The sequence below is a fragment of the Eupeodes corollae genome, chromosome 2 (genome assembly GCF_945859685.1).
Source record: "Eupeodes corollae chromosome 2, idEupCoro1.1, whole genome shotgun sequence".
Classification (NCBI taxonomy): Eukaryota; Metazoa; Arthropoda; class Insecta; order Diptera; family Syrphidae; genus Eupeodes; species Eupeodes corollae.
Window position 1 is genome coordinate 146590174 of NC_079148.1, and position 144179 is coordinate 146734352.

At 33.7% G+C, this 144179-nt stretch overlaps 5 protein-coding genes and 1 long non-coding RNA gene across 9 annotated transcripts in view; 3 read left to right on the forward strand and 3 right to left on the reverse strand.

The window, feature by feature from the left end:
* The window catches only part of LOC129945323 (cell division cycle protein 27 homolog), a 13168-nt gene extending 11996 nt beyond the window's left edge, over nucleotides 1–1172 (reverse strand). The window contains exon 1 of the mRNA XM_056054991.1: nucleotides 317–1172. Coding sequence (XP_055910966.1) covers nucleotides 317–340 — 24 coding nt within the window. The 5' untranslated portion in view covers nucleotides 341–1172. The remainder of the gene's footprint in view (nucleotides 1–316) is intronic.
* Nucleotides 1173–4195: 3023 nt separating this feature from the next.
* Nucleotides 4196–12370, forward strand: LOC129944295 (protein hobbit). The gene is made up of 13 exons (XM_056053642.1): nucleotides 4196–4396; nucleotides 4517–4643; nucleotides 4749–4994; nucleotides 5066–5227; nucleotides 5294–5431; nucleotides 5489–5755; nucleotides 5824–5967; nucleotides 6035–7435; nucleotides 7494–7637; nucleotides 7698–8155; nucleotides 8221–8701; nucleotides 8767–11847; nucleotides 11919–12370. Exons 1-13 carry the CDS (start codon nucleotides 4344–4346, stop codon nucleotides 11976–11978), a joined length of 6762 nt encoding a protein of 2253 aa, XP_055909617.1. The 5' UTR covers nucleotides 4196–4343; the 3' UTR covers nucleotides 11979–12370.
* Nucleotides 12371–19481: 7111 nt separating this feature from the next.
* On the reverse strand, nucleotides 19482–26104 carry LOC129948033 (uncharacterized). Its single transcript, XM_056058842.1, has 4 exons — nucleotides 25947–26104; nucleotides 25373–25494; nucleotides 20073–20275; nucleotides 19482–19769 (listed from the first exon to the last, which is right to left on the reverse strand). Exons 1-4 carry the CDS (start codon nucleotides 26007–26009, stop codon nucleotides 19534–19536), a joined length of 624 nt encoding a protein of 207 aa, XP_055914817.1. The 5' UTR covers nucleotides 26010–26104; the 3' UTR covers nucleotides 19482–19533.
* Nucleotides 26105–27950: 1846 nt separating this feature from the next.
* LOC129947122 (mediator of RNA polymerase II transcription subunit 13) lies at nucleotides 27951–117951 on the forward strand. 3 transcript variants are annotated; one of them, XM_056057561.1, is made up of 13 exons: nucleotides 27951–31002; nucleotides 54172–54487; nucleotides 96097–96190; nucleotides 96257–96340; nucleotides 96630–96964; nucleotides 97033–97768; nucleotides 100786–101229; nucleotides 105385–105553; nucleotides 105628–106202; nucleotides 106445–110639; nucleotides 110715–110841; nucleotides 110913–111052; nucleotides 112783–117951. In XM_056057561.1, the coding sequence occupies exons 1-13, from the start codon at nucleotides 30934–30936 to the stop codon at nucleotides 113161–113163; spliced, it is 7665 nt and encodes a 2554-aa protein (XP_055913536.1). In that variant the 5' UTR covers nucleotides 27951–30933; the 3' UTR covers nucleotides 113164–117951. The 3 variants fall into 3 exon arrangements, with proteins under 3 accessions (XP_055913536.1, XP_055913535.1, XP_055913537.1); XM_056057560.1 differs by having other exon boundaries at nucleotides 27952–31002; nucleotides 110910–111052; XM_056057562.1 differs by lacking the exon at nucleotides 100786–101229 and having other exon boundaries at nucleotides 27953–31002; nucleotides 110910–111052.
* On the reverse strand, nucleotides 90062–91478 carry LOC129947123 (uncharacterized). Of its 2 annotated transcripts, XR_008781686.1 has the most exons (4): nucleotides 91299–91478; nucleotides 91002–91235; nucleotides 90661–90911; nucleotides 90062–90342 (listed from the first exon to the last, which is right to left on the reverse strand). It is a non-coding gene; the product is annotated as an uncharacterized LOC129947123 (long non-coding RNA). The 2 variants fall into 2 exon arrangements; XR_008781687.1 differs by lacking the exons at nucleotides 91002–91235; nucleotides 91299–91478 and adding an exon at nucleotides 90975–90989.
* An 11820-nt stretch (nucleotides 117952–129771) lies between the features above and the next one.
* Nucleotides 129772–131986, forward strand: LOC129944345 (uncharacterized). Its single transcript, XM_056053708.1, has 6 exons — nucleotides 129772–130000; nucleotides 130067–130851; nucleotides 130903–131144; nucleotides 131212–131423; nucleotides 131479–131732; nucleotides 131797–131986. Exons 1-6 carry the CDS (start codon nucleotides 129894–129896, stop codon nucleotides 131844–131846), a joined length of 1650 nt encoding a protein of 549 aa, XP_055909683.1. The 5' UTR covers nucleotides 129772–129893; the 3' UTR covers nucleotides 131847–131986.
* Nucleotides 131987–144179: the final 12193 nt, after the last annotated feature.

Consider the following 144179-nt stretch of genomic DNA (forward strand, 5'->3'; position numbering starts at 1 on the left):
AAACATAGAACAAAACAAGAAGAAGAAAAAATAAAACAACAAATTTTATTTATATTTTTGTTGGTGTGTTTCTTTTTATCTAAATGTACACATTGAATAAATAACAACAAAATAAAAATAATGCACTCTAGTTAGAGAAGAAGAACAAAAATCAATAAATTGACTTTCCCCCGCACTATTTTGAGAACTTTTTTCAACAACTTAGCAGAAAAGAAAAGGGGTTGGTTCTTGTGCCACTTTTATGAGTTTTTTTTATTTTGGACTGCTTTTGCTTATTTGGCACTTTAAATGAAAAAGAGTCCTTCGCCTTCCTTACCTGAACAGGCTCCTGGATAATCATTCCCGTAAGTTTGTGTGGTTGTGTATTCTCCTCTGCGAGATGCAATTTTACGACACTTTTTTTCGTTTTCAGTGGAAGCGTCTTCTGTGGTCTGTTTCAACCGTCCGTCGTCGTCGTCTTCGTTGTCAACGTCTGACAATTCACGATTCAATTCACACACGCATAAAAATTCTCTTGGAACTTCTACAGAATTTTATATTTAAAACTATCGTAGATAGTTTTGTAATTAATTTTTAATATTTTCCGCCATTAAATATCAATTTCTAATTTGAGGTTTTTTTTTGTTTTTGAGGGCAGAGAGAAATGTTTTCTCGATTTATTTATTTGATTTTTAATGAGGAGTTGAGAAACTAATAACTAAACTAGATTCAAAATTCACTTGACTTGGAAAACACACGCCACCGTACCGTAAACCTTAGCCGTACACGAACTTATAGCCGTGGGTCGTTCTAAATAATGGATAATGGAAAGTGTAAAATTCGAAAAATTCTCTTGAATTCGTTGGTTCTGGTGCTGGTACTGGTGCTGGCGCTGGGCTGGCGATCGCGATGGAAGTGGAATGAATGCGTATTTTTCTTCTTCTTTTTTCTTTTTGATTTATTTATTTTTTGGTACAAATATCACTTTTGCATATTTTGGAAATTTGAAGTCTTTGTGGTTTTCAATTGAGAGATTTATTTTTAAACATTTTAAAAGAAGTTTTGAATGAATTTCTTTTGTAAAAAATGTAAAATCTGGTGTGTGAAAATTTTTTCCTTTGCTAGGTTTCTTTTCGTTTTCTTTTCTACACCACACTTACACTAATCCATTGACGAGAAATGCCATTTTTAGAACGTTGATGGATTTATGAAGATTTTGTTTACGGCTTTTAAACGATTGGAGTGACATCTGGTGGTAGGAGAATGGGAATATTGATAAAGTGATGCCAAGAGTTCGACATAATTTGATACTGTAGAAAAAAATCAAAGATTTTATAAATTTTAATTTCGGCTTTGCTGAAAAATAATAATTTTCCTAATATATAATAGAGAGAATTTAAGAACCATTATTTTGTTAAAATGCTTTTATTATGTTTTACTTGGTTTCCATTTTACTTTTGTTGAAATTGTCAACTTAAGGTCAGAAATGACTTTTCGGAGTTTACCAGGGTACTGATTATGTGATAAACGAAACGAAACCGAAAGTTCGTTTTTCAAAAACCCTAAAACTTTTTTGACTTACAACTCTTAACCATTCCTGTGTGCGAGTACTTTTATCAGCGATGGAGGGGATCTGAAGTTTATATGCCGAATCCGAACGAGAATTACTCTTGGAGAATTGGTTAATTCCTCGCAAGAGGCACTACCTGTGACAAAAAAAACTTTAGGTGGCTCATGCATAGATAGAACCCAAGAACTCTGTCATGATAGGCCAACGCACTAAACATTCTTCCATGTGTACTACTTATTTCTCTGATAGAAAAGACAAAAATGTAGAAGGTATTTATTTCTGCATTATCGTAAATTCTTATAATGCAAAAATCAAAATAATAGTGCAGGCGAATATGTTAACCTTTGTTACAGCATCTTTGTCTGCATCACTGTCAGCCACAACGTGTTACAAAAGCCTCATTTGTAGAGCTTAAGTGAATAACATAATAATCCATACTTTTGTTTTAATACCATTTTTAGCTTTTTTTGGGAAAATTATTCAAACGTTCAAGGCGAATATATTTATCTTTATTATAGCATCTTTGTCTGCATCACTTACAGCTGCAAAGTGTTGCAAAAGCCTCATTTGAAGGGCTTAAGCGAATTACATGATAAGCCACAATTTTTCTTAAACAACATTTTCAGCAATTTTTTGGGAAAAATTATTCCATCGTCTTCTATTAAAATCAAAACATCAGTCAACAAGTTTGTTTGTTTTTGGAGCTGAAAGATGTTATATTAGCGTTTTATATGGACATCTTTCAGCAAGTAAGTAAGTAATCTCTTTTTTTCTTGTTTCTTTTTATTTAGCTCAAAAACCGTTTTGAGGCTTTATATTCACTTCATAATTTTTGTATCGTATTTAATTTTTGAAAAAATGTGTTTATTGCTTATTTTTGACATGTTCTTATTTATGTTATCAATTAAAAATGCTTATACTCAAAAGCTATTTTCAAGATTTCATATTTTACGTTTTTCTTTCATATAACGCGTTTTTGTTTGCCTCAGAGCAGAAAACTGAATAGAACCAGAGGACATCGTGTATGCTCCGAGCAGGGTTTCATCAAAGCACTCTAATTTATTTGTGAAACATAATGGAGAACTAATTTTCCATGGCTTTGGAATTTGACATCTGTCTCCTTATACCACACGAAACAAACATAAAATCAGCTACGTTCAGCTTTTTATTCCTCAATAGGTTGATCTTTGCATTCAGAGCCTATAGATACTAGATACGGACCACCAGGTTTGGTGGACAAAATTATAACTGAAATGTGAGAGCTAACAAATAGACTTAACTCTTGTTTTCAGTTCAGTTCTCTGCTCTGAGCTTAAAAAGAAAAAGCGTATTTACCGAATAGACATGCATGCATTCTATAAAAAAAATCCCATACACATTTTGAAAGTTGTTTTCCCATTTTTTTTACCACTACAGAAGTATCCATTTAAATAACATTTATTTATGTCGATAACGGAATAGAATGAATGAGCTGTAGATGAATTCGGAGTAATTTTTTTGACATTTATGTCAAAGTTAGCATTTGATTCTGTAATCAGTGTGATCATTATTGACATCCACTTCAACGACCAGATACAAAAGGTAAAATAATCAATTATCTTTGAATAATTTGTTTAACCTATGAAATCGTTTCCCAAATATTGCAGTTCAATGGTACTCTTAAAGAAAAGTTATCGTATCGTTGAAAAATTTAACGAATGAGCTCTGTCAAATGTTGACATTTGAAAAGTCGTGTATTTCATTTTGTAATAAAAATAAAACAAACAAATTGATACACTTTATTAATTTTAATTTAAAAAAAAAATTGAGGGAGAAAGTATACATATGCGCAAATGAAAAGAAGAGGCAACCTGCCTTTTGACGTAGTTTATATTTTTTGACGTTATTATATGTGTTATATCAATGAGTCTCATTTTTACATTTCCCTTGAAGTGGAGTTCAGTGTGTGAGACTTTAAAACGGACTTCGTTTTAACTGTTACTTAAGGTCTACTCTCTTGATCTCATAAATTTTTGTGAATTTGATCTTTTACGACAGAAAATGACAACGGCATAGAAAATTCCAAAAATTCAGAATAAATAAACAAGCCTGATCTAGTCTGTTCTTTTTTTGCAATGATTACTTATTTTTTACTATTCTTAACTTTTTTTTTCGTTCCGTAACAAGTTCAAGTTTTTTATGAACTGTTGAAATTTCATCAAGTTAAGATAATTAACAATTCACATGGACCAAAGGATATGAGTTCAAAGTGTTGAACTGTCAAACCTACAATCAAGCAATTTAGTTTTGAAGAAAACAATTAACTTAAAACTTAAAATTTATTAAGTTATTTAAAATAGCAACAGTTTATCATTTGTTTATGATTTTTTTTTTTTTGAAGATATAAAAAAATTATTTTACTGTTGATACTGGTTGTTTGAAAGATTAACAAATTTTACCTAATTTAGATACGCTTGAATTTTTTTTTGACACAAAAATAATATATAATCATAAAGCTTTAAATTAATCATACAAAACATGATTCCATATTTTCTGTAATCAATTTCACATGAGCACTCAGCCCAAATGAGTCATCGTGTTGACAACGGATTAATTCTGTCAAATATCTCCGAACACTGACATATAGATAAACGTCACCCAAAAATAAAAGAAAAAGTAGAAAAAAAAACAACACTGAAAAATTACAACACAAAAATTGTATTCCTCTTGTTTCTAAATCAAAAAAACGACTTAAATCGAAAATAATTCACTTTTAAAATGACCAGAAAATAAAAACCAAATCACATCCTTCATTATGTTATTCAAAATTCTAATATGTGTCCTTGTGTTTCTTGTGTTTTTCTATTGGTATGTAAAACATTGCCTCCAATTACTCTTTCCAAATTGTATCGCGACGTAACAATTCTTAATTTATGATTAATTTTTGACTTTTTATTATCTTTTAACTGAATTAAATTTCATCATCAGGTTCGTGCCGACAAGTATAAGTTGGTATCTTGTGAGAAAACTCAAAGCCAAGGTCCGTATTGGACGCATAAGCATACGAATTTTAGCTTTGAAAAATGTTAACATTAGCAAGAGTGGATTTTCAGTGGTAAGCTTTTCAAAACCCAACTATACTACAAGACTTATAGCTATAGCTATATAATTCTGTACTAATGTAGTCATCAACCAATCAATCAATCTAATTTAATTGTAGCAAATTGAAGAGATATGCCTTCGAAGTAGTTTCTTCAATACCGAAGTCTCAAAATTGCTATCTATTTACATTCGTGACATCAGAATCAATAAAGATATTGATACAAAGCAGAATGATGGCTCATCCCCTGTTGATATTCTTAAAGAGTTGGAGAGTCTTCAGAATCAGAAGAAGAAAAATGAACGCAAAGGAATGCCCGATTTTCGACAGGCAAAAGTACCTCCGAGTATCATAACTTTTGCTCAAGTAAGACTTATTGAACCATATCATAAAACGAATCCTAGTTTTAAGACCAATAAAAATATATATTCCTTCAGTTTATGGCAGTTCATGTTAACAATATTTCTGTGGTTCTTATGAACAATGACTTCGAACCAGGCTGGTTCCTTCATGCAACCGCTAAAGAACTCCACTTAGATGGAAGTATTGTTCACAACGAAAAGACTCTTCTTGTCAATGCTATCCTCAATGAAGCACAGGTATTGTCTATCCACTCACTTTCTTACTCTTCTCCAACATTTCAACATTGTTGTCTCATGTTTCAGGCCAAAATCCTTCGACACTGTCCATCAAGACGACAATCTTTGGAGAATTTAAATAAAATAAGACCCTGTTTGGCAGAGCTTAGTTTTGACATAGCTCTCGATGGAATACTCTTTGCCCATGGACCTCTATCAGTAGATGTAAGTATATTCTAACCACAAATGAAAATAAGTGTATACTAAATTTGTGTTTGTTAGAAATTATCGTTATCTATGAATAATGCAAAATCCACAATTCACGGAGGTCTCTATGATTTTCTGCGTGAAGCCAAACAACGTAAAAAACCTGCTGAAGTTAAAGTCATCGAACCAACGCTACCTAAAAAACCATACAACAATGAGGCATATCAAAAAATTGCTCCAATTATTCCAAAGAATTTTAGTTTTATAATAAAAGCTGCAACATTTTCGGCAGTTAAAGAAAATTCACAAAACGATTTTAGTGCTAAAATGCAACTTTTTACAGTGAGTTTAATTTTCTTGTTTAAAAATACAAACAAATTAAATTAACTCTGTGCCTGGTTTTGTTTTAGATAACTGGAAAATTTAATTCCAAGTCATTGAACGAAAATGTCCATTTACCAACTTTGTATACAAAAATATCTCTACAACATCTCGACATTGATACGAAATTCGAGAAGCTCCTATTTATCGAGCAATTCACCATTGATTCTGTGGTAAGAGAGAGACACGCACACATTTTTCCTAGACTTTTCTTATACTTAACAAAAATTCTATTTTCAGTTGGAAAATGATATGGTGAATCTTTATCTCAAACTGAAGACCTTCCAACTCATTTACAATCACAGTGAAATCTACAATTGGATCAACAACAACTTCCTCTCTCAAACTAAACCCCAACCTCTGCTTCTATCCCATTTAACTGAGGATTCGGCTTCCAAGCCGTTGTCACAAAATAACAGCTTCATGGAATGGATATTGAAGCGAGTTGTTATCAAGGGATGTGCAGAACTTTGGAACGTGTCAACTCTGGTCAAACTTGACGAACAAAATGCGGCGATGAGTGTTAGTCACACAAGGCTACTCCTTGAACAATTTGATGAGAAACGTAGCAATCGATATAAGACCGAGATATTGAATCTTCTCCTCGATCAACGTCATTGGAGCACCGAACTGATGATAGAGTCGCTGTGGTGGTCATTGGGTAATTCAATCAATGACACAAATAACCTTAAGAAATCTCATTCCCCTGGTAGTCCATTCTTTTTGGGAGTGAGTCTTGTCAAGTTGAGCAGCTATGGGAATGTGACAAAACTTGAAATCTCTGTTCACACCCTTCGGACTGAGTATAGTCTTGCTTTGGCCGAGTTCATAGTAAAATCAACCCAATGTATCAAACAATATGGTCGAATGGATTTGAAGAAGAAACCACGAGATGTTCTTGAGGCTTCTTCAGGCGATCCCAATGCTGGGTTGTTGGTGTCGATGAAAATCAAGGATATAAGTGCATTCTTCATAAATCACCACGATGCTTGGTTGTTAATAAGTTTGACGGACATTGCCCTCACTCGGTCACATCAAGTGTCCAACTTTCGTTTGGAGGAGTTCCAAATGGCCATAATGAGATCGATGACATCTTCGTCATTGTCTCTCAACGATTTCACAGATATATTCGCAAATGTCAAGATTATTCGCATGGAATATGAGAAATTCGAAAACTCGAGACCCAAAATTTCGGTATATATTCCAGGGAATAGTGAGGCTACATGGAATTCGAATTTACACATGCATGTGGTGACTCTTCTGAGGGATATAGGTGAATTAAGAGCTGAACTGAACCTATCCACACCATCCAAAGAGTTAGAACCTCAACCACAAGATCCGAAGAATAAGTTAATTCTTGAGATATCTGCAGAGAGGAGTACTCTCTTTGAGATTAAAATCTCAGAGCGACACACGATGCAGTGGTTTCTGGAGAATCTATTTGTGAGTCGTAAGGAGGGAAATTTCATATCGGCGGAGAATATTTTCATAAAAATCGACGATCAACACATTTTCACGGTCAAGGATGTGGATATTCACTCGCTTCCGAAGCTCGAAATGCTCACACAAGAAAGAGCCAATTGTGAGGGTTTTGTTTTGGCCACAAATAAGGTTTGGGTCACAACTATTGGAGTTTTCAAGGTATGAAAACATTGGTAGGAAAAAAGTACATTTAAAAAACAAGTATGATATTCTTTAGGCCATTTTTCCATATGACCATGACTTTTACGACGCAGTTCAACACGAATTTGTGTCACTTTTCAAATGGCTGAAGTTTGTGCATAATTTTAAAAAGAAACCATTCACAGTGACTTCTCCATTACCAAGTGATTTGGTTATTCAGGTAAAGATTAAGATTCTTTTAAAGGTTTAGGTTGTTTAACTTTTCTTCTTTTGTGAGCAGATCAAAGAGTTCCTAGTGGAAATAAGTGACGATCCTTTCGAGGTGAAGCTCCGGGATAACTATGTCCTCCTGGTCGATGAGTATTTGGAGAGTTTAAAGCGTAAGAAGTTGTTTGAGCAGAAAATTGCTGAACGATGTTCGGAGCGACTTCTTGTTCCTGCCGGCACCATTGAGAGTCTTTATGCAAATCTTGTGAAAAAGAACTCGGAGATCTATATACAGAGGTCGAAGAAGATCAGTGTCAGTGGACCAGTTCGGACGCGTTTGTTGGCTTGGATAATGACCGATGTTGAGATTATGGCTATGGCGGATACTTCAATTCATGGGACGGAGAATGTGACGAGGATTATGAGAGAAATCGATACGGAGAGTCCTTGGCCAGAAGAGGGTTTAGAATTCACCACTCTGTGGTGTCGAAGTGTTAATGTTAGCTGCACTGAGTGGAAATTTATGTTGAGGTGAGTTACAAGACGTTTTCGTCATATTTTATGATATTCGAAGCATTTGTCGTCCGATTTTTTAGAGATTTTCCTCAACCAATGTTCTACGTGAAGGCTATGCGTCTCTTTGGGACTCTATGTGGAGCCGAACAGATGGCCCCTAAGCGAGCGAAACGAGATGTTGTCATCGAAGTGGGACATCCATTTGGAAACGATACGATTCAAAGAGGAATGACAGCGTTGAAATTCTATCATGATTTTGATTGTGAGTTGGATTTCTGTAGCTATGCATTTGGTCCATGTTGGGAGCCGGTAATGGCTCAATGTAATTTGAGCTTTGAAAAAATATCAGCTCCCTCAAAGGACCCGAGTCCGGTGTTGCCATTCTGGGATAAGTTAAGACTCCTACTCCACGGACGATTGACTATGATTGTGAAGCAATTCACAGTTCTGTTGCATGCGTCCTTGGATCCCTACAACACAACCGAGGAAATGGAACTCACTTGGAATAATTGTGGAATCGTGTGGACTAATGCGAGGATCATATTCAAGGGAGAGTTAAATGTAGGAGATGTTTTTTTTTTTAAATTTTTGTGTGACAATTTAATTTAAATGAATCCCAATTTCAGATCACAGTTCGGACAGCATCACGATACGACGATTGTAGGCTTCTGCATTTTCCCAACTTGAAGTTGACATTGAAGTTAAAATGGATTTGTCTAGCTAATCCCAATGATCATCATGCGGTGATTCCCTGCGCTCCGGACAAACTACCAGAGTATTCGAGTAATCAGGTTCATGACTCTTTTCGTGCATTTCGATCTCAGAATGTTAACATTTGGATCTCATTTGAAACAAAACCAGTTCCGGGCGAGGACCCGGAGGTAGATATTCCAAGTCTTGTGTTGTATGGCAGTACTTTGAGATGGTTTGAGAGTTTGAAGTTGATTTTATCGGGAGTTACACGGCCGACGAGGCGAGGATTGGTCTTCAACAATGTTCGACCGAGGAAGAAGCAGCTGAGTAGACATTATAAGAGAGCCAATCTTCAGATGAGCTTGCATAGATTCCAAGTACTCTATTGGATGTCTCACGCTCTGCAGAAAGGTTTCCAGCTAAATGGAGGCCGAGTCTCCTTCAGTTCGGAACATTGCCTCAGTCTGTTTTCTGATTTCGATGATGAATTGATTCATCGACCGAGGGCGGATTGGTCAACAGTTTACATGAATTGTGAGCTGAATGATGCCGAAATTTGGCTAAAGAGTATTTTGACGGAGAAACTCGAGAGCAGTTCGGAGAACATCACCAACTCAATTGTTCGTTTTTACTTCCTGAGTGTGGACAAAGTGTCATATGGACGGGAAGCCCTAATTCCAAATGAAGAGGATTCGAAAGGCAAAAACTCCACACCCGCTCACAAGTTGGTCGTCTATGATTTGAAGGGTGCCTGGACGAAGAACAACAGAGATGTTGCATTTGCATTGTTCGATTCGTTTATGAAGTCCCAGAAGTTGAAGAATAATCTCTCAACCGAAGCTGTGAAGGGCTTCCGAAAGGAAGCAAACTCGCACTTCGTCAAAAATCATCGAAACGAAAGTGGAACTGCTACACCAGAAGTCTTGCCAATTGGAGGGGAGAATGCTTCGACGACCATCAAGAAACCTCAACAAACTAGTCATGCTACGGCTATGCTACAGCAGTTGATCGCTGAGGCAGATCACAAATTTAATGTCTACAGCGATGATCAGAGCACTCAGACGCGGGAGTTACTCTTGCAGGGACTCCAGGCGTGTAATTCCCAGGATATCACCCATGAGAATTGGTCAATATCTCTTGTTAATTCGCAGGTTTTACTTAAGGGATGCGAAACATCCGGTTATGTTATTATAAGTGCAGCCAAAGCTGAGATCCTGCAAAGGGTTCATAATCCTGTGTGGCGGGATAGGTCGTTGGTCACAAAGACGACTTGGAAGGGCTTGTTGGAGTGCATGCAGTACTATGCCACTGTAAGCGCCGGAGAGCATGATTCTCTGCTGGAAAACGAGATCATGTGGTTGACTGTGGACAATATCCAGGAGAAGGATAAAGATGCTACTGTGATCAATGACTTGCCAGATATTCCACATCTCGTGGGCAGTGGCCGCAGTGTGGGAGGTGTTGTTTCTGAGACAGTTGGAGCTTCGGCGGTGTCAGATGCTGGAGAAGCACAGCCTCTTCAACTTCAACGCATCGTATCTCGGTGTAAATGTGAGTTCTTCTATGTGAGCTATGGCGATCCAATTGATCCGAGTACTATTCGAATGGTTCCACCGCCTCCATCAGAAGAAACACTCAGTCCTTGGGAGAAACAAGATGATCCCGCTGACGCGTTCACCCTTATGCATCACGATTTGGATGTTTGTACAAACTCCCTGCAGTATGCTATGATCCTGGACATTGTGAATAACCTTCTGCTATTTGTGGAGCCTCAGAGGAAGCAGGCTCTTGAGAAGTTGGCTCGCATGCGATTCAAATTGCAGCTTTACTCCAGTGAAGATCAGAAAAGGCCCATTCAGCATTTACAAACCCAAATTCGGAGTCTTTTGATGAAGATTCGTTCTCTCGAAAAAGATATCCATTTGATTGGCAAGGCACGTGCCGAGGAAGGAGATTCCAGGGAACTGCGTATAGATTTCGAGCAAGTTCAGAAATGCATACGCGAGAGCAAGGAAGAGCTGAACAACCTGAGTGAGGAGTTGGATATGATGTTGCTGTGCTACAAGGAAACCCAACTCTCGACCATGAGCAAAATAACCAACGTGAGAGCTAACAAAACGGTTTCGATTGTCCGAGCCAATGAGATATGTTTCAAGCGAGCTCAGTGGCGTCTCACAGAAACCGATGGACAAATCGGTATCGCTGATCTCGTTCTCAGTGGATTCTTGTACACAAAGAAATCCAAAAGCGATGATTCCGTGGAGCATCTTTTGGAGCTTGGCAACATTCGCATGAATAATCTTATCCCTCGAGAAATCTACAAAGAAGTCATCTGTCCCACAGAGATTCAGAAAGATATGCCAGTTGACACGCATAAGCGGGTCCTTCGAGTTTTCTGCCGGGAAAAACCTCCAGTGGGTGGGATTTCGGTGAAGGAGCACTTCGAAATAAACGTCGCACCCATCACAATTGCTATCACCAAGAAATTCTATAGCACAATGTTGAAGTTCTGCTTCCCCGATCGTGATGCCTCCGAGACTGAAACCGTCGATGATATCGAAGAAAATTCTTCGGGCTCTTCATCGTCATCACAGAAATCTTCGAAAAAAGCATCAAAATCGAAGAAAAGCTCCAAAGACTCTGAATTTTATGTGAAGATCGAAAAGGACGACGTGGAAAAGATGAAAGAGCGAGCAGAAAAGAATAAACTATTCATCTACATTAAGATTCCCGAGGTCCCCGTGAGAGTTAGCTACAAGGGAAATAAGGAGAAAAATCTTGAAGACATTACAGATTTTTCACTGGTCATTCCTACGCTAGAGTATCACAATGTCACTTGGACATGGTTGGATTTGTTATTGGCAATGAAGTCAGTTAGCCGACGAGTTATTTTGTCTCAGGCTATAAAACAGAAGTTACAAATTCATAGAAGACAGCCTCTGACGTCGGCTGGGGAGAGGGCTTCACCTCAGGAGGAGGATAAAGCTAAGATGTTGTTTGGAAATCGTTTAGCGGTAAGTCAAAATTTAATTTTACTCTCTGGACTTTAAATTGATGATTTGTTTTTTTTTTTTTTTTGTTTTAGAATGAAAACCGAAGCCAAAGAAGAGGTGTCTTCAAATTTACAGCAAATAATCCAAAGTAGTAGTAACAGAAGAAGAGGCAGAGTTTAGAATTTATTAATAATTCCATCTACATTTTACCAATCCAGTGATATTAAGGACATGTTTTGCAATGTTTGAGTAAACTGAGTACCGACTTTTCAGTCAGAGGACGATAATTTTAAATTTTTGTCCTGCTTATGTGTTGAAAGGATATCTTGTGAAACAAGCCCTAAAACTAATTAAAACAAACAAATAGTCAAGGGTAGACAGAGGTACATGTCTATCCAATTTATCGTTTTCTTTCCGTTGAAAAAGTATTAATAGTAAATTTTTGTTACAATTAAAACAAATTATAGGTATGTCACTCTATTGCTGTATGAAATAATTAAAAAAAAGAAACAATAAATTAAATATAATTTATTTTAAATACAAATTGTGTTTTCTTCCAAGAATTTATTTATAAATAAATACACTGCCCGACAACCGACTAACACCCCCTATGCTTCCTGTCCTAGGAGCTTAATATACACTGCTCGTCATCAGGTTAGCACATCCCCCATAAGCTTAATAGAACTGATCTGGTCGTTGTTGTTTTCAACATGCAGCCACTTTGTGTATCCTATTTTTCTAATCTTTGTATACTCTCTCACTGGCAAAGAGAACATGCAATGGAACGATCCCATTATACGGTTTTTACTGTTTATTTTATTTTTTATGGAAAAGTGACCTTTATTTTTGTGTCATCAGGTTAGCACATGCTAATTGTTTTTAGTTTATCTACAAGAGTTAAACGCGTAGGCTAACCGCATTTTTGTTGCTGCTTAAGTGGTGTATTAAAATTAATAAGGGTAGGGAAAAATCGTTATCTGTGCAAGAGAGAGCTAAAATTGAAGCCTACAAGGATTCAAGGCTTTCAATAGGTGTAATATCGAAAAAAAACGGTGGAAGTCGAAAAGTAATATCCGCATTCTTGAGTAATAAGTCAGGATATGGAAACAAATATTAAAGGCAGTAATAATAGAGTGATTTCTAAGACAGATCGGAGCAAATGTAAGTGTTCAAGCGAGTTTATCAACAATCCAAAGGGTGATAAGGAATGCTCTAAACTTAAAACGACTTAAACTGAAGAAGAAACCCCCACTTAACGTGGCTCGAAAGGCAATGCGATTGAATTTTGCACGAGTGCACATGTCATGGAGTTCTGATTGGCATTACGTTGTCTTTTCTGATAAAAAAAATTTAATTTGTAAGGTCCAGACGGATACTATTTCTACTTTCACAATCTTTGCAAGGAGGAACACCAGTTGGATCGCCTTCATAGTCGGGTGGGGGGGTTTGATGGTGTGGGGAGCCATGTCCTACTATGGTACGTCCGACTTACAGTTTTTGACAGCAAATATGAATGGAAGTACTTGCAAAAACGTACTTGAAAATGATTTTCCCCATTTCAAAAATTTGTTTGGAAACTTACCATGGCATTTCAACACGACAACGCTCCGATCCACACATCTCGGGTCATTAAGACATGGATTGAGGCACAAAATGTAAGTTTAATTCAGTGGCCGCCTTACTGACCTGACATTATTATAATAGAACTAATCGAAGGCATTAAACGCTCTAGGTCATCCATTTCCTTGGATTATATTCAAAAACTGTACGAGTCGCTTCCCAATCGAATCAATGAGGTCATTGTCAACAAGGGAGAATCTACACACTATTAAATTTATTAAACAATGTTTTAATTACTAAATGTATAAGTTAAGAAATAAGTTCAAAGCTTAAAAGTTTTTTAAAAAAATGAAAAAAGTGATATGTGATGACTCAAATTGATTTTATATTTTCTAAAAAAAAATAAAACAATATTAAAAAACGGAAAAACAAAAATGATTGTTTTATTTAACTAAATATTGAATCGGCCATAAATAAAAAATAATATAAAAATCTTAGCTCATTTAGTTTGGTTGGAATCAGTTGCGCGAGAGTGTGTGCTAACCTGATGACGCGCAGTGTACCAATCAAATAAAACATTTGAAATTAACTTTTTGCCCATGAAAGTTTGTAACAATAACATTTTAACAAAATTTTAAAGAATTTAATAAGAAAAATCATCTTTTTTCGGACATTTGATAAGAAGAATACTTTCAAGTTTTATTTTAATTCCTTACATTTACAACTTGTGTTGGAAATTGTGTTGGAACTTTCAATTTAGGGGTCCAAAAATATGCTTGATTGCAGGCCGTTCTTAGTACACCATTGTAAGCTATTGCATTCATACGACGTGTAAGAAATTGCAATTCAATAGTGCCATACTACGTTATAGATCCCCATACGATGACACCACCAGCACAGCTGTGCAGTCGATCTAAAGTATGCTCTTCCTTTCGAAAATCATGAAAGTAGTAAGCATAACCGTCGGGACTCGGGACCCTCCAAATTAATTTTGTTTTCGTCTGAAAAGACAACAAGCTGCCACTTCTTCGCCCAGGACATATGCGCTCTGCGGATATCGAGGCGTTGCGTCTTTCGAAGTTAGTTAAGAGGTATTTTTGTATTTTATTTTAAGACACTTTAAATGTTCAGCATTGGAAATAATTCTTTGCACAGTCCGCACTCATGCGTTTTTTTATTTATTCTTGTCTGCAGAGTCGTGTGAATTGGACAAGCCTTTATTTTGGCTTTCGGCCTTTCGACTTCAATCAACGGTTTTACGTTCCTCATTTTTACTAAATTTTATTGTAAATTATTCAAAATAAACTATTTATAACTTAAAAAAGAAAATCACGAATAATTACAGTGTATCAATTTCATATTCGTACGGTTAAGTGTTTATTCATGGTTAATATATTTTCCCAAGTTTTCTTAGTTGGTAAAAATCATTTACTAGTAAATGCTAAAATGATAAAACTACTCTAAAACTAGATCAATTTCGTATTCGTTCGCTTAGTTCTAAGTTGCCAAGCAGCTTTAATTTCCCTTGCATTTCGAAGCAAATGTGTTTTGTCAGTCCTATTATTTAAAGTATTCTGAAGTTATTTAGAATTTTTAAAAGCGTTTTAGACAATTTGTCTCAGAATTTAACAACAATGGCAAAAAAAGCAAGTGAAACCTCTAAAGAACTTCGAGAACTCATTGTAAAATACTACCAAGAAGGTAAATCTTATAAACAGATTTTATCTTCAGTTAATCGAGCTATATCAGCGGTTTAAACTTTAAACTATTGTTAACCAATTTGTTAAGGAATAAAGTCTCGCAATACGACAAGAAGTATTTTCAAAAGGCAGGACAAGAGGATAATTCCGCGTGAAATAAATAAAAATCCAAAGGTAAGTGCACCAAAATTGGCACAGAATCTTCGCCAATCGCTTGAAAAATAATTTTTCATTGAAACTTTGCGGAATTGTATTCGGAAACAAGGTTTTAACGGAAGATTATCGCGCAAAAAAACAATCATTAGTCATGTCAACAGACTTAAACGGCTTGTATTCGCCAAAGAATACCAAGCAAAAGACTTTGACTTCTGAAAGACGGTTATTTTCACAGATGAGTCAATATTCAATATTCATGGCTCGGATGGCAGACCAATGGTTTGGCGTAAGACGAATACTGAAAATCTTTCGCAAAACACTCGAGGAACCGTTAAACATGGTGGTGGGTCGGTTATGGTGTGGGGTTGTTTTTCAGAAGCTGGAGTTGGGAAACTGCACATAATTGAAGGAATTATGGATCACAAGATCTACATACATCGATATCCTGACAAATTTAGACGATAGTACTGCAAAAATGGGTCTAGAAAACAACTTAACTTTTTATCAGGATAACGACTCAAAGCATAAGGCGAATGCAACCCGAATGTATGTGGCTTCTCTTTAATTGCAGTAAAGTTTTGGAAGGGGTACGAATATGTAATTGATACACTGGGCCCTTATTATGAAATGCGAAACGAACGGCGTAAAAAACCAAACCCAGAAAAACGAAACTCATGGCGTAGAGCGATTATTTGATACGAAAATGGAATCAAGAAAATGTTGCTATCCAAAAATGAGAAATGGTATTTTTTTAAATGCAACTAACTTCACACCTATTTACAAATGTCAAAATGTGAATGTTGGAAAAGTTTTAAGTTTAAATTTCATTTGTATTCGGTTCGGTGAAATGTTTTTTCATTGCGATAACTTTTTTGAAAGCGAAGATGAATCTAAATACAAAGGAGAAATGCATGTAACAAGTGCACTCTTAAGAGATTCATCCGACCCAATGAGCCTTTTAAGTTCCTTCGAAGATTTAATTCCACATTGAGTGCTTGAAGGCACTCGTAAATAAAAATACAAGTATCGTTTTTTTACGATTCTAGTTTCTCGTAATCTCAATTTTACAAATACGCGCTTCTTCAATCGTTTTTCGTAATCGCAATTTCACGAATACTCCGTATTAAAAACGTTTATCGTTTTTATAATAACCCCCCTGTACATGCATACATTATTAGATAAGCTTAGAGGTTCTAATCGGCTGTCTCACAAAAAATACATTAATTTTTGTCACATTTGAAAGTAAAAATAAAAATAAAATAACGGTTTAATTTCAGAACTGAAGTTTTTTTTGGAGAAAGAGTTAAAAAAAAGAAAATGAAAAAAAAATATTGAGCATTATTCATAATAATCGTTTCGAGTTATTTGCATTTACACTGAAAGATTATGATTACATCGTACACGGCGCAAACGGGACCAAGTCCCTTGTTAGTGACGAAGGTTGAGCTTCAGCTCATCTTCAATTCAATAAAAAACAAAAAGTTAGCAGGTGTCGATGGTATATCCAACGTTGTACTAAGACATTTACCGATGGAAGCAATTGACATATACACCACGCTCTTCAATAATGCATATTATCCAGTGCATTGGAAGACCGCTGTGGTTCATCCTCTCCCGAAAAAGGGAAAGGACAACTCCAACCCGTCAAATCTTCGGTCGATAAGTCTTCTTCCGAGCATCAGCAAAGTTTTCGAAAAGATCATTAATAGGGCTCTGACTAAGTGGGCTGCGGACAACAAAATAATTCCGGATAAACAGTTCGGGTTCAAGGCGGGTCATGACACAATTCATGCTGCGTCTAAACTCGTTTCTGATATCCAATGGAATAAATCAAAACAACAATGCACAGGTGCTGTTCTGGTTGATTTGGAAAAGGCCTTTGACACCGTATGGTTAGAGGGTCTTTACCTTAAACTGAGCAGGCTTGGCATAAGCAAGCCATTGTTGTATATACTTTATGATATGCTTAACGGTAGAAAGTTTGTTGTCAAAAGTGGCAATGTAACTTCTACCACAACATTCTCAATTAAAAATGGTCTTCAACAGGGAGCGGTGAATTCGCCGATTCTCTTCAGCATTTACACCAGCGATCTGATAGGTAGTCTTACAAAGGCAATTGCGTACGCCGACGATCTAATTGCGTACAGAACGGCCCGAAAGGTTGAGGTTATTAGAATTCTCTTGCAGCGTGATTTCGACAAGATTCAGCGATATTGCGACGACTGGAAACTGAAAATAAATGTCCAGAAGTCAGAGACAATTCTGTTCCGGACTCCGTTGGCTAGGGCCACGAGGGATACGTATAAGAATTGGCGCAAGATGGTCATCGTTGATCTTCACGGGCAGCCATTGGCGAGCAAAAGTGTAGTGAAGTACCTCGGTATCTGGTTAGATCAGTATTTATATTTCGACAGACATATAAATGCTGCTCTGACCAGGGCCAGAGGAGCCTTCGCTCTGACGAAACGACTATTTTTTAGCAGTCGGCTTGACCCCAGATTAAAGGTAATTTGCTACATGGCCCTCATACGGCCAATGATCGTTTATGGTTGTCCTGTGTGGTTCAACGTTGTCCCTTCCCAGATGGAGAAGTTTCGGGTGTTCGAGCGGCAGTGTTTACGACGCTGTACCGGTTTTTATCGAACAGCCGAATCTTCTTATGTGCATTACTATTCAAACGAGGTCCTATACAACGGGGCTCGAATCAATAGAATTGACAATTTCGTGATAAAACTCGTTCGAGGTCACATTGCAATAGCAAGAGCTATGTCTTCGACTAACAATTTAATTTTCGGGGCGTTCTATCCGAACGACGAGTATTTTGAGAGTGCACGCTTGAGCGGCTTCATTCCCCCAGAGGCATTCCTCTTTTTAGATAGATGCGGTCTGATACAGGATAGATTGGCAGTTCCGTTAATCTACCACGTCAGACGAAGAACCGTGGACAGGCGACTCCTGTACAATCGGGACGTCATGGCACAACGCGGAGCAGAGCTCCTTCGGTTCAGTAGGGCGGTGTCCGAACGGGACCGAACTGATAGGGTGAAGCAGGAGAACCAGTTTTGGTGGCTTCAATCGGCACTTGATAGTGGGTAGTCGGGATGGGGTTTTAAGCCTTGGCCGGCTTACATACTTGTTTTATAGTTTTAGGGTTTAGTTTTAAGTAGAATAGGCATGGTGGCACACAAAAAAAAACACAAAAAAAAATTAAAATTAAAAAAAAAAAACATAAAAAAGACAATAAAATATAAAAACAAAAAACGTTAGATTTGCTTTGATTTGATTTTGCTGTGGTTGTTCTAGTTTTAAGTAGTTTGTAGAATAGGTAGTTTAAGTTAGCTTTAAGTTTTATATTAAGGACCTTATTTTAAGTAGTTTTTAAGTAAAAATAAAAAAGGACCTTGATATTAGTTTTTTCTCATAATTTTCTAATAAATACAAAATAAATAAAATCTAGCTTTAAGATTGAATAAATAAAAATGAATTATAAAAAAAAAACATCGTACACGGAGGAAGGCTTCCAGAAAGCTTCAAATCTAAATCTAAATTACGATATCGAAGAACTTAAAGTGCTTAGCTCACATCATAACACAAGAATCTGCTTGGTACCAGGTCACAAAAGAGCTGATGAACTTGTGAGGAAAGGTTCAACATACTTTCAGGAAACCAAAGAACGATAGATAAGAATCCTGGCCACAGCCAGGAAGGCCCAAATTTGACAAATCAAGTTCCCATTCGACTATATAACTCCATATAAAATATCTACGAACCCATCGCCTAAACAAGGCTATACCAACAAGTTTTTGAAATATATATTCTAGCAGATAGTTACAATCGAAGTAGATAGATGATAGAAAAAGTAGAAGGCGAGATTGAAATTCAGGACGACTTTAGGTAAGGTTAGGTTAAAGTGGCTGTCTCTGATGGAATAGGACATACTTAGGCCAGTTTAATGGCCCATTGTGATACTACATAAATCTTGAGCCTTGCTGCTAAGCTCAATGAAAGCAGTTTAAGTCCCTTACGAAACGTGAGAGGCTAATTACATATGTCGATATAATTTAAATCGTTATAGAAGAACTCTCCTAGGTAATTCTTGCGTTTTTGAGGTCAGGACGACTTAATCCTTTAAAAATGTGTTGTTTTGTTTGTGGGAAAAAATAAATCTAATTTTGCCGCCGAATTTTCGCCACCAATTTTCAAAAGCAATATGCTTTAACTAAGTTATAAAAATTAATCAATTTTTTTTTTTTTTTATTTTCTAAAACAAAAACTTGAACAAAGGCACAATCTAAGGGAAAGAACGCTTAGCAATATGTCCGGGATATTTCTCACGGTATTTAAGTCCAGTAACAAGTGTTGAACTCTTAGGAAACGCTGTTTGTCCATTGAATTTGGTATCAGTTTCTGGATTAAATCGCAAATATTGAGACTGGATGTGGAGATTTGGTGGTAGGTCAGCTTTTTTCAGAGCATCATAAGGTACAGTTGTATCAACTGATGACTTGTAGAATTTAATTACGTCAGCTGAAAATAAAATTAAAAACCATGAGATTTTGTAGGTTTTCAGCTATAAAATAATAATTTTAAAACTAAAGTTGGGCAATAGGGTTTACTTTAAGCTTGTTTGTTAACAGTGAGTTAAGCTTTCAACTAAAAAGCAGAAACTTACTGTTTCTAAATTTGTTTATTAACTTTATTAATGATTAAAATCTCAAACCATGAATTTGTTTTTAAAAAGAAGTGGCTTACAAGGGTATTTGAGAATATAGAAGCTTAGATGACGTTATGTGAACCTACTAACACTTACTTTAAATATTTTAAACTCACCAATAGTGTTTATCTCATGGACCTGAGAATTTGGTACTGAATGTTGGAAATCCTTGAAACATGCATCGAGAACTTTAAACTTTTCCTCCAAGTTCGAAAGTTTGTAATCATTCTTAGAAGATATATTTAAGCTAGTACAAATGGCGTTTATTTTATCAGCGGCATCATTAGGAGCTTCGTAGGACTTGAATGGACGAAGAAAACTAGAAAAGGGAAAGATAGTTTTTATTTTTATTTGATGAACTTGTACTCGTAAGTTTAGATAAAATCTGAAATGCTAAATGAATATATTGGGTAAATCATAACCCAATAAAGAATTTTACTACCATACAGCTATGGCCCAAATAACAGGAAGTCGTAATTTTGTCTTAAGCAATTTTTTAGGCGGGAAACAACACCAGCGCTGAGATCAAACAAACAACTACCCTTACTTAGTGGTGCTTCTTTGGGTTAAGAAAGTAATTAAGGAGCAACCAAAGTGTCGCTACATAAGGCCCTTATTGTTCCCATCCTGATAGAAGCATGGACTAATACAAAAGCGGATGAAAGCAACTTGGGTCGATTCAAGAGAAAAGTTTTTAACGTGAGTGGAGGAGACGATGGAACGAAGATTTTGCTGCAGGCTTCATAAAAGGCTGTCCAAAAAATTGGAATACTTAACCAAGACTTTAAAAAATAATATATTTCGACAAAGAAATTAAAGTAGATTTATTTGTTGATCGATTATTTTGATATTCACGTGAAAACTTTTCATTTAAATGTAATTAATTCTCTTTTTCATAAAGCTAATTAGGTAATAACATTTTCCTTGAAGAGTCGAGTACTGCATTGTAGGCTGGTTTTGTGAGAAGCTTTTGTCTACTCCCTTTAATCTTTTTATTAGAGTTATTAAAAATAGTCACCGCTCAAAAACATACATTTTATTCCTTTAAAATTAGAGATTTGTTCTACTTGGGGTCGTTATTCTGCTGAAAATGCATCATCTAAGAGGTATGGCAACTTCTTGAACTTTTTTTCAAAATTATTTCTTCCATACAAAAATGAAACGGGGTCTTATGATGTTGGGATTGAACGTTTCCCACACAAAGCGACCATCAAATATTTTTCAATCCATTTTAAATAAATAAATCTTTGTTTTAACACTTTAAAGTGCATTCAAGCGTTGTTAACGTAGTATATTCTTGCAAAATGAGTCCGCTTACAGGTACGTCTTTTTTATTGCAATTGCACCTTTTATGGATATTGTGAGTCAAATTAAGCCTTCTGCATGATACGAATAACTTCCCTGGAACACGCTGGCGTGTTAACATGTTTTAAGTGAAGTTTGTAGCTGCAAAGTTAAGATTTTTAAGTAAATAGAAAACGACTGAAATTTTGAAAACATACAAAAAGACAACAACCATAAACTTAGACAATGGGAATAGAGATTTTCGATCTTCTTGTCTCTTCGTACATAAAACCTCAAATAGAATAATTATATTCCGAAATGTAACGACGCCCTAGGATGCTCCTAGAGAAAATTTGTACGGCCTTTACAGTGACAGACAACTGGCTCTAACTCGGCAGGTACCGAGAGAAGCGCATTAGAGAAAGACCGCAACTGATGTGCCACACGCATTAGGGGAAGAAATTCAACTAACTTTGCCTGCGAAACTGGAAACAACTAGCTAAGAATCGAGCTGACTGGAGACTCATGTTGGTAGAGGCTCAATTCTACCGTAAGTACGATGAACTTAACTACAAGCTTATGTATTTAAATTCAAATAAGATTACAAAAACACCTGCCAAATCAAGGAAACAGCGTTTCAAAGAATCACAGCAACCAAAATTTCGCAATGCAAGGACTCGGAAATTATGTGGAAAATGTTAAATAAAATAAATGGAAGAAAATTTAAAATTTGACTTAATATCAATGCAGCACAGCTAAAAACATATTTCAGTAATATGCTGAATCCTCTCCATTCCTTACTCCAACCTCGTTTTCAATGTGCAAGACCAGATGTACCAAATTTTATTTTGGATAAACCCATCACTCAAGCAGAAGTAAGAGGCTGGTTAGTAAAAAGTAAAAATCGCAAAGCACCAGGAACTGACGGCATTCCTATTGAATTTTTCAAATATGCCAATGATGATTTATTAGACATTTTTACCAAAGAACTAAATCGAAAATTTGAAACTGGAGACGTCCCTATGAGCTTCCAGCAGAGCGTAATCTTTCCAAATCTTAAAAAAAGAAGACCCTAATCAAGCTAATAATTATAGAGGCATTCCATTTTTAAACTCAGCGATAAAAATATTAGTGGGGGTTATGGCAAATCGCTTTAAGAGTTGGACTTCAAAAACAGATGCAAGCGAATTCCAGGCAGTATTCCGTGGGAACTACTCGAACCTTTATAGTGACACTTCATTCTGAATACGACAGCGCAGACATTTATTAGAGAAAAGAGAAAGCTCTATGCGTTTTTTGTAGACCTAAAAGCTGCTTTTGATACCGTGGGCAGAAGCGCACTTATTTATAAATTGTACAATATATTTAGGTCTATCAAGAAAATTTGGCAACTTGATTGAAAAATTGTATGAACAAACGACTTCTGCTGTTTGGGACGGTAACCAACTGTCAATTTTTTTTGAAACGGTTACAGGTGTGAAACAAGGATGCAATTTAAGTCCGAAAGCATTCATAATGTTTATAGTTGATATTTCCGAATATTTTTGTGGCGGTGTAAGAATTGGGGGAATCCTTATTAAAGTTTTGATGTATGCAGATGATTTGGTGCTCCTTGCGGACACACCAGAACGCTTACAGCGAATGATTAAACAGCTAAAAAAATATTGTGATGAATGGAGAATGAATGAAAACATAAATAAATCCAAAACAACGGTGTTTAGAAAAGGAGGTGGGTGCTACGCTAGGAATGAGAAGTGGTTTTTTGATGGACATTAATTAGAAACAGTCAAGTCATATAAATGCTTGGGAATAAATATCTGCTGCAACTTGAACATGGAACAACACTTTCAGGAGAAGCTATCTTCATCTAAATCAGCTATAAGTGCCGCATGGGAAAACTCTCTGCAAGATAAACATATATCGATGGAAACAAATACCAATTATTCCAGGCAGTTCCCAAATCAATAATGCTATATGGAGCTCAAATCATACGATACCAGTAGAAAAACTGCTCCGATATTTCTTAAAGCGAATTTTCAAGCTTCCACAATCCTCACCAAACCATATGCTATTCGTTGAAACAGAAATCTCACCGCTATTCATAGAAACCTTGCGACATCATTTCAACGTCATTGCGAAAACTATGGTACGGGACGGAAAATGGTTGACCAAACGAATAGCAAGTTACGTGATAGAGAAGAGAATATTGTTTTATGAACATTGGAAAGCACTCGCAGTTCGCTGGTCAGACTTTAAGGATTACTATGGATAATATTCATCAACGAAAGGAAGAATTCGACAGTTTAATTAAAGCGGTGGATGAGAAAATGATAGCGGAAAGCACTGAAAAAGCACTAGCTTCAACCCATCGCGAAATTTATGCCAGCTTAAGCCATAATCTTTGCGAAAACAACTAATTAAAAATACTCAAATGACACAATATCTACTGTTTTTAAGGCCAGAGGAGAAATTATGGACCCTAACTTTATACCCCACAGAGAAGATAAAAACATTTATCACTTCCTGGGAAGATGTCCTGTCTCAAAGCAGTTCAGGATTAATTTTTTTGGGAAACTAGAACTAGATTAATCAGAAATGAAAATGATTTCAAATGGCGCTGACTGGAAAAAATCGCACAACTATTATCAACAAGCATCGAAATATAGAAGAGTTATAATTGAAGAACATTTTTAACATGCCTCTTACAATACTTTATCATGTACCTTCGGGCAGACGGCTTTTATGTGTTAAAATTAAAGAATAATACTTTTTTGTAAACTTGAATTTGAAAAATAAACAACAAATCTAACTATGTATCTAATTTAAAAAAAAAAATCTGGTAGAGGCCCAAGCCCGTCCCGGACTGTAGCGACACTTTGAGTAAGTAAGAAATGCAACGATAAATCTTTTGTTTTAATTTTGTTCTTTGTAAATGAAATGCATATATGGCTCTTTAAAAATGTTAAAGACTTAATACTTAAATAAAACACAAAAAAGTAATTTACAATAAAAAGAAACATAGTTTCCGAAAATTCTCATAAGTTAAAAATCTTAATTTGACTGTAGGTACATACCTATGAACTTTTTAAAATATATCTAGAAATTAATTTTTAGTGCTTTAGATTCCATTTTAATTTTTTTATTTTATTTCCAATAATTCAAAAATGTATGTGATATCCTTTTTGAGACGATGAATTCGTTTCAAAATAAAAGTTACTTTCAAACCATTTTGTCCTATTCTGTTAAACACCGTGTTAGCATTTATGGTTTAAAGTTTCTTAAATATTTATTCAAGACTAGTGAAATCTAACAACTTATGACGATTTCTCGAAAACTGTATGAAATATTATAAATATTCACATGAATTAAATAAACTTTAAAAGCCTTTTGTGTTTTGTTTCAACTTTTCAAAAGTATAGTTATACCTACCTATGTCTCAAAAACATGACGTTTTGAATTAAGGGCAATACAACTCTTCAATTTGATTGTCAGGAACAAAACTTGTGGAGCAGTGTTTAAATACCTATTCAATACTTTTCATATCGCCATTTACAAATTACATATATTAATTCCTCATTAAATTACCTACTCAAACCGCTTAGGTTATTAAGTTTGAATCATTGTTAAGTCGTTTGCCATCTGTTTTCAAATAAAACAGAAATATAAAAAGTAATTACATGAAAAAGTAAATTCAAATATGTATGAACAAAAAAATATTAAATTAAAATTCTTTTAAAGAAAATAACAACAATCATCAACATCATTAATGTATCTATCCATATCTACCTAACTACTCTTGGGGGATCAACTTAACTTAAAAGATCTTTTTGTTACGAAAACAACAATTTAGAGCAATTGAGCTTTTTTAAATAAGGGACATTTATTTTTCCCCAAGTCTCCACTGAACATTATTTCCCCTTCGTTACACTGTTGTGTCAGTGTCAGTTTCATTTTTACCATAGAGCTTCATATTTCTCCTCCTATTCTATTTATCACTCAGTTTACATTTTCTAACGAAAACACACAAATGTAAAAAATATTCCCCCATCTTTCAGGTTTTTTTTTTCTTCACTGTCCCACAGAAGAAGAAAAGAAAAAAAAACTAAATTACCCCTTTTTTATGTATACACACCCTTTAGAGGCCAATGATTTTCCCACCGAATCAATACTGCTGCTACTGGTACTCACTGCAGGGCCACCCTTTTTTTGATTATTTTTGGTTGTTGAATAAAAAGCATTTGGTCGCAGGAAAATCTGAAAGTTGAAAATATGTGTAGGTACATAGAACAAAATAATGTACAAGCATTTCCGGTATCAATAAATTCTTGTCATATATACAAAATAAAAAAAGAATCTGTTGATAACTTTAATAGCATAAGCACCACTACCGCAACCGCACCAACTGTCAAATCAACAATCACCAGCTGTCAATTATTTTTTTTCTCACCGTCGTAACCAACCTAATTCGCGTGGTGAATATTGAAATTTATTCGATATGGGTTATGATTCTTTTCTTATACATTACATTAGATGAATGATGATAAGAATAAGATTGAGTAAAGAATAAATAATTTTTAATTCTTGCTTTATATTATCACACAATTATTATTCACTTCTTTCCTTTAGTTTTCTTTTTCCTTAAAACGGTCGTCGGAGGGGTTTCTTTTTGCTTCGTTTTTATGTAATTCCATTTCGTATAAACTTACGTTTCGTGCGAAAATGTGTTGACCCGTTTTACGTAAACTCACTTGCCCAAGCCCCGCCATCATGAACGTGAAAGAGACACTGGTGGGCTAATGCGAATGTGTGAAAATTTAAAGCGACGACGGATATTTTGTTCTTTCCTCCGGTTTACAAAAGTTTTAGATGTTTGTAAGAAAGGGACAGGTGTTGGTGTTTATATTTATTTTTCAACTTCTGAGCAGAAAAATATGTGTAGGGTTGTGTGGGTAAATTGGGATTGGAATTTTGTAATGTGTGAGTTAGAATCTAGTGAAACCATTTTTGTTTTTCTTAAATCACAAATTCATCTGCGTTTACACAGTGGAAAATTTGAATATATAATTTTTGGTTATGACAGGTCTGTTGGAATTCTTTGAATTTCTATAATTTTCTGTGAATTTTAGTATGAATCTCTGTGAAGTTTTTAGTAACGTACACACAAATTATATTGATAGTCTTTTCAATAAAATCGTAGACATTTAGAGCAAGGGTTAAATCACTCTTCCATTCCTTTTACTATTCCAATTCTCTCTTATTCTTAGTTTTAAAAATCATCAAAATATGAGAAAAAGATCAATTTTTAAATTTGAACGTAGAACTGTCATGGCAGAGATCTGGGTTCAATCAAACTTGTGTCACTTAAACGTTTTTTCCCCGAGTACTTCCCAAAAATTGTGAAGAACAGGGAATTAAAAAATCCTTGGTATAATTCTTTGTCGTAAGGTAAAGAGGTCTTAAGTCACAAATTTGCAAAGCAATTGATAAACCTAGAAACTTATGTTGTTGTTGTAGACGGTAAATATAAATACAAATAAATTGGGTGGCGCAACAGTCCGTTTGAGAATTAGGGCCTAGTGACTGACAACTCTCAACCATTCCTGTATGCGAGTACTGTTGTCAGGGATGGAAGGGACCTACAGTTTTAAGCCGAATCCGAACGGCAAATTTAAGAAAGCACTTTTCATGACAAGAATTACTCGTGGAGAATTTGTCAATTCCTCGCCAGAGGTAGTACCCGTGAAAAAAACTTTGGGTGGCATAGGTAGGGATCGAACCCAAGACCTCACGCATGACAGTCAATCGCACTAACCATCATGCCGACGGTAAAAAGTTTTTCATTTAATATGGTTGGCCAAAGACTTAGTACTACAAATAAGGAAATCTGATAATTCCAGCATAGTGGTAGCACAATCTTGTTTTTGTTGTAATATTCAAGCCCTACTAATTTTTATTTGGTGTAAGGTCCTTTTTTTTTCTCTTTCGGTTAATACTAACAACTTGAGTCTAGAATAACTGCTGAAAATCGTATTAATTCTCATACTTATTCTTTAGACAATAGGACAGACAAATTCATATTCATTTTGATATGAACTCCTTAAGTTTATTGGGTATGTGTGACCTGTTTCTGATTTAAGTAATTTTAGTCTAACATCAAAGAATTCTTGCCCGTTAAAATTTGACATAAGAACTGTAGGTTTCCTACATTCCTCTCATAACTTGACCAGATCCTGACGAAATTCATCTCTGCCTAACGTCAAAGAATTCTTGTTATGGAAAGTTATTCTCAAATTATCTGTTCAGATTTGGCGTAAAAACTGTAGGTACGTTTTCTACATTCTTCAAATTACGTGTATACAAAAATGGTTTAGTTTTAATCACTGCGCGTTATAAGATAGTTTCTAACAAAAGTTTGACAAACTGTTGATAACACGCCTTTTAACGTTTTATTATTTTTAAAAATCTACGAGTTAGAAAAAATATATTCAACTGTCAAATAGCACAATGTGAACACCAACTAATAGCTTTCTTTGTCAGTTTAATGTTTGACAGGTACAAACTGTTCATAAAAATAAATAAAGATTTCAAGAAAAGACACTAAAACCAAATACTACAAGACATAAAACTATTAATTATTTTACCTAGGAAAAAGTTTATTTATAATAAACATTGTCTAAATGTTATTGAATTTACAAATCATGGGTTTACATAGGTAGGTACATTTTTTTTGTTTTTAAATGAATCATTTTTCAAAACGGTCACTCACTAAATAAGTGAACAAGTAAAATTCTTATATTAACCAATATTCGTCTTCGTATTCGTAGTGTAAGCACAGGCAAAGTGCTCAACTCTCAGTTCCTCACAGAAAGAAGTAATGTCATTTTCATTTCCAATGTTTGTGAGAGAAAAGGAACTTCTTAAACACCAGAAAGAGAAAGCTATAACCGAACGAACAACCCGAACCGAACCGACACTGACACATCCACACTTATTATTTCGAATCAATCGAATAACAGTTTTGGGTTCATCGCGGCTAATCCCGTACCCGTCGTCGATGTTGAATTCAAAGCGAAATAGTCTTTAATAAAAAATAAGATTTCTCCCAATAATGCGAAATTATATATTTGCTAGAACCAACATTTTTGTATGAATTCGAATTTTTTTTTAAATTTAAATCTTAAAAGAAAAGTAACAACAAATATATTTACAAAAGCTGTTTGGAAAGAAATACAACAAAAAAAAACAACAATTTTAAAATTTTAAGTTCAGTGTTTTAGTTTTTATTTTATTGTGGATTAAAATATATAAGCAATACTGTATATGTTTAAAGCGTGAGTGAATCAGAAATAACATCGCCGATAAAACTAAAATACACTACCCAAGGATAACATGAAAATCGTGTAAAAATTTGCAAAATCATTAAATATTTTTGTGATATTGATAATGGTAAATTGTTGAAAAAGAAAAATGAACAAACTTTCTAATGAACTTTTTTTTGAACAAAAAAGCATATAAAATTTATAAAAACCCCAACTATCAAAAGAGAATATTGAACACAAAATTTCACTCTCTTCTCCTCGGTAAAGTGTAATCAAGAAAGCAACTTTAAATTGCACGTGTAAAAGAGAGACAGCATGTTTATGGTGGAGAGATATTTTTGAATACAACTTTAAAAAATCGCTGTGTAAACACGGCTAGTGACAGTGAAATAGAAATAAATAAAAAAGTGCACACACATTATCAAGCTCACCAATCCTACTTTAAAGTATACATAAGGAATGTGAGTGTGTGTGTGTTTGGTTCAAAGAAAAATCTTCAATTGTCGCCATTTTCATCACCACTCACCACAGTCGCTCGCAAACGTCGTCGTGTCGATGTTTAATCGTCGGACTACACTACTCTTATTATACCATATACCTACCAACTTCAGGCAGAATTGAAATTCCTTTCAAATAGAATTTGAGTCAGTTTTCTCTAACGCACATTATAAACCAACAACAACAAAAAATCAAATCAATCTTGTGTGTGGTATTTTAACTTAAAATTGTGTGGTGAATAGTTAAATTAATTTTAAAATTGCACAACCCAAAGCAGGAGCCTTTATTTAAAACGTTAAAGAAAAGTTAAGAAAATAACGCATCTTACAGTAAAAAAAAAGTTTAATATTAAGAAAAAATTCAACTCGGATTGAGACGAAGCAACCCACATAATTTTCTTTTGCGTTATTTTTCATCATTTCGTGTAAAAAAGAATATAAATTGCGTTCGTGTGTGTGTATATTGATGAGTTTGCGTGTGTGTGTGTGTGTACAAAGAAAAGAAAAGAAGAGGAGAAGTGTAAAGTGAAATAGCAAAGGAAAAAAACAAGCCAGTTTTTTTCTTTTTCCTTCGCTCCCAGAAATAAGAAAAAGTGAGAAGGTACCTACTTCTACCTACCACAGATCGAAGATTTTTTATAACAAGAATTCAAAAAATTATTCATTTATCGGATAAAAAGTGAATGCAAAAATATATATTACATGTATACTACACCCAAACCCAAAGTCGACCCTATGTCATATAATATACACTATAAAACGAGATAGATATAAACTTATAATAAAACTAAACTATTATTGCAGTAAAGTGGTGAATTGTGTGTTACAGAGTGTGGTGAGAAAGCCCTTTTTTGACATCTAAAGCTACATATTTTATTCACCATAAAGAAAACTGATGATTTTTTAATTGAATTTATGGATATTTTTATTATATTGAAATTCTACAAAGTGAGAGAAGTGCCATTGCCAATGTATAAAAATCAAAACCAACACATTTAAGAATACAACACACGCAAAAAGAAAAGATACATAAAAGTGGATATACGTTGTTTCATCGGTTTGATCGCCGTCTCCGTCTCCATTGTCGTCGTCGTTGCCGTCGCTTGAAAACAAGAAGAGTGCGTGTGCACTAGTTGTTTCTTCTTCGTTATTTTATCTCACCTCATCTCGTCTCCCTCTTTCTTCTCCTTACTGCGATCCAATCCAAAGAGGGGAATCAAAAAAAAAACAAATTCAGTGTTCATAATTTTTCTCCTTTTGAATCTTGAATCTGAATCGGCAGCGGAGTCCGAGTATTGCGAGTCCTCTTTTGTCTAGTGTGAGTTGAGTGTGCCATCAAACTCACTTGCTGCTTTTTATGCATATATAGATAATCTTATATTTTACTCGTGTCGTTCATTGTCGTCGGCGGTATAATACAATACAAAAATACAACAAAAAGAAGTGTACAAAGGAAGAATCAAAGAAAGAAAGAAAAAAAAATATAAAGAAGAATCGAAATCGAATCCTCTGCAAGGGGTGTTGTTTGTGTGTTTTTCAATACCAAAGTGAATTGTTGAAAATTTGTGTCTATAAAGTCGTGGTGAATATTTATTTTATTTTTTCAACTTGAATATAAAGTGTGTTATTGGCTTTATATTTGTGTGGTGTGTTTTTTTTTTCTTACCCGCAATATGATGTGTTAAAAGAAAGAAAATAAAATTGTACCCGAATTTATATTTAAGAAAAAAAAAAGCTTTGGTATATTCAAAAAAAAATAGAAAAATAAAATAAAAATTTAAAGATCAAGTGTTATCGGGGTGCAAATGAAAAAATAAATGAATTAAAAAGAATAAAATTCACTCGAAAATGAAAATGAGGTGTGAATTATACCAACTATGACGCATCAAAATCACCAGACTAACGGCGCAAGTTTGGAGGATTGCCATACAAACTTCTTTGCCTTGGTAAATATATAGAGAATTTAATTTTTGTATCCCCCATTTTTTTTCTACTTCTTCTCAATATTGTTCGTCTGTCCGTCCGTCGTTTTATCGTCGGTATAAGTCGGTATATCAGAGTCCCAACAATATTTTGCACTAATACCACTATACCACTTGTACCTACATAAAATACTTACTCACGAAGAAATATAGAAAAAAAACCTCTCGCATACATTTTTAATTTTTATATCTATTGTATGTAACCTGAAAATCCATACCTCCCCATGATGGCCCATCTTCACCAGAACATAATTTCTTCATGGATTAGATATAAGAACGTATTCCTAGGTAGACCATTTTCTAACTTAAGATATGAATGACCATGGTATGATCGAAATAAGTTGTGAGGATGTCCTGACGTTTTGTTATTTTAGGAAAAATTATATTGACAGTTCGTGTGAAGGAGCCGTTAGTTAAATTTGTTTTCAATAGTTGGATACTTAAAGTTGTTGTGAAAACTTTATTTATTGTCCTTTTAAATAGATTACACCTTTCATAGAAAGAAAAATGGTGAATTTTCATTTCCTATCTAAGTTCTTATAATCTTAATTCCAACTATAATTTCCATATACATACATGCAAACCCACATTTCAAAAAATTTGACATTTCTTGTGTCAATTTGAATTTTGTATAAAGCGGTGTTAATATAGTTTTTGTAACTTATCTAGGTAGGTACTTGCCCTAAATCAATATTTTCTAATTCTCCCTTTAGACCAGGAAACTGTCAAATTTCGGAGTTACTCCTTTTTTCGTTTTGATTCCACTTTCATTTTATTACGCTGATGCAAAATACAACAAAAAAGTGATTATAATATAACAATTAATATATTTATCAACCACTTTTATACCTATTTAGTTCTAGGTCAAATAATGTGAGGGTTGAAATCAGCATGATTTAAGATCTAGTTCGAAAAATCGAAATAATAAACCAAAAAAGTAGTGTCATAAAAATGTATTAGATTTACATATTTGTGTGTCATAGTTTAACATTTAGGTATTTGTTTTTTATTGAGAGTTGTAAGTTAAGAAGAAATCAGCATAGAGAATTGAGGTGAAAAGTAGCGTATTTTGCAACAATTTGACATTCTAAACCAAATTTCACTTGAAAAACGAACATGGACACCAATCAAAATTTGGTTTCCTCACTTGCTAACAGATGAATAGAATAAATCCAAATAAGAGTTCTAGGACCAAGGATCCAAGACCCCAATTTTGATGGACTTCAAGGCCGTAAAGCAATTTTGAATGCCAAATCGCCATCAACAAAGAGTAGAAAGAAAGTGTCATAGGTACTTAAGACTTAGATTGATTATTTTAATGGCCATTGAATGAAAACAATGACAAATGTCAAAGAAATGTACAAAACTCAATAAATCCCCTTTGGCAACGCTAGTGACTGTTGTTATTTTTTATTATGAATATCATAAACCAGTGCTGCCTACTCTTTTTACTTGCTTACAATCATGTAGGAACTTGAATAGATGAAATATGTAGCACTACGGTAGAGTACATATACAAACATAGTTAGGTATAACAAAATAATATTGATTCACACCACAAAAAAGAGAATTGCGTTATGTGTACGAACACAGGCTTGCCATATTTAGCTATTCTTTCGGGAAATCGGTTTTTTTTTACAAAATTGTCTAGCAAACATTTATATAACAGCTAGATTATATTTGGGCTATAAAAGTAGCTCTAGCACTTTACAAAAATTTATTTGACAACTTATAATTGCACTGTAAATGTAGCTCAATAGTTTATCAAAAATTCGATCTTTTTTCGAAATTTACTTATATAGTAAATTTAGTATGACATATCAAAGAATTTAGCTATAAGTAGCCCAATTTTTAAATTAAAATGTTAACGTTGGCAACGCTATGGTGGAACGACATTTTTCTTCCATGAACTCTTCAAACAAAAACCAAAAAATCGATTAATCACATAATCGTTTCCTACAACAGCTTTGCGTATAATAAGTCAAAACAATCGTTTTCATCCCCATTTGAAATGGTTATTTAAGCAAGAGATTTACCAATGTCAACATCATGAAGACTACGAGATTGAGCAAGCATTACCATATTTCCCATAATAATATCACAATTATAGACTGCTTTTTGACAGCTAAAACCGTTAGAGTTGTGTTAATATTGATACCTTATCTATTTTTATAAACACAAATTTTGTATTTTACTTACGGATTGGTTTCTTTTGATTACAAATAAATTGTAAGGTGAAATTGGTTTTGATTTTGGGCTCAGAATACATGGCAACCCTGTGTATTAAACCAACAAACAAAGTTTGGTTGGTGATATGATGATGATGATGTTGATGATGTCGTCATTGTTGGTATTGGTAGCATATCCAGCTGCTTAATATTGGTGTATGCGAATTTTAGATTGTTATAAGAAAAATTCAAAGAAAAACAAAAAAGAAACCCCAAAGAAGAACGAAGAAGAGTAAAACCATGTATAGAGGTATAAAAATGAGTGTTTTTTTGGTTGTTGTTGTTTGTGTGTTGTACCGAGTTACGTTGTCGTTGCGTTGCGTCGCCGCCACACGGCCTACCCCAGACAAGACAAGAAAATGCCGACGAATTCATTATGTCCGGTGGAAAGTTCCTGTTATTCACCTTACTTGCTAGTTCTACCTACCTATCTATGTACCTAGCTTCAAAAGCCTGTTTTTTTTTTTTCATTCTTCTGTTTCTCTATTTTGCCTCGAAACAGAAACAGAATTGATGTGTTGTTTTCTAAAAAATCATCATTCTTTTGTTTGGCTATTTTGGCTAAGAGGTTTTATATAGATTGTATTTTAAGTGTTACATCATATTTTGAATTGGGTATTGTTGTTTTTTGTTTTGTTTTGTACTTACCTACTTAGCCAGCAGCCACCTGTCAAAAAATATAATAATATTTGGTCAATGACGTTTGCTAAAGTGGGTCAGTAAATAAAAACAATTTTATTTTTATTTTTGCTGAAGCTTTTCTTCTAAACAATTTGCTATTTTATTTCCGTTTTTGTGTCATCGGCAAATATTTTTTATTTTGGTTTATGGATAAAAAAAATATTACTTGAGTTAGTAGGTACGGACCTTTAGGTAGGTTTACACATGTACGTTATTTAAAGTTTTTTTAATAACATTGATTTTGATTGTTATTTTTTAGATAAGATTTACATAAATATGCAAGAATCTTAGGACCGTTCAATTATGATTTAAAGTGCCTGTTTAAGGCTGAAATCTCTATGTGTAAATATACTACGTAGGAGTTGATTGATTGGTTTACACCAAGGGGAAATTTAAGAATCATAGACCGGTCGGGCTAACGCGTCAGCTTTCTTTTTAGTTTACTTTCTTTTTATTCAATGCGCCTAATTAAAGTTGGCACATAAGAACAGGATTGAATTTATCTATGTAAAAGTATGATAATTTTTTTAGTTTTATTTGAAGAAATTGCTATTTTAGGCTAAATCCATCTCTGGGCTCTTGTGTTCCATATAACTCATTTAAACCTCTTGGATTGGATTTTAAAATGATAGATGAGAATAAAATCATTCATTCATTTACATATGTTACTCGAACATCCGTGTGATGGTGCTTATGTCGACCTTTTTTAATGTCATTTTGACAGCTTAACCTTAATAATATTCGCGCTTCTAGAAGTGTATCTTTTAATTTTCCCTTGATCTGAACTTTTGCCATACTGTGAAGTACTAATATATTTAATTGGAATACCACTGTCTTCTCCGACGGCTCCTTTCTAACCTGCCTCTTTTTTTATTAATTTTCACACTGTGTCGGGCGTATTAAAGGTATGGAAACCCTTTAAGTGTTAGATAATCATAAAAAAAATGATTGATAGGATGACTGTCTCATCTGTCATCAAACAAATTTGTCCCAAATGTCTTTCAAGAGTGTGAACTTTTAATTTTGTGTGATAATATTGACAGAAATGTCATCCCCAGACAGAAATTTGAAACTGTGACCCAATATTGTTGGAAAATATAACACAAACTGTCAAAATTGTTATCTCCTAGAGAATCGGCAAAACATCTTTATATGATATTTTAAGGCCCACATTTACCTAACGTGTATACAAACAATTTGAAACTAGAAGGTTATTTCAATTGTCAGGTTATTGACAGCTCCTGTCAGATCACAACCGTCTGTACATATTTTAAGACTTCTTCATGACAAAATGGACACAGTTTTTTTTTTAACAAATTTAAAAGAAGCTTTGAAATTATCAACTAAACGCTTTTTAAAAATTGTATTAGTGTTGGTGCAAAGAGGTGTAGTTTGCTAAAAGGTCCAGATTTGCAGAACTAATCTTAAATCCAAAATACAGTGGACGTCCAGTATAACGAATGATATAATGTTCGAGGTCATTCTCTATATCGAGAGCGTTCGTTATATCGATCGACTTTTCCATTCAAAAAAATTTAAGTAAGTGGTTGATTTATTAATAATTTTGGCACACGGAATTTTATTGAAATTTCCTTAAGTGAAACGCCTTTGTTGCACTCATCAATAATTTTGACTTTGTCCTTTAATGAAAGCCGAGTACGTTGAGATTTTGTATTCATTTTAATATTTTGTACACAAAACTAAATCTACAAAATTATTACGGAGCGTTTCAACCAGACGAGACTTTAAACAAAAAAACACTATTTAACTGCTAACATTATCTTGCCGTCGTGTCATTGAATATGTGTGTGTATGACCGTACATAAAATTGAAAATTGCATAGCGATAGCCAAACCAAAAAATAAGAATTCTAACAAAAATGTCTTAGTAGGCGATGCGAAGACTAAACGAAAAACAGAAAGCTTGTTATAGTTTTGAACCTTTGGCGCACACACATACATATGTAGGAGAATAATCTTATGTGTTGACATAAAAATATATGCACAGATCACAATGGCAAGAAAAAAAATCATTTTAAGCCAATATATATATACGCGTTCGTTATATCGGATAGCAAATTTTTATCATCGTTCGTTATTTAGAGATGTTAATGTAAATTTCAAAAGCGTTCGTTATATCGCAAATTCGCTATATCGGGCATTCGTTATATTGGACGTCCACTGTAGATCAATTTATTTTGCCACTTGAATAAAAAAACAGAATAAATTGATTTATTTTACCCATGGAAAATAAATAGTAAATATTTACGAAAGTACCTTTAAATTACCATATACCTACTACTTAGTTCCCTTTTATCGGCTTCTGCTTTACTTATGACATTCCATAAAATATCCCCTTATGCTTAAAAAAAAAAGTCCCCTGTCAAAAAAAAACCTAAATTAAGTTATCAAGTTATTGATACCTACTAAAGCAGTAACCACCTACGGTGGTAAATACCTAATGTTCCTGCCTATCAGTTTGAGATAAGATACGTCTTCGCGGTAATGAAATTAATGTACCTAACTATAGGTAGGTACATACGAACGTATTTAGGCACCTAACATTGTACGTATGTAAATAAACAAAAACAAAACATACAACCAAAAAGGTATCAAAACTAAACGACTGACCTGACGTAATTAAATATTAATTTGAGAAATATTAAAAAAATAAATAAATACACTGATAACGTTATCTTCAAAAACTTGAAAAAAAATAAACATTCAAAATTTGGTGAGTGTGTATTTGTGTACTAGATAGGTATTTAGATTTTATACAGCAGAGTCATCTCATCATCACTTTATTTTTCCTTCTCGCTCTTTTACACGCTTCGCTCTCTTGAATCCTCAACAATGTACAGATATCATAAGTACTATACTAATACCTACCATACCTATAGATTTATTCAACTCACTAAAATTCAAATAGAGGGGAATTTACAAAACAGTGTTGCCACTGTCAATAGATATATTTGTGTGTGACGTTTGATTCAATGAAAACGTCATTTGAACACGGAAACTGTGTTATCTTGATTTTAAATGTTTCACGTAGGTTGGTATTTTGTATTTTGTATTCTTACTGATAACAAAAAAATAGGTAGGAATAGGTATACGAACTTAGATAGATATTTTGTACCTACTACTTATCTAAGTATAGGTACTTACAACTTATTGATTACTTAATTTTGCTAATTTATTTAGATTGTTCCCTCTTACTTGATTAAGGTGGGGGTATGGATATACCTCTATAATACAGTACATATGTAAGTATAACCATATTTTTTGACATTGGAATTTTCTGGTGGAAATTTCCCAAAGCAAGTGAGGGTGAAGCGGTTGTATATTTTCAATGCTTTTGCGCTTTATTACTAGAACTTATATTTTTGAAAAATAAAAGAACCGAGCAAAAACAAAACTACCTATAATTTCCATGAATAAGGGTTGTCGGTTAGATATTGCGTACCTAGGTTTGTTTGACATTTCAAGTTGAACTGTTTGTTTTATTCTGGATGATATTTTGGGATGACAGTTAATATGTTAAAATGAAGTTTACTAATGTAAAAACTTAGGCACTGATTACACTAAAATGTACCTCATTATCTTTTGTATGTATGCCATACGCATTCTGATTTGATCTACATAACTTAGAGTACATCCCTACACTCACTCATAGTCATATCCATAGGTGGGATTTTGTTTTCATTTTTTCTTTTTCGTTTTGTTTTTCTTAGCTGGGGTTGATATTTTGCATTTTATTTTATTTTGTTTTGTTTTCATTTCATAAGCATCGGAGGTATGTCGGTACATTAAATGAGAGAGAACGGAGGTGATGTTGATGTACAATGAACAAATATTATTTCTATTTATGTCTCTGCTACGTTTTTAGCATTTTTTTCTTTCCATCTTTATTTTTGTATTTTTTCTTTTCTTAGATTCGATTTTTCTCATTTCTGTTTGAAAACTTTTTATAGGTAGGTAGGGTTTTCTTGTGCTTTGTTAATAAAGGAAAAATCTAATAAAATAATGTACTTTCTATGATATTTTTACCTACGTACATACGTATGTATTATCTATGTACTAAAATTTCTATATGAATATGATATGTATAAAGTTACATATTGTACATGGGTCATATCATAGTTTCTTTTGTTTTAAAGATATACATACATAATGTATATATGTATGTATATATGTATAATAAGAAGTAAGCATATTCTTCTACTGGGAGAAATGTCATTTCACACTTTTGACATTTACCTATGAATACATGCGCGCATAGAAATGTTAATGTCAAGCTAAACTTTCATAAAACGGAGAAAATAGGCGTACATGTAATAGAAAAAGAATTGTTTGTCAGTTATATTTAGACTTTGATTTAACTTTTTATAAATATCACTTATAATTAGCGAACTTGACCTTCATAAAAATGTCGTCAGTTGGATTATTCTCATAATTTCTTATTAACCTGTTTAAAAATAAAAAATTTTAGTTGTTCTTTTGTTTGTATCTGGCGACAGAGCACTAAACGAAGCCAATGGAAATTAAACTAGCCCTTGTAGGGAAGTATGGCGGTTTTCTAAAACGTCATTTGACATTTGGTCTGTTGTCTTTTTCAATTAACTATTTTTGTTATGTCAAGTAACAACATTTCCAAATGTCGTTTTTTTCTATTTGTTGGAATTTGTTAGTATTTAGAAACAAACCTTTTTGATCTGTCAACTACCTGAATATATAAATTAAATAATTGTTTTTACAGCTTAAAATCACAAAGTGACGAAAGCCTTAATTTTTTTAAGTAACAAAACGAAGAAAAATCGATAGAAAAGCTAAAAAAGCAACTGAAAGTTCAACAATTTCAACTCATCTCTTAGTTGTGGATTATTACAAATCGTTACTATTTGACACTTCAACAATAAGTTTAGATCGGATCTCTAATTGTTAAGTTTGTACTGCTATTGCAAAGATCAAATCAAATCAATAGTATTTCCCAAATTTGTGATCTTTGTATGTAAAAGTAAAATAATGACTAATTTCTTTATCAACTACTTTAGAATAGCACTGTGGACACAGCCATTTTCTGAATGAAAACAAAAAATTCATGAATTTTTAAAGCTCTGAATACACCGAACAGATAAAAAAGACAATATTGATTTTGACAGTATGAAATATGTTCACAGAGATATAAAAACGAATCAATTTTGAATGAACAAATTAACAATTCTTAATAATTTTAATAAAAATAACAGACCAATGATGTTCTTAAATAATTTGGGGCGCAATTGCTTTAATAAAATTGTGTCAAGGTATGTTAAACTTTATTTTCGGTAAAGCAGTTTTCTGAAGTCCAATGTGTAAAAACGTCACTCTTGACGGAATTAACCAATACAAAAATCGAATTTTGACTTCAATGTCTTTAGTTCAAATGCGTTTTCATAAACATTGATTATACGAAGTTTTAAACAAGAAAATAGTTGTTAATAAATCACTATCATTTCAAGAAAAAAACACAAATAACTTATGTCAAATTTCATAAAATTTTTTTTAAAGTTTGGGAATTTTAAACTTAAACAAACAGAGCTTATTCTAAACAGGGTCTTTATTTGTGCGTTAATGTTCTGTTTTTATTGTATTTAAAGTTATTGTAAACATTCCGGTTTGTCGATTTAAAAATGTTGAAATTTATTGACGTTTTAAGGCCCCCAGAATCAAAATCAAAGATTTTTAGAAAGGTTTCTGAGTGTGTTCGAACGTTCGGGATACCTTGTTTTTTCATCATCAAAACTAAACAAAACAAAAATATGTGTCATCTCGAATATTTTCGCAACAAAAAATGATATTACCTACGTCCAGAAAATTTCATGCGACGTTTTTGGCATCCTCTAAAAATTTAAGAACCATCAAAGTAACTGTTTTTTACAAACAAATAAAAAAACTAAAAAACCCTACTAAAACTTGGCAAACATTTATTTTTAACTCCAATACCTTTTCAACAATTAAAAATTATTGTTTTTAATATTTATTGAAATTAACAAAAGATTTTTTTTAAAAACTTATGTTCGATTCGAATATTTTGACAATAGTTGAAGGAATTGTCTTCAACATTATTTCATTCTTGGTATTTTCTTATAAGAAATAATAACTTTCAAAAAATGATGCATGAAATTGATACAAATTGATTTTCGCCTTAAAATGGGAACAAAAACAGATATTGAAATTAAACTTATTGTATAATTGTGCAAAATATTGAGACTTACTTTTAGTTATTTTTTAAGTAAACTTCAATTGACAGCTTTTTTTTACAAAACACTAAAACCAAAAGAAAAAAAGAAATGATAAGAAATGGTTTTCGACTCAAGTACAAAGAAAGATACCTTTGAATGTTTTTCTATCTCTCAAAAAATATTATTGAAGTTTAAAAAAAAATCTACTGATGTGAAGTTATCATTGTGGGTTACTTCCCAAACTATTTTTTTATCATCCCAAACTATTTTTTTTTTCATTTCTTTTTGTCTTGTCAAAATTTTTCAATGACAAGTGCAAACTTGGCATTAGTACCTAGTTCACTAAAGTGTCATTGCTAGAAGTGTCAAATGGGAACTAAGTGTGCAAATGTATGAAAACACACTCTCTTTCTCTTTTCAATTTCTAACGTTAAAAATAACCTTTCTTTCGGTTGGATGCGTTATTCTTATGGAATTTATTTTATAAAACACTTTTGTTTGTTGTCAATTCATATTTTAAAATATATAGGTACATATATAAATTAAGAATAGGTACATGCCTACCTAACTATTCATGAGGAGATACTTACAAAAAGATATGCAACATTACACCCCTCCTCCCTCCCCTCCCCCCAAAAAAAAGCGCCTTCAGCAGCATCGGTACATCTCTTAAGGTTTGCTGACTTGCACTACAGAACAGATTCGATAAAAATATTCCACCTGAAAAAATATAGCGAACAAGTGCTTTGCTTTATATATTTTCCTCATACACTTTACCTATGTAGGTATAAATTATATTTTTTAATATTTTTCTTTTCTCTATCATATTCACATCATGTATAATATCTACATTATTTCGCTTGCCACTTGTTTCTTATATTATTATTTTCTTTTTTATTTTTCGTTTTTGTTGTTTTTTTTTTCATTTTTGTTGCTTTCAACATTCAACGTGAACTGACGACGCATGGCAAAAGTTGAAAAGCCTAACCATAACAGGAGGGCGCTGCTGTGATATGTGCATATAAATCTTTTTTCTTTTGTTTTTGTTTTATACATCATAGGTACATCAAATACATACATTACATACATACATAAATATAGGAAGGTATGTAGGTAGGTACCTATCCTTTATATACGTATAGATATAATTATAATGAAGATTATGAGATGAGGTCGTTGTCATTAGGTTTCCGTTTTCTTTAAAGCTTGCATCTCTTTCTCTCTCTGTTAATTTCTACAATTTGTATTCCCTCCCCCTTCCCTTCCTTAATCTAGGTTTATAAAATATTTTTTAACAAATTTGCGGAATTTCGTTCGTTCCGACTCGGAGCGAGTATAAACAACACAAAAACGAAAGAGGAAATACGTAAATAACGAAATAAACACCTCACTGCCGGCCAAAACAAAGAAAATTCGTTTTCTGTTTTTACCCATGTAGATTGTAGGTACCTACGTAACGTAAGTATCTCTTGGTGCTCTTGCTCTAGGCAGAGTAAGAAGATAGGGATAGGGTCCTAGGTAAACGTCAAAAGGAGCAAGCAAGAGCTAGAAGAAAAGAAGAAACCAAAAAAGCTCCCATCATCGCTACCAAAAAATACAAAAAAAAAAAAACATTGAGCCTGCAATGCATAGGAAAAGAAATCAAAGTAAACGAAGTGGAAATTTTGTTTTTCTCTTCTCTTCTCTACTCAACTCTCATATCGTTTTGTTGCATTTCAAGTTTTTCTTCATTGCATTGCAATATGATCATATATTCATCATGCTCTTGCTTCTTGCAATGAAACAAACAATAGTAGCAACAGCAAACGAAAACGACCAAGGAGGAGAAAGACACGTCAAGCTGCTGCTTCAGTGCTGCCTTCAAAATAATGTTGTTTTTGTTTTTCATTGTTGTTGTCTTTTTTGTGTTTAATTTTTCATTTTGTTGATGATGATGATGCTGCTGCTCCTTTCCTTACATTACAATGGCCAACTTGGAGAAGTTGCATTAAATTGTTGTTCTTTTCTTTTTTTGTTTCATGTACCTACATTACATTAAGAGATAAGAAAACGTCACAAAATGTTCATCATATCATCGAATCGGTGATGGTGGCTTTTGTACCAACTTTTGTTTTGTTGTTGCTTGTTTGTTTGTTTGTTTTATTAGTATTCGATTGGGTAATGATATGAAAGTTTTTTTTTTGTTGCGAATAAATTTGTAGATACTCATCTTTTATGCGTAGATAATAATATTTTCCGTGCGTTTTAAATCAAGTGCAATCGAGATTGTGATTGCGTTTTTGTTTTGTTTTCGTTTTCCTGAACCTACCTATATTTTCCTTTGTATAGACATGAAGCCGATTAGTAATGCAGAACGCAATATATTGCATTGTAGGCATTTAGACATACATACATATGTACATATGATTTTGAAATGTCATTGTTTGAGATAGGTACCTACATAGGTATGTAATAATGATGATTACCAAATGAAATGTCAGAATTGAAGTGTAATATAGCTGTCGTAATTCATTATAGAATTGTCATCAATTTAAAACGCATAAATGGCAATGCTGATTGATTTGTGTCAGCAGATGAATGTCAAGTTTGTTATGGTAGTGGATATCCGGAAGACGACTAGAGTTGATTTGAAATGTGTTATAGATTTGGTGTAAAGGAAGGAAATGTTTAGCACATTGTATACATTTTCTCACCTTTAAAGTTTTTGAAAATTGTGTATTTTCTATAGAGATGAAAGTATGACAGTTTTATGTATTTATTGAAATTGGCGAAATATGTATATGCTTATAAATAACACAGTATTGTACTTGAATACCTATGGAATATTTTGTAGCTTAAGAGAAACTAAAATTAGAAAAACATGCTTTTTATTTTATTTAAAAGATTTTGATTTTAAGTGTCAGAAATTGAGAAAGCAAACTAGTTATTTTTTTTTGCCTATTTGTTTATTTATTTTTGTGATTAAATAAAAATCAATTTTTTAAACGTTGAAACTAAAATGGAATGTACAAAATTCAGAAATTTATTTTATTTGAATATAATTAAAACTACAACTATTGTGTTACCTATTCAGTTTAAAAAAAGCGAAACAATAAAAAAAAACAAGAAATTAATCACAGGTGTCTTTTTAATTGTGTTTTCGACTCATCCCTCTAAAGTGGCCAGTATATGATTTTTCTGACTCAAACTAATTGTTAATTTTTTTTATTGAATGCAACAATTTTGTCAAGGCTAAAGCATCAAACTTACTCAAACTCTCGGGACATTTTTTTCCAAAAACGACTTCATTACTATCGATTATTCATCTTCGTCCTTCTTTAACAATATTGTAATAATTTATATCGTGGCAAGAGTCATTATCAAAAATCATTGGTTCTTTTATTGTATAGTAGTTATTTGGTTGTTATTTACATTACCCTCTTGTTTGTAATGAGAACCAGAATTTTCCCTAAAATTTTATTATTTTGCCCTGAGAACAAAGTAACCGCAAAAATGGATACAAATTTTATTTTGTTTTATTCATAAATTAATCAAATATTTTACTTGTAAATAAAATAGGTGGCGCAACAATCCTTTCAAAATTTTGACTTACAACTCTCCAACGTTCCTGTGTGCGAGTGTTGTTGCCAGGAATGGAGAGTGCCTACAGTTCCAAACCGATTCCGAACGACTAATTTGAGAAAGTACTTTTCATGACAAGAATTACTCTTGGAAGATTTGTCAATTCCTCGCAAGAGGCAGTACCCGTGAAAAAAAAACTTGGATGGCAGAGTTTGAACGCAAGACATATGGCATGACAGTCCAAAAATCTATTGACGTCCTTCCACGAACCAAATCTAAAAAAAACTCACATTTAAGTAGTTTCTGCAGTTTGCAATCGAATCTACTGTTTCTCACCAACAAATGACAGATTTTGCAAATAGTAGCAGATACTTATTTATGTGTATGTGTGTACACTACGGTTTCGATTCAGAAAACGTAACATGTCTGAACGTGAATCAAGAAACAAACTCTTTTCGTCAATGGTGCAAAGTTACCCCTGCTAGATCAAAGTAACCCCGGTTTACGGTACATACACTTTCGAAGTGATTTACCAACAAAACTGTTTCTAGCTGTCAGTTGAATTGATGTGATCTGTTCGATTTTAAAACATTATTGTAAAATGTATTTAAGAAACATTAGGTCCGTTCACGAACTTTCCTAAAACAGTCTAATTTTACGAAAAATTACGAAATTTAACTAAATCCTGTTCGCGAACTCAAAAGAGATTAAAATATTTCCGCAACCTACGAATTTTAGCCCAAGAAATTTCTTTGGACTGATTTGTGAAAAGTGTCAAATGTTTTCCCGTTCGCTTACTTTTTTGCAGATTTTAATTTTTGTGAGAGAATTTTACCCCCACTCTTAAAAATATCTCTTTTTACGAATTTTAGTACAGAAAAGAAAGTAAGCAAACGGACCTTATAGACGGACCTAGTAGTTTTATAAAATTTATTTGACAAGTGCAGGATGAAGTTAAATGTGTCATGTAATTCTCTTCTTCTAATTTCTATTTGAATTGACAGATGGAGTATAACATTTCGCCATTTTATATTTCTGAGATGTCAGAGATTTTTCGTATAAATTTCTCAAGAATTTATCTTTATTGTAATGATATGGTTTTGCAATTATGTGTTAACAATTATTTCGAGCAAAAGTGGCAGCCGCCGAAAGCTCATGACGCTAGATAATGCCCTTTTCTTTAATAATTTTAAAAGATTTCGTAAAAAGATTCATTATTTAAGCACGATTTGCAAATTTTTGTTCAAAAGTAATTCTATTCATTTATGAAATAGCAAACCAAACTGAGCATAAATCAAGTGACAGCTGTCAAAAAGACTTACTCCAAAAAATGTATTGTCAGATTGAGGTTTCTTCACAAATGGAACAACTTAAGCAATTTGTTATTTTTGCACTTAAATTAACGGCACTTGTATAGGGTTTTTCAATAAGGCACTTGTATAGGGTTTTTCAAACGGCGTTGTCTTCGGTCATGAATTCTGTGCTCCTGGGTCAGTTGTATCTTGAACGGGTGTACCAAGATCCGAAAAATTCGCCAAGTTGATGTCTGCGAAGAGCCGGTCGTCTCAAATTTGGCCACCAAACGTTGAAGAGTTGACTGGGAAGGGCCACAACGTCTGCCGTAAAATGGGCGCAATGCGCGCAACGTTTGTGTTAACGAACACTCATTTTGATAATTAAGTTTTATCATTTGAAAGTTCTGTTCAATCGTGTAACTTTCCATAATAAACTTGAATAATAAACAAAAGATTTGACAGATGTCACTAAAACCAAATGGCCGTCAGGGGGCGCCAAAATCTACCCGAACTAATTTAAAAACCATATTATAAACCATAATATTTTCATCAATAAGTTTTTTTTTTTAAGCACCACTGTGTTTGGCTTTGTCGATAATGGATGACATGTGAGTTCCAATCATGTGTTTTCCTGAACGCGGGAAGTTGTCAAAACGTGGTTGTTTTCGGGAATTCATTTAAAACGACAACTAGAATCAGTGAATTTGTTTTAAAATCATTTTTTTTATCGATGTGAGTTGATTGTTTTCATTATATTTTCATTATTTTTACAATATTATTTATAATACAGTGAAAAAATTGTTAAAAATAAGTCGTGCAGTCCAGAAGCTGATTGTGCAGTGTTACCAATATGACAATGAGTCAATAAACTCCATAGCTTAAAGATTTAGCTGTTCAAAAAAGATGGTATTTGGAGCCATACAAGTATTTAAAAGAACTGAAAGTTTTGAAACCCCTAAAAGAAAGCCAATTAAACGAAAAACGACGCCATAAGAAGACAGGCTTATATGCAGAATCAGCAAGGCCAATCTTCTTCTGGTAAGATAAAATATATTTTTACCCCCCAAATCGGCCGAGAACTGTCAGCTAGAACTATAAGGCGTCGCGTCGGTCGCCTCTTAGAACATGGTCTAAACGGACGTGTTGCACGGAGAAAACCACATGTGTCAAAAAAACCTTAAGGTACGATTGACTTTCGCTAGACTGCACTTAAATAAAACCTCACAATTTTGGAAAAAAAAAAATACTCTGGAGTGATGAATCTAAGTTTAATTTGTTTCAGTCAGGCGGTACAGTGTACGTTAGACGTCCTCAGAAAAAGAATTAGACCACAAATACACACAAATAATGGTTTGCGGTGCATTTTATATTTGATATTTTCTGGCTTTATTCTTGTATTAATTATTTTAATGTGTACTCTTATTCATGTTTTAAAATTAAACTTCTTTTTAACCTGAAGAAATTTCTTTTAAAAAAGTTATGCATTGTGTGGCCACCACTGTATGTACTTACATACCTATTAGAATATCAGAATAAATATTAAACTTCAAACAGAATAAATATTAAGAACCTTTTGAACAACCAATAAAGCTTTTCTTCTAATGTTCTTGAACTGTCAAACAAAACAACAACGAAAAAATTCAATTAAAAATACCAAAACAACGTACATACATATATGTAGGTAGGTACATATCTCTACTTATTTACTTATGTTTAAAGCAAATTGAAATTATCATCAAGGGTCACCAAGGTCAATGTATTCTCCTCGTATTCCTTTAAAACAAAAATTTACCTCAACCCTTAATCATCACATCTCTTGTTCGTGTTCACACAAATTCGTGCTAAAAAAATTTATGCAGAATCTATTCACCACAATAACCTACACACATATGAACACGGCCAACAACCATCAAATAAATAATGGAACATACCTAAAAAATTCATATCTGACTTACTCGTACTTAAATACTTCTTTAACACCTGTATTGTATGTGCTCTGTTTTATGTTACGTAGCGTTGTCGTCTTTGCTTTGCTTCGCTCGTTGTATACTTTCCTACGTTACGATTGCGGCTGGTGAAATCAAGTTTAGTGGTGCTTGTTCATCATAATAATATTCAATTGTGTCTTGTGTGCAATTTTGTGTATTTTTGTTATTTTATTTGCGCTTAAATCCAAAAACCAAAGCAAACCGAACTAAACGTCAAAGCAAAACCGAGATATTCTCGCCTTTGGTTTCGTTTCGTTCTCTCGACCACAAAAACATCGTCGTTGCCGCCGCGCCGCTTGCCATGTGTTCGCTGGGGTTTTCTTTTATTTTATATTTTGTTCTATTTACTTTAAGTCAAGTCAAGAACAGCTAAAGCAGCAAACAGAAACAGCAACAGCAACGGATCGGCGCGTCTTTTTCTCCATGTTTCGATGTTTCGTTGTTTCTGTCATCGCCGGCCGTGGCGTAGTCGTCGGTCGACGCGACTTTGTGTTTATTTGTTTCTATACTATTTTTTTTCCCAGATAAGGCACACAATTCGAAATCGGAAATTAACCTCATCCGAGTGTTTTCGAGTCAAGAGAATATCTACTACCTACCTACCTACATTCTGGGTAAGATGGTTGACCATGAATGTTTTTGTGGCTCGCGTATTGTGTGACTTGACAGATAATAATTCTGGGTTATATATTACCTACCTAAGGGAAAGGACGGTCAGGGTAAAGCAGGGAAGAGGTGGTATCTGCGCCACGACGCGACTACGACGACAATGGCGATATTTTGTTTTTATTTTGTTGCTTTTTTTTTAATTTTTTGTGGCGGAAGACCAGACCCAGACTAAACCAAACCAGCAGCGGCTACATTTATACATTTTTACATTTCTACATAAAATAAATAAGTAAAACCGTGGTAGATAGGGTATTCGCTATATGTACATATATATTTAAATAATAACAGAAAAACAACAGAAAAATAAAGTAATTATTGTTGCGGCTGGTTGACCGCCAATGTTCTACTTGGATTTAAGGTCATGCTACTATATTTCGTTGTTTGCATTTTAAGTTAAGTTTTTTTTTTGTTTTATTTTGTCTCTAAATGAGTTTAATGCATTTATATATATATATATTTTTAAAGTTTCTCTGTTTGGATGTAAATCACATTGAAATTAATAGAATAATTTGCTTCTAGTTTATGCTTACTTTGTCTGAGCAGAACTTACATACACATACATACATAGCACAGTTATGTTAAAAATTCTCTCCAGGGCTCTATCAGAAAGAGCAGTTATCAATGCCAATACCCCAGGATGTTTTTTGCTATGTACTTACAATGTAAAGTAACGGTAAACCAATTATGTACAAAGAATTTTATAAACAAAGCCAAATGTAAGTCAAATGGTACAGATGTGTAATCAAGCTAAGTCACACATTGTTTTCGTTGCAAATTAAGTACATTTTTCTGGCATATTCTTACTTTTTAAAAGGTAAGTGATAAAGTTCAGAATTTTTATATAAATTTGTTGATAGATTCTTCAATTTAAATTAGTATGGGACGTGGCAAACACTCAACAGAGGCCTTCAAGCTACGAGTTCTTGATTTTAAGAAAGAAGGACACAGACTCGGAGGTAGCGGGGAAATTAGAATGTTCAAGGAAGAGAAAAAGGTAGTGTTCAAAATAAAATTCGCAAGAAAAATCACCCCTCGAACGGATATTGCCACCGCCCGACTGAGCAAAGCTGATCCATTCATGACTGCTCCAAAAATAAAAAATGCAATTGAACAGGATCTTGGTATTATCGTTAACGTGTGAAAAAAATGTTTGGACGAATTGCGAGAAAAAAACCGCAATTTCTCTCGTCGACTGCAGTTTGCAAATGGCCATATTTCAAAAGATCCAAATTGGTGGAGAAATATCTTTTGGAGCTATGGCACCAAATTCAATCGCTTCGGGTCGGTCAATTGGTAAAAAATATGTGCGACGCGGAATCAACCAGGAATGTAACCCTAAATATATCATAAAGAGTGTTAAGCATGGTGGGGGTAGCTTGGCATGGTGTGGGCCACTTCATCGTATAGAGGGTATAATGGACCAGATTAAATACAAGGAAATCCTAAGGGATACAATGCTACCGTATGACGAGTAGGAAATGCCCTTGAAGTGGTGGACATTTCAACAGGATAACGATCCTAAACATACGGCTAAACCTGTTAAGCAATGGCTATCCGCCCAAAAAATCAGTGCTATAAAATGGCCAGCCCAGTCTCCAGATCTCAATCCAATTGAGAACTTATGGAGTGATGTGGAAAAAGCGATAAATAGATCTGATATTTTAAATTTGAACAAACTTTGGCTGGAAGTTCAACGAGCTTGGTACTCAGTACCTGTTGAACGATGCCGGAGACTCGTTTTATCTATGAACCGACGCACGGTGTGCTGCTGTGATTAAAAATAAAGGTTAACCAACCAAATACTAGGTATTTTCTTTTAATTGTGTGGAAATGCTTGTTATTTTGTTTCGTTATTTATGAAATGTGCTATTTATTTTGTCCTAGAAAATCTTGATCTGTATCAATGATTTTGATGTTATTTTTTTTTTTGTATGAATTCAATACACTTTTTTTTTAATAAATCAAATGTATCTTTGTTCTTACTTCCTCATTAATAAAAAAGTTGTTTGAAGTTAAGAAAGTGTGAAAAAGGTTCACTAAACAGATCTTAGTTTAAATGTGCTTTTTTTTGCCGCCACTGTATGTATTGAAGTATCTAGAAAGAATATTGACCTTGTTGTCAATGGTTGGGGACTTCCTAACTTCCAAAGTGATTTTTTTTTTACTTGTTTTCTTCATGAAAGTTGGTACATAGGCAATTTTGAAATGTGAACCTATTTTTAGGTTGATAAGCTTACCTTCCTTTACATCAATTAAAAACGCATTAAAATAAATTAAGTTCATATTTCGAACGCACAGGATGTTATTAAAAATTACAAACCCTTTTATTTCTATTTAATGTTTTAATTTTCCTAACTAATTACTCAAAAGTTAGAATATAGTGCCATAAGTTTTTGATTTAGACGCGATGATAAAATTAATTGGAAACCACAGCCCTAAATAAATACCCTTTATATTGAGAATGGCGATCAAGCTTAGTCCTGACATGAATTCTTTTTTGTATTCACTCTTTATAAAACTACAGGGGGGGGGGGGGGAGTTTTAGTTATGACTGACAATTTTTTTGCTCACTTTTCCCATTCTTCTGATTGATTTCTCAACAACAAAAAATACAAATGTATCTTAGTTTGACTCTCTCCACCAAAAAGATATATAGTATACTCGTAGTTATTTTTGTTTCACTTAGAGAATTATTTTACATCCTTAGAAACTTTGTAATAATTTAAAATAGTTAACTGGCGCCCAATGTGGGACATTAAAATTATTTTGTTGCGCTAAAAATGTACTTGAATGTTGTCTATTCATTGACAAAGCTGTTTGAAGCTCCTCTACTTACATTGATTTCTTTAAAAAATATATATATAAACCTAAAACAACCCCCCGCCCCCTCAAAAAAAATACAATTTAATTTTAGTTTGGCTCTCTTCACCAAAAAGATTAGTATGTTTGTATGTATGCATGTTTATTTAATTAAATTGCATAGTTTTTTTCTTACACTTCGAATTATTTTACATTGTTGAAAAGTTCGTAATAATTGAAAACAGTTAACTGGCGCCCAATGTGGAACCTTTAAATCGTTTTAAAAAATGTAATTGCAAGTTGTCGATTCTCCACTGAACAAGCTGTTTAAAATTCCTCTACTTCTATTGCTTTCTTTACAAATTGTATTTAAAAATTATTCATACATAAAAACCTAAAACACCCCCCCAACAAATTTTGTTGCGGTTAGCTTTATACGTAGACAACTATTTCATTGAGTATTGAGTTGTACAATCATTTTTTTCTACTTGCAATCATTTTTATTCCTTAGGGCGTTTTTTATAATTGCAATAGTTAACTGGCGCCCAACGTGGGGTTAGATAATAGTTTTATTGTGTTTACAATGTACTTAGAAGTTGTCTATTCTTCATTAATCAAGACGTTTGAAGCTCCTCTCTTTCTCTTGATTTCTTTAAAAAGTAAAAATTTATCAATAAAGCTCTCACGTCCCCCCTTCTCCTAAAAAACAAAAGGTATGCGGATAACTTTATACGTAGGCACCTATTTGATTGAATTATACAATAACTTTGTTCTATTTGCAATTATTTTGATTCCCTTGGGCGCAAGTTATAATTAAACTTAGTTAAGTGGCGCCCAACAAAGGATTTATTAATCGTTGAATCGCGCTGGCAATGTACTTGAAAGTTGTCTATTCTTTATTATACAAGTTGTTCAAAGAACATTTATCCCTCTCCCTCTCCTTTTCTCTTGATTTCTTTTAAACTCCCCCCCCCCCATCCATCATCTCCACCACCAAAATAATGTCTGCGGATAGCCTTATACCAAGGCACCTAAGTTGAACTATATAATAATTTTATTCTTATTATAATCATTTTAATTCCTTTAGTTACAACTAGAACTAGTTAAATGGCGCCCAACGCAGGACTAGTAAATCGCTTGATTGTATTTAAAATTTACTTGAAAGCTCTCTATTCTTTACTGACGAAGCTATTCAAAGAACATTTTTCACTCTCCTTCTCCTTTTCTCTTGATTTCTTTAACCCCCCGCCCCCCATCCTCTCCATCAACAAAATAATATCTGCAGATAGGATAGCCTTATACCCAGCACCTACATAAGTTCCGTATATAATACTTTTGTTCTTATTAGAATCATTTTAATTCCTCGCGACGTAAGTTACCACTAAAATAGGCTAAATGGCGCCCAACGTAGGATTAGTAAATCATTTGATTGTGCTTAAAATGTATTTGGAAGTTGTCTATTCTTTATTGAACAAGCTGTTCAAAGAACTTTTTTTCCCTCCTCCAATCTTTCTCTTGATTTCTTTAAAAAATAAATATTTATTTCTCCCCTCCCCTCCCCTCCCTTCACCAACAAAATAATATCTGCGGATAATTTTATATAATAAAATTTAATAATTTTGTTCAACTAAGAGCCATTTCCATTCCTTAGGGCGTTAGTTAAAATTAAAAATAGTTAAGTGGCGCCCAACGATGGATTTTATCTATCGATACAATCCATCGTAGTGCGCCATTTAATTATTTTACAACAATATTTGACATTCTCACTCTAAACGAAAAGTATAAACATACCCTTTCAGGGAAACAGTTGTGTTTCCTAAAAAAAAAACTAAATTAAATTAAATTTGTTTGTTAAAAATTGAAACGAAATTTCATTTATTTCAAAAAATAACCAAAACAAACTAACTAAGTAATATTCATAACTAGGGGTGGTAATATGTACATAAATATAATCCCTCCCCTAGAAGGTATCTTTCATAACTTAATTATTCTGGTCTGCTAAATATTTCCCTTATTAGTCAAGTTCAAATAACTCATGACTTGCTTCGTTTTTTTAATTAAGTAAAAAACTACCTTACCTACATACCTATTTACAACAAAATTCCAAAGCTTCTCTTCTCTGTGCCACCTTCAAATAAATACAATATTTAGTATTTGTCAATTTATGCGGCGAATTTTCATCGAAATATAGATCGGTATACGATACACCAACCTACATACCTTACCTACCCAATTGCAAAGGGGGATTCATTTTTGCTGGTAGATATTTCCTTCCAAAAAGTAATTCAATACTTTTAGCCACTTAGGGGCACTTTATGTTTTATAGGAATATTCAAAATACATTCTTCTTTCTTCTTCTCTGTTCGTACTTAAAAAAAAAACATATGTTCAATGTACTGTAAAATCTAAGCACATTCACCAATATACATGTGTAAAAAAAAAGCAATAGATAGCTCTGTCGGATAGAGATAGCAACAAAGTACCGTACCATCACGGCAAACAAATAAAACAAGATAAAACGAAAAAGCAACACAACAATATAAAAGAGTCTATCTGTCTGCTACACTCTATCGCATTTCAAAATATTTAGAACTCTTTTTCACCACACCACCGTTTTGCGTCTGCCGTCTCCGTCTCCGCTACTGTCAGTGTAGGTAAGGTAGGTTGGTAAAGTTGCTCCGATTGTCCGTCTCTGTGTCCGTATCCGGACGTTGCCGCATTTTTCCTCTCTCTGTTGCCGGTTCTCCTCTGTTTTAGCTACAAAAACACACACACTTTAGCAAATGTTTAAACAAATAAAATAAAAGTATCGGTGGACCAACGCTTTGGCGTTGTTTTCTTTTCAATTCACAGTCTAAAAAAAAAATAAGTTAAATAAACAGGGAAATACCTAATAGATATGTTTTTAAGAGCTTTTTGTAAAATATAATGAGAGTGAGAGAGGGTGGAAATGGAAATTGAAACTATCCGAGCCCGAGGGCTGCTTTATTCAATAAGTCACCCCATCATTTTTATTAAACGAAACGTTTGCCAACATACCTCCCGACTTATATGGATTAAATTGTTTAAATTCAAAACGTTAATATGCGGCTTAGGTCGGTTTGGTTTGGGTTTTTTTTTTTTTTAATGTAACGTAACGAAGGTACCTCAATTCTTATGAAGAGAAACCTGAAAGACAAGCTGAAGAAAAAACCTGCACTTCATGATTTTGTTTTCTTTTATACTTGTATTTCTTCCAATTTTGTTCACCCTCTTCTTCCGCACGTATGGGTTGGTAGATATCTTCGAACGTGTGTTTGTAGTGACGTACTCGGCCTGCCGGCTGAATGCTTGAGGTAAATTCGAATTGAAATCGAAATTATCGTCATATCAGATGGGATTGGATATTATTTGCGGTTAGGTAGGTCACTAACCGATTCAGGGGCAGTTAACTCAACTCATAACCGTCCCATACGTCTTATACCCATACCTGATGCCTATACCTAGGAAGTAATAATTTATGTACTGTTTGTTTTCTTTTTTGTGTTTTTATTTTTCGGTCGGTAAAATTATAATAAGCCAAGGGAACAATATTGCAAAAGTAATGTCATGATGGATTTTAATTAAATTTAAAAGTTTGAATACAAAAAAAACACCCTTTTTTATATTTTCTACTGACATTTTGTTTTAATAAATATTCTTTTTATTTTCAGACTGATTTGTGCGGCATTAAATGGCGCAAATTTGTAAATGGTGAACGACACAATGCATCGGCCGATCCACTTGACGATCCAATATTACGCTCATATTCGCGATGCATGCAAGCGGATATGTTATGCGTATGGCGTCGGGTTCAATCAACCAAACAAGATCAACCCGACCCGAATAATACGATGTCATATGATATTTGCACATCGAAAATACATCCACCATTATCATTTGCCGCTTCAAAAGAATTATGGATATTTTGGTATGGCGAAGAACCAGACTTAAATGGTTTAGTCGATACGGAATTATTAAGAGTTTCTGGTAAGATTTTTATATATTATAAATGTTTTTTTTTTTTACAGTAAAAAGGATATTTTTGAATGTAAATTTGCTAGTATACAAATTTAAAAAAAAAATGGCATTACAAATATGAATTTTGTTTTAAGAATTTATAGAGTCTACCGTAGGGTTTTTAATCAATATTTGTTGAAATTTTCACACCTCAAAAGTGTAAACAAAATGAAGATTATCAACACCGGATTTATTTTTTAACACTTAATTATGACAAGTAGGTGTAAAAATAGATTAAATGACATAAAGGGAAAATTAAACGGCTGGATTTCTCATTTGCATTAATTATCAATGCTTAAAGTTATAAAAAATGGCGCCCAACGGTAGCAATATCCGTTGGTGAATCCAAACACTACTGAAATGTTTATTCAATGATGATGAATGATAGAAAAGATGATAGCCCAAAGTCGAAAATAAACAATCTCTTTTTACAAATTTTTAATGACTGAATTGATGAAAAGTGGCGCCCAACGTTGGTTATACACATAAATAGCTTTAAAGCTGAAAATTTGAGCGCCATCATAATACCAACGTTTTGGAGATTACAAAAAAAATCAATGATGTCATCGTGTCTGATATTCACCTCCTAAAAAAGATGAGTAAATAAAGTCAAAAATGTCCAATGGATTTTTTTAAGATCGAAAATTAAGTTTCTAGGGAACTTTAGGCTCTAAAAATCGAGATTAGGAATTCGTGAATAAAATATCCCTTCGATTTTTTCTGATGACATTTATTGATTTTGGAAAATAATTTTTTTATTCACTTGGGGGCTAAAATTGAGATTAGAAAATTCATGAATAAAATGTCCCTTGTTATATTTTAAATGGGAATATGTCAAAATATCCCTGGAATACATTAGGTCTGGGAAATTAAGAATCTATGAAACTTAAGCCCTTAAAAAATTGTCCCAATGTCTAAAATCAAAGATTTTAATTAAGTCTTAAATATCCCGTGAGTGATTTTGAGAAATTAAGTTTCTAAAGAATTTTGGGCTCTAAACATCGAGATTACGAAATTGGTAAATAAAATGTCCCTTTGGTTTTTTCTCATGACATTTATTGGCTTTGGGAAATAATTTTTTTAATCACTTGGGGGGTAAAATTCACATTACAAAATTTATGAATAATATTTCCCTCTTTATTTTTTGAACGTGAAAAACTTCAAAAATATCCCATGGAATGCATTAGGTCTGGGAAATTAAGATTCTATTGAACTTTAGCCCTTAAAAATGTGTCCCATTGTCTAAAATCAATGATCTTAATAAAGTCTTAAATATCCCCTGAGTGATTTTGAGAAATTAAGTTTCTAGGGAACTTTAGACTCTAAAAAATCGATATTACGAAATTCGTGAATAAAATATCCCTCTGATTCTTTCTCATTTCATTTATTGATTTTGGGAAATTATTTGTTTATTAACTTAGCAAGTAAAATTGCGATTACGAAATTCGTGAGTAAAATTTCCCTCGGTATTTTTTGTTCGTGAATAGTGTCAAAAATATCTTATGGAATACATTAGTTCTGGGAATTTAAGATTCTGTGAAACTTAAGCTCTTAAAAATTTGTCCCATTGTTTAAAATTAAAGATTTTAATAAAGTCAAAAATATCCCGTGCATGATTTTGAGAAATGAAGTTTCTAAGAAAATTTAGACCATACAAATCGGTATTAAGAAATTCGTGGAAAAAATTTCCCTCGTGAAGTTTTCGAACCTTCGATAAAAGGGAAGTCGAAAATGAATAGTTTTAAAAATATTCATGGAATTTATTGATTTTAGGAAACTTAAGTTATTGGGAACAAAAAATTGAGATTACACAATTTATGAATAAAATTTCCCTTGTTATTTTTTGAACGTGAATGAGTGTCAAAAATATCCCATGGAATTCATTAGTTCTTCAAAATTAAGATTCTTTAGAACTGAAGCCCTTAAAAATGTGTGACATTATTTTGAATTAACGATTTTACTAAGGTCGAAAATATGCCGTGAATGATATAGAGAAATTAAGTTACTAGGAAACTTTGGGCTCTAAAAATCGGTGTTACGAAATTCGTGATCAAAATTTCCCTCTGACGTTTTTCATCCTTCAATAATAGGGAACATAAATGGTGTTGAAAATATTAATAGGATTTAATGATTTTGGGAAATTGAGATTACAAAATTCGTGAGAAAAATTTCCCTTGGCATGTTCCCACCTTCTTAAATAAAGACTGAGATCTTATGTTAACTAACTTAAGTTATTTAATTTATAGATCTTGTCTTACAAGACCTTAGGGTTAATTAAGCTCTTAAATTCGAAATTACAAAAATCGTTAATAAAATTTCCCTAGGAATTTTACTCATCTTCTAAAATTTGGAACTTCTATTGAAGTTTGGTTTCTATTGAAGTTTGACTTTTAAATTTGGGACCACAAAGTTTCGTGAATAAAATTTCACATTCAATGTACGGTATCGTCAATGTGACTAATGTCGAAAGCGTTCATGTAATTTATACATTTCAGGAAGTTAAATATCTTAAAAACTTAAAATTCTAAATCCAAAAGTTAGTAAAAGAAAAATTTCCCTCGAAATGTTACCACCTTTCAAAATAGGAAAATTAAAACATGTTAAAAATATCCCAAAAAATGGATTTTATTGTTGGAAATTAAGATTTTAGAAAACTTGATCTCCTGAGATTTCAAAACTAGTGAAAAAAATTTCCCCCTGAATGTTTTCCTCCTTCGAAAATAGGAAATATATAATAACTTCGAAAACATCACATGAATTTTATTGATTTGGAGAAATATAAATTTCTATGTAACTAACTTAAGCTCTTAAAATCGAGACAAAAAAATTCGTGAATGAAATTTCCCTTTGAATGTGTTTTACTTTCGAAAATAGTGATTATGGATAAATTCGAAAATATCTCATATTTCAATGATTTGGAGAATTTTACGCTTTTAAAATCGAAATGAAAAAATTCGTAAATAAAAACCACCCCCCTTCCCCCCTAAATGTTTTTCACGTTCGAGAATAGTGAATAAAGATAAAATCGAAAATATCTCCAGCCATAATGGCTGAATCACAAACACGCTTCATCTTCGGCTTCGTCTGCGTTACGGTGGGCCTGCTTCGAGGTTGCTTTGAATGACGTTTCTATTATTTCATCCCCCTCCACAGAGCAAATGTTTTGTTTATTGACATTTTTTTACAGCTGTTGAGCTGTCAGACAAAGCAAATGTTCAGATAATTGAACTAGAGCTTCCGTTTGGAGTCACGTTACGTTACATTACGTTCTTTTCCTTACGATTGTCAAACGAAATGTGAGGTCGTAGCTCCATTGTGATAGCATGCATTGGATTCCTATGGCTGAACTCGTAAACGTCAGGTGAAGCCGAATCTAAAGCGTGTTTGTGATTCAGCCATTAATAATTTGGAGAATTTTAAAATCGTGACTAAAAAATTCGTAAACAAAAACCACCCCCCTTCCCCCCTGAAAGTTATCCAAGTTCGAAAATAGGAAATATGTATAATCTCGAAAATGTTTCAAGTAATTAATGGATTTTTGAAAACAAAGTTTCTAAAGAACTTTCATTTTTAAATTCAGGTTATAAAATGTCTCGCTAAAATTTCCTTCCAAATTTTTCTAACCATCGACAATAGCGAACATGAATAACGATTTTTGGAAATAAAGTTTCCACGACCGTTCTTAATTTTGGGATTACAAAACTCGTGAGCAAAATTTCCTTCGGAATGATCCCCATTTTCCAAAATATAGACCATTTATTGGATTATGGGAAGTTAAGCTTTAAGGATCGCGAATAAAGTGGAAAATGTCCTGACTTTAAGGAGTTAAGCTTATAAAGATTTAAATATTCGTGACTTGTCTTGGGAATTTTGCTTACCTTCTGAAACAAAGAACGCGTAAAACGCAAAAAATTTCCAATTGAATTTATTGAATAGAAATTAAGTTTTTAGGAAATTTTAACTCCTCTTAAATTCGTGATAACAAGTAACCGTGTAAACATTTTAAGTTGACGGCGACGGGAAGAATTTGAAGGGAAATTTTATTCACGAATTTTTAAATTGAAAGCTTTTATCATGATGAATACATAACACATATTTAAAAATGGGGACGTCCTTTGTTTTGTATCTTCGTGCCTGATAGCGTACATTGCCAACGTTGGGCTCCATTTTCTTCACTCATTTCAGTCCTCAATAGTTTGTTCAAAAATGATAACTTCAAATAGTATAAAGACATTTCCAAAATCATGGATGCATTTTATACATTCAAATCACTGTTAACACTTTTAAGGCCTTCACTTTTCTCAACTTAAAGCAGAACTTAAAGCTTCCTCCTTCGATACCCTTTACTTACATACTTGAGAATTTTAAGATATTTATTACTTCTTGTGGGTGACGACGACAAGAGTGTTGGATAATCTCCAAAGGAAACATAATAAAAAGGACTTATGACTTTTTTTGAAGTACATATATGTTTGTTATATATAAGATGGGCAAAAAAAACAGAATTGTTAGAAATCTTACATACAACAAAAATTGTGTTAGAAGTCAATAGAAATAATGAGAAAACATACCCCTAATTAGGATCTACAAAAAGTTATTAGCTTTTATTTTATTTTTTATAAAGAAATATTGATTTTTATCTTTGTTCTTGGAAGCCCAGAACATAGAAGCAGTCAGCAGCTCACATTTTTTGTGCAAAGAGGGCTGTTTTTTTGTTCGTTTTGCGTTTGGAAGCAGTAGCAGCTATCCCAATGTATTCTGTACCCCGGCAACAGTAGATATGTAAAAGGCAATTCAATAGAACAAAATTTTCCACATTTGGTGTGTGTGTTTGAATCCGTGCCGTATCCGTAGCCGTACTACCCTTGTTCTCAGTGTTTCCACTGATGATGGCTTTTTTCCCAATATTCCAAGATGGGACACTGAATAGCATTTCATTTTAAAATTCGTGTTTCGTCGACGTCGTTGTCGTCCTCATCGTCCTCGTAGTATGCTAAGCTAAACTGAATTCATCCCTCTGTGATGTGATATTGGGGATGGAAAATAAGGAAAATAACTGCTATATGGGAGTGGAGTGGTATAGAGTACGAAAAAGGAAGGTATATTGTGAGGGCAGCAGTAGCAGCAGCAGCGGCGTTAGCGAAGAATTTTGTGCTGTAAATATAATCGATTGAGAAGTTGTCTTTTTTTTTTCTTCTGTTCGTTCATTCGTCCTTTTTCGGAACCCTCTCAATATTTCGAAATCTTTTTTATTCGTTCGTTTGTCGTTGTCTTCTTTTTTCTTTGATTTTTATACGGAGTAGGCTTTCTGCAAATAACAACCACTATAGACCGATCCTATGCAAAGTTTTTGAAAAAACCGCCGCTAGTGCCTACACTGGTGGTGGTGGTGGTAATGATGATGTTGATGTTGTTGATGATGATGATGGTGGTGAAATAAAAAAAAGGAGGAGGGTAGTTCTAGATTAAAAATTCTGTAGCTCCAAACGCCTACACTACTCGCATATATAGACTCCACTCCATCAGTAAAAAATACCCTGCGTACTCTGTGGGACTTTTAACGTCGATTTGGTCCTTGCCTCCGTCGTCGTTGTCTTCATCTCATCATCGTCGTTGTTGTCTTCGTCCTTTTTGGCAAAAGGAAGCAACAGCACGTGTAGGTATTATGTACAGTAAATTTACTCTATGTAATATACACACACTCCCCTGACTCCTCCACAACACCCCACCCCATCCACTGCTTCGTGATATTTCTCTCTTTTTGTATTCTCAGGAACTTTTTCCTTACCCGATTTTGCGCACTAATGACAATAGTTCAACGCGCCACTCATAGTTTCTGGTTTTGGTGATTTGGCGGTCCCAAAATATTTAGCAAAATAAAACAGGGGAAAAAATATTATAGCAGTCAATTTTTCACAGCAAATTTTCAAATTCTCGAAGGGGTTGTTATTTTTTATGCATATGTGTGTATGGAAATATGGGATATGCGTAATTAACACACAACAAACGAACACAAAAAAAGAAAGTTCCTTTTCCTTGTTCTTTATTATTCTGCAACAGGGAAGTGACGACAGAATTGTGTAGGTGATTTGTAGTGGTGAATTCTTTCAAAAAAAAAGTGGTGAGTTTGCTTTGTTTTTTTTGCTGTAATTCTAATGTCTGACGTTAGGCTGCAAATATTGGTGAATATGTAACATCCTTATTTTTCAATAATTGAATTCAATTTTTTTACTTCATGTTTAAAGAAAAACTTTTAAAACCAAAGTTCTGTCACATTTCTAAACAAAATTGAAAAAAACAATTATGACTTCAAGTCACAGAAATTCGGAAAAAAGAAAGAAACCCTTAAATTTAATTTCACGTTGTCTTGCAATTGTTTTTAAATAAGCAAAAAACTATGAAGTGGTAACTCAAATTTGAAACTATTATTCCAAAGCATTGGGGGTTTTTAAGGGGTTCGGTTCTTCTAGAATTTTCCAAAAATCGCCGAGTAAAACTTTTAAATTAATCGGTTTTTCAATTTAAGTATTAAAAGTATTGGTTTGTCCTTATTTTTTACTACTTTAAACACGTTTATCTTAATATAGTCCAGTTAATAATAGGCTTGCAGGCAATGAGCTATATCGTGGTCCAACGAGTTTCAGAAGTAAGAAGGGACATACAAATTTAATACTTCAGTTTTTTTTTGTGAACGATTACGAAAAATTCATACAATATTTTTTTTAGGAAATTTAATAAGCTTTCATTTCTTGTAAAAAAAAACACATGTTTTCCCTAAATGCCTATAGAGTTATTTAACAACTAAAACAAGCACCAACAAATTAATATCATATTTCTTTAGGATCTTAAATAAGCTTTACGACAAATAGTTTTTAAGATAAACCCGAAAAACCGTATGTTTCTCCTCACTGCCGCTAGAGTTATTTTATAAACTATTACAGATACGAAAAAAATGATTGAAAGCTTTTTTTATAAAATTTAATGAGCTTTAATTTTGTTGAACAAAATTTTTTGATACGACAAATGGTTTTCGAGATAAACCCGAAAAACCTAAAAACCGTATGTTTCTCTTCACTGCCGCTAGAGTTATTTTATAAACTATAATAGAAACGAAAAAAAATTATGAGACCTTTTTTTTTATAAAATTTAATGAGCTTTAATTTTGTTGAACAACATTTTTTGATACGACAAGTGGTTTTCGAGATAAACGTGAATAACTGAAACAATCTTAAGGTTTCTCTTAATTGTCGCTAGCGCTCACGTCAGATTCTTGGGGATTTTTTTTGGGTCATCACCAGACATCCCTTATTAAGCGTGCGAAGTTTCAAATCGATTTTTTTTTTTTGAGGTGAAGTCAATTTTTTCGTTCATTGACTGAACTAAAACTGCAGTTTTTTAGTTGGCTGGATTCAAAACTTAGACAATTTTCAAAAGATATTCTTTATAAATTGCAAAAGGTCCAGCTTTCGATGGCTTTGGCCCATAAGTCAAGCAGAATTTTTGGTTTGCGGCTTATTCGCATAAGTCTGCTCGACTTGAGAAAGTCAAAGAAAATAGTTAGAAGGGAAATCACACGATATTAGTGGTCAATTTACGTTCTCCTCGGCACTCGAAAACGATGGCATGAAACCGCTTTTGCAGAATATTGATTGTGTTTTGAGCTGTGTGGCATGCAGTGCCGTCTTATTGAAAGCATATGCCTTCGTTGTTTATATCATCCAATTGAGACAACAAAAAGTTGGCGATCATCGAACTTTAGCAATCGCTGTTAACCGGGAGGTCTTGGCAAGCAGAATTTTATGTGCGGACCGATGACCCCTCAGGCAAAAACCACTCCAAACAGTAACTTTACTTGGATGCATTGGCAACTCGTGAATATTGTGTCGATTGGTGGTGTAGTTTCAAAACTGGGCATTTCGGTCATTTCACGTATCCATTCATCCAAAAATGGGCTTGTCGCTAAAGATGATTTTTCGACCAAAACTGAGAACAACTTCCAACTTACTGAGCCGTTGAATAATCGACTTTTAAAGGAAGACCATGTACCCCTTAAAAACAGGACGCAACGCTCGCATCGATTTTTTTTATTTTAAAGTTTCATTATTTTCACGTTTTGCAGAACTCTGTAACTTATCACACTGATTTGTCTTTAGTGACTGATTAAAAGAAGATTTTTGACAGAAAGTGAAAGAAACAATATGGCTGCCACGAAGTGTCACAATCAAACCGTCTCAGAATTTCGGTAGAAAATTGGTTCACATGTTGATTTTACTAAACCAATTGACAATGACAGTTGGATGATCAGTGAAAGGGTGTGTTTACAAATTAAATTTGAAGTTGTCGAGTCCCTGTAAAACAAACCCAAAAATTCTTCTAAAAAGCTTATGTACCTAGTCCAGTCATAAGTTCTGTTACATTTTAAGACCGCAATACAAAAAATCTAGTACATTTTATGTCATTGCATTTAGTTGTAAAATTAGTTCACAATATTAGTTTTAAGAAAATAAAGTTTTACTCAAAAAAGCCGCCATTAGCCTTAATGCAGGTTTTCAAACGTTGTGGCCATTGGTCTATAGCGGCACGAACTGTGTCGATGGGTATCGATGACGCTGCTGTTAACAAAGCAGCTTTTAGGCTAACCATATGGGGCGTCTTACGGCCATGTTCTCCAGTCCAGGTATACATAATCAAAAAAAAATTAGACCAAATTAAAATAGCAGAAAAATAGACTCTTAAAAAAAAGCCATTGGCTCACCCGCCATTTTGATTTAATCGTAATCCCAATTTATTTTGTAGTAGTTTTGAATAAAAACCACAAAATCCTCCCTAAAAGCCACTTTTATATGAATTGACAGCCATCAGAATGTGTGTCCAGAAACTTTCATGAGCAAATTTCCACCATTTTCTTATTTGACATAAAGCTACTTTTATATCCTCTTCTGGGGTCTGTTTGTTTCGATTATCTGTCAACTGACCACACCGGTACTTTTCAAATGTTTACTGGAAAAAAATGAGTAATCCATTATCTCTCAATTTTTCATTCAAAATTCACCTGACAAATAATGACAATTCATTTTAATATTTTGTGTGTCATTTTTGCCGGCTAAAAACAAAAGAGAGAACGTCAGAATTTATTTTAAATCCCAATTCCAGCCGATTACGAAAACTTAGTTTTATAAGTATTTCTCGCTTTAAAAAAAATGGTATTTTTTTTACTGAAAAATGTATCTATAACCTGTCCCATAATTTCGGAAAATCAAAAAAAATACAAAACAAAATTAAAATAGCTCACTTGCCATTTTGATTAAATCGTAATTCCTATTAATTATTTTCCAATAAATTTGAATAAAAACCACTAAAAACCGTCTCTAAAATTCGCTTTCATTTGAATTGACAGCTATCAGAATGCGTGTTCAGAAACTTGCTAAGTACATTTCCAGCATATTTTTATTTGACGTAAAGCTACTGTTATATGTTCCTCTGGGATCTGTTTGTTTCGATTATCTGTCAAGTGACCACTCCGGTACTTATCAAATATGTACTGAAAAAAAAAATGAGTAATCGATTCTCTCCCGAAATTCAAAATTCACCTGACAAGTAGTGACAATATTTTGTGTGTCATTTTTGCCGGCGACAAACAAAAAAGAGAGAACGTCAGAATTTATTTTAAACCCCAATTCCAACCGATTCCGAAAACTCAATTTTATGAGTATTTTTCGCTTTAAAAAAATAGTACTTTTTTTCTGAAAAATGTATCTATAACCTGTCAAATAATAATCAAAAAAATACAAAATAAAGTTAAAATAGATCACTTGCCATTTTGATTAAATCGTAATCCCTATTTATTTTTATGTAATTTTGAATAAAAACCACTAAAAATTGTGCCTATTATTCGCTTTTATATAAATTGACAGCCACCAGAATGCATGTTCAGAAACTTGCTAAGTAGGTATATTTCCAGCATTTTTTTATTTTACATAAAGCTGCTGTTATATCCTCCTCTGGGATCTGTTTGTTTCGATTATCTGTCAAGTGACCACACCGGTACTTATCAAATGTTTACTGAAAAAAATTGAGTAATTCTCTCTCGAAATTCAAAATTCGCCTGACAAGTAGTGACAATTCCTTTGAATATTTTGTGTGTCATTTTTGCCGGCGATAAACAAAAAAAGAGAGAACGTTTATTTTACACACCATTTCCAGCCGATTCCGAAAACTTAGTTTTAAAAAAATACTATTTTTTTTTGTAGTCAGGAGATTACTGAAAAATGTATCTATAGCCTGTCCCATAATTTCGGAATATGATTTCATCAAATCGAATCCATCTGGAATGATAATGACGAAACGTTATTGTTTGGATAAAAATTTATATAGCTAGCGTAGATACATATGTACGTATACAAACATTACTCGTATATTGACCAAGTTATTTGTTAAGTGGTCATAAGCTTTAATTGACCAATAAAATCAACAAGTGGATTTTATGTGTTTATGTTTATTAAACCTCCATAATCATCATCATCATCATAGACGCGACGTTGGAAGAAGTTGAAGTTGAGTACCTAGATACATATTATTTTTTTGAATGACTGGATTTGAGAATTTGTCATACATAAGGTTGGGTACACACCGCGATAATGCTATAGGAAGATTTTGTAATGTGTCGCAGAAGCGAAACAAAGACAGATATCTATGTATCTTATAAATTAAGGTGGAGATAAAACGTATTTATAAAAAAAGTATCTAGCGTAATTTTATACATACCAACCTACCTTTCAAGTTTTCATTGTTGTTTTTTTTTTAGTTTTTAAGCAATCTATCTATCTACCTAGTTAGCTAGTTTTTATTTTTAAAACAAGTTACACATTATACGGCGTAAACTAATTATTCTTTATAACGCAGTTAAATTGCAAATATAAATTAGTTGATGGTCAGTGGCAACAACAAATAAAAATATTGCTTGTTGAAGCAAAAAGACTAAACATACACAAACACATATGTAATTACAAGAAGAAGAAAAAAAGCTACTAACATGTGTGGAGGTTAGATAAACCCAACCACATACCTATCTAGTATAAAAAGCTATAAAAGCACACACAAGACCTACCTAGAGCTCTAGCCAGCAGCAGCAGGGTTGCCAATTTGTCTTGTACTAGTTAGAGAGTCCAGTTTAATAAAAATATTTGTAGCTCAATATTAGAGAAGATAAAGTTGCCAAAAGTAGCCCAAAACCGGAGCCGAGAAAGTAGCCCAAAAAGTGGCTTAGTATTGAAGTTAAAGTAGCCAAAATTAGCCCAAAACTAGAGTCGAAAAAGTAGCGTAAAAATAGCTTTGTATTGAAGTCCAACATCAGCGAAGATAAAGTAGCCTTAAACGGAGGCGAAAAAGTAGCTTAGAATTCAAGTCCAACATCACAGAAGATAAGTAGCCCAAAAACATTGTCGAAAAAGTAGCCCAAAAAGTAGCTTAGTATTAAAGTCCACCATTAGAAAAGATAAAGTAGCCAAAAATAGCTCAAAACCAGAGTCGAAAAAGTATCCCAAAAATTAGTTTGCAGTGAAGTTCAACATTAGAGAAGATAATGTAGCCAAAAGTAGCCCAAAACCAGAGTTAAAAAAGTAGCTTAGTATTGAAGTCTAACATTAAAGAAGGTAAATCAGCCAAAAGTAGCTTAAAGACAGAGTCGAAAACGTAGGCCAAAAATAAGGTTGTAGTGAAGCTCAACATTAGAGAAGATAAGGGAGCCAAAATTAGCCCAAAACCAAAATTGAAAAAGTAGCTCAAAAAGTAGCGTAGTATTGAAGTCCAACATTAAAGAAGGTAAAGTAGCGATAAGTAGCCCAAAACCACACTCGAAAACGTAGGCAAAAAGAAGTTTGTAGTGAAGCTCCAAATAAAGAGAAAAAAAAAGTAGCCCAAAACCGGAGTCCAAAAAGTAGCGCAAAAAGAATACCAATACTAATATAAAAAAATCAGAAAACTTCAATGTTAATCAATTATTTTTGTTTAATAAAAACAACAGAATACAAAATAAATGTTGTTTTTTTATTTTTAAATCGAAAAATCGCCCAATATTGCATTTGGGCTACTTTTAGTCCCATTATGATTCAGCTGTCAAACATTTTTGTAGGGAATTTAAGTAAAAGATATGTAGCCTAATCTGGCAACCCTGGGCAATAGCGAAACAGCGTCTTATAGCTTGTTTTTGTTTGGTAGAATAATGTTTTCCCCTCTTTTTGTTGCTGCTGTTGTTGTTATTGTTGTTTTTTGTCTGATTTGACAGCTATGCTACACGCATGACGATTGTTGTTTTCTCCTATTTTTTGTTTTTGGTGTGGTGAATTAAATGAGAGTTACTCTTGTTTTAACCATACTTGATATATTTTTCGTTATATAGGTAAATTATTTGTTAAAAAAAGGAGCTTTCTACTTTTATTCTTTCGTTTATATTCTAGAATAAAATATTTTATACCTACCTCGATTTATTTAAATTTTTATATTGTTCTTGAAGAAATTAAAGAGTTCATTTTGAAGCCGCCTCAAACGTACCTTGTTTTGCTTAAAACACTTCAATGAGGTCAACGAAAGTATACTTCAATATATATACATAATTTCAAAGACAGAAGTTGCGGATGTAACTGAAAAGCACAAACCTCAACCGGCTGTAAGAAAGAAATATATACAAAAAGTGGGTCGATTAAGTATTATTTGTAGCTTCTAGTTTTGCATGTTTAGATATAAATATGTTGGTATCTATGTGAGAGGATCGTAGGTAGGTATAGATATTTTTTTTAGGAAGATAAGTAGTCATAGGAATATAGAGTTTTCAGAAATAATTTAGCTTTGTACCTTTGTCTTCATAATTATTTTACAGTTTTACTGTAGTCTGGCAATTACCTATTCATTCTTTAGTTTTAATGTTGATGACGGTTCTTGAATCTTGAACATGGTAAAAGTTATCTGCATAACCGCTTAACCATATCGCCGGTCTATAAGAAAATTGCAGAAGTCAATAGGAAAGTAGAGGCACGCATACATACAATTATTTTGAACTTATGAACAAATTTCATCACAACAACTCGAATTTTACTTTGACAGTGATATGTAGTTTTGACATTTTAATATGTTTTTAGAGTTTCTCGCAATTTCAGTTAGCTTAGGGTAGAAACTGGAAAATATGATAAATTTAAGTTTTGTCTAGGTAAATGTATTTAAAAGTGGGAATGTCTGTTTTCCATGGAAATTCAACTTGGCATCATTGATATTTGACACATGTCGTTTTAAGTGTCATAATTTTAGTTGAATGTTTGACATTTATTGTGAATCTTTTGACAATGAATTGAAACTATTAAAACTTACTACAAAAGTGGTAATTCAAACGTCACTGACATTTGACAAATGTCAAACTCAGCTGTTATTGAAAGTGTCAACATTTTAGTTGAATATTTGGCATTTATCGTTAATATTACAAAGAATTTAAATTATTAAAACTTACTGCAAAAAAGGTGATTCAAGTGTCATTGCCATTTGGCACATGTAGAACTCAGCCGTTCTTTAAAGTGTCAAAATTTTAGTTGAGTATTTGGCACTTATCCTTAATCTAACAACGAATTAAAATTATTAAAACTTACTACAAAGTGGTGATTCAAACGTCAATGACATTTGGCACATGTTAAACTCAGCTATTATTGAAAGTGTCAAAATTTTAGATCAATATTTGGCATTTATTGTTAATCTTACAACGAATTTAAATTATTAAAACTTACTACAAAAAAGTGGTAATTCAAACATCACTGACATTTGACAAATGTCAAACTCAGCTGTTATTTAAATTATCACATTTTAGATGAATGTTTGGCATTTATCGTTAATCTAACAACAAATTTAAATTATTAAAACTTACTGAAAAAAAGGTGATTCCTATGTCACTGACATTTGACACATGTCAAACTCAGCCGTTATTTAAAGGATCAAAATTTTAGTTGAATGTTTGGCATTTACAATATTGTCACACAAAATTTAAGAAAATGAAGCGTTATGGATGTCGTTATAACTGTGAATCATTCGTTTACACGCTCAGTAAAAATGTTACTGCTGAAAGTGGAAGCTTTGTTGATGAAATTCACATAATCTACTAATGGGACAAGGAAAAACTATAATAAAAACTTCATATCAATGAAGAATATCAAATTTTGAATCTTAAAAGTATATAATATAAACATTCTTTGTGAATTTTGTCATTTAGAAGTTAAAAAATTTAATATTTTCAAAATTGTATTCTTTTCTTTTTTATATTTTACATATAATAGGGAAAAATACCTCGAAAGAATGAAAACTGACCGTACTTTGTGACTTCTACTTTAAGTGTGTCCGTCGTTATTTAATTTTTGTTTAAATAAATTAGAACGAGCTATCCTATTGGGAGACAGAACGAGCGATCTCATTGGTTGAATAGCTCGGGTTCTGTTTGACAGTTCGAAATGAAAAATAATAGAACATTTACATTTTATATGAGTCAATTTTCATCATTCAAATATTAAAATTTGGAATTCTGATGAAATTATTGATTTGTAGAATTTTTCAAATCGGACCAGTAGTTTCTGAGATTAGTGTGTTCAAACAAACAAACAAGCAAACAAACAAACAAACCAACTGTTTTGCTTTAAAATATAAGAATCGTTTAATATTTCAAAAATGTTTGGTCCTTTAAGGATTTTTCACATGACAGAAAGAAACTAAGAAATGTCATTTTTATGTTTTACCTACCGGGTTTTTTACTTAAACTAATCCCACCTAAATTTAATCGAAGTTTCAATCAAACAGCGCAGCGTCTATTTATAGAGAGACATTCAACTTTAAAAGTCTGATTACACGATCATTCAATAGACTTTTCACCATTGATTTGGCCAAATTATAAATAACTGCCTTAAACACGTTCACGCGGATTTTATTTTCCTTTATAAATGTAATTGGTGTCTTTGCTACATATTCTTGCGTTCAAAGCAAAATGACTACATTTAAAAACTAAAAAAGATCTTCTGGCAACGTTGTCACAATGGAATTTCCTTTTTTGGTCCAATAAAATAGCTCAATGCACTCTTTCTTACAACTTAAGTGCATTATTAAAAAGAGAAATAAACACAATGATAACAACAAAACATTTTCGATATTATTTTTATTATAACTGTCATAAGCGCATCTCACAAACAAATCAAAACAACATGAAATCAAAAAGGTAAACATGGATGCATAACAAAACAATATTCAGTCTATTTGTATACTCTGTAAACATTAAATATATCATGAAATTTTTTAAGTAGGTATGAATAGGTAACTCCAGGGCTGCCCAATTTCCTGAATGAACTACCTCGATTAGATAATTCAAAACTATGTGTAGCCTAAATTCATTTCCGAAAAAGTAGCCCAAAAAGTAGCCCAATTTCAATAAAACAAAATTACTAGTAGCTTTAATTAGAATTTATTTCTGTGTGTTTAATAACCTCATAAGAAAATGTTCTATGTATTTATATTGTTTATTTTGGGCTATTTATAGCAAAATTATGATTGAGCTACTTATAGCCCAATTATGACTGTCAACTGTCATACTAAATTTTTTTGTCCGCAATTTTGGTAGAAAATAGATCAAAATCCAATTAATTGCTCAATCTGGCAAGCCTGCCTCCTATCTGTATTTACCTACGACTCCGTCGTTCGTCGTTCTGGTATATATAAATTTCTCATGCAAACACAATCATAATGCATCGCTCGCGAAACGGATGGAACACAAATATACCTACGAACGATGAGAGGCAACAGTAGGTAGGTAGGTACAGACACATCGGAATCGGATACAAAAAGATACAATCTCTGTCTCTCTGCTGACTAGGCAGGCAGATCTGCAGAGGCACATACAGTACCGAGCAAAAAAAATGCAACCGAAAAAGTATGGTACAATCTTTAGCAAGAACTAAGATATTTTAAATTATAATACTTTGAAATTTAGCATAAAATGTTCAAATTAATTTTTTTCTTTAAATAGATTTGAATTTTACCCAATCTTACTCCATGAAAATAGTTATTGTAAAAAATGTTCCTAAACTTTGATCTTAAGCCAAGCAAAAAAAATGCAAATTCGTGGAAAATTTTAAAAATAACCTATTTATTCATCTTATTTGAAGAAATTTTGTACTTAAATATTTTAATATTTTGTTGCGAAACCTTTATTGGCAATAACGGCGCGTAACCTTTTAGGCATTGAGTCAATCAACGACACCAAATAGCTCGCAGGTATTTGTTCCCATTCAGTCCTTATTTGTTCCATCAACTCGGTACCATTTGAATGATTTCGCTTTCTTATCTCCCGATCTACATGATCCCATAAATTCTCTATGGGATTGAGGTCGGGAGATTGTGCTGGCCAGTTCAAAACATGAACCCTCTTCTCTTCTAAGAAGTTTCTTACCAAACGGCTGGTGTGTTTTGGGTCGTTGTCGTGTTGAAATAAGCTGTTTTCAGGCATATTCGTCCGCAAATGTGGAAGCATATGGTCTTCCAAAATGCCCTTATACATTTGGGCATTCATCCGGCAGCTTATTTCACAAATCGGGCCCACGCCTTGACGAGAAAATGAGCCTTTGAAAAAGCCCAACTACAAATTTGATTTCATAAATATTTAAAATTGCTTACCCCACACCATTACTGACCCTACCCCATGTTTAATTGTCGGAACTTGATATCTAGGGCTGTACCTTTGTCCCGGGGGCCTCCGCACGTACCTAATGCCATCTGACGAGAACAAGTTGAACTTGCTCTCATCACTCCATAAAACTCTTGTCCATTGCTCACTTGTCCAATGCATATGGCGCTTTGCAAAATCTAGCCGTTTCTTCCTATTGATGGAACTGATGTATGGTTTTTTAGCTGGTCGTCTTGCATACAGTTTTGACTCCACTAATCGTCGCCTAACTGTGTGTACCCCTACGTTAACATCAAAATGTTCATTTATGTCCTGAGTAACTTCCACTGCAGTTTTAAAGGGATTAACTTTAACCTGCCTTATGATCTCACGATCTAATCTGGAAGTTGTTTTGCGTGGACGGCCACTTCCCACTTTGCGATTGATGTCCCCTTGTTCCCGATATCGGGATATAATACGCGATATTGTTGATGTTGCTACACAAAACTCCAAAGCGATATCCTGCATCTATCTTCCGTTGTTAGCAGCGTTAATTATTGCTTTTTTGCATCCAATCGATAGTTGCTTCTATTAATTGAATATTCTAATTAATTGAAACCAAAGAATAAATTTTATGTACCTACCTTCCTAGTCATATTTGCCATTTGCATTTTTTTTGCTCTCAGTAAAATTATGTTTTTCCAACTAAATGTAAATTTGCAAACACTAGAGAGAGACCAATTACATATTGCTATTATAAACAGAATGCCTACACAATGAGTACACATATCCGAAACGGAAAAACTAAATTTTACCGTTACGAAAGATAAAGCAATAATAATTGATTTTGGTGTGACTGTTTGCATTTTTTTTGCTCGCTACTGTACGTCGATGACATCTGGTGTGGTAAATTCATGTTTGGTATGGTGAATTCGCTTTGAATTTATGTAGTGGTAGTTTGTGAAAATGATGTACAAATCGCAATACTAGTAAACATTTTCTTATGATTGTAGAGGTTTTATTTTTAGAGTAAGCATATAAAATGTTAATTTTTGTTGTTTTTTTTTGTAAAGAAGTGTGCGTCTGTCATGCTCATGACTATATATTGAATCGATGCGTTTCGGAATGTAATTTTTACAATGACCTTGAAGATGTATTTTCATAATTTCATTTATATACGGTTTTTGATTTTTTTTTTGTTGTAAGTAGGTAGGTATGATTGTTTTTTTCTTTTTCACCACACTCAATGCAATGAGTTAAGGAGAAGAGTACAATTATAATTGAGGATTGAAATAAAATTTATAAAAATTAATTGCAAAAACGTTAGAAAAAGAAAGAAGGTGAAGTAGGTATCCCAAACACCAACTGTCAGTGGTAGACAGGGGTAAAAGTAGACAAAGTTAGGATTCGAAGTTAGGACATTAACACCACTTTAAGAAAAACATTAGTACGGATATGATATGCCTATGTGTATATTAGGGTATATGTCTCTTTTCTTATATTGTTATTTATTCAGTTAGGTATTTTAAAAGCGGAATCATTTACCTAATGTCAAAAAGTCGTTGCCGTTAGAGTTGGCCGTATACCTATATGTGTATACAAACACACACTTATACTTTCAACAAAACACTAAAATGGTAACTTTCAGAGTTGCCGTTTCATATCGTTTTTTTTATTCCCTTTTGTCAAGACTAAAAATGAGTAGATAAAGCTGGGTTGGGGTTCGATAGACCTACCTATCTAAATATATAACATATCAACATTGCTATTTGTCGGTTGTAGGTATATTTGTTTTATTTCTGTATATAAATATTTTATTTATTCTATTTTCTTGCTTTATTTCGGCTTTGTTTTGGTGTTCTTTCTTTTTTGTAGGTAGGTATGAGGGAAGAAAAATAAGATTTGATTGCACTCGGATTTAGGGTGTAGGTAGGTATATTGTTTTGGAAAAAAAGGCAGATGAATAGTAAAGAGACAAGGGGATGTTTAAATGGGTATAAAGTGGGTGCGATTCGTTGTTTTCTGTAATAGATATGAATGAATGGATATATAGATGTGAATAATTGTCTAGATACATTACAAAATTAGCTAGGTTGGTTATAGTATTGTGAAAATAAAGTTTTGTACATTTTAACTTTAACAAAAATTAGAATTTTCCGCAAACGTTTTAAATACCTACTACTTAGTAGCTAGATAGGTACGTACCTACGTAGCCTACTCTGTTTATTTTTACAGTTGTTTTGTAAAGGGTGAAACATAAATCTTGCGAAATGTAATTTTACAGAATACTTAGGTCCTTTACGTTGATTCAGATTGCACAACGGCCGGCAATGCCTTGGCACGCATGTGGATTCTGTTTTATTCACATTTTCTGTGCATTTTCGCTCGTTTTCCTACTACTTTGCATTTCATTTTTACTTAACCCGAACTGCCAGCTGTCAATTTGTTATAAAGCTGTCATACATTTTTTGACATCTTTAACTTTCTGTCAAAATATCTTCTTTTAATAAATCACTAAGATACGGCACATGAAAGTTGATCCCAATTATGATTCTAAAATAATTTTAGCGATTCGGCTTATTTTAAGATGAATGGGTACGTGAACAAGCAAAACTGCCGGTCTTGAGACGACACTAATTCACGTAAGATTCAATAGTGGTGTGGGTTTTGGGCTGTAGGAATATGATGCACTACTTGAAAAATGATACTGGCTGAGCCATCGCTATCAATGGCGATCGTGGTTCTTTCGAATGCGACCACCAAGCAAAGCCGCGGTGGACATTTTAATTTTATGTCATTGATAGGGGTCTTAAATATACATATGTTGATTAAACCTTATTGACACATCATATACAATTCATTCTATTTAATTGAAAATTTACCCGCCTTTAATGGGCAACCCTATATTTTCTGTCACTTTGCTAAATTTTTGTCGTTGGTAGCACTGCACTTTTACATGTTGAATTATGGAACCCCCTTTATAAACTTTTATTCGAAATCGGCTAAATCGGGTAGATATGCAATCGGATAACAGGTAGTCACTCTTGTTGGAAAATGACATGTGTCATGTGGGATATCTGACATTTTGCTTATGTCAAATATGTTAATATGTAGCATGTTTTTTTAAATGTCATAATGACGGTTCTTATTTTAAAATATGGAGGAACTAATTCCAAACAGGGAAGCTTCGAAGCTTCAAAATTAAAGAAATTGAAATCCGTTGCTTTTTTGCAAATCTATTATCACCTTAAGCATTCTTTTTTTATTCCATTCTTATTTATTCAAAATATTTAAACTAGGTTAGGTTTTTTTTTTTTTATTATTTAAGTACCTATCCTATAATAATAATATTTGTGTATATGCGAATTTTTATACAAACAAACAAATTTCGTACTAAAAAATAATAACACAACTCTACTATACAAGAAATGAGAAATTGTGTCAAGCTTTTGAAAGTGAATTTCTTTCCCGCGGCGGCGGCAGCAGTGACGTTGAAGTTTGCTCCGTCAAAACTCGAAACACGAGACGTGTGAATACGATTTAAACCAATATTTATGGATAGATATGATGTAGTGTAGGTACATATGTGTGAATGTATATTTTTGTATTTAAATACTGTTATATTGATAAATACATTTTGTTTCAGAGTTGCCATGTTTTGAATTAGTTGAAGAAACCAATTTAAAAAAAATCGGGGCCCAAAAAAGAACCAAAAAAGAAGCCCGAATAGTAGCCTAATATAATAAAAACCACCAATGTGACAAATAAGAATAAAATATTTCATCTAAATCGCCCAAGATTTAATATGAGCTATTTATAGCCCAATTATCATTGGGCTATCAAACTGAAGAAACTAAAAGGAAAGCCCGATTTATAGTAAATAACCATATGTGACATTTTTGTAGACAATTTGGAAAAGGATAGCCCAATGTATGATAAATAGCCCAGTCTGACATTTGTGTGGAGCATTTAAAAAAGATAGTCCAATTTATGATAAATAGCCCAATCTAACATTTTCTGCAGAATTTAGATATAGATAACCCAATTTATAGTAAATAGCCATATCTGACATTTTTTATTAGAGTTCTAAAAAAAGATAGCCCAGTTTGTAATAAGGACATCTGACATTTTTGTGGAATTTTTTTTTAAAGATAGCTCAATTTCTGATAAACATCCCAATCTGACATTTTTGTAAACAATTTGGAAAAGGATAGCCCAATTTATAAAAAAATAGCCGAATCTGACAGTTTTGTGATTTTTTTTTTATAGATAGCCCAATTTCTGATAAATAGCTCAATCTAACATTTTCTGCAAAATTTAGAAAAAAAGCCAATTAATAGTTAATAGCCATATGACATTTTTGTTTAGAATTCTAAAAAAAGATAGCCCAGTTTATAATAAAGAGCCTCATCTGACATTTTTGTGGAATTTTATTTTTTTAAGATAGTCCAATTTCTGATAAACAGCCCAATCTGACAATTTTGTAGAGAATTTGGAAAATAATAGCCGAATTTATGATAAATAGCCCAGTCTGACATTTTTGTGAAGCATATAAAAAAGATAGCCCAATTTATGATAAATAGCCCAATAGCCCAATGTAACATTGTTATGGAGAATTTTGGAAAAGTTAGCCCAATTCCAAATAAATATCCCAATCTGGCAAGCCTGCTTTTATTTGATAGCAGTGAATGGTGTTTAAACATTGATGGCGAATTGGTTATGCAAAATATGCTGAGTATGTTTTTTTCTGTATTTGTTTTTATTGCTCTTGAGATTGAAAGGGGAGAGAGTGATAGAAAGAATACTTCATCAGGAAGATAAGAATGCGAGAAGTATTAATGAGTAATGACAATTAGGCCGTGTACGTTCGGTTCTAGCGGATGGATGGTGAAATACGCGATCTCACCATGAATTAGATCTCGCCAAATAGTTAGACTTAATGTAGGTTGCTTTGATGTTATTATATGCATATTTTTGTTTGTATTTTACTTTTTATTGCGACACAGCTAAACCGCTGATACCCCATTCACTAAAACAGCAATGCATCCGTTCGCTCCACCAACCTCTCGCTCCGAACCGCCTAACAAATGGTGAACCGAGTCGAATGGCAGAGTAAAGTGGTGACTGGTGATGGTGAGCGAACGTGCTGTGTTCGCGCCACAGAGCACTGAGCAAAGGCGGCAGGCGAGGCAGGTTCCCAGTTCCCAGAGAGAAGCGATGATGTTGATGGTGATGATGGTTTGTTTCCACCGCGGTCATCTACCTCCTCCTCTTTCTTTTTGTCTTTCGCGTACGTAGCGTAGCGTTGGGTTGTTGATTGTTATATTTTACTGCTTACTGTTTTGCTTGTGCTTGACTTCTATTTTTACATCTCTTGGAATCTACTTTACGTAGAATTACGTATACACTTATATTTTTTTTTGTTTTTGTAATTTTATATTCGAAGATTAAACAATTTTTTTCTTATTCCAATGTTGCATTTATCGAATTTATTTTGTTGTTGTTTTCAGATCTATTTTATTTCTCTTCTTAAGTGTAGGCTAGGCACCTATGTTAGCGTTATGTTATGTAGGACTTTTATAGAGCTACATTTTTATAGAGAAACAAAATCTCATACAGCGCATAATAATTGAATATGTTCCCTCGACGTCTTATTTTCAAGCAGAGAAACACAACAATAATAATTATTATTTGTGTGATGTTCAAGATTTGAATTTGTGAATTGATTTTTTTACATTATTCCAGAAAATGCATTATGCACGTACATATGTACGTAGACTTATATATCCGCTCTTTCACGTTCTCCGTTTTTTTCCTATACGTTGACCAGTGTTGTCGTATATATAACTACATTATGTTCATATGATTACTCCCAGTGCTGTTTGGTAATGTTTTTGTTTTTATGTTGGTCGTGGTTTGGATGAGCGGTAGATATTTTGTAATAAAGCGTAAATAATTTAGTTTTATGAGAAATCATTGATTAATTTTTGCAAATCTTATTGATATCGAGATTATTATATTTTCTTCGTCTATACTAGCTAACGTAATACATGTTTTGAAATAAATTGACATTTTAATTACAACTTTGTGGAAAATTCTCATTTTGCACGTTTTTGACGTTTAGTAGTCGTGAATATCTGTCATGCTTAAATATCTTTAGATCTGTTATAAAATCGGACACAATCTTGTCTATTCACAGTGAGTTAAATCTTTCGATAGAGATTTTTTATTTTGAATGAAGTGGTAACAAAATAAAAGCTTTAAATCCCTTTCAAAAACTTTGAATTTATTCAAACAATTTTTAACTTCCTATTGGAAGTTATTGTAATCGGTACTATTTGTAGAATTAAAAATGTTGACATTTCTCGACGTTTCAAATTCCCTTGAATCTAAATCAGAGATTTTTAGAGAAATGTCTATGTATGTGGTTATTTGTACGTACGTTCGGGTTACCATTTTTCGTCGTCCATATCTCAAGAGTCGGTAGAAATATCGACTTAAAACAAATTTAGTTTTACAAATAGTAACTACAGAAGTTTAAAGAAAAAGTAAACATTTGAGACCAAATAGTATAATTTTGAAACACAAAACAAAAAATATTTCCCACCTCGACTATTTTGGGAACAAAAAAATGATTATACTCCGAGAATAAATTAATAAAAAATAAGATTTTGCACTTCTGATTAATTTTTTAGAAAAATCGTAATGATATCTTTGTTTACAAAAAATGTAAATCCAAAAATATGCTGCTAAAAGTTGGTAAAATTAATTTTTGGACTCAAATATCTTTGCAACAATTTAAGAAATTTCCTTCAAACGAATTTGATCTTATACAAAATATTGTTTTTAACATTTAGTGACATTTTTAGAAAAATGTGTCAGTTTTTGATAAAAATTAAAATCTACCAAAATTGTTCGATTCGTTTTCGGAAACTGATGAATTATTGAATTCGAAATTATTTCATCCTATGCTTAAAGTTGTTGATAACGTAAAAAATGTTGGTAGACAAATCCAATCCAAAAAAAGAGAAATATTGAAATCAAACTTAACTTTGAGTGAGTGTTAGAAAAATTCAATGGACATTTTTTTTTACAAAACACGAAAACTTACAGAAACAATATACAAAATTGTTAAAAAACTATTTTCGACTCAAGTTTTATGAGAAAAAAGAGACTGAATATTGTTATTTTTTTTATTTAACCTTTAGAAAAATTGACAGAGTCTGGATCACATCGTAGCCTCTTTTTTTATTTAGTTTTATCATTCTGAAGGGTGTCACACTCAAAGTGTAAATTAAAAAGAAACAAATTAAATTCTGAACGGAAAAACGTCAAACTACACGATTAGAACAATTAGAAAATAAATCATGCAGTAGTTGAATTGTTTCCTTGACTTTGCTTGACGGTTAGAGATTGAAACCACATGTAAGACACGTCAATATCATGTAATTATCAATTTTTTTACCTCTAAACAGTCATCTGTCAATTGGTTATATTTTCTTTCCGTTGGCAACACTGTTTTAACTGACGTATTTTAAAGATTGACTGATATTGATCATAAGCCTTGTTTTGGTATGACGTTTAACTTAAAAAAAAACTAATAATATGTATTTGACAATAATTTTTGCTTGTCAAAAAATCATGCTTCATGAAAAACAAGTCTTTACTGTCAAATTGGAAATGAAAAAATTGATAAGTGTGAAAATAAAAAAATACAAATTCGTAATATTTATTTCAATTCAGAAATAAAATGTATGTATGCACCGAAACAAGTATGTATTTTTTGTATATTATTTTTGAATAATTGTTTTCATGTTATTAATTCTTACATCTAAAAAGTAAGTGACCTTAACTAAGTGTCCCAACTTTGGTAGAGTCATAACTTATAATTTAGGTTCTTTAATGGCTGAATCACAAACACGCTTTAGCTTCGACTTAGCCTGACGTTTACGAGTTCAGCCATAGGAATCCAATGCATGCTTTCACCATGGAGCTTCAACCTCACGTTTCGTTTGACAATCGTAAGTAAAAGAACGTAATGTGACTCCAAACGGAAGCTCTAGTTCAATTATTTGAACATTTGCTTTGTCTGATAGCAGTAAAAAAATAGTCAACAAACAAAATATTTGCTCTTTGAAGGGATTAAATGATAGAAATGTCATTCAAAGCAACCTCGAAGCAGGCCCACCGTAACGTAGACGAAGCCGAAGCTAAAGCGTGTTTGTGATTCAGCTATAAAACTCAAGTAAGATTAAAAACCGATACTAAAAAAATAAATAGGTGAACGCTTTCATTTTTTCTGTTCTGTTTTCTTGGCCTCCTTTTCACATGTTCAATGTCAAAATGACATTTGAATTTCTGACCATGTCCAGGCTATTCCAAACGTTACTATCTTCAATATTGTATTTAATAGAATTTATATAGGTATCTGAAATTTTCTTCACTCATGTTAACTTCACTTTTTTGACGTTTTTTCACCTAAGCGGGATTCGTTTAAATAAAAAAAGGCAGTGGCATTTTGACGTTTCTCTTAACCGGATTTTACTGCAAGAGGTTATGAAAGTATGAAACGAAGAACAAAAAAAAGTTACCATAAATTGAGAATATCAATTTAAAATCTATTAGATTTAAAATCAGTTTAAAATTTAATAGATGTTTTAAATTTCATAATCTAACCAAAAACTTTGGTGTCAAAAATTCACTGATATTCTTGGTCTTGAACTTCAACAAAATAAAAACGAGAACTATCAAATTTTATCCAACTCAATTCACAGTTGCTAATATATATCCATATCCATAAGACTTCAAACCAAAAAGCAACTGAAATTTAAAACGTTTCCAACCTTGTAAATAGCTCAAAAACATAAACATTGTGTGTGCGGCACCTAAAGAGCGGAAGTGTTGATTGTCGGATCCCGCTACTAAAGCAAACATAAGGCATTGCCTTTTAACATCCCTCGAGATTAGAATATTCTTTCTTTTCATTCACACATCATTCACCTGCGAAACAAAAACAAAAAAATTAGAATAGATACTTTCTGCTCCTGTCTCTTATTCTCTTTTTATTTCTCTTTATTTTTGTTTTTTTTCTTTTACCTACCTACCTATTTGTATGTCAAGTCTTCTAAATGGATTTAACTACATACAAACATGTATTACGTTGGTATGTACACATTCCTACCTTATGATATATTTAATGGTATATTGCTCTCAAATGAGGTGAATAACATCTTCCTTTCATCCGGTGGTGGTCTGTGTCGCCTGTTTAAACAAATTCTTTATCATTCTCATTGGTGAAGGCGATGTTGACTTTTTTATGAGATCTTTCAAATGAAGCTATTAACAAGGATCCGTACCTACTCATTCTTTAAACAGCAGCGGTGAAATACAGTGAATTATGAAACCATAGATTTACCAAAAGAAAAAAATATGCGAGCGTCTGTAAAAGTATAGCTATAAGATTTTGGTTTCAATAAACCGAAAGGTGTAGAAAAACAGCCTCCTACCTACGTAGAAACACCGCACAAGGATTTGAATATACCTACCAACCTACCTATTTATCGGAAGGAACAAGGAAAATCTGCGCATGCGAATACCTAACTAACATTATAATCTCTAGATAGGTAAAGTAGGAAGCAAAAAAGGTGAATATACACACTTGAGATGCGAAAATTGGGAAAGTGTCTTTCACTCTACATATTTGTCTACACTTTGGGGGGGAATCACTCAACAAACCTAGGTGGAAGGCGGTACCTATAGATGGGTAGGAAGATATAACTACCTAACTTAGTTAATTGCAAGGAGAGAGCTTTAAATTTGTTTTACCTACCCAGGGCTAAAAAATATTTGCAAATCTTATCATTTTCACGAAATTTTGGTGAATTTCTTATTATCCACCACAAATCATGATTATGTTTATTATTTGTTGATATATTAAATAGGTAAAGGTACCTATACACCACAGTACGTATGAATGTGTGATAACCTGATTTCCTAGACGTTACGTTTGCCGATGAAGATGAAATCTGGCACCGCCGCATAAATTCATTTTACAATAATAATTAGACCAGACGTCATTACCCTTTGTTGGTGTGTTGTTTAGTTGGAGAAAATTTTGACTCTGTGTGAGTGTGTGTTTGTGAAATGGAAAAACAATACAAAAGAGAACACATGAAAAACGGCAACTTTACTCTTACGTTATATTCGTTGTATGCGTGACAACGACTCTGACGGAGCTGGTGGAGATATAGATTTCCCCTCATTTTATCCATCCCCATACATAAAAACATGCATCTTGCTGGTGTAAAAATACCTTTCTTCCAAATCGTGTACTGGGATTTTTTTTTCTTTTTATCGGATCAGAGTGTGGCTCAATACTGTTGCTTTAATTCTTTACGTTACGTTCACATTTCTGATAAAGTTATTTCATTGAACAGAGGCGCAGGTTCAGATTCAGATTTTGCTTTGTATTTCTTTTCCTTATTTTTCTTTATTTCACCGTTAAAAAAATGTGTGGTGGTGTTGTCGTTGTAGATGGTGCTGCTGGTGTCGGAGGAAGGCGACGGCGAAGAAGAAGAAGAGAATGGCAACGATTTTGTAAGATATTTTGCGGAGAATTAAATTGCGCAAATAGGGATGATATGGATATGAATATCTCTTCCTATACCTTCCCTTCCTTTATCCACCTTCACACCATACATACCTACCTAACTATTTTTGTTTGATTTTTGTAATGTAACGTATACACATAAACGATTACGATCAATATCAACAAAGCAAAATTGGAAAAAAAAGAAAGAAAGAAATAATAAAACACCGAAAGATGCATTGTCAGTTGGTTTTTGGCAAAACGACCTCGATTTTTGTAGGGAATTTAAATATGGGTGCCTAGTGCGCCTAGGTATGCCTTAGTTATCTTAGGTACGTCGTAATTTACCTAAAAATCCAAGGTATGGATACCTTGATAGGTGTATCGATTTTGTTCGTTTTTTTTTTTGTGAATTATGATTCCTTGTGAAATCAGGTTTAAAGTATGCTTGTCTCTAAATTCCTATATTCATCTTTTTATTATTTTCTTACAACTACGAGAGAGATTTTTATAGGTAGGTATAAAACAAAAAAAAAAGAAATTGGGATTATCCATCCACCTACTTACCTACCTACTTCACAGTTGGATGCTCTGTTTAACCGGTTTTTTGTTTTCGATGAAGAGTAAAAGAGTTTAAGGCATTGCCAGATACTTGCAAATAAAAATTGAGTTTGAAAAAGGTTTTCTCTTTCATAATCTGATGAACCCAAATGAGATCCAACGGAACAAAACGTCAAGTGACCAACTTTTGACATTTTCATTTAATTTTGTGCATCTATCAAAATGGCAAATCCACTGCACTATACATGACATATTATGAACCTGTTTTGTTTTTCTATAACTGTCACTGTCAACACTTTAAACATTTCTGATATTTTATATCCAGTGTCCTTACGCTACATGACATTATGCACATAAGTACCTATAATATTTTGAACCGGTTTTGTTTTTTTTTGTTCAGTTGTCAGCTTCGAATCACTTAAAAGTAGCCATTCATAATTGTTGACTTTTCTGACAACCAACGCCATTAGGTGAATAATTTTGACGTCCCTTAATTGTATCCACTTGATGTTAAAAACAAAACTTGAATGAGTGGGATCGAGATAAAGTGTCAAAATTAGTACAATGAAACGTCAAAATGAGTCGTTCATACCAGCGTAATGCATCTACCGTCTATAAAAAAAAAGGTTGACATTTGTAATAAATACTATTGTTTAAATAAATGTCAATAGAAGTCTATCTTTTCCTCGAATTTTTAGCTAACAATAAACATTTTAATAGACACATTTACTGTTTTTAACCTGTTTTGTCTTTGTTCTGCTGTCAGCTTGGCAGCCAATTATTATTTCTGACGTTATGAATTTTGACAGCAAGCGTCATTAGGTGCATAATTTTGACGTTTCCGATCTGTATCCAATTGTTGGTGAAAATGATTCATGAAAGTGATGCACAGGTCGTGTTTTATTTTTATAAATTAGTAGGATCCAAATGAAGTGTAAAAATGAGTACAATGAAACATCGAAATGATTCGATACGAGACTGAAACTTTGACATTTGTAAAAAATATTATTGTAAAAATTCATTTCAATAGAAGTTCACCTTATCTTAACTAGATACCTATATCTATAAACTACCTATAAAGTACAGTAGTATTCTAAAGATAAGCTGAAAAGTTAGTAAACACCTATGTACCTAGGAAGGTATATTACAATAGTAGTACCTATATAATCTGCCAATTTAGGTTGGTTTCTACCTACGACCTTCCTATGTACAAACGTTCCTGTGTGGCACGTGTCTTCATGTAATTTCCATGACAAAACTAATGCTAATATAAACATATGTAACCTACCCATGTCCATATTGGTTGGTATTTATGTACATCTCCCTATCTACCTATACTTATGCATATTTGTATAGGTTAGGTACCTACATATATTAATTTAGTAAAAGATACAGGCTTGATTTTATGTGTATAAAAATAATTATCTATCTAAATTTGCTTGCTTCCATTATATTAACCTAGCTCTAATCATTTGTTAACAACCCTGACTTTGATATGATAAAATGAAGGTTCGATTTATTAGGCGAGGTGGGTACCTACCATAATGACATTTCCAAATTATGACTGAATATCTTTGTTGTTGTTGCTTCAATTAGCAGAGAAAACAACTTTCCTGTCTTTCTTTGAAATGGAGAGTTATGAGTTGTTTGCACTCAATGAAGATGTTTCTCCTCTCAATAACACAAAATTTTATGACTTCTCATTAAAAAATTCAAAATGTAACACCCCCCTTAACCATTTAATTTGACAGTTCTCTTTGCAAGTCAAACAAAAGTACTATATAAAAAAGTGATACCATATTTGTCCATGCAAACAGAATTAACTCATGCAACCGAAAGTCGGATATAAAAATACGAATTAAAATATATATGTCACAACTACTTATGTCAAAATGTTATAAGATACACACTTCTGCATTCACAATAAAAACAAGAAACACACGCACACACACTATAATGCGATTTGACCTCGTCAAGAGATTGACACTCGTTTGTTTGTGTTTGAGAGAGAGAGAGAGATTTGCCGAATTTTGAATGTGTATTTGGTTTAATGTTCACCGATAAGGAAAAGGAGAAATTCCTCTTTGTTTTGTTGTTTTATTTCTATTTGCTATTCCCCTTTTTTCTGGTTTGTATGTAGCAACATGTGCTGCACGACTACACGTGCTTTTGAGGTTTTTATTTTCATGTTTTTTTTTTGTTTTTTGGTGTGTTGTGTTTTTTCTTTTTGTTTTGTGCAAAAGTTAATTGTAATCACCACACTACAGGATTGCCAGATTAGGCTATTTTATTAAAAAATGGGCTATCTTGTTTGACGGTCCAATAAAAAGTAGACCAAATCTAATTTTGCAGTTTTCATCTTTCAAGAACTGTTCAAAAAAAACCAATAAATCGATTATTGAAATTTGGCTATTTGGGCTACTTTTTTCAGCTCCGATTTTGGGCTATAAATATTATGCAACTAGTTTAGGATATGGCAACTCTGACACACTATTCGCCGCTGTCAAGGGAAGGTAAAATACAGTTGAGCTCAAATAAGGAGAAAAATAATAATATACATACACTAATCAGAAATATGCATTAAATCAGGAAAGTTTTTTGGGTGCAATTTGTTGTTGTGGGATTCAATTGTGTGGAGTGGACTGTGTGAAGAATGAAAAAAATTTTACAAAAAGATCTATAAAACAAAGAAAAAGAAGAAAAAACAAACTTAACGAAGAGTGCAAAAGTATATACCTACCTACATATTTCCATTCGCATGCCATAAGGTTTGTGTCCGTAGAAATAGAAGAAATAATACGATTACAGGGGGAAGCTGGTAAATATGTTTTTGATAAAGCTGATGGATGAGCTTGATGAAAATTAGATGCCTCCTGGGGACGTTTAGGAACCTCTCTACCCATATTCTGTTTCAAGTTGGCAACCAACCTATGTTCCTAACTAACTGGGTGTATTACTTACCTAGTTCATTTACAGCGGTCTTTATCAGTTAGGTAGTGGGTACCTACATACCTATTTGGTGGTTGTTAGCAGGGCCTAATAGCTTCTACCTATCTATAGCTAACCTACCTTAGTGACTTATCAAAGTTCGAAATTAATCAATATATTGCCTTGGTAGGTAGGAACCTATTATAAATTATTAATGGTTGATAGGAAGGTGCAGATATTTGCAAATGGGGTGAAATAAATTCACACGGATGCCAATTGAAAAGAAATTCACAATGACTTAAAAATTACAAAAAAAAGGCAATTTTGTTCCCTAGTGGACACTCTCCAATATAAACTTACAAGTTTTTTAGTAAGAAAGTCTTGCTTAGTGTGCAAAAATCCGCACTACAAAATCTGTACTAATGAAGCTGAAGAGCTTGTTTGTTTGTTTGTTAGATTGCTTGTTTGCTTGTGCGCGCTTATCTCAAGAACTACTGGTTCAATTTTAAAAATCTGTCCATCTAAGGTAGCCGATTTATTGAGGAAGGCTATATGTTATTTAACACCTCGTTAAGACTAATACGAGCGGAACACTAATAAAGAATGATTCAAATTCTACGATTTTTGGTAGCTTCCACTTCGTGCGTTGCGGAAACTTAAGTTTTGCTTAAAGAATGTATAACAGAATCTTCCCACCTTAATAGTTTTCAAAAACAAAAAAAAACATTTGAAGTCGGTTCACTATAACCACAGATAATAAATATACAGATGTCTCACCCTTATGGCGAGAAATGATATATGAAACTGAAATCAACCAAAAAAAGAGCTTTTTCAAAAAGTTCAACACATTCACTAAATGAATACACGAAAGCTATGTTGCTCGTCTTCTTTCCTATGAATGAAAATTAAGGCAAAGAAAAATCTGAAATCATTTTTGTATGTTCTTTTCCTCTCATAATCCTAATGCACAGTAACACATAATACACGAAGATCATTCTTCACAAATGAAAACATAACTGTTTTATTTTGATTTTTTGTGGTGTGGTGTGGCTGGTGGTGATGCGTTGAAAATAGGCGCAGGAGAGTTGAACGCTTGTCGACGACGAGAAAAAAAAAAATATTTACAGTTGTCTTTGGAAATAGAAACAAAGCTAGGGCAAGGTTGTCTTTATAGCTCGAGTTCTTATAATCGGGTATGTAAATGCTAGTTGCGTGCATTCATGTGGATTTTTATATAAATTCATCTTTTTCTTCAATTTTGTAAAATCTCCACAAATATATTTTTCTGTTTTACATGTTTATAAACGTAATGAAGTGTTGTTGACTGGTGTCAATTGGATGATGAGGTACGTACATATGTCAAATGTACATGTATGTACCTCATTGTACATAATATGTCAACAATTAAAATAATATTTTTTTTCTAGTTTAAAAAGAACTGATCTTATTTTTTTATTCAAAAAGATAACTTCCTCAAAAATTTACAAGTAGATTTTGTGCAGCAAAAAATGAAATATGTACTGTTTTCTGTTTAAATAAGGGTCTTCCTGTAGTTTTGTATTATCTGATTTGTATGTCTCCTTGACATAACTGTATAAAAAAACGTGTTATTGTAATGGGTCCGATTTGTCGAATTGAAAATTTTGACATTTCTCGACGTTTTAAGGTCCCTATAGTGGAAATAAAAGCATTTTGGGAAGATGTCTGTGCGTGTGTACCTACGTTTGTACGTTCGCGACGTTTGTTTGCTGTCCATAGCTCTAGAACCAGTATTTTTTTACAATAGCAGTTAAAACAAAAGGTGAACATTTTGGTTAACCCTAAATATCTCACGAACCAATAAAGCTAGAGACTTCAATTAAATTTTTTAGGTGTTATATATTGTAACGTCTATGTAAGGAAGATGGATGGAGCAAGTGTAATCCAAGTTGATCTCTGAGAAAGTTGAAACCGCAGGACGAACGTTTGCGATAAAATAAGTTTCGCAAAAGTCGACTAATTATCTGTAACATGTTTATTTTATATTTTTGATTTGTCATATTTTTGTATTTCTCCAGAAAAGAATAGTTATTTTGTTTTAAGTTTTCTCTAGAACTACGTTGTTTCATTTTGATTTAATATTGAAGTATGTCATTGTGTACAATAATATCAATGATTTAACAATACGCAAGGCATAAAAGACAACACAAGAAGATTCATGTTAAAATTACATTGCTTTATATAGAATTGACATTCAACAATGTTAAAATGAAATGTTCAATACAGAAGTTCTATAATAAAATTGTTTATTGTTAAAATAAAAGTTTTTGAACTTAAAAACATCTTGAATATCGTAAGTGAAAGCTAATTGAAATAACAATTTTAGATTGGGTCGTGTTGAAACAATTCGAAACGCTTGCACAAAATAAGTTTATTTTACGAAAATAACATATTAAATCAACATGAAACATCTATGAAGCAAAATCTAGTTTTGTTAAATAGATTTTTAGTCGAAAACAATTTTTTATCAAACGAAACGAACACCAATTGTTACCAAATTTGCGTACTATTTCTTGCAGATTTTATTTTTTTATGAAAAACGGACTGTTAGATTTTAATAAAAAAAACTGCTAATTATCGAAATTATCTCTCAAAATTTGTCAGAATGTTGAAAACAATATTCCTTATAAATTAAAATTGGTTGGAAACCATGATCTCAAATTTTTGAAACGATGTTTGTGTCGAAAATCAATTTTACCAACTTTTATTGAGTTGTCTTTTAATTTTTTATTTTTTGTAAAAAAAACTGTCAGTTCGATTTTTCATAAAAATTTTACTGAATGTTGACAACAATATTTTTTAAAATTAAAAAGTAGTTCAAAGCAAATATCTCAAAGTTTTGAAAAGATATTTGAGTCGAAATTCAATTTTTAAAAACTTTGAGTAATGTTTTCTTAGGTTTTTATTTTTTATAAAAAAAACTGTCAATTAGATTTTTTCTCAACATTTTACCAGATGTTAAAACTTTATTTTTCGTTGCACAAAATTAGTTTGGAGATAAAATAATTTGGTATTCGTAAAATTTTCGGTGACAAATTTTTGTTAAGTTTTTTTTGAGCTATGGACGACGAGAAAAACGTCGCGAACGTACGATCGTACGAACGTAAAACACAGAAACCAAATCATCTGCACATTCACTTGCCCCTTCTTGCCCACACAATATTTTCATATAGCAATACACAAGCAACTTCTTCTATTCTCCTTACCGGACACCTAACAATCGACATTCATAAAAAAATAAACAAAAAAAAGATCCAACATTATCACCCCTTTCTTCTTTTACGCACCAAAACGCGCATAAAAAAAAGATATACATTTGTTTGCAACGAACCAAACTTTGTTTTTGTATTCGTTGGCAAACAAAATGACAAATGAGAAGAGAAAAGTTTCTAAAACGAAAAAAAAATATGCAAGGCAAAAAGAGCTTTCTCAGCTTTATTTTTAAAAGCTCTTGTCTGTTAAGGCTTGTCTGTTAAGAGAAAAAAATGTTTCATTTTTTCCTGCTGGGATGAGACATCTGTATAAATTTATTATCTGTGCTATAACCTTTCTTAGGCTAACCAAGTATGTTCTAAAATAAAGCAAAAATAGAAAATGTTCTCTTTCTTTTACTTCATCCACTAAACTGTAAAATGGGTGCGTTTAAAAGTACCTTATTCAAAACTAAATGATCATTAAGGGAATTTTATAAACAAAAATGTGACTTAATGTCATTAAAAGTCATCTAACTTTTTATAACACTTGACCAATTAGAGCCTTTAAAAATTCAAGTATCGCAAGATCAGTGCTCAGATTTTATGTGCCAAACGCATGGATTAAATGAAATGAATGCATTCAGGGTATGTGCATTTAATGTAACCAGAGCTTTAACCTTAATGCACAGTTTGTAGAGTACGACAAGTTAAGCACTAGAAGTAAGCACTTACTTTTTGAGAATAAATTAAGTAAAGTAAAAAAAGTAATGCCAAAATTTAGTTCAAAATCAATATTGAAATTTTTGATTTTAAGCTGTGGCTGACATCGCAAATTGTATAGTGTAGATGCATTAAAATATTTAGTTTAATGATATTTATCTTATGGCTGAATCACAAACACGCTTCAGCTTCGGGGTCGTCTGCGTTACGGTGGGCCTGCTTCTAGGTTGCTTTGAATGAGATCAAAAATTGCCGACTTTTGCCCCTCTGGGACGCATATTAAGCGAGATATTCGCATTTAAAGTTTGAACATGGATTTTTGCCCATAACTTTTTGTAAAATTGGTCTTGTTCAAAGATAGGCACAGCAATGGAAAGGAAATGATTCCTAGATCACAATCTTAATTTCAGCCCTCTAGGTGGCCTAGATCGAGATATAATGGAGATCAAAAATTGCCGACTTTTGCCCCTCTGGGACGCATATTAAGCTATTATTTCAGTCCTCCAAAGAGCAAATATCGTCGTCGTTCTATGAAAACTCCCTAATAGGCTTTTCACACCAACCCCAAAACCCGGTTTTCGAGAAATTATCGGTTTTCGCCGAAAACCTACATCGAAAACTCAAGTTTTCCCATACATTTTTGTAAACGACAAGGTTTCGTAAACAACATGTTTTATATAAAACCTCTCGAAAACTAGTTGGAATTCGAAGTTGAACAAAACAAACAAACCTTTCGGAACATTCAGCGATCAAATAAATGTAAACAAAACAGGCTGCTGTCAAAACAAATATTTTATTTTGAAATTTTGTTCAAAACAATTATACATATATTCAAACAATCAAAACAATTTGGCCGTGGTAAGTAATATTATTTATACAATTTATCTTTACAAAATAAGAATTATTGCTTTTTGTTTTTTTATTTACAGAATATGGAAGAAAAAAAAAATAAAAAAAGGAAACTGTGGGGGAGCCAGGATGAGGAGTACCTGCTCGAACTCTGGGGTGAAAAGGAGTCTGAGCTGCGGGGCAACCTCATCCCAGTACGAAGAAAATGTAGAAACTCCGTCGGCCGAGTCTGCATCTAGTTCATCGCGGGCTACTCCGTCAAGGCTCCGGGCTGCAAAGAAAAGAAAAAAAACTTTAACTCTAATTTTTTTAAATTGTTCCAAAAATAAAGTTTTTAAAATAAATGTTTGTTTAGTGTTTTTTTAGTATATTGAAAATGTTATATGTACATATGTATGTATGTACATACAAGAAGTATTTTGCGCGATGGGAGAAGACGGTGGAGTGTGAGCTATACAAAAGCACCACTTCACCATGCGTCGCGACGTTGCGTTCGTCGATATGTTGCGTATTGTAGATATGTAATGTGTATATACTTAAGTATGTGCAGTATGTGTACATTTGTTGTACAGGTATTTTGTGATCTTACCTAATTGCATTTTGATGGCATTTCGGATAATGGAAGGTGTATTTCTTGCATCATCTACCTGTGTTGATTGTTCCGGTTGCTCTCTATGCGAATTATTGTTTGCATTTTGCAAGCATTGGATGTTGATTTTATCAAGTCCCTTTCCGATTGTCCTAAATCTTGATTTAAGGTGTCCGAAACAGTTTTCAACAACTCTTCGACATTTCGAAAGTGCGTAGTTGAAGTTCTTTTCTTCCTCGGAAGCTGTGGTACTGAAAGGAAATGGTTTCATCAAAGAAAAGAACACGCTTAACTTCCTGACAAAATGTTGTCACAATAATGCATACTGTGGATATTCCTACCCCAAAGATAGCTGAAACTGTCCTGTATTCAGCGGATGATCCCAGTGTATATATTGCAATGGCTATTCTTTTTTGTAATGGTATACACTTCCTAAAGTTTGAATCTTGCATTTCCAGATCCTTTAGTTCATTGCAGAGTATATTGAAAGTTCTGCGGCTCATTCTGAAATATTGTTTGAAATACTCATCATCGTTTTCTAACATTTCATGTTTCCAAAAAGTGCTGGTGCGTACCTGCATCAAATATTTAAATATATACATAGCTTCCTATTAATTGAATTGTTATAACAAGCTTACCTTTGTCCAAATCTTCATATTTTGTTCATCTTTCTTTTTATATATTAAAAATAATTTCAATTTTTCAGAATTCATTTAAAATTTAAACGTCAAATGAAAACGTGTAAATGTTCGGTGTGAACGATTTTCGTGTTTTCGAAAACTTTTTGCCGAAAACCGGGTTTTGGGTTTGGTGTGAAAAGCCTATAAGTCCATTTTCCGCAAAAATGAAATAAATACAGTTCATGCAAATGACAAATCTTAAAACAAAGGGAGTTTTAATAGAACGACGTCGATATTTTGTTTGTTGACATATATTTTATTTATTTGAGCTGTCAGACAAAGCAAATGTTCAAATAATTGAACTAGAGCTTCCGTTTGGAGTCACATTACGTTACATTACGTTCTTTTCTTTACGATTGTCAAACGAAACGTGAGGTCGAAGCTCCATTGTGATAGCCAAAAACACTCTATATAAAGATATAAATCCCCGGTAGACATCTTGGTTTGCCTACAAGCTAAACCGGAAATCAGCCTCATAAACTTTTTCATAGTATGCGTGTAATTTCTCCTCTAATTTATTAAATTTCCCCAAAAACCTCAGTAAGTGTGTCTATGTATGCGTGAAAACACGTCAATTTTTCTCGTTGAATTCGTCCACATTACAAATACAACAATGTAAACAAATGGGTTTTGAAGGGTGATACGTACGAAGGATTTATATCTTCACTAGAGTGTTTTTGGTGATAGCATGCATTGAATTCCTATGGCTGAACTCTTAAACGTCAGGTGAAGCCGAAGCGTGTTTGTGATTCAGCCATTAAGAACACAACGACTTCCGGTGTATTCAAAGACTTGCACGAAGTGTCAATTGATTGCAATCAATTGATGAAGTGGTTGGATAAAAAATGATAGCAGTCTCTTTAAGATCAAATGTTTTCCAATCTTTATTTGACATAAATGAATGCAATCCTTAACTTTAATTCAATAATTGATTTATAATGACTCCCAATAATGTTTTACAAGCATACAAATTGGCAACCATGTCTAATGTAGAGGTCGATATCTATACTGACCTAGTGTTGGGTATTTATTGATTCAAAAACTAAATCGTATGAAAAACAAATGTGAGTTTAATTGAGTAAATCTCTTACGTACGTAGGATAAATCAGTAGAATAAACAAAAGTCAAAGACGTAACTACGAAATCGTAACAAATGTCAAAAACGCTTAAATACAACAAAAAAAGTTAATACCTATTTACATTCCACAAGGTAAAAGTCAAGGTAGCTCACTCTTTTTTATGTTTAATGACGTACTTAAAGGTAGATAGGTATTTAAGTGCATTGCAACATGATTTTAAAACATTCTTTGTTGTTGCTCCACTTGTATTCATTTTAGCGATATATTCTTTTGCCTATAGACTTCCTCAATAAAGTAGTTCCCGAGTTTAGTGCGTTCAAACAAAAAAACAAGCTAACAAACTCTTTACCTATTATTATTATAAATTTTGAAAATCCAAGAAAGTTCTTTGTTTTAAGTTATGTATCCGTACAACATTCCATTGAAAAAAGACACAATTCTTTTATTCTGACTAACTTATGTGTACGCAAGTTTTCAAATACCTATGAGTGTTTTTGTTACCTTAAGTATCCGTAACGTACTTAAGCACTAAGTATGTACTTCCGTACGTAATTAAAAAGCCTTCCTATCTCATGTAACGTAACCGTATCTACGGATAAATTCGTTAAAAGGAATAAGGAAGAGTTCATTTTGTGTGTCCCTACATTTTTTCTAACACAATCTAAGAGAGGTAGGTACGCCAAGATTTCATTATCTCTAATTTTATTCTTCTCTGACGTCAAGCTGCTAGCTGCTATGATGAGCAATAAAATTCTAATTTTACTAGGCCAGTGTCGTCGCGTCGTCGTCCAACAGTTAGTCACCGAATAGAAAAATAAAAATATACTTAACTTAACAAAAAAGAAAAATAACTACATAGTTATAATTATGTATAGATACTTCTTCTACTTCATCCCAAACAACACGCCAACCGCCAACATACCTCAAAACAAAAAGAAAATGCTATTTTTCTACGTAGTTAAAAGATTTTTGCCCCTTCTTCTTCTTCGATTTTCTTTTATTGCATGCTTCCTATTCCTTTAACAATACAATAAACAATCATAGGAAGGGAGAAGCCACACAAATGTATGTTTTTCTTGTTTTCCATATCGGAATGTTGTGTTCCTTTGGTGTGGTGGTGGTGGCCGTGGCGGTGTGGTGAGTGGTGACATATCGATAGGGAGAGAGAGAGAGGAGCCAAGAGCGAAATCGAAAAGTGTGTTTAATTCTCCGCCAATTTACCTCAAACCACTTACAACAATATATTAGAACAACTCCACTATATATATTTTCCATCAGTTGCCCAACACTCTATTTCACTCATTCAAAATATCTGTTCTCTTGCACAAACCCACACAAAGATAACACTCACACCTAAGCCATACAAGAATACAAATTCCACACATTGATGAATATTTTAGCGAACGAAAGAGACAAACAGTAGGATTGAGTGAGTGAGTTTGGAAAATGCAACAACATGCATTATTTTATTATTTATTTCATTTCAACATTCATGAGCGCGCATCTAATAATATCGCTATCGTCATTTTGTTGTTTTTGGAAAATATAAAGTTTTGTTTTCAAGTTTGTTTACGTGCTGGCTGGCGGTGCTGTTGTTTTACCTTTACGTAACGTGTTTATCGGTGTGTCTCTGTTTTTGCTTTTTTGGGCAAGTTTGTTTTGTTGCTGCTGTTTTGTTACACTTTCGCCCAGATTTGGTAATGTTTACGTTGAGTAGTTGGCCCTGTGTGTTTTGTTTTTGTTGTTTTTAATAAATTGGCACTGATTTGATTACGTATTTGTTTTTTTTTTTTTTTTAATATTTTGTTTGTTGGGTTTTGTTATTATTGCAAGCAGGTGGATTAAATTGTAGAAGGGTAAAAAGGAAAGGGGTTGGCATTGGTATAGTCATAGAAGTGCTAATTTGTGCACAATATAGGAAAGCACCTACATACCGACGTATCTAAGAGGCATATACTCGTACAGCTGTTGCCAAGATAAAAGGAACATTTCTCTATTTTAAGTTTAACTTTTTATTTTATTAGAAGAAAATTATCATATAAAAGGTTCATTAATACGGATGTGTTTATTTTGACAGCTCCTGGTAGCCATTTTGTTTCTTTTACTTTCTGTCCAAATAGGAAGTACCTAATTCATTTATTTAGGTATCATGGCGTCAAACAAAACCTGCAAATGATACAATTTTATTATCCAAATATGTACATATGTATGTATGTAGTTGTTCTCTAGTAGCAACGTCTTATTAAAATAAGTATTCTGACAAAAAGTAAACGAAACAATATGGCCGCCACGAGCTGTCAAAATCAACCATTTCTTATGAGAAAACCCTTTATTATTTTAACCATGATGATTTAAAAGCGTAATGCAACTTTAAAGTTTTGAAAGAAGGATTCATTTATTTTGAATGGATTTAAAAGGCTTGTTCGTTTCATAAAGAGAAGGGTTCAAACCCAAGCTCATAAAACCCCAATTTCAATCTTGGAGATGACTGCAAAGTAATGTAATTGGTTTTCATCGTTTAATCGCAACATTCGAATTTTCTTGATAGATTATTCAAATCATTGAATTGAAAATTCCTGTCATTCAAAAAATATTCTGACTTGAGACAAGATTCGCCCTTTGTTGTTTGAAACTGATCGATTCCAACTATAGCTTAACTGGCCTATTAGAAGTCACATCTTTTGAATAAGCTGTTTTTAATTTTTGGAATAGATGGAATAGGTTTTAAAAAATGGTACATGTTGACTTAGGTGGGGTTTTCAGCAAAATAAGGATCTCAAGTAAACTGCAATGATTTCAATTGTAAAATGTATGCTTTTCATTGGTAGTCTCAAAAAATGAGCCGTTTCACTTGAGGAAAGATTAAAGAGAGCCGACTCAAGCCTTCTGAAAAAATAAATCTTTGAAGGATTTGTTAGTTATATGTATGTGGAATTTAACTCCATAAGAAAAATGCCTACCCAAAATTGTATTTTTCAATTAAATCTATTCTTATATTATAAAGTTGAAACAATTTTTGTTTGCTTGTTTGTTTGTTTGAACGCTCTTATCTCAGGAACTACTGGTCCGATTTAAAAAATTTTGTCAGTTTTAGATGGCCCATTTGTTGAAGAAGGTTATATATTGTAAACACACAGCTAAGCCTTAATCGAACTGAGCATCAATATTTGTTCCTTTTATTTTGGCCATAGCTGTTAGTTTGTTTTGCATTGTCTTGAACGTCCTCCCTACCTTAGGCTATTTTTATACAAATTTAAAAAAATAATACCTAATTGTTCTACAAATAGACATGCATATATATATTATGCTGGTTGCAGTTGTAGCAATATAAAAATATTGGAATAGGTATGCGTAGGAATGGATACAGGCATTTCTGAGCACACCTGGTACCTGCCCATTATTTCCATTTGTTGGGAACTAAGATCAATAACTTTCTATTAATACAATAAGGCACCTACCTATCTACTTACTAGGCAAGACTGATTTTCTTTTAATAAATTGCTACACTTTAAATTTAGAATGATAGTCTCGAAATGTTCATATACAACAAGAACAATATGTGTGACTTTCGCTATTGATTCACTTTCAAAAATATCCTTCTTACCAAATTAACTTAGAGCACTAGAATTACATTAATTTGACCACCAAACTTATATTCAATATTCTTCTTTTTCTAGCAAACCAATTAAATTGGAACGGAACCTGGGAAAATGGACTCACCTACGAATGCCGATCTTTGCTTTTCAAAGCTCTGCACAATCTTATGGAAAGGTAATACCAAAAATAAAACATAATTAATTCATGATCCTAACATTTTTTTTTACAATTTTGTTTTAGATTTGTTTTAACAAAGGATATTGTACGGTTTGGAAAATGGTTCGTCCAACCGTGTACAACAAATGATCGAATTTTCGGAAAAAGGTAAATTAATATAAGTTCAAAAATAAAGAGTTTTTTATTTTCATCTTTCTAATGGAACTGAACTTCTTCATGCTTTTGATGAAAGTTTTTCATTGCGTTTTATTTCAATTCCAAGAATAAGCCTACAGGATCTCTGTGATCATTTATCGAGATATATTTATGATCATCGTTCTCCATGTTACAAATAAATCCCTTCCATCCATCTTTTCTGCTGATGGGAAATAATTTTGAATATTGATAGATTTTAAAAAATTTCATTAAATTTTTCTCTTTTTTTACTTATGTTTAGTTCCCAACATCTCTCATTTTCTTTCACATTTTTTGTGCATGGCGATACGGTGTGTGCTTCGATTGATCTGCGCGAGCACCCTGCCGTTCGACAGCTCACTGCTGAGCATTTGGCTGAAGCGGCAGCAGCTTCAGCTGCTGCACAGTCTGGCCAGCAAGACATACGGCAGCGTAGTGTTATATTAGCGCCATTCGGGATGGCAGCAACACTCACTGGAAACAGTTACAAGACTACAGATCCCCTCGCCGAGAAGATACTCGAAGATTGGGCATCATTTTTTCCATTGTGCAATAAGGAAAATTCAGATCTTCCACCTGTGGTTGAAGTTGTGTCGGGTAAGACAATTTTTGTTATCTCTTTTTACTATGAACTTTATGGCTAACTTATAATATCAACTGCACAGGTGGCCACAAAATGTATCATCCCTCGATGTACGTACTAGTCACAGATCTAGACGAAATGGAAAATGTGCTCGAGGAAACATCTACAGATCAATCACAGAGTATACTAGCTGGCATAGGATTGGGATTATCTACATCGGCATCGGCTACAACAGCAGCAGCCGCCTCATCATCATTAGTCAATCCGAACGCAACACCAATAAATCACATCTCTCCTCCGACACCCTCGGCGTGTGGCCTGATTCCAGTTTCGAAGGCAACACCAACTGCTGGTGTTACGTCAACACTACCATCACCATCGCCTGGTGGTGGCGGTGGTGCTGGTGCTGGAACAACAACGGCAACAACACCAACAACAGCATCAACCACAACAGGTGGTGTATCACAACAAAACGATACTGAAAAATTGAGCTTGAAAAAGTTCGAAACAAAATCGCAACCATTTTATGCGACTTCCAGAAACAATACTCACGCACCGCCACAGGCTTCCACCGAAATGCCCGAAAGGGTGTGGCAAGACTGCATCACCAATCCAATTTCCAGTCTCAGTTTGAATTCAAATTTAAATTCAAATTCATGTGATGGCATTAAGATGGAAGTGCCCGATGTTGCTAGTGGTGATGTTTCTTCTATGAACAACAACAACACTAACTCAACGTTGTCGTCGTCGTCATCGGACACAAAACTGATGTGGAACTTTGTTGATCCATCGCAAAAAGCCCAATGCACTTGTACAAGGTAAAATAGACGCATATATATAAATTTAGAGTTATAAGATGTAGTAAATTCTTTTTGCATTTATTGTTTTTATTTATTTGTCAAATTTCTTATAAACAAAACAAAAAATATTTTTTATTTTCCCTCCCAAAAAACAAGAAAAACAAAAAAACAGTTTCTTAGTTTCTTCTTTATTAGAAAACAAAAAAATGGCATGTGTATGCATTTGTATCGTAAATATATATTTATGTATTATTATTTTCTTTATAAACAAAAGATTAAAGTTTGCAATTTTATAAAACAAAAAAAAACTACCTTACATACTTCATAACACACTTTGAATGGTGCGCTTGCAAATCTTAATAAAACAAATAGAAATAGAAAAACAAAATCAAAAATGTACTTTGCATCCTAATTAGTGAAAACTTAACTTTATATTTATTTTGTCTCTTGACTTGCTGTGGCTTTGTTGCTTCTTGTAGAAATAAGTCTTTTGAATTTGATTTTTTAACTGGCTTTTTAAAGAAAAAAATGAAAAGGAAAAATGCTAAAGATCCTATGTAACTTTTTATTTTTCTATTTTTATATCCAAGGTTGAATATTGTATTCATTTATGACACCACCTACCTGCTTTCTTCAGTTTAGGGTTGAAAGACAAAAAATAATCACAATCTTTTCCTAACAGACTGCAACGACTCAAATCATTGGCAGCGAGTTTTGTATGTGTTAAATGTCTTTGAAATAAGATTTACACTGGTCAGTAAGGTTTTTCTTCTGGGAATCAAATTGCATAATTCCAAAAATTGTTTTTTATGACCTCGATTCAAATCCGATTCAAAAATCACTGTGTCCAGACGTGAGGTTTCTGCCCCTGCAGAATATCGATTGTGTCTTGAGAAGTGTGGCACGTAACGTCAACCTGTTTAAAAAAACATAAAACTTCAGCGTCCATATCATCCCACTCAGGTCACAAGAAGTTGGTGATCATCGACCTATAGTATCGACCGATGACGCCTTTAGCCCACATCCACACTTAACCAACTTCTGTGGATTGTGGTTGTCCCAGGTCCGGCAAATTTTGCTTATATAGGTATCCATTTATCCAAAAAATGAACTTAATTATTAAAGACGATTATTCGGCCAAGACTACCAACTGCTTTGAAATCCAATTAGAGAACACACGATGCTGCGTATGGTCGTTTTGAAAGCATTTATTCTAATGTAATTAATCAGTCTTTTAAATAAAGATTTTAATGAATCTTTTCTTTGTTGAACTAGAAACTACTTTTGTAAGTGTTTATATTAAAGATCGTATTGGTTGGTTTCAAGTCAGAAATTGGTTAAACAAATGCTGGTGTTCAACAGAGCTCCGTTTTGTCTCGCGACTTTTTTTCTTTTATTCATAAAACTGTTTTGCTGGTAACAGTATACAAAGCTTTTTTTGATATTCCTTTCGTGATTTACACACTCGACATTATTGTCAAATAGGGACTTATTAATCGTGTAGAATTTTTGTCACAGAATTTGAATGCTTTCTCCTGTCGTCAAAGCATAATCCACCCTCAATGCCGCATCGAGGAAACTAATAGACTTGCCGTACTCCGTACATAGATAACCTCTTATACTAAAAATCCAACTAGGTGCTTAGGATTTCTGCGAGAGTACAAGAAATTCTGACCTGGCTGTTTATTTGCAAAGCCTTCATTCGTCTAAAACTTGAATATATGTAACGCGCAGATTTGGGCCAGTGCCCTTCAAACAAGTTTAAATCCTTTAGAGAAAATACAAAATTATAGAACTACAAACGAAGCTTTGTTCAGTTCTGTTAAATTCTTTATAACCAAGCAAACCATTACTTAGTCAGGAACTTGTCGCAAAAGCTTAAATGAACTTAGCAGTTAGCAGTTTTGCTAGACTTTAGAAGTAGAAAACAAAATCCGTTGGAGATCCGTTAAGACAGATCAAAACCTAAAATGCAATTTAATGACTTATGAACTCTCAACCCTCCCACCTCCTCTAAAAAACTCTTACATTAATACTTCCAGTTGTGCGCATCAGTTTAATATTGAGTGCAATTTTTGACGTCTGTCAAGTAAAGAGATTCATTTTTCAACCGCACGTCAAGAATGTGGAATGCTTAACCCAACTCAGTCTGTTGACATACATTTTGATATTAAAAAACTAACGCTCGTACTGTTTTTAAACTTTAAACATGTTAAGGATAGTAATAACTTGACTAGTGTTTTGAAAAATTGAGCCAATACTTAAAATTTGAAGTTCCGATATGAAATCAGCACTAAAAACCAATTCCATTAGTTTCAAGACTTCTTAAAACTTTTCATTTAGTCGAATGGAGACTCTCATAACTAATAAGAATCTCTAAAAACTAAATAAGATAATAAAATGATTTAAACTGTGTCTAAAAGTTGTTCTAAATTAGTCTTAAAGAACACCGTTTTTTTAGTTTCTTTTAACATTGTTAAATCGGCATTTTTTAACAACCTAATGTGATAGAAAAGTCATAAGGCCAGATTCAAATGCAGGACAATCTTCCAATCGTTTAAAACGTTATTAATTTTCCCGACCAGTGTAATAATCTTTGAAATTTCCAACTAACAACTACAAAATCAATAACAATTAAGTATTAGTAATTTATTTCACCTTCAAAGTGTCCCATTAAAAAATGAGAAAATTACGTCTGCTTAACCCCAAATTATGTGTGTCACATATTTTTCCCAAAATAATCGTAAAACGTATATTTAATTTATAATATTTGCAAGCCACCATCCCGCGAATGATAATAAAATAAACAATAAAATTATAGCAGGATTCGATTATTATGGTCACAATTTTTAATAAGATTTAAAATTTAATAACACTTTAAGTTGTGTGTTATCTTAATTAATTGTCATATTTTAAAATATAGGATAAAATATTGAATTAACAATTTAAAATACACACAAAAAAATAGTAAATATTAAGATTTAAAATCGAGTACATTATAACGAAACAAAAAAATCAAAACCCGTTTTATACAGGTGTAAAAAAACGACTAGTGGAAGTCGTTCAACTTGTCCATCGTCTACGTCGTCTTCATCTACGTCTATGTCTACGTCGTCGTCATCAGCCTTATCTTCTACCGCAGCTATTAAACTGACTGGCAGTAGTGGTGGTGGTGGTGGTAGTGGCAGCAGCAGTGCCCGTTCCGATAAATCGACACGTTTCACTCGTATACCGTTTCATAAAAGGCACACCACCGATTATTCTGGTTTTGGTGGTTCAACAACAACTGTCCTCACAGCTGTTGGTACTTCTTCTAATTCTTTATTTACCACCTCCTCCTCCTCAACCTCCTCTTCATTATTGTTGGCGGCGGCGGCGGCTGGTGGTAAAAAACCAAAGAATCTTAGCATTGAACAGTGTGAAGTGGATCTGTCCAAAAGCGACCGCGATGTCGTCCTCGACACCATACCAAATCAAAGGTTTGTGTCATCACTTGCACTTAATGCTATAAAATTTTAAAAATAAATAATTGAATAGAAAAACAATTAAACAAATTGGTGGCACAATTCACTCACACTTTCTACTTCTTCATCCCACTATCTCGAGTTTTTTTCTTTTTTTTTTTTGAATGGAGAGAGGCTAAAAAAGAATTAAACAAAAATATAAATCACCTAACTCTCTTGCTTTATTTTTAATAATTAATAATTTTGTAAATATACATATATATTTTTTTTAATTGAGGTTTTGTGATTTTTTAAAAAAAGTTCCATTATTTTGTTTTTGAACATTTTGTTTGCGCATTTGTAAATATAATTTTTTTTTTTATAATATGGTTTGGAGTTTTGTTTGGCGTGACATTTGGTGTGTTTTTGAGTTAAGGGTAATATCGAAGTCACTGTAAAAAATTAAAAAATTTAGGGTTGAAAACGACAAACTCATTCGATTTGTAAACATTCATCAGACGTTTATCAAAGGTTTATTAATCGATCGCTAACAAATTAACGACTAAAATAACAACAATGTATAAAACTTAGGTATAAGCAATTTTCACTTGGAATTGAAATTCAATTGTAGAAGATTTTCATTTCAAGATGGATTTGAGATTTAGTTGACTGACCATGTAAAAATAAGTATATACAGCTATGGCCAATATAATAGGAACAAATCTAAAATTTAACCAACATTTTCTCAATTTGTGTTTAAAAAAAGTAATATTCGTTTTTAAGAATTTAGAGTCCTTTTTCTGAAAGTTTTAGGGTAACTACAATTATAGGGATTTCCGTTCGAAGCACTAGAGAAAGGGTGGATGTTAACCCGCTTACCAACAATTTTAAAGTAAACATACTACACTTTTGAGAGATCTTTCTTGGAGAATAATAACTTCTTCATAAATAGATCAAAAGCTAATATTGGCATACTAATCGCTACGTGTAGCCTTTTGCTAAAACAAGACGCTATAAAAAAACATCAGGTGTTATAACATCTCCACCTGTCAGGCCACAAAAAGTATCTGGCCTACCCTAGATTTAAAGCACTCAAGGTACTTGATATCTCTAAGCATCTCGATGATTGTTGTCATAACCGGAAATTTAAATGACTTGCAGAAGCTGTATGGACGGGAAAGAAATAGTTCTTCAAAAATGTAAAGCGTAAGACGTATTTATGAGAATTCTTCTATAACTATCTAAATATCTTAAACTCACGTAACACAATTAGTTTTTCACGTTTTGTAAGGAACTTAAATTAATTTCATTAAGCTCAGAAGAAGGATTCATGATTTATGTGGCTTTACATTGGTCAACAAATTACCTAAGTGTGTCCTACTCCGGACACGGGACAACTACTTTAACCTAAATTAACCTAACCCTTTCCATGATATGAAGATTCAAGGACCTTTTGATTTTTACGATTTAAAGGTGGGCGTCGATTTGAAAGTAAACGTGCGAGAGTTGACTAATTACTTTCGACATTCGATCTTATTGAAAGTCACTCGCAAGTGGACAAATATATATATATATATATATATATATCGTATTTTGCGAGGAGCTGTAGAGAGTAAACATGGCCAAGCAATGGACATTGGGGGAAACCAATAAACTTATTGAAAAATTGTGGAGAACTACGGATAAATCTTTTCGCGATAGAGATAAAAAAAAAGTGTAATATTAACCGAATTTGCGAAAAAGTTCTCCTGTTCTGAAGCGATTCATATGCTCACCGGATGCTAAAAATCTAGTGTTACCAGTATACGCTCAAGTACTGGTATGGCTTACCTTAATTGGGTATCTTTTTTAAAAATTATGGGTCCAACGTTTTGTATCAAAAATTCAATTTCACAACTGACAAAGGGCAACCATTTCGAAACTGTTGAGGAACCTCAATTTGAAGCTCTCTTGAAAGAGCAGAGCCCGCACCGAATTGGTTACGACGATCTAACCAGGGTTTGATCAAGCATTTTTTATTTTATTCTTTTTTAAGAACAGTGCCAATAATTAAATTAACTGCAACACTTAGCTTACAAGAATACATGGCCAACTTATAATATGCTAGCAGAAGAAATCTATCAAGTGGACACGATTATTAGAGTACCCTCAGCAAGAGGGTAGCAGCAGAGGGCTCGCGATTCCAAAATTTCTAAAATTTGGTTCTCAAATGGACAGTCTCCCGAGAGTTAACTAGCAGAAGTACTCTCAAATGGACACGCACGTTAACAGCCTTGTCTCACAAGCAAAAAAAAAACTTGCAGTAATTTATTGAAATACCAGAAGAATCATCATTGAGACGTTCCCAAACATAAACTAGTAGCTTGAAGGCAGACTTACTAAACTTTGTTTGAGGAAAGCATTTTGAAGTTTTATGAAAAAATTGTAAAAGACTCTAGAAAGTATTTTTAGTCCATAATCAAACAAATTATCGAACCAAACTATTAAGAGAAAGTGAAGCAAAAGAAACAAGTTTTTTGGACTTGACAGAAGTTATATGAGAATCAAATTTAAATCGTGTTTATCTATTTTTTCTTGAAATTGACTAGATTGGACTCGAATTGTTCTTCCTTGATTTTACACAAAATTTTATAATTCATACCTTTAGTTCAACTTATTTTGACTTTAATGTTTTTTCCATTCCACACAGCAGGAATCAAAAATTTCATCACAGAGAATAAATTGCACAACTCAAGTTTAGTTATTATTCGTAAGGAACTATGAAGCTCTTAAGTGAAGGTTTTTTTAAAATGTTTGTTGAGTTTAGTTGTTTTGGCCTTTTCTGGGACCCAAAACTAAGTTGAGTTAAAAAAGTCAATAACGTCCATATTATTGGGGTTCTTCAATTACTGCTTTAGTTTTCGCTCACCGAATCTTGAAAATGGTAATTCGATTATAAGCCGACAGTTTTCCCTTGTTTTAATTTGATGATGTAAAATTTTATTCTATTTTTCAAAGAACCAATCAGGAATTGACATATTTTTTGACGAGTTTGGTACCCCTTTTCTGAGACAATTCTTCAAAGATTCGTTTTGTAAGAAGGCTTTTCTTTCTACTCTCATTTATCTTGCATTCAATGGAATGGTTCCCAATGAGATTCTGGTATTAAAAACACCACTCAAAAACATAAATGTTGTTCCTTTAAAATCAGAAACTTCGTTAATTTCGCTGACAACACTCCTAAAGTTTAAACTTTATTTTTATGGCCTTCGGATTGGAGGTTTGGGCTACGGTCAAACATTTTTGAATAGAATCCAAAGAAATTAATAATTGTTTAAACACTTTAAAAAGTTCATTCCTTTAGGCCTCAAAAACATCATTATATGAGGTTGAGCGATAAGGTTGGCCTCCTGCAAGATGCGGAGAACCTTTGTAGAGCCTGGCTTTCGTTTCAAGATGTCGCCACTGGCCTTGCATAAATCTAAAGTCTATTATATTTCCTAATTTCTCTGTTATTTTAAGTCAATTTTGTTGCGTTGAGTAACATTGTTTCAAAATTTAGGTCTACTTCCGCAATCCCATGATGTGTATGACTCAAATCTTTTGTGTTCTTTAAAAATCCTTAATTAAATACTTAATAAAAAAAGAGAGAAATGTTTTCATTATTTTGGCCATAGCTGTACATAATTTTCGGAATATAAATTTAAATTAAATTTATGGATGTTGGTTTTCGGTAGATCTACAATCTGATGAATTTGAATTCTAAAATAATCTTGAAATGATTCAGATCAAAGTTGGAAATATCACGGTAACATTTATCATTTCGAAATCAAACGACTTTAAACGATTCATGGGTAAAATTGGTAATTAAAAAAAAAAACATAATTTAAGGTTTACATTTTTTATTTAATTAAACATGAGAACATTTATATATTTATTTTGATGAGCATGATGCAAGCTTAATTATAAACTTTAAGTTTGGTTTGGTTTTGCAGTATAAAACATTTTTAGTATTAGTAAAAGTTTCAAAAAGCTGGATTTAAGTTTTGCTTTGAGTCTAATTTTTATTTTTTTTTTTCAAAATGGCAAAGGGTTTTGCATTTTCATAAAACTTTACACATTGGGTGGTTTTTTTTTCTGAAACATAATCTAAACCTATCACAAAATATAATAAAATGTTTAATTTATTTGTTTTTGATTTTCTTTTCTTAGATCAAATACAACTCCAGGCACTCCGCATGGTGGAGGGTCATCCTATTCAAGAAACTCAATTGGTGATTCTATGCCTGTACCTTCGGTGGGATCACCAGGCAGTGCAGCACCATCACCTCATCCAAATTCCACATTATCACAGCCAACTTCTGTCCCGCCTTCGGATCAGGTAAATTCATAACTGCCAAAGGCAACACTAATAAGAAATAATTTTATTTAATTGATTTTTTTTTAAATTTCTAGTTGATGTCTGTGATATCACCACGACCTCCGACATCGGTGCCGCCCTTGCAGCAACCAGCGACCCCGATTGATCATTTGCTTGATAAGAATACACCTGCACCAACGCCAACGGACCAGCATGACAACAAGAGCATCACTGCATCGCCGTATGTTCAGCCAACGCCTAGTGTGGAGCCTCCACCATCGGCGGAAGGCATGCAATGTACTAACCCAGGAAGTGTCCCGCCACCACCAAGTGTCGAGCGTTGCACCCCAAATCTTCAGTGTGGAACGATATCGGTGAAAAAGTTCGAAACCTCTGGCGGCAATGGTGGGAATAGTGTTGGCAGTGAGACTGTTGTCGGTGGAGCTGGTGGCAGTAATACACCACCAGCGAGCATTCCAGGTGCAGATTCTCAGTTGGGCGGCAGCAATAATAATCGATGCAATAATAATCTGGCATCGTCAGCGGCCACAACAGCATACTTTAATCTTTATAAACGTCCAAAACTGATAGCTAAAGAAATCGAGGGACTCGGAAATGATGAGCTATTTACTTCAGACATGTTGCATGACTTTTCGCTCACTGAAGCATGGTAAGTTCGAATTCATGTTCTCTCATGCCATTCCATAGAGTATTCGAGGGGCATTTGCTTTAAGTTCATAAGCCTTTGTCATCTTTGACTCTTAGAACAAGTTTTTAAGTTCCTTGTTTATAAATTTGTTTGCCTTTTAAGCATCAAGGTAACTGAGAAGAAGGTCTTAATAACAATTTCTTTCCCAATTTGTTTAAGGAAAAGTCATAAACATATATTTTTTCTCTTTCTTTATTTCATAGGTTAAACCATCCTGTGAAGCGTTTCAAAGCCAATGAAGCACCGAAACCACATGGCATGTTGCGTCACACAAATCTCTACGATAGTCACACGCATATGAAACCTCTGATGCCAACCCCTGGCTCTATTTACGATACGCATCTCATGAAACAGGAACTTTCATCTACAACAGCATTTGAAGGCGGCCTTACAAACAACAGTTTATCCAACTCTAATATTCTCCAAGAGCACGAAATCAAAAAGGAACAACACTCTGGCTCTGATCTCAAAGAGAAAGGTCCTAAGGGACGTAATCTTTTTACAGCCGAAGGCTTGAATCCATCCTACAATGATCTGGATCAAATATTCGATAATCCAGACGACGAGGCGGCTATGCAAATTCACACTCCACCAGATTCAAATAAATCCTCGAATGGATGCACCAATAACATTGACGACTTGAAACGCTCAACGAACAATACGAACAACACGTCGTTGATAAATAATAATAGTGCGACGTGTAACAGTAACAACAACAACAACAATAACAATGCGAACATGATTCAAGCGGAAGACTTGACCAAGATGTTTCCAACTCCGCCAAGTCATGAACAGCATCATCCCAATTCGAGTCCCTGCGCTATTGACATCTCAATGACGGATCTAAATGAGTCGGTGAAATTCAAGCAGGAATACTCAGCCGAGTTGGGCAGTCCGGTGGAGGAGAAGATCGACGATTGGTCTTATGTGTATATGCCTCAGCAGATGTGCAAGTTTGTGGGTTCAACCAAATATGCACCGCTGACCAATTTGCCAAGTCAAACTTTGCCACCGCTTATCATTCCTTCAAATTGTGTTTATAAGCCTTCGTGGCAGCAACCTCCGCCCCAACGTCAGCAACAGCAGCAGCAGCAACAACAGCAGCAGCAACAACAACAGCAACAGCAGCAGCAAAAACAGCAACAACAACAGCAGCAGCAACAACATCAACAGCAACAACAGCAAATGCTGCAGCAACACCATCAAGAACTTATGTCAAGTACAAATCCCAATAGTCTGCACCCTCTGCAAATGCATCAACAGCTCCACCAGCCTCCACCGCCACCTCCTACATCGACAGGCTCAAATCTCTTGCTCAATCAGCTGAATTGTCCTCAAGCAGCTGTGACAAACACGAGCAATCCAATGATGCAGCAAATGCTGCGAGCTGGTCTCTCCCCAATATCACCAGCTCCAGGGGTAATCCCACCACCACCAGGTGCAGCGGCAGCCATCTTTCCACCCAGTCCAATGATGAACCGCAGGACACCTTTGCACCCGCCTCCACCTTACGAAGTTGCCACTTCTAGTCCATCTAACTCAACATCATCCTATCTGAACAAGCAGTTTCACTCACAGGAACCACCACAGACGCCCTCGGCGCCCGGCTCCAATGCATCTTGCTGTATTCGCCTGCCTGAGGTTAGTTCACTGATGGTCAACATTTTGCTCTATGACACAGCGCTGAACGTGTTCCGAGATCACAACTTTGACAGTTGCACGCTTTGTGTGTGCAATGCCGATTCAGCGAAGTGTGTCGGCAACATCCGAGGCGCTGACTCAGGTGTCTACGTCGCTCTCTCCGGAACGAGTTTCAATCCAGCGAATAGTATAAGCGGGGCGGGAGCGGCCGCAGCTGGAGGAGGAAACAATTTATCACAGCACCACGGGAATAATATGCGAATGCTTAGTGCCTTCGGTGGACTCGGTTCGCCGGCATTGATGGGTGGAGCGATAGGCGGAGCCAGCGGTCAAGGCGGCGCAAACAACCACATAACTGGATACCTCGACGATGATCCACTTTCGTGCTCGTGCGGCTTCAGTGCTGTGGTAAATCGCCGACTGGCCTACAAATCTGGACTCTTCTACGAGGACGAAATGGAAATCACTGGAATCGCAGAAGACCCTGCCAAATATAAGAAGAAGTCTCTGCTCGCTCTGCTATCCAGCCTTGCGTCGTCATCAGCGAATGGCCGGAGTCAATCGACCTCGTTGGCTCTGATGCCAGCAAATGGTGATGCATTCAATAGCGAACAGCACATAATCCTCGACCTGCTGATGGATCAGTGTACTATGATTCAAACTTCAACCAGTTCCATTCACAGAGCGATGAGTCGTCACCGAAGAAAAAAGACCAAAATTGCCCCCATAACCCTAATAGCTAACGTCCTAGAGTACACAGATGCCAATGACATCATCTGCCTTGCTTTGGAACAAGCGCGTCTGGCATTCAACCGTATGGAGCTTGCGACAAACCGGAGCAATAGTCCACCACCATCGTCAGCAGTGAGTGTTCACAAATGGCCATACATCCCCGCGGGCTATACTCGAAACAACAAAGACATAATGCACATCATGAACTCAATGCAACCCCTTCTCCAAAACGCCTTCCACATAAAGTCCAGTCCGGGACAAAAAGATGCCACGTATACGGTAAGTGGGCCATTGACATGGAGACAATTTCATCGGCTGGCCGGTCGAGCCTCTGGACAATGTGAACCACAGCCAATTCCCTCGGTCACAGTGGGTTATGATAAGGAGCTGATATCAGTTGCTCCCTTTGCTATACATTACTGGGACAAACTTCTCCTCGAACCGTACTCGTATCATAGGGACATTGTGTATTTGATCATTTGTCCAGACAATGATTACGTAATCAGCAAAACGAAGACTTACTTTAAGGAACTCAGCACAACCTACGAGATGTGCAAACTGGGTCGACACACGCCCATGAAGGGCTGGGACGGCATGCTTACGGTTGGGCCAAAGATGGAGGGTTGCGGCAGTGCAACGACAAACTTGGACGATTGGCTGCGCACTATCGAAGAGGTTCCTCTGGCAGAGAAGATCCGAATGTACGCGAATGCTTTTCAAAACCTTCTTGCTCCGTATCTCACTCGTGTGCCGAATGACAAGACTCTCCTCGATCCTCCAGAAAGCACTTCATCAGGAAACTGCGCTACCCGCCCAATGGCCAGTCCGATGCCAAACTCTCAAGACCCTACTGGCATGCACAACAACATAGACAAGCCACCCAGCACACCGCCCAAACCCGACACTTCCACCACCTCCTCCTCATCCGCCTCCGCAGAACAGGAGAATCGTGATGCCTTGAATAGTTCAGCAACTCTTACAAATTCTCCACTTGTGGATCTTTTGGGCGGCTCTGACGATGACATCAATCCACCCATCATTGTGTTGTACGTGGTTGAGCCATTTACCTATGGATGTGACTCCCCCGAGCTGGAGCGAATCGCGTGCATCTCCTTGCTGCGAATCTACTCCGAACTTCTTAAATCTATTCCAGAATCTGTGCGAACCAACATAAATCTTCAGATTCTATCTCTGGAGTCCATTCTTGAGCTGGGTCACAATAGGAATCGCAAACGCCTCAGCGATGAGATCAAGTGCCTGGCTCTGAATATCTTTTCGCAGTGTCGTCGGTATCTGTCGCACGCCAGCAGTGTCAAGAGTCTCACGGGCTTCGGCACAGCAGCCAATATGGAAGTGTTCTTAAAATCTAAAGACGAACAGAACCGACAGCCTCACAAAATATACACGCCTCCGTACATTTTGGCACCCACACATGAGAAGGCCGACAAAACGGACTTCTCCCGCACTCGCAATGGCTTCGATCAGCAGCAGTTCTCCGTCATGTATTGCAACTATTGCATGAGTGAGGACCAGTCATGGCTGTTGGCGACAGTGACCGATGACCGTGGAGAGTTGCTGGAGAAAATCATCATCAACATTGACATCCCGAATAGGACACGTCGAAGAAAGGCACCTGCACGCCGAGTAGGCTTGCAGAAGCTAATGGACTTCATCATGGGACTGATATCCCAAACGGATCAGCCATGGAGATTGGTGATAGGTCGAATCGGACGCATCGGTCATGGTGAGCTGAAATCATGGAGCTGGCTGCTGAGCAAGCAGAATCTGCAGAAGGCCACAAAACAACTGAAGGACATTTGCAAGCAGTGCTCGCTTATGTATCCACCGAGTATATTGAGTGCATGCCTTGTCACACTGGAGCCGGACTCCAAGTTGCGTGTTATGCCAGATCAGTTTACTCCGGACGAACGATTTAGCCAAATTTCAATGCAAAATCCTCTCTCAACACCACAGGATGTAACGTGCACGCATATCTTGGTCTTTCCTACCAGTGCAGTTTGTCAGGTAAAAATTAAAAGAAGAAAGTTAATGTTTAATTAGAAACTAATTATTTATTTGTTTTCTCTTTGCATTTTACAGTCTTTCCAAAAAACATTCAATGAACTCAACGAGACGCAAGTAGATATCGATAATGATTTTATGTTTGATCTTGACGAAGATCCTGAAAATCCAATGAGTGATGTCAACATGGATCTATTCTGGGATCGTGAGTCACTAAATAATGAAAGGATTTAAATTTGGAAGTGCTAAATATTATTTTATTATTTTTAACAGCAGCTATGGTCCAAACAGGAATGGAAAGAAATTCAAATCATGGCAGCCCAGATCGCATGGAGGACAATCGCAGTTGGCAAAGTTCTAGTGGAAACAATTTCAATTCATCGCGCATGCAACATGATGCTCAGGATATTGAAGAGGTAAGTTTTTTTAAATGTCCACATTACACCACAAACAAAGCAGTCTTCACAACAAAGAACCTATGGCCTCTGACCCATACAAAAATGTATTCACTTAGTGTATTGCCGTATCAAAGCACACCTGACCATAGTGTCATATCTTCTAATTTCTCGTATCAAACAAATCCAGTTAGACAAAGGGCTCCTTAGGGAACCTTCTCAATTTTTGTTTCAAGATCCTTAACCGGTGACATGTGACTAAGGTGCAGATATAATGATTTTTTTGGGAATGAAAAATTTTATCAGGGTCATGGAGGTTATTAATCAGAAAGAGGTGAGCTGATTTCTAAGTCTGAAGAAAACTGAAGAGTTTTTAAACAAGCCAGGAAGACTTTCAACGCCCCTTAAAAATTGCGGCAAAAATACTACAGTGTCCCAGGTTGGTCATTCGTAAAAAAAACATGAGAAATTCTTCCTCTTCCTCGGTCTTTACGCTTGTTGTCGTCAATGACACTTCTTAAGTTAACTACATTGAAGAAGCTAACTTGTATTCATCTTTCATTTGTACTCGTACTGTGGAAACAGTCCTTAAAGTTCTTAACATGCATATGACCTCTAATTCGGATGGTATTCCCCTTTTTTCTGGGCTCGTTCCGAATAGTTGAAAACCGGCATATCAACCAATTCCTCAAAAAAAGGCGATTCTTTTTCTGCACTAAATTATCAGCCGTTTTAACAAACGTTAGTTTTTTCAAAGGTCATGGAAACGGTGAAAAATTACTATCGGCTTAGGAAATATCTTGAGGAACGAAAGCTCCTTAATGACCGGCAGAATACATTTCTTAGCAATAGATTTACTGGTGGGTTTAGAAATTCTGCGTTGGATAAGAAATTTTCTTTGGATTGTTTCAAATCTAAAAAACACAAAATGAGTGTTGGTGTGCCTCAGGGGTCTGTTCTGTCGCCGACACTTTTTTTCATTTTTATAAATGCCTGCCTGCAATTTAAAATTCAGATAATTGTTTCTCTGGCGATAGCACTCTTAGCTTTTCATATTTGTTAAAAGACTCATATCCCTCCTTTTCGGAACGATCATGCCGCAAGATGTTTGAGTTTTCTGAGACGATGAAAGATTTGTTTTTCCTTATAATCTGGCTACATTCTACGAAATCTTAAGTATAACTGTCACTTCTTTAAACTTACTTAAGCCTTTTGGACAATATTCAAAGAAGAGCTATTAAGATGATTGGTGACTAAAACATCATTTAAGTCACTCAAATATCGTCGTAAATTTTCTTGGCTCAGACTTTTATTTATAGTTTTTTTTTTAAGGCTATATGCTTTAGAAAACATGACCGCTTGCATTCCTCCCCTTAAACGTTTTCAACGAACTACTCGCGCTTCCGGGAATGCCCATTACTTTACCCTTTTAAGGGTCTATGATTTAGTAAACTTGACCGCTTGCATTCCTACCCTTAAACGTTTTTAACGAAATGCTAGCGCTTCCAGCAATGCCAGTTAGTTTACCCTACAGAGATTCGTTCTGTAGCCGTACTTCACGAATGTGGAATGTCCAGTCTATCGTTATCATTACAATGTTGCAAAATTCAAAACTCCTCCCTAATTTTCATAGTTCTGCTTACACTTCGTCTTACAAGGTATACAAGACACTTTTTAAAAAAACATCATTTATTTAACTGCAATGAACTTAAAAAAAACTAAAAAATTTCTTTTTATTATTCTCTTAATAGGTCGGTTCAGTACTTCAACAACCACTTGCTGTGGGTTATTTTGTATCAACAGCGCCTACAGGTCGCATGCCTGCATGGTTTTGGTCAGCTTGCCCTCACCTCGAGGACGTTTGTCCAGTGTTTCTTAAAACTGCTCTACACTTGCATGTGCCAAACATTCAAAACACCGATGACATCCTCAATTCCAATAGCCATTCAACAGCAAACGATCATCCTCTGGACTCCAATCTAACCGCCGATGTCCTTCGTTACGTTCTGGAAGGCTACAATGCCTTATCGTGGCTAGCTTTGGACTCGAATACACACGATCGATTGTCATGTCTTCCAATTAACGTCCAAACGTTAATGGATCTCTATCATCTGACGGCTGCCATCGTCTAAAAATAAACAGGTGTAAACTCTTTTTTTTTTGCTATTACTATTCTTTTATTTTTTGTTTTTAACTTTGTACATTATTTTACATATTTTTATCTTTTACTTTGTTTGAAATATTTGTGTTGAGGACTTAACAACAAAAAATTGTAAGAAACTGTAGGGAAAACATAAAAAGAAAATTATTAAAACAACAAAAAAAAAAACAAAATGAAAATCTGTGATATTAGATTTTATATGGTTAGCGAAAACAAAAAACATAACAACATAATTATCAAACTTGTAAGGATATACTTATATTATACATATATACAAAAGTTAAAAAACAAAAACAAAATTGATACACTCATATACATCCCGAGCTCATAATAAATAATATACATTATATATTAGGTTGTTGAAAAAAAAATAGAAAAATAGAAATAGAACAACTTCAACAAGACGACAGATACAAAATTTTGTAAATTATTTTTCTTCTAATCTTTTTTTTTTAATATTTATTTCTCATTTTTAAGGCAAAATCAAATCAAAAAGTGGAGAATAAATTATTAAACAACAAAATAATAATTTATTTCCTTATTTTCAAAACGATAAACTAACAGCAACATTTAAAGATTGGTGATTGAGACGATTTTGAGACATTAAACAATGTTGCAATAATAATATTTTTAGTTGACCAATTGACTACAAAATGGTTTCATATTTTTCTGGGGTTTGGGGCTATAAGTTGTTACCCATATGTAAAAAAAGGACTTGTTTTTTAATTTTTAATTAAATTAAGTGCCTAATTCAATTTGAAATTTGACTTTGTTTTATTTTGTTTGTTAAATATTTATTATGTGCCTTTAATAATATATTTTTGTGTCGTGTTCTTTTTTGTTTTTATAATTTAAAACAGTCTTAACCACCACAATACGTACATAGAAAATATTTAAAAAAATAACATAATTAATTCATAAATAGTTACAAACAACAATAAAATCTATAACAAAATCGATTTGATATTTTAAAAAAAAAAATATTATAAATCAACATCAAATTCAACTAAGATTTTAACACCGTTAAATTGTTGCTCTAAATATGACTTCTTGGGCTCCTTTATTGGGCTTTAACTAACGAAGGAAAAGTATGGCAATAATTTATCAGTATTTTTTTTAAATGAAACAGCTTTTAAACGACTATTTCGAGTAAATAAAAATATTGATATAAGATCAAAACCAGGCACTGGTAAAATTAACTTGATTTTAACGCTCCAATGCAATTAGATTATGGAGAATTAAGCTAAATCAATTAATTCGATTCCGAAATCAAGGTCATTACGAATTTCTCTTCTTTTAAGAACATGGCTTTCTGATTCAATGGAAATGCCAAAAAATAAATATTCATAACTTAACAGCTTATATTTTTCAATTCTAAGAATAAATGGCATAACTCTTTAATAGTCTAGTAAAATAAGATGAAAAAAAAGAGTTCTGAAAATGTAGGTAGAAAGTAAGGTGGAAAAAGGTGTTCCAAACTTTTCTTAGATTTATTGATTGACGAGAACAGAGGAATAAAATATAAACAAGTTGTACATTTCATTTAACAATCAAATTAGCTTTGTTTTTCTTTATAGAGAATTGTTGAGAAATCCAATCACGAAAATTCTCAGATTTCTGACAACAAAAGTGAGAAATTTGGTAGGTTCAGACATCATAAGGGACTTCATTGCAGTAAACTGCATTTTTTGAATGTACGATTTAACCAAAGCAACTACTATTCAGTTTTTCAAGTGTCATACATTTCAAAGTCGAAACTCTACTCTAAATTGATACTGAAAAAACTACAAAAACATTATTCTTTACAAAAAAAACTGCTTAAATAAGCTACAAGTTCATCACGACTTGTATTTTGTATAATATTTTTAAACTTCAGAGTAATAATTTGAGCTTTCAATCAACTGAAAAAAACATGATAAGTTGTCATTTAGACATCATTGGACTTGACTTGATAGTTGAGGAGATTTTTCTTGGTTAACTTTTGCAGTCGACTTTTTAAAAAAGTTGCCTTAATTGGAAGGCATTTTTTTGACGGCTAGCAAAAAAGATACTAGAAACTTGCTTGCCTCGCTTTAAAGTCCCTTAAGTCGTCTGAACCTCCTCGTTTATATGAGACATATTGTTGATGTTCAAGAGAATATAGAACTCTCTGATGTCTTGGAAAAATAAACTGGCTAATTGTATAAAAAGTCTCATAATATCTGTGTCATAAGTTACAAATCGTCAAACTTTGCGAAAAGTCTGTTTGTATAGCTCCAACGGTGTGAACGTCTTTACCAATATTGTGGAGTATACAATTTGCTACACTTTTCCGTCGCAAACATTTTCTTATACGCTTAACCGTTTCACAGAAAGAAGGTAGAAAGAAAAAGTAAAACATCTCATCATTTAAAACAGAAATGTTAGGACATGATTTAAAGCCCTAGAAATATAGCTGAGTGCTCCAAAAAGAATTCCTAAATACCTTATATGAATTTCAATCAATTTTTACTCCAATAGTTTATATCATATCTATTCTTAAAAAATTACTTAACATCAATTGAAGTCTTTCAGCATTATCCTTGTCACTTGATAAGATAAGAAAACTAGAAAAGGTTACTTTGGCTTTGATTTTATTTGACCTCGCACTTCTGCTTTTTCTAGCGTATGAAAAATGGTGCTATTATCAATATAAGATATTTGAAAGGCAAATAATCACGAAAAAAGCATTGTTCGCGACGCTGACATGAGATTTTTTAAGACTTTTTACATAATGTTCAAGTTATAAACAAAATTACCAACTTACTATCTTTCATTCCGAGGTGAAAACCTTATTTTACTAGACTATGAAGTTTTGCCTCATTGTACAATTTGTCCAAATCAGAATTAAATACTTTTAGGAAATTTTTCCAGTCGTCTTCATTATCGTTTAAATCAAGACATTGAAGAAATTCATCGAAGAAGGTGTGTGTTTCTATCGCGTATCATCTTCCAAAATTAGGAATTTGAATAATGGTAAAACTTGCTTTTACAAATCCTTATATCAATATTTCAGTTTCAGGAGTACGTGGGCTTTCACTTTAATGTGGTACATCTGAGCTCACAGAGATAAAAGAAAAATTAACGGCATTTCCAAATTTTATCTATGGGGAATATTTGGTAGGATATTTTATCCCAAAACTATATATCCATCATTAAAGCTAACCACTAAATTTAACCACTTATCCCTTTTTTTGGAATCTGTGTCGGAAATTATTTTAACACCCTCGAAGCTCTTGAAGCAAAATTTGTTGCTCAAATGAAATATAACCTTTCTTGACCCATCTTCTTTTCATTGTGCAGAAAATAGTTTTACTGAACAGTCAATTATGGCCCAAGGCGTTGTCGAATTTTTCAGTCAACATTATTAAATGAACAGATTGACGAAAACCTCTAATTTGTTCTTTATAATCCAAATTTCCTGCCGCTTATTTGTTTGTATATGACTCATTTTAAAAAAATCGATTTTGTTATAGATTTTCTAACAACAAAAAATTAAAAAAATATCCAATATTAAAAAAGAAAACAAGAAAATAGAAAAATAAATAGCCCCAACATGAATCCCCTGTTAACTTATGTCCATTCTTTCCTCAACAAAAATTCAACACCAATCTATCACAATCTATTTTTATTTGACCACAACAACAACAAAAACAAAAACTTTTAAAATTAAAACAGTTTTCGGAAACAAGACTTGCTGAAAACTCAATTGTGACTCAATTATTTTTATAGTAAAGAAGAAAAAGAGAGAAAAAAAAAACAAAAATAGCATTAATCTTACTCTACACAATATTTAAAAAAAAAAGTCCTCATCCTTTTAAACAAAATAATTAAAACAAAAAATAGACATTAATTTTAAAAACCAAACCGATACCGATGCCACAACGCATAAAAATACGTTGTTCAAAAATAAAAGAATCAAGTAAACAGATCCCAAATTACAACAAAACAAATAAAACAAAAAATCAAACTTATATTTTGTACATTACTACTAATTGTTAAGTATATATATAAAAAGTAAACAAAACAAAATTCTTAAATTAAATTTTCATTTCTACTTTTAAGATGAAATTATGATATAATTAATTGTCTGTAAATAAATTGCTTTATAAAAACAACAAAACCATAAAATTAAAACAGAAAATAATTAAATAAAAACACCGACAAAAACGATCAAGTAAACATAAACCTAAGCTAAATATTGAGATTTTGTACATAGACACAAAAAGCAAGGTAACCCCCCCCCCCCCCAACACATTTTATACAAAGTTTTAAATTTAAATTAAAAACAAAAAAAATCTAGTTCATAAAAACATAAATATAGTATATAAATATATTAAAAAAAGGACACAAGTTAAAATTATTCTAATGATAGTTTAAATTGTAAATATAAATAAAAATAAGAAAGAAAAATAATTATTATATTATAATCTAGTTAAAAATTAAATATAAAAACAAAACAAAAAAACCATGCAAAATGTTTTAATTTAATTAAAAACAAAAAAATAAATGTGTAGTTTAAACAAAATAAAAATTAGCTACAATATGTAAATATATAAAAAATCATTTGATAATTTATATAAGAATTTATTTTATAAGTAAAAACAAAAACATGTGTATAATAAAATATTATATAAAAACAAAAACTATGTATTTAACATTGCACTATGTTATTGAGATGTGTTTTATAAAGTATTTTTATTTAATTTGTTTCATGGCAGAAAAACAGAAAAAACAAAAAGCAACAACAATAAAATTGAAGCAATCACGACTAATTATGTATTATGATAAAATATTTACTAGAATTATTATTTTTATATTAATTAATTTAAAACAATTTAATCGAACAAACAAAATAATGAGAAAAGTTCCCTTTCATCATAGTCACTGTGAGGACAACAGCAACAACAAAAAGATAAAGATTAAAAAAGAAAAATATTATTATTAGAATAAAACAATCAAACTAAAAGACAACGACGTTGTTTTTCGTTAGAAAATTTAATTTTTATTTTTATTTTATTATTCAATTGTATACCCTACACATTTATGTATATGTATATTTCATCATATTGTATTTTTTTGTTTTGTGTAAAACTAATTATTTATTTAAATTTTTAAAAAAATCTATATTTTAAGAAATAAAATTTAAACAAAAACAAAAATGAGAGGATAAAAACTTAATGTAGATTTTTATTTAATCACACAAAATCCCACACGCATCTACACACACTTAATGCACATATTTTTGTTGTTTTTTATTTGTTTTCTTAAGACAAACAAAACATTTAAACAAAATAAAAAAAACTCACACAAAACATTATTATTATTATAATTTTTATTTGTTTTTAAATATATTATAATGTACAAAATGAGCATTATTGTAAAATAAAAAAAAAGTAAAGAAAAACGAAAATTTAAACATAAAATAAACGAAATTATTGAGTAAATATTAAGTTAAATTTTATTATTATAATTATTACATTACAGACAACCACACATAAAAAAATAATATATATATATTTAGATAAAATTGTATTTTTAATTTTACTTTTTAACTTTATAAATATATACATAAATTTATAATATGCATAAAGCACCCCCAAAAAACAACAAAACAAAAGAACACACAATCGACAAAAACAAAACAACAACACTATAATTGTAAATTTAGTTTAAACAAAAAAAATTAAATTATTAATCATTTATAATTTTTGTCGTTTTTTTTATTTTTTAATTTAATTTAATTTTGCATTATAAATTATATTATATAATAGATTTGCAACAACAAAAAAAAAGAGAAAATAGTTTAATTTTTTATTTTAATTATAAAATATTGTTTCATTTTTATTTTCTTTTTTCAATTATAACATTACAAAAAAAATAAAGAACAATTTAAAAAAAAAACAAATTTTATTTATTCTTTGATTTTATTTTTATTAAATTATGGTTTTTATGTTTTTTTTTAACAATAAATCGAGGAAAGCGGCCCCCACATAGATGACTCAAATAAGTTACGATATAGAAAAGGGCGTTTAGGTAGAGCATAACTTCGAAAGGTAGATAGTTTATTTTCCTTAGACGATAGTTTGGGCGTAGGACTGCCATGCCTGTGCCACCTTAAAGTTTTTCTCACTGGCATTGCCTCTTGCGAGGAATTGAAAAACCCTGCAGAGTAATTGTTGTCATGAAAAGTGCTTGCTCAAATTAGCCGTTTGGATTCGACATACAAATTGTAGGTCCCCTCCTATTGACTACATAAGAATAGCCTCACCGTATTTAATAAAACAGTAATTTTATATTTTTTGTGTTTATTTACATAAGTCAATTGTTTTATTAATTTGTAAAGTATCTATTATTTGAATAACCTCAAAAAATGCAATCATTTAGGGAATCGTCCAGGTCAATCATGCCTATTACCGATGTCGTCTCGTTGTTTCGACGACTCTCGTTTTCTCTGTCGTGTTGTTTTTTAACTGGCATTCCATAAGTTCTTCGACGCGACGAATTTGTTGCAGATTTTTAAACGATGCAAAAGTAACACACATCTATCAAAATGAAATTAAAGTCTAAATACAAATTATTGTTTAATGTTTAACAAATGCGGTTTTATTTAATTTTTGGTAAATAACTATGTAATTAAAATGATAAGTGTAGAAATGTATTACAACACGAGTAGCAATAGTGATGATGATGAAGAAAGTGGAGTGAAAAGTTTTGAAAAAACGCAATTAATTATAAAAAGAAAGCAGGCTCCAATTCGACAGAATCATCTTCCATGTTTTAAACTCCTTCTAAACAGGGAAGAGAGGCGTCTGTGTCTGCATCTACATCTGTAGCCTAAGTTCGTGTTGATGTATGTCCGGATGTAGTCGTCAAAGTATTTGGAAGTAAATTGAGCTGGGATACACCAATTGGATTTCCGTTTGGGTTTAATCACTGTTTGTACTTAAGCGAATTTGCTACAGTATCTCCAGCGGAGATAAAATTTGTAATTGGTTTGGACCTCTTCAAGTTTGCCTTTGGAATTGTTTTTTTATTTTCTTCTTCACTTTCAACTTAAAATCGGCCCAAACCTAATTAAAGAAAACATTAAAATAGTTTTTACATCAATAAAATAGGCGATTCAAACCTTTTGCCAACCATCTCTTCCTGGAGGACTCTTGCTGTTCAGCTGCTCAGCTATGAAAGTCCATTTCCTTTTTGTGTCAGTTTAGTTGATTCCTTTCAAATATCCCCTGCTCTTTGCTATCCATCAGCTCGATGTGGGGCTGGAATTGATTTTGATTTGTTAATTTCAACTGTAAATGTGAACAAATATTTTGTTTTTATTTATCGCAAATAAAGTACTAATAAATTCCATAAAATAAATTATTTAACGAGGAAACTTACAGTTTTGCGAACTTCCATTTCTTCGTGTCGTGAGCAAATTTTCAAACGAAAGATACCGTCGTTTTTTTTTATGTCGCCGTTTCCTTTCGTCTTACAGAATGCTGAGTGGAAGCGTCCAACACACATGACGTTTACACACGACATCAAAACTAGTGACAAAAGTTGAAAACGACTTACGGAATGCAAATTGTGTCGGGTCGTACATTTTGATATAATTTACGACATCGGTAATAGGGGTGAATTTCGTACCATTTAATAAGCTCCTCTTTACTTCTGTAATGGTTCCCATTCCCTTTTTCATAAACCTTGCGCGTCAGTCATCCCCATACATTCTCGATTATATTTAAATCGGGAGAGTTAAACTGCATATCGAGAGCTGTAAAAATATATCGTAGAACTGAGGTAAACCTGTTGCCAAAAAAGTTTTGTAGTAGACTGCTGTCATTTTACAGTTTACAAAAACTTAATCAATGGGCATGTTAAGACAATATAAGGGACCTGAAAGTTAGGCAACTTTCTAGTATCTAATTGGCCAGCTGCCAACAAATTACCTTCCAATTAAGGCAAATTTAATGGAAAGTTAGTCAAGAAAAATCTCCCTAACTATCAAAGTCTACTTCTATTAAAATGACAGTTGATAATGTCTTTTCATTCAACTGAAAGCTGAACTTTATTACTCTAAGATTTATTTATTTCCTGCACAACTTTATTTAATGCTTGCTGTCAAAGGCTTCCTTGTCAATTTGGAAAAGAAATAACTAATATTTCTTTACAATATAAAATACAAATCGTGGTGGACTTGTAGCTTACCTGAGGAGAGTTTTGAAGACACTTTTCTTGGTACTTTTTGTACTATGAACTTAAAGTAGAGATTTGCGAATTCATGACGCTTGAAAAACTAACTAGTTGCCTTGGTCAAAATTTACGTTCAAAGAATGAAGTTGACTGCAAATGAAGTCCCTTATGTTGGCTGAACCTGCCCCATTTATAAGAAACTCATACAAATGATATAGCACTCATACCATAATTCCTACCTTCCAGCCATGATGTGCTATAGGAGCAACTGTTTTTTCTAAAATAATAGAAGCCAGATAACTACTTTTCTCCAATCGCTTGCTAAGATGCTACCATCATTTTACGCTCATTTTTTGAGTTTTTTTTTTGCAGCTTTAGTCGGTTCCAGGTAACTAACTCCACTCTAACTCGCTGAACTCCGAATCTAGTTTTATGTGTGACTTCATTCAGAGTTTGTGGATTTGGAGGCTTTGATTTTAAAGATGATATGACATGATACTTGAAAAAATGGTGAAAGTTATTAACAGCCTTTGAGTTTCTGTTAATTTTCCGAGCAATGATTTTCTTGGATCCATTTTAACTATACAAAAATAAGCTTTTCGAAGCTTAAACTAAAAGGTTTCGCTTTTGCGTAAATAATCTTTTTTGTGCATCTAAACGAAATAAGCTTTACAAAGTCTGTTAACTTTAAGAAATTCTATAAAGTTTTCTTTATTTCGGGATGCGTTTTATTACCTTGCCTTTCCTTATGTACAATTCAAAGAAGTATCAAAAATATTTAAAGTTTAAAGTAAGGCTATACAAATGTGTCAGATTGTAAGTTAGAAGTAAGGATATAGAAAAAACGTCAAGACACGCCAAAACTTCGTAAGATGGAAAATATTTCCTTCAAACGGTTGTATAATTTTTGAAACAAAAATCAACTTACCCAATGGTTTTAACAAAAGACTCAAACTAACTTTAGTTTTTTTTTTCAGTCTACTTAAACTCAGTATACCCAATGGAGCACAGAAGTAAACACCTAATTAAAAGCGACCATTTTTCTTCAGAAACTTTTACGAATTTAATTTTTCACCACGATCATAAAAGTTTCCGGTTGCGATGCAATTTGTGGTAAAAATAGCGATTTAACCATTCGACAAACACAAAGCAAGCGTTTAAAAAATCCAAGTTGGCATAGTTTTTAGAAAAATTAATGTCTACGTTCAAATAAAATAAATTGCTTCTTGAAATTAACATAAAAATAGGAATCACGAAATGAGTGATTTCTAAAATGGTCGTTTTGAGTCGAATGTTCTCCATTTTTTATGGGCACTAATTTCGGAAAAAGTGACGACAAGTCAAATTATTTTCCAAATTTAAAATCGGTTGCTTTAAAATTAAATCTAAAATATAGTATTTTATAAATTTTTCTAAAAATGGTCTTAATATTCTTAAAAAAACGCTAACCCATTCATGCTAAGCAGTTTTTCAATTAAAAAAACGTGTTTTTTTTATGAAACTATTGTCTAAATATCAAGTTTTTAAAACATATTGAAAAAATATACAAAGGGGTATTTAAAATTAACAATAATAAAAAAAAAGTTAGGATTTTTACTTTGAAAAGCCATTTATGGTTTAGAAACATGTTGTTTTTTAAATTATCCTTGAAAACACCATTTTTGGTTGTCTTTATTATAAAAAAAACTAAAGTTTGACCACCAGTGTCGCTTAAAACATTAATATTTGTCTGTAATATATATAACAATTTTTTGAAGGCTTTTGACTTATGTCACTTTGCTTTTGAGTAAATTAAATGTTAGAAATTTTGTCCAAGAGATATTCCAATATATTACTATTCTTTATATATTTTATAATTATTCTTTTTTTTAGGAATTATTTACGTAATAAATAATTTTATTTTTAAAAAGTTTGAATTAAGATGTAGAAACCGAATCCAGACTTCTTTCCATTGTCTCTCACCTCAAGGACTAAATAACACGCTCTTCTTTTTTGTCGTCCTTATTTGATTCAACCTGTCTGCCAAATTTCTTTTCCTATCTCGATTTATTTAAAGAAAAATGACAAATTCTTTTACGTCCTTTCAACTTTCTCTCTTTTAAAAAAAGCTCACGTTTTAGTTGGTTATGAACATTTTTATTTTAACCTTTATTTCAGGTCCACAACGAATGACAACGTCTTATCTCTTTGCTCCATGAAACATTGTTTTTGATTCATTAATTTAAAAAAAAATACATTTGTTTAGTAAAAACTAAAATGGTTTCAAAAAATAAAACAGAAGAAACGATTTGACTTGAAAAAATAATAATAAAAAAAAGAATTTTCAAAAACAATTCTTAATTCAATGTAAAATACATTTAAAACAAAAAAAGAAAGTTAACTAAAATGTCTTATTTTGTAAAAGATCAATTTTTTTAAATTTATGATTCTATAAGAGAACTCATTTAAAAAAAAAAAAAAACAAAAGTGCATACAAATTAAGGTACTTGTTAAAAAATAAAATAAAATATAAATAAAAAGTTTTGTAAATTAAGTAAATGCAAATATTTATACCTATGCAGAATATTATATATGTAAATAAAAATATCATTTTAAAAATGCAAACAAAAACAAAAATAAATTATTAAAATTAAATAAATTAACAAAAAATCAATTATACATACAAACATACCAAAAGCATAAAAGGGAAGAACAGTTTTTATTCAAATTTTAAAATAAAATAAAATAAAAAAAGGGAACACACTTTGAAACTATTTCAAGAAAAAAACAAAAACAAAAAATAAATAAGAAAAGCAAAATATGACGTAGTTAATTAAAATTTAATTTATATTTAACAATAACAAAAAAAAAAACAGAAAAAGAAACTAATTTGTAAATAAAAAGAAAACAAATCAAACAACAAAAATAAAACATCAAACGAAATCAAATTGTTTTAAAACTAATTTAAGTTAAAAACTTAGCATATTATATATATATATATCATAAATATTATTAAATAAAAAAAAAACAGAAAGAATATACTTAACAAATAAAAATTAATAAGTTTTTTTTCAAAAGTTTTTATTTTAATATGAACTTTTGAAATACGCGTATGTATGTAGATTCAAAAATTTGGAACCAATTACTAAAGGAAATTAGTAAAATAAAACATTTAAAAACAAACAAACAAATAAAAAAAAGAAAACATAAGTTAGCAAGTAAAATAGGCCAAATATAAACAAAAATAAAAACGTAAAATAAAAAAAAAAAAACAAAAGAAATAAAATTTAAAAGAACAAATTTTAAAGCAAAAACTTAGTAATATTGTTTGGATAAGAAATGAAATTATATATATATATATATATACATACTATAAATTAACATGACATTGTAAGGATAGATGCAAACAATTTTTGAAAACATAATAAAAGTAAAATATTACAAAAAAAGTAAAATTAATGTTTTATTTAATGAAGGTACAGTGATGTGTAAAGGGTTTATTTATATAGGAACGGGATGATTTTGACAGCTCATGGCGGCCATGTTGTTTCTCTTTCTATCTGTCAAAATAACTTTTTCTTCAGTCACTGATAAATGTTGAAACTTTATTATCAAAATGGATGTACCAATGAGGATGCGTTGCGTTCCTTTTTATGACAAATGGTCCTCCTTTCAAAGTCGACTAATCATAGTTTGGTGGTCAAATTTGAGTCCACCAACTCATTTAATAACCAGCCAACACCCATAACTTTACGAACAAGATCTGCCGAAAACATCGCCGCTATTCGTAAAAAATGTGCAGCATAATCCGAATCAGTTAAATCCGCGTCGGCGGCGTCGCTAACGCAAAGTTGCAGCAACTTTAGTTTTTGGTACTCTTAAAAAAAGAAAAAAAAAAGTTAACACGAAATGTTGGGTAAAAGAATGGGATATACCATCATTGCAAAATTGGGCGGGGTCTACTCTTAATGTAGAGCTTCAAATTAAGATGCACAGTCCCTTATTACAAGTTGCCTCACGACTCACTTTTGACTTTCCTTATAAATTTGTATTCGGCGCGTTGACACTTTGACTCGTGCCCCATGCCTCAAATTTGACAATTATTGTTTGTTTGTTTTGTTTTGAATGCTCCTTCTCGTTGGCTTTAGTTTTTGAAGTTGAGTAAAATTTATAAAACAAAATAAATAGGAATTAGATTCCAAAAATTAATTAAAGCTATTAAATTGTGCATCGATTGCCGTTGACATTAATTGTTTTTTTTTTGTTCGCTCTCCTATAAAATTTTATAATTGGAGTTACAATCTTTTCTGGTTTTCAAACAAATTCGATGTCGTTTATCCCAGCAAAAAAAAAAATCTAATGAAAAAAAAAACAGTATAAATCGAATATGAGAAAAAAGAAACGTTAAAGTGAGTCAACTAAAAATTTGTCCGAGACTAACCCGACATTTTGTTTGCCAATCATTTTCTCATATCTGCTTTCTTTTTCACGCTCATGTGATTCGTGAGTCGTGAGGCATCGTGTAGGTGTAATAGCAGACCGGACATTTTTTTTTGCTTCTCATTTTCTCACATCTTCTTTCTTTTTCACACTCATGTGATTCGTGAGTCGTGAGGCATCGTGTAATAGCAGACTTCTTAAGTTTCATATTTTTGTAAAAGTTCCTGCGTGCCCTTTTCTGTCCAATTTTGAGGCAATTTTAGTTAACATTTTAAGGACTTAAGTCGAGGGGTTCATCAAGGAATACACTTCTGTCTTTTTAAATATAGACACATTAAGGGTCTTAGAAGGGTGATTTCTTAGAAGCTATAGGAAAGTTTTTCAAAAAAAAAAGCACATACAATTCTGAAAAATGTATGAAATCTTTATTTGCATCGATTTAACGGTCGATATAATTTAATGTTTGACGATTATTTTATGCAAATGTTGTCCTTGACTGCCATCCGCTTAGTCCAAATTTCAATGCTTTCTTCCATGTGTCAATTGAAGCGCGCTTGTCTGTATAGACATGAGCTTTAAAATAACCCCACAAAAAATAGTATAAAGGCGTTAAATGGCATGATCTAGGCGGCCAATTGACCGGTCCCTAACGTGAAATAAAATGGTCACCGAACTCGCTTTTTTATTTAAACTCGTTTTGCATTTTGGGCAACAAAAGTTGGATATCATCACACGCACACGGTAGCGCTCACCATTCACAGTTCGGTTACAATTCGCATCACCTTTGAAGAAGAACGGTCCAATGATGCCACCAGCCCATAAACCCCACCAAACTGTGTCTTTTCCTGGATGCATTGGTAGCTCTCGCAATGCTTCTGGAAGATATTTACTTCAAAATCGACAATTCTGCTTATTTACGTACCCATTGAACCAAAAATGAGCTTCGTCGCTGAACACAATTTTGCGGAAGAAGCGCAAACCATTTCTTAACGCATTTTGATAATAAAATTCAATTATTTGCAAGCGTTGTTCGTTTGTAAGACGATTTGTGGTTAAATTATAGACGAAACTGAAAATGTTTGACAGTTTAACAAAACACGAAACGTGCATCAGCTGTTTAAACCAGTGACTTGACTTAGGTCATTTTTTTACATCTTGAACGCTTCTGTCGCCATTATGGTATAGTCCAAAATTCAGTCCGTCCGACTTTGGAAAGACTGGACAAATGACTGCACTTTTTTTGTCGTCAGCTCTTAGACTTATTTGTTTTTGTAGTATGTGAACTAAATGAAGTAAGAGTAAGTCGAAAACATGAAATATGTGAAAAAAATATGGTTATTAATTCTTATCTTAATTTTAAAATCAAAAAATGAATTTCCATTTATTTCATCCGGAATTTTAAAAGCTTTTTTGAATTTCACATAAACAAAAATTGGGCAGGTTCAGGCGACATAAGGGACTTGAAAGTAAGGCAAGTTTCTAGTATGTGATTGGCCAGCTGCCAAAAAATGCCTTCCAATTAAGGCAACTTTATTGGAAAGTTGTCTGGAAGGGTTGGTCAAGAAAAATCTCCCTAACTATCAAGTCAAGTCAACTTATTTCAAAATGACAACTGATCATGTTTTTTCGTTCAAGTAAAAGCTAAACTTTACTACTCCATAATTTATTTATTTTTTCTGCACAATTCCATTTAATGTTTTCTGTAAAAGGGTTCATTGTCAATTTGGAAAATAAACAACTAACATTTCTTTACAATACAAAATACAAGTCATGATGGACTTGTAACTTGCCTGAGCAGTGTTTTGTAGACAATAATTTTGTTGGTCCTTTTTGTACTATAAAATTAAAGTAGATTTGCGAAGTAAAGTTCTGAATTTGAAATTCATGACGTTTGATAAAGTAACTAGTTGCCTTGGTGAAAATTTACGTTCAAAGACTGAAGTAGACTGCAAATGAAGTCCCTTATGTTGGCTGAACCTGCCCATTGACTTAAGCTAAAAATACTTGATTGGAATATCTTCCAATATTGGCTGAGCTGTCAAAAGTCTTCCAATATTGGAATAACTGTCAAAAGTCTTTCAATAGCATCCAATTAGGTAACAATTACCAATTTTCCATCAAGTGAAAATTGTTCATGTATACGGTTGGTTGATTTTATTCAACAATTTTTTTCTTCCGATTGTAAATTATCTACACAGTCGGAAGACTTTAAAAATCAAACAATTGGTAGACTCTTGGAAGTAAATTTTCTTGGCAGATGACAGAAATGTGAAAATTCATTTTAACATTTTAAAAAAATGTCATCGATTCGGCTGCGAAAGGAGTCACATAAAATGTCATCATCAATAAGTAGGCAATCGTCTAATTATTTGAAAACAATACCAAAATATTGGTTGTTTAGATAAGTTCAAACGATTCCAGAAGTACGTCAATTTTTTTGAAGGAAAATTGGGTGACAACTAGCTGCCAATTTTTTCCCATCACTTTTGAAAGATAAAATGGATGACAATAAAGAAATAAGATTTCGAACACTTCTAAAAAAAAAACAAGCAAATATGCATTTCAGTTCTGCATAGTGTTAAATTAAAAAAAAAGATAGCTTATAAAGATGAAGTAAGAATTTATCGAAAATCAATTTAAGCCAAACATTGACAGTAAGGGAAAAGTTAAATTTGGTTCTGCAATATTTGACAGTATCTAAATGTGATTGTTTTATCTGAGCCTACACAAATATAGAACCACTTAAAAATTATGAAACTTAAAAAGAAGCACGTCACAATACGAGCGTCTGGTAAATATTTGACGCATATTTGTAGTATTAGTATTCCTGTCGGTGACTTTGAAATTCGAATGCATTTTCATTTTCCATGAGTGGTAAGTAAGAACGCGTCTTTATTGCCATTTTGATCATACTTACATTTGGCTAGCAGAAGAACACGTCAAAGTATTTTGTTTTTTCCTTGCGACTTGTAAGAAATTGTTAAACCGTCAAACTTCTAATGTCAAAATTGGAAAACAAATTCTTTTTATAACTTTAAATCACTATTTAAATGAATAACGTAGGAAAAATTAAAGCTACTCTTAACTAACTAGAGAAATTATTTAATGATTTAAAGGATATCCTGAATAAAATATTAATTTTTTTGTAACAAAAGGCGATACAAAATAAAGACAGGAAATAACTCTGGTTTTTTGTCATTTGTGAATTTCTATCTTCATTTTTTTCATGTCGAGAAAAATTCCTTATATGTTAAAAAATCATACACTTTGACAGTCGGCTAACATTATAAACTTATCTCATGAGTTTATTTGACACTTCAAAGGTAAGATTTAGAACGATGAGATAATGGACAGGTTAAGACAACGTAAGGGAGTTTATTTAAAGTCGACTGCATTATCTGAACGAAAACTAAGTATAGTTAGTTTTTAAGGTGTCATAAACTTCAAACTCACTGCCTCTCTTTCTACACTACCTTCAGTTAATCTTACTTTTTGTTATTATGTATTTACAAAACGCTACAAGTCTATCACGAATTGTATTTTGTTTTGAAAATAAATATTACCTTCATTCAAATTTGACGAGAACACTTTTACACGAAACATAAATTGAATTTTGCAGAAAGTGAATAAATTACAGAGTAATAAAGTTCAGTTTTCAGCAAAAGAAAAAACAAAATCAGGTATCATTTTGACATAAGTGGAATTGACAATTACAAAAAAATCATTCTCAGAGTTTGACAACAAAATGTAAGAAATGTTGTTAATATTTCGGAGAAAACGGAAATTTCTGTAATTTTAAAAATATTTCTATACTAAAAGAACTATTTTAACGACTTTATTTTGAAAATTCAAATCCACAAATCAATCTACTACAGTTTTGTAATACAACCTTCTCAATGAACAATCTAGAGGTCGCTAGCTTACGCTAAGGAGAACATGCACCTCACTCAGTTTATTTGACATTTCCCGGCTCGGCTCGCACATGTTGATGAATTTGTATTTGTTTACAAAAGTACAAATTTTACTTTCCTTAACTTTAATTAAAATCTAAAACGATTTCAGAGAAAATATCTAACAAAAATGGATGAAATCAACATTCAAGATAATCAAGACTTGAATGAATCTTTTGACGATGTCACAGTGAAGAAGACAAAGCGTAAAACTTTGGTAGCGCCCTGGAAAAACATGTAAGTACCTTCATATTTCCTGAATTCCATATTTTTGTAATTAAATAAAACCCTTTTCAAAATCAGTGAAGAATTCAATAAAGTATACTCCTGGATATATGGAGAAAAGTCGACAAATGAAACCAAAGTACTTGCATGTCGACAAATGACAGTGTGGAAGATCCGTCGAGCAAATCTAACCCCGGCTGCAATTTTGGGAACTTTAGTTATTCTGGAAATCCAATTAAGAGACTCAAAAAATGACTCCACGTGTAGCGCAGAAGAACTCAAAGAACTACAAATTCTCTACGCCAGTGCATTCACACGATTCTTCAACTACATGTCCTCCATAATGCAAACACAGTCCCAAAACATGAAGACCATGTACGAAACAGCCAAGGAACTTAACTTGCGCTCATTTGTTGTCGACCTGAGACACATCTGTGCCCACGGGCAAGACATGCCATCCATTGAAATCCTCCGCAGTGCTTCCAAGTATTGTCTGCGTTGGTTGGAGGATTTCTATTGGAAGAGTCAGAGCCACAGCATGCAGAATGTCGATATACGAGATGTTCGCTCCAAGGACACAACCAACTTTGAGCAAAACGTCTGGAATCTATTCCAGTTGTACGACGCAGCCTTGAAATGTTGTTTGAAGGGCGACAAGATCAACAAGAAATCTCCAAGATGGGAGAGATTACTTGAGCCGATCTCCGATCCCAATAAATTTAATTTGAGTCCTTTCGAGATTCTGGGTTTGGCTGTTAAGAACCTGGGAAATGAAGTTAAACGAGAAAGGAACACAATGGACCTTTCGGACGTCTACGTTGATGCCTTCCTTCAAATGAGATTTTTCTTTACCTTCATCAATGGTAAGTTTCTTATTTGTGTGTGATGATAGGAGAATAAGACTTTTGTTCCAGAAAAACTTCCCGAAACCGATGAGGAACTCGAAAATGTCATCCAACATACTCAGGGACTATTCCGAATGTTTGCCATCTACGATTTGATTGAAGACGTTTTCCGAAGTCTCTTGGCGATTGTCGAGAATAATAATATGGAATCACAGCGTCGAAAAGCGGCAAGTTTCTGGGCCAATCAGATTGTTCTGGGCTTCATAGCTTTTCGCAGTTGTAAGGAGATTTACAAAATCGAAAAAGAGGAGGTATATTTTTCTTTCCCTTCGTTTAATAACTTAGTTGTTTGAATTTCTTGCCTTCCTTGCTTCTTAGAATCCTACACAAAATTTTGATTTAAATTCTCTTAACTTTGACAATACCTCTAAAAGAGTTCTGCAATTTTACGCTCGCTGTGGAATCAATTCTAAGACAACTCTGATTTTCGGCGATTCAGTTCGAAGACCATGGGTGTGGACATTCAAAAGGGAATTTATCACCGAAAGAATTCTATTTGTAAATGAGTATTCAATTGAAGTGCTCAAGAAGTAAGTAATTGCGATAAATTTATATTAACTGTTATCGTATTAATTGGCTTTATAGTGTCCTCCATTTAGTTGATCCACAGTTGACAGAATCTGAGATAAAAAGGCTTAAAACTTTGCTGGATTTAAATCTCAGCAATGAAACATTAATAGACTGCCCAGATGTTCCAAGTGACGACTTAAATGATACTGACAATATATTTACACCAAAAGACGTAGTAAATCAGCTCGAGAATGGGAATGACGATGTTGAAATGCAAGACGAAGTTGATGATGGTGTTAAAAAATGCGGAGTGTGGTCAACTGTTCCAGGTTTGTTATTTTTTTTTTTATTATTATTTCAAATCAGTACTATTCTTTATGCTTACATTTAAAGATTGCCAAGATTGGTATACATGTCCAATTGGAAGTCTAATATGGGACTAGAGCTATTTAACTACTTTTCTTCACATTGTTTTTATAACGAACAACAAACTAATATCATTAAATCCAATTGAAGTTCTTTATTTATTTTTGTTAAAATGTTTATTGAAATAAAAATGTGTTTTTTTTTTGTAATGGAGTTATGTATGTTTTGTTTTTTATTTTGTCATACTTATTTGAAGGATTTCCTGTTTTAAATTCTGAGCAGAGTAGAATATTGAGCAGAGCTTAAGCATGTCGCGAACGCTGTAAGAAGAATTTAAACGATGTACATTTTATTAAGAACATTTTGATATACGATACAGGAACAACCTAGTGCCAAATTTGTACTTTCGCAAAAACTAGGTATTTATAAATGATGTAACGTTGTTAACAACCCTGTGGCAAGCGCAGTATGATCGGGTTGTTAGGTCATAATGTATCACCTCCCTGGTGGCTAGCAGCTTTCGGATAAACAAATATGCCGGAAGTCTCCGCCATACAAATTGGCATCCATTTTTTTAAACTTTAACCATTGTAATTGTAATTAAGCACGCAAAGAGCTAACAACTTAACTATACTACATAGATCTAATTGTATAAAAACAAAAAATCCTAAGATAAGAAACTAATGTAAGTATAATATAATATAAATATAGCTATATGTAATAAACATTAATAAAATTTATCTTAAAGGATTTTATAACTCCTTCACAAGACGATTGTGTTTCAGTTCATAAAAATAGTTTCTGTTGCCACCAAATCGTGCCAACAATTTATAAAATCATTATAATTTGATTAATCTGGATTTGGAGTATCATCTGCCGTCCACTAAGTGAGGATGCCACCAAAGAAGACCCCAAAGGCTACCCGTTCGCGGTCGCACCAAACAAAGAAATCACTGCCATCGGCGGAGGAATACAATTGTGTCGACTGCGATGGACCCGATTCTGTTGACGATATGGTTCAGTGCGATGTCTGCCAAACCTGGCATCACTACAGCTGCGCCGGTGTCGATAGTTTTATTCAACAAGAAAGCTGGGTTTGCGGCACCTCTTGTGCAATAATGTCAGGTAAGTGCTCCCCTTTATCTAGTGTTGTTAGAGAAGTAGTCCCTCAAGATGCTGCTGAAGCGATTATGCCATATAATGCACCATATACTGTGCCAGCTACCACCGCCTCCAACAATGCGGTGAACCCCTCATCAAGTTTTGGTTTGGATTCTGCCAATTCGCTGCCATATACTGCGAGTGAAACCCAATGCACTTGGTCATGCACAATGCCGAACACGGCGTTACGTACTACGTCAAGTATCGTGCCAAGTAGTGTTAATAACACCCTGGGCGTATCAATACACGATGAGCAGAATTTTGCTCCGAATACTGCTGTAAGTACAGGAACATACACCGAATCATATGGTGCTGTATCTACCGCCTGTACTGCCCCCCCTATTGCCTCATATACTGCCCCATCTGCCATGTCATATATCGAAAACAATATTAATAAATATACATTGAAAAATTGTGTAAATAATACATTCTCTAGGATAGCACTTCATCATGAAAATATTTTTGAAGCAGGTCATATTGAATCCAGCTTGTATTTAGATTCTAGACGTGACATCACATTAAGAGATGTGCAGTCAACATCGACACGTGCAACCACCGATGGATTTTCAAATTCCATGTCAACTGCTGCCACCTTTAGTCACCACCTATCCAACGTTGTTGCCGATCCAGCCGGAACGATTAGTAGAGGTGCTATTCCGAGACGATTTTTTGGAAAGAACGCTGCATCACATGCCACGAGAACCTTCAATACAATTGGTCATTCGGATACACCCGTATCTACTAAGCCACCCGCAACACATGCCGCCTTTCTTAGAGATGGCACCGCTACTCAACACATCACTGCTACTGCTACTGCTCCTGTTATTACTACAGCTACTTCTACGTCTGAACCCCACTCGTATCCAATTTTCAGTGCTACTTCCACTCCAGGTATCGCCAACTCGTATCCAGATTTTAGTGCCGCTGCCGCTTCCACTTCCAGTATCATCAACTCGTATCCAGATTTTAATAGACTTCATTCTTCTGCTGCTGCTGCTGCGACCCGAACAACGGGTGTTGGTGCTGATACCCATGGCACTAACGTTACACATGGTACCTCATATGCTTCGTGTATCCATACAACTGCTGCACCACACCTTACTGACACTGTTGATGCTGCAATATATCCTGCAACACATTCGACTAAGGTTTTCTTAAAGGAAAATCCCATTGTCTTATCGAATCAGCCACGATCATTGTCAAATTTCTCGATCAGTTCTAGAGGGTCTAGAACTGCCCTTGAGAGGAATATTCAGATAGAGCTGCAATTGTTGAGTGAAGAAAGGGAGTTGAAGGAGAAAAGAGATAAAGAGTACTTGGAGAAGAAAAATAAAATCTTGAGCAAGATGCCACGGGAAGACGGATCATCAGTTACCGATGCCGAAGCAATTTCTATCACCAAAGTGAATAAGTGGTTAGGAGATGATTTACGCGAACCTTTGTCGCAGTCAAAGTTGATTCATAAAGATTCAGATCCAAGTCAAGAACATCCATTTGAGCCTAAATTGAAATACAATGGTCATGATTGTGATCTTACTAGGTTATGGCCCGGAAACTTGTGCAAGTCCAATGAGAGGTCAACGGAAATTCAACATGCTCCAGTTATGTACAAACATTCAACATACCAATTCCCACCTCGAGCACCATACGTACCACCACAGCAGCAATTCCCACCTCGAACACTATACGTACCACCACAGCAGCAGTTTCCACCTCAAGCACCATATGTACCACCACAGCAGCAGTTACCACCTCGAGCATCATACGTACCACCACAGCACCAGTTTCCGCCTCAAGCATTATTTACGCCCCTTCCAACAGTACCTTTTCTACCACCAAATGTAAGTGAAAAACAAACACGGAGCTTAAGTAAAAATCACATATCTGCGCGTCATTTGATGTCCAAAGACCTACCAAGTTTCGATGGAGATCCTGAACAATGGCCGTTGTTCATATCCAATTTTGAAAGGAGTACCGAACTTTGTGGTTTTACAGATGAAGAGAACGTGATGAGACTTAATAAGGCCTTGACGGGAAAGGCAAAAACCGCAGTCAGATGGTTACTTTTGCAACCGAATTGCTTTCATCAAGCCATGTCGAGGCTGAAGACACTCTATGGAAGACCGGAGCTTATTATCCAAACACTGCTTCAAAAGGTTAATACGACACCTCCACCCAAAGATGGGAAGTTAGAGACAATTTTGAATTTCGCCTTGGAAGTTCAAAACTTATATGCCACTATACAAGCAACAGGATTATACGCTCATCTAAACAACCCCTCGCTCCTGACTCAGCTTGAAGGTAAACTTCCGCCAACTATCCTCCTGAACTGGGGTATCTATAAGATGATGTTGCCGGATTGCACTCTCTCCCATTTTAGTGCATGGATTTACCAACTTGCTGAAGCCGCCAACGGGGTGCTAGTTCCACATACTCAAACGCCATCTGCAGAGAGCAAAGGTACCAGTCGATTTCGAGAGATCAAACCAAAATCCGGATTCCTTAATTCTCACTCACAGGTTGATGCAAATAATAACGAATCAAAACATAAGTGCTACGTTTGCCAAGGAAGTTGTAGTTCAGTGGCTGTATGTAAACAATTTCAGCAGCTCAGTCGAACCTCAAAGTGAGGAACGGTAAGAGAATACCAACTTTGTAGAAGATGTTTGAAGAAACACAATATACGGAATTGCCCTTTAACATCAGTTTGCGGCAAAGACAATTGCACCTTCAAACATCATCCGCTATTGCACAATGACCAGAACAACGTGGAGAAATCGATTAAGAAAGAAATTCAAGAGGTGAAAGGAAACGTTTCGGTCCATATGAAAAGCCATTGCAACGCTCATCGTAACAATTGTGAATCCACCCTATTTCGAATCGTACCAGTGATCCTGTATGGAAATGGATCTCAAATTAAGACTTTCGCCTTCCTGGATGATGGTTCGTCCTTGACCTTGATGGACGAGGAACTCGCAACCCAACTTAATATGAAGGGTAAACCACAGCCGTTGTGTCTAAAGTGGACTGGCAACACTAATAGATATGAAAACCAGTCACAATTGCTCACTCTCCGAATTTCAAGCACAGTACATGATGCTAAGATTTACGCATTGTCTGATGTTCACACTGTGAAGAACCTATCGCTGCCTTATCAATCTCTAAATTTCGAAGACCTACAGAATAAATATGAACATCTAAAAGGACTACCCATCGAATCGTATGATAATCAATCTCCACGTTTGTTAATTGGCCTGAAGCATACAAAATTGGGACTTCCTCTAAAATGTCGAGAAGGGAGAACCGAAGAGCCGGTCGCAACTAAGACTCGTTTGGGATGGCTAGTGCATGGTAGTTGCTCTCAACAGTTACATGACGTTGAATTAAGATACCAACACCACAATTTTCACATCTGTGAATGCAATGATACTGGATTGCAGCGTCTAGTTAAAGATTATATTTGTATGGATAACTTCGGGATATCAAACGCAGACAAGGTATTGATGCCAACTGAAGACAAGCGTGCGCTGGATCAGCTAGATACCAATACAATTCGAAAAAATGGGCGCTACGAAACATCGCTGCTCTGGAAATTCGACGACTTCGCTATACCAAACAGTCTTCCCATGGCAAAAAGGCGACTAGCTTGTCTTCACAAGAGAATGAAGAGGGAGCCGCAGCTGGCTAAATCCCTAGACGAGAAGATCAAACAATTTATCAAAAAAGGGTATGCTAGAAAGCTCACAAAAGAAGAAGTAACTGAAAGAGGTGACCGCTGTTGGTATCTTCCTATATTTCCTGTTTTCAATCCAAACAAACCTGGGAAGCTAAGGATAGTATGGGACGCAGCAGCGACCGTTCAAGGTGTATCGCTGAACTCTATGCTTTTGAGGGGTCCAGGTCAACTTGCATCACTTATAGCTGTTTTGTTTAAATTCAGAGAAGACCTAGTTGCAATCTTCGCAGACATCATGGAAATGTACCACCAAATTCAGATTCGCAAGGAAGACCAACACTTTCAAAGGTTTTTATGGAGTACCAGCGAGGAAGTTGAACCTGAGGTGTTAGCAATGCAGGTAATGATAATGGGAGCGACATCTGCCTCCGCCAGCGCGCAGTATGTGATCAGAAAGAATGCCGATGAATTTTCCGCCAAGTTTCCAAGAGCTGTTCAATCGATCAAAAATAATCAATATGTCGATGATCTGATGGATAGTACAAGCTCGGAAGAGAAGGCTATACAATTGGCTAAAGAAATTTGTTACGTACACCTACAAGGAGGATTCTTCATTAGGAACTGGATTTCTAATTCACCTGAAGTCGTAAAAGCAATGAAATCTGAACCAACCGACCAAGTGGATCTTGCTCTTGACGTGGAAATGGGGACTGAAAAGGTTTTAGGCATGTGGTGGTGCACTGCATCTGATTGCTTTACCTATAAAATAAATGCCAGTGCAGTTCAATCTGATATTCTTTCCGGTCACAAACGTCCAACGAAACGAGAAGTTCTAAGGATTTTGATGACGATCTTCGACCCATTAGGTCTCGTAGCACATTTCCTCATGTACATTAAGGTACTTCTACAGGATGTATGGCGATCCAATATCGGATGGGACGAAGATATCAAAGATGCGGAGCTAGAAAAGTGGCTGAAATGGATTCGATACCTGCCTGAAATCGTGAAACTCAAAATTCCGAGATGCTATATCGTCAATAATCCTGATTCGAGTTCCGAAATTCAGTTGCACGTATTCGTGGATGCAAGCGAAAATGGTTTCGCCGCTGTTGCATACCTGAGAATCGCAAATGACGATAATATAAACTGTGTCCTGATTGGTGCCAAAACGAGAGTAGCTCCATTAAAAAGCTTATCGATCCCAAGGCTTGAGCTTCAGGCGGCAGTCCTCGGCGTAAGATTTGCGAAAGTCATTACAAAATCACACACGATCCGTATTTCCCAGTGTACTTTCTGGTCGGATTCAAAAAATGTTCTAAGCTGGATTCAATCTGATCACCGCAGATACAAACCTTTCGTTGCCTATCGTGTAAGCGAAATACTGGACTTCTCAGAAATATCCGATTGGAAATGGATTTCCACTAAGTTAAATGTTGCTGATGAAGGAACGAAGTGGCAGAAAGTTCCCGAGTTTAAGGCGTCCAATCGGTGGTTTACGGGTCCAGAATTTTTGAAAACTAACCCGAATCTTTGGCCAAATGAAATACACACTGAGAATGCCACAGTTGAGGAGTTAAAAACATGTTTTGTCAACCTACATACGCTGAATAAAGAAGAAAATTTTCGAATCAGTGATACCTCAAGTTGGAGACGGCTAATTAGGACTGCAGCATACTTTTTTCGCTTCATCCACAACACTAGCATTAAGAGACATCAAAGGAAGTCAGGTATTCTTCATCAGCAGAGAAAGGGATATCTCAGACAAGAAGAACTTCGATCTGCCGAAGCTGAGTTATTTCGTGAAGCCCAGACTAGTGAGTATTGGGATGAAATGGTGGACTTATCCTCCAAAAAATCCGTTGAAAAGAGCAGCATACTCTACAACCTGTGTCCATACCTAGACGCAGATAAGGTTATTCGAGCGAATAGCAGGATACCTTCCTCTGCTGATGTCAGCGAAGACGTTAAGAAACCCATAATTCTCCCAAGAAATCATCCCATCACCGCGCTAATCATCACCGATCTTCACGTCCGTTTCAACCATCGAAACCACGAAACCGTTATAAACGAACTGCGCCAAAAATTTCACATCGCTCATATGAGATCTGCATTAAGACTTGTAAGAAAAAACTGCCAAGATTGCAAAAATACCAGAGCCAAACCGCAACCTCCTATGATGGCTCAACTCCCACCAGCACGAATTGCTCCATTCTGTCGACCCTTCTCATTCGTCGGAGTCGACTACTTTGGTCCTATGAATGTGAGTATTCTTCGAAGAACCGAGAAACGATGGGGAGTATTGTTGACATGTCTGACAACCAGAGCAATTCATCTTGAGATCGCACACTCATTATCGGCAGATTCGTGCATTTTGGCTCTCAGAAATTTTATGGCAAGGCGTGGCGTTCCCATCGAGATCTTCAGCGACAACGGAACAAATTTCCATGGTGCTGAGCGAGAACTAAGAGAGGCGCTTAAAGAAGTCAACACTGAAAAACTAATGGAGACGTTCACGACAACCGATACCAAATGGACCTTCATTCCACCGGGGTCACCACATATGGGGGGCAGCTGGGAAAGGCTAGTGAGGTCAGTAAAAACCTCCCTCTACGACATAGTGCCAACTAGAAATCCTTCGGATGAGTTGTTACGGAGCATGCTTATAGAGGTAGAAAACATAGTAAATTCCCGTCCACTTACCTATATTCCCATCGACGACGAAAGCGAAGAAGCGTTAACTCCCAATCACTTTCTTTTGGGGTCTTCAAATGGCAGCAAACCACCCGCAGTATTCGACAGTGACACTAAATTACTTAAAAGAAACTGGCTTAGTGCCTGTCTATACGCGTTGTGCCCACAACGTTGTTACGAGAGTTTGTTGGCAAGAGAGGAGCTGAGTAGAGGGACGGGATGCTCATGACAGAAATTGAATTTTCTGCTTGGGCAGTACAGTTCCTTTCTCATTTCGTTCCGAATTTCTCATTATTTTCTGTTCGTCAATGCGAGAGGTACATTTGTTTTGCTCTTCGGCTTCGCTAAAGATTCCTCCGCAGGAATAGCTTCTCGCATAACAGAATTCCGTTTTTGAATTGAGTTCTGCACAATGCATACAGTTCTTTAAAAGAATCCTCGTCCAAAAGAAGATAACGATAACGATTCTATTTCTAAGCGTAGTTCGTCACTTAAAAGTTTAAAAGAACTTTGTGTATTCCTGCGGAGCCTCCAAGGTTTTGACCATTCCCTTGTGTTTTTCTTTTTTTTCCTCTTCTTCATTTAGCAGAAATAAAACATTTGCCGCTGCGCATATTGCAGTTAAACAAATAATTTCATTACTTCTATCCATTTCAATCTATAAAATTCTATATCTTGTAAAAAGCGGTATGTCGGTAGTATATCACCCGCTCAAAATCGCGAACACAAATGTTTCAAGTTCTTCGTTCCACAACACAAAATGGAAAACGGGCCATGAGTAGTCACAACACATGTAGACACATAGTGTTGTGCACACAACGTTGTGGGCACAACGCGTATAGACAGGCACTTATATCGCAACAGTACGCAGAACGCTTCTGGCAACGCTGGGTAAGGGAGTATCTTCCGACAATTACCCGCCGAACCAAGTGGTTTACTTCAGTGAAGCCTATTGAAAAGGGTGATATTGTCCTGATTGTCGATCCAATGAGCCCAAGAAACTGCTGGCCCAAAGGTCGTGTAATCCAAACTACGATTTCTAAAGACGGCCAAGTTCGAAGCGCCTTTGTGCAAACACAAAGTGGAGTTTATGAAAAGCCAGCAGTGAAATTAGCTGTTCTAGATATCAGAGCTGAGAAAGATGTTAGCCCACGGTCGGAACTACCAAGGGGGAGTGTTAACAACCCTGTGGCAAACGTAGTATGATCGGGTTGTTAGGTCATAATGTATCACCTCCCTGGTGGCTAGCAGCTTTCGGATAAACAAATATGCCGGAAGTCTCCGCCATACAAATTGGCATCCATTTTTTTAAACTTTAACCATTGTAATTGTAATTAAGCACGCAAAGAGCTAACAACTTAACTATACTACATAGATCTAATTGTATAAAAACAAAAAATCCTAAGATAAGAAACTAATGTAAGTATAATATAATATAAATATAGCTATATGTAATAAACATTAATAAAATTTATCTTAAAGGATTTTATAACTCCTTCACAAGACGATTGTGTTTCAGTTCATAAAAATAGTTTCTGTTGCCACCAAATCGTAGTAGAATGGGAAAAGGTTGAACACTTTTTAGCAAAAATGATTCCCCACTATTTGTATCCTTACTTAATCTCAAGTTTGGGTGGATTTAAAAGTTAACACAAAAGGAACCCTTTGACAAAAAATGAAAATGTATCTCGAATCGGTAGTGATCCATGTTTATAAATATAAATCAAGTAGAATGTGGCTGAGTTGCTAGATTAATTTCAAGCTGTCGAAGGAATGCCTGATTCTTTGAGTTTTCGGTGAGGGAATCTTAACTCAGCAACTTTCAAAGAAACAAAAAGTAATGATCCTGAAAATGAAGAAGATCAAAACGTTGCAAGAAATTTCGATGCGATTGATTCTGATAAATAAATTATTCTATGTGCAGAAGAGATTTTAAGTGGCAAAGACGAAAACGTTTCTCAGCACTAAATAGCACCTAAATAGTTGCACAAAGTCAGTTTTGGAAAAACAGGTTGAAAACCAAATTTTTTACCAGTAAAATTTGTATGAGATGATGAGGGACATAAACGAACATTTAAAGTACAAACTAAGAGATACCGAAATGAATGAAAAGTATCATAAAAAAAAGTCTTTAAAATTTATTTTGTATTGATTTAAAAAGATTTTTTTTTAAGTTTAATCTTCATTTTCTTATTTTTTTCTTTCAAACCTTTATTACCCATTATTTATAATAAAATTATAACTTAAAACATTTTAAATTCATAAATGTAAAAAAAGGAACAAATTTCGTGGGCATTAAATAGATACACAAATTTTAAAGATTTAAAATTGAACGCAAAGCTATTCTCAAATTAAAAAGTATTTTAATATCTTTCTAGTCTGGCACTAAAGGCCCAACTATAATAGGCATAAGCAAACATAAGCTTATATTAAAAACCCAACGAAAATTCACTTAAGTTTGCGAAATTACTGCAAATAGCCATAATGCAATTTTGCTCACGTATCTACATACATACGTCATGTCAAAATAATATTGGAAGCTGTGAAATTTGTTTTTGTTTTTTTGATTCAGGGCTTTTTTGATTCAGGACTTTTGGTTTTGTTTAAAATAAAAAAATGGATATAAATAACAAATTAAAAAAATTAAAGCTAGTAAGTACAGTATTTGAAGGACTTTGTGTTTTGAAAGAAATGGATCATCTACTTAAAAAAAAAGGAAACGTTTTTGTGCTGTTCGAGAAATAAACAGGGACATTAGATTTTATTGTCACCACTCATGCTAAAAACGTTATTAGACAACCAATTTCACCTGAATGTCGGCTGGCTGTCCTCCTTCTGTAAGTTCACTTTATGAAAAAATGCTTTCACATCTCATTCACTGCTTACTTTCTTTAGTTACTTGTCACAAGGCACGTCTTTTCAGTCACTGGCCTCGTCGTTCAAGTTAGGGAAAGAAACTGTTCGGCAAATAGTACTGGAAACGTCAGAGCTATTGTGGAAAGCTTTGCACCCAATCTATGTGCCTGAACCCAGTACCCAAGATTTTTAAATGATAACTCACGACTTCTGGACTTTGTGGAACATGCCCAATTGTCTTGGGTCAATCGATGGCAAACATTTTGCCCTAAGATGTCCACCCAATAGTGGATGTCAGTTCTTCAATTATAAGAAGTTCTTCAGCATTGTTCTTATGGCCGTTTGCGATGCGAAATATTGCTTCACCCACATTGACATTGGAGCGTATGGAAGCCAAAGCGACGGTGGTAAAAAACCAAAACTCTTTTTTCTAATGTTCTCACCTATCAATAACATTTTTTGTCTGACTAGGAATCCTTCAGGTCAGTTGTTTTGAAAGAAACTTTTGGGAAATAAACTTCCAATTCCTCAGCCAACAAACTTGCCGGACTCACCAGTTCAAATCCCGCATTACTTTGTGGGCGATGCTGCTTTCCCGTTGGCCACAAATCTTATGCGACCATATTATGATGGCCACTCGAAAACGCTGATTTGTTGGTCTTTAAAATGCTTTTGAGCACTTATGGATGTGTGCTTTGTGTCGTTGTCCTGCTGTAGAACACATTTGAGTATGATACTGTCGCCACCATTCTTTACTGTTTTTTTGGATGTATTGGTGTTTTAAGTTTTTCAAAGCAAGTCTTCTAACGGTGTGTCACCCATCACTTCCGAACAAATTTATCTTTGTTTCGTCCATTCATTAAACATTCCTCAACGTTTCGCCTCCTCTCCAATCAAAATGATCGTGGGGGAATAAGGGCACCATTCTTGTGATTCTTCTGAGCAAGTTACCTTCATCAACAAGTCTTCTACGAACAGTTCTAGATGTTATTTTAAGCTGTTATATGTTTTTTTATTTCCCTTGAAGACTTGTTAGGTTCTTTTTTTTTCAAGGCGCAAATGGTTTTCAGTCTTTTCTTGGGGTTGTTTTGCTTGGTTTTCCCAACCTTTTTTATGCTCTCAGCGGTCAAATTGCTTTTGATATTGAGATCTTTTGAGAGAGATCTGCTCATTATTCTGGATATTTCCCTCAAAGATTTTCCATCACTTCGTAGAACTAAAATGACAGCTTTCTCTTTTAGGGAACAATGTTTTCCTTAGAATTTTGTTTTATAAAAGTAAAAAAAATACTTTTTGTTTTATAAAAGTAAAAAAAAAATACCAAAAACTATAATTTTTGATACTAGTTAGATATTAAGGTCTGTGTTCCAATGTGTTTCTATTTTAATGTCCAACAAAAACACATTCTTACCTATGGAACGGTTTATCTCTAAACAATCAACAAGCAAATATATATTTTCAATATATGTACATATATATGTACAGTGGATCACAGCTTATTTGACCCACCTTTTACTCACAACTTTAAAAGAGAATATCTTTTTAACGAAGCAAGTAATCAACAAAATAAAATAGCGGAAATGTTAATTAAGTTTTTAATTTCATTTATTTATTTTTAATTAAAAATAGACAAAAAAAGTAACAAAATCAAATTAAAATAAATATTTCAGGATTACAGCTTATTTGACCCTTTTTAAAAATCGAGTATAATTATTACTATTTATTAACAAAAAGAAAGGTATGTCCTCCCTTTTGATTTATGACTGACTCAAGCCGATTTCGATAAGAATCCATCAGTTTTGTTGTCGTTTCCACAGGTATTCCTGACTATTCCTAAACTTAAGCCATCTTTATGCCATTTTTGTAGGAAATATGGCGCTCGCGTATTTTTGTGTCAAAAATTGACCAAAATTGACATTCAGATCTGGATTCTGTGCCGGCAGTTTCATGACGTGAGGGCGGTTGTAAATTAGCCAAGTTTGAACAATGCTCGATGTATGTTTCGGATCATTATCTTGATAAAATC

Coding starts and splice junctions, on each gene's coding strand:
- LOC129947122 (XM_056057560.1), top strand. CDS start 30,934: ATGACGCATCAAAATCACCAGACTAACGGCGCAAGTTTGGAGGATTGC. Junction 31,003..54,171: donor ATACAAACTTCTTTGCCTTG/GTAAATATATAG, acceptor TTTTATTTTCAG/ACTGATTTGTGCGGCATTAA. Junction 111,053..112,782: donor ATGCTCAGGATATTGAAGAG/GTAAGTTTTTTT, acceptor TTCTCTTAATAG/GTCGGTTCAGTACTTCAACA.
- LOC129944345 (XM_056053708.1), top strand. CDS start 129,894: ATGGATGAAATCAACATTCAAGATAATCAAGACTTGAATGAATCTTTT. Junction 130,852..130,902: donor TTTCTTTACCTTCATCAATG/GTAAGTTTCTTA, acceptor CTTTTGTTCCAG/AAAAACTTCCCGAAACCGAT. Junction 131,733..131,796: donor AGTGTGGTCAACTGTTCCAG/GTTTGTTATTTT, acceptor TTACATTTAAAG/ATTGCCAAGATTGGTATACA.
- LOC129944295 (XM_056053642.1), top strand. CDS start 4,344: ATGTTATTCAAAATTCTAATATGTGTCCTTGTGTTTCTTGTGTTTTTC. Junction 4,397..4,516: donor TTTCTTGTGTTTTTCTATTG/GTATGTAAAACA, acceptor TTTCATCATCAG/GTTCGTGCCGACAAGTATAA. Junction 5,756..5,823: donor CTAAAATGCAACTTTTTACA/GTGAGTTTAATT, acceptor GTTTTGTTTTAG/ATAACTGGAAAATTTAATTC.
- LOC129948033 (XM_056058842.1), bottom strand. CDS start 26,009: ATGATGGCGGGGCTTGGGCAAGTGAGTTTACGTAAAACGGGTCAACAC. Junction 25,495..25,946: donor AACACATTTTCGCACGAAAC/GTAAGTTTATAC, acceptor TTCAACTTTCAG/ATTTTCCTGCGACCAAATGC. Junction 20,276..25,372: donor AAATCATTGGCCTCTAAAGG/GTGTGTATACAT, acceptor TCCCTTTTCTAG/TTTTCTTCGTCCATTCAAGT.